This window comes from Lissotriton helveticus, chromosome 4_1 (assembly GCF_964261635.1).
Source record: "Lissotriton helveticus chromosome 4_1, aLisHel1.1, whole genome shotgun sequence".
Lineage (NCBI taxonomy): Eukaryota > Metazoa > Chordata > Amphibia > Caudata > Salamandridae > Lissotriton > Lissotriton helveticus.
Genome location: NC_136063.1, coordinates 19,718,209 through 19,862,387, shown reverse-complemented (window position 1 = coordinate 19,862,387; position 144,179 = coordinate 19,718,209). Strand labels below are relative to the sequence as shown.

At 43.2% G+C, this 144,179-nt stretch overlaps 1 protein-coding gene across 1 annotated transcript; it reads left to right on the top strand.

Annotated features, from left to right (window-relative positions):
• The first annotated feature begins 45,837 nt into the window (after positions 1 to 45,837).
• Positions 45,838 to 121,934, top strand: LOC144827825 (phospholipase A2 inhibitor and Ly6/PLAUR domain-containing protein-like). Its single transcript, XM_078685990.1, has 5 exons — positions 45,838 to 46,020; positions 67,792 to 67,930; positions 79,042 to 79,197; positions 105,391 to 105,540; positions 121,115 to 121,934. Exons 1-5 carry the CDS (start codon positions 45,838 to 45,840, stop codon positions 121,237 to 121,239), a joined length of 753 nt encoding a protein of 250 aa, XP_078542116.1. The 3' UTR covers positions 121,240 to 121,934.
• The last annotated feature ends 22,245 nt before the right edge of the window (positions 121,935 to 144,179 follow it).

The following is a 144,179-nucleotide window of genomic DNA, read 5'->3' as shown; positions in this document are numbered from 1 at the left end:
ATCTGGGTGGGGTAGCCTCGAGATTTGAGTTTATCGGTTAGGTCAGCAGACTGGATCTTAAAATCTTGGAGATCAGAGCAATTACGTCTTAATCGCAGGTATTGTCCGTAAGGAAGGTTTTCTTTGAGGGGCCTCGGATGGAAACTTGTGAATTCAAGTAGATTATTGCGAGCGGTGGGTTTTTGGTAAGTTTTTGTTGTCAGTTTGGTCCCAGAGATCTGGATCCTAACATCCAAAAACGTAACCTCTGTTTTACTCAGTTCAGAGGTAAATTTCAAGTTGGTGTCTAGTGTATTGATCCAAAGCAGAAAGGCCTGTAATTGTTCATCATTGCCTGTCCAAATTAGCAGGACATCGTCAATGTAACGTCTCCATATTTTGATGGAAGATGTATAGGGGCCATCAGGTTGTGTGATATGTCTCGCCTCAAAATCTGCGACGTACAGGCCTGCCACACTAGGGGCAAATGTACTGCCCATAGATGTCCCCGTCGTTTGCAAGTAAAGGTTGTTTTTATAGGCAAAGAAATTCTCCTTTAATGCTATGGTTGCGCAGTCTAGTATGAAGGTCTTGGATGCCTGGTAATCCCAGTTTGTAGAGTCTAGAGCCGTCCCCAGGACCTTGATGGTATCGTCCTGGGGGATGCTGGTGTACAGACTCTCAATGTCCAATGACACCAATGTGACTGTATCTCCACTAAAATCAAGGTTTTGGAGCAGTTGAAGTAAACTTTTTGTGTCCTTTAAGTAGGTCGGAGTATTTTGCACTAAAGGTTTGAGATAATGATCACAAAACCGTGAGAGTGGCTCCAACAAAGAGCCGATACCGGACACGATCGGCCTCCCTGGTGGTGGTAGCCGGTTTTTGTGTGTCTTTGGAAGGGTGTAAAAGTATGGTATTACACTTTCACTTGTGCTCAGAAAATCTGCCTCATTTTTAGAGAGTTCTCCGTTTTCCTCAGCTCTTTTGACCAGATTGGTGATCCGAGCTCTCAAGTCGTGGGTGGGGTCTTGTGTTAGGGGGGTGTAGTTTTTCTTGTCTGCCAGGAGTACTTCACATGCCTTCTCATAATCAATTGTATTTTGGATTACCAATCCACCGCCCTTGTCGGCTGGTTTTATTGTGATCTTTGGGTCACTTTGCAGGGATCTTAATGCCTGGTATTCCTCTGTACTGAAGTTGCTGAAGGATGGAGTATCCTGGTAGGTTTCTAGGTCCAGGAATACTGCCTGCTCAAAAGCAGTAATGGCGGCTGGCACTGTCTGAATCGGTGGATTAAAAGTAGAATTCAGTCTTAATCCAGTGTCACCCTTTCGTAGTGCTTCATTCGGGTCTTCCTTTACCTCGAAAAAGGCTTTGAGTTTCAGTTTTCGGAAGAACGCTTCCCCGTTTAGTACGTAGAATGTTTGGCCTGGTTACCAAGCAACCACCACTCCACGTGACAGACCGTCAGTGCTTCCAGAACGCTCCGATTGGTAGCGCTAGTCTGACCAATAACACTTCCGCGTGTAGCGCGCGGAATGTTTTCCCAGGTTACCAAGCAACCAACATCTCTCGTGATTGTTCGCCATTACCTCCAGAGCGCTCCGATTGGTAGCGCGAGTCTGACGGTCACAAGCCCACGCCCACCCGGAAGTAATCACCGCCTCGCAACTCTGCTTTTAAACAGTGAACCGAGCCCATTCTATTATCGTCGGGGTCCGGTTCGAGGGTGACGTAGGTAGACTGCGGGTGCTGAGCGTCAAGGGCGTAAGTTGGAACCGGCTTGCAGTACAAAGCTAAGTACCGTTCTCACTCCGCCCTACCAAGGGGTTTTGCATTGTTGTGATGCCTTTTTCTCCTCTTTCCTTTGATTTGCCATTCAACAGGGTGTGCCGAATACGCTCCCACCCCCCTCCTGAGACCCATGGTGTTCATTCCTAACACCTACAAAGTGAGACATTTTAACTTGATTGCGATCTTTTATTACTTTTGTATTGATCGCTGATTTGATGATCTTCTTTTGAAGATTTTCACCTTTTTAATTCCTTAGTCACTACTAGTGTGTACCACGAATAGGACACCGCACCTCTCATAGCTCTTCTGAACCCAGGGCTAATAGGTGGTGTTAACCATAGCGCTATTCTACCACAGCTAGAATGTTATTCACTTTTGGAGCACGATATTTACAATTACAACCAGTAAAAACCAGGAGAAATTCTAAGTGTTTGTTCTGTCCTACCTGTATGTCTCTGTCCTTTTATTTTTCAGGTGCAGAAACGATAAGTAGAAGCCTCCTAAACCAGGAGTAATTAGGAATAGTTCAATCATTCCTAATTTTTTTGCACTTTTTCACTTTTATTTAATTTTCACATTCACGTCCCTAGGTAAGGGTGGGCCTTAGAGTGCCCATACCGCCAGGGTTTATCACACACAGTCCTGATGAATTGCCGGGTAAATTAACACCGTTTCGATGGCAAGAAACATGTCGACCACCCTTTAGGAATCTACCACTCAATTATAGTGGACTGTTTCCTCACATATTTTAATATTTTGTGTCTTTAGTGATCATTTAATAAAATTAATTACCTCAGATACACTACAGACCTTTTAATACACCCACCACTCACTAAGTCACATTTGCACTCAACACGCCCTATACTCACCATCCCGCTCCGCAGTAAACCTGGCGTTGCAGCACACCAAAGAGACACTCGGTCTCTTTGGTGGGGCCCGATGATGAAGCATGTCATCACTAGGTGGTGAGTGAGGGCCTTCTTCAACATCCCAGTGTGGTTGTTTGTTGTGCTCCCAGGGACAGCTTAGCCTCCATAACACTCTTCTTTTGATTATTGATTATTGACCGGGGAACAAGAGTGTCATTGTACTCTCCCTGCCTCTCTCCTTGTTACTCATATGCAAATCAGTCTGACCCTGTGCCTCATGGGAACAGTCCAGCCCGAACTGCCAAGCCATGTCTTCCCTGGACCGGAATCAAGCTTCCCAGGAAGCTTGATTGAACCACTAAGAAACACTTCAATCAATCAATCAATCAATGCACGTGTAAAGCGCGCTACTCACCCATGAGGGTCTCAAGGCACTGGGGAGAGGGGAAGTGCTTCTACTGTTCGAAAAGCCAGGTCTTGAGGTGTTTCCTTAATGTGAGGTAGTCCTGGGTCAGACGTAGGTGGGCGGGGAGGGAGTTCCATGTCTTGGCCGCCAGGTAGGAGAATGGCCTTCCTCCGGCGGTGGTTCTGCAGATCAGTGGGACAGTGGCGAGGGTGAGGCTGGTGACGAGGGCCTGGGTGATCCTCTTTCTAGTTCCGGTAGGGATCCAGCGGAAGATCTTACGTAGCATGCGCAGGGTGTTGAAGCAAGAGGATGAGATGGCGTTGACTTGTTTGGTCATCGTGAGAGAGGAGTCCAGGATGAATCCCAGGTTGCGTGCATGGTCAGTGGGTATCGGTGCGGTGCCTGGTTCTGGGGGCCACCAGGAGTCGTCCCAGGCGGATGGAGATGGTCCGAGGATGAGGACCTCCATCTTGTCTGAGTTCCGTTTTAGACGGCTGAGTTTCATCCATTCTGCTACGTTCTTCGTTCCTTCCTGGAGGTTGAGTTTGGCGGCGGCTGGGTCTTTGGTGAGGGAGACACTTAACGTCCCCCACTCCAACATCTGTGTGTGTATGGTAAATCCCAGGTTGACTTGATGTATTCTTTATTCAACCTTTCATATGTGCCTGCTGGTATGTGTTTTAGGCAATACTGAAATTGGAAATTGTAACAGGCAGAGTGATTGTTCCATATATTATCCATTCAGTAGCTGGTTTCTCTGCTACCGTAAATGGCAATCTTTACAGTTTTTCAATGCTTAGCACCATATAGTCTGCTCTCATTTGTGCCAGTTTGATCTGTTTATCAGTAAGATTGAATTCTAAAAACAGTGACAAAATATTGATTAAACGCCAAGGCACATAGCCTGAATGAAGCTTTTGCAACGTCCAACCCCGTAGCATGATAGAACGTAGTTGCGACTGACCACGTTGCCACATGACCAAGTCCTGTTCCATGATGTCTATGGCAGAAGACACTATGCTGTCCAATTAATATATCCTGGACGACAGAGTCGTTCACCCATTGTCCACCACACAGAGATTTCTCCTAATTAATACAATCAATTTCTCGTATTCGTTCTGCAGTCTCTGCTTGCATAATCTCCCATATTTCGTTATATGCAGCATATATACCAGCATATATGAAACGTTTTTGACACAATTTTCTTGGTCCGAGCAAGAATTCCCTAAGGTCTGCGCCATCTTTTGGTAAAGATATGTGTTGCTTTACACCTTCAGTGTAGACCTTTGTAGCCAATCAAGGCAGAGCTTCCCTACATTGTATGTTGTTACTATTGGCCTATTGAAGGTTGTTTTGTTCCAGAATCTATCTTGACAGTTGTTTGTGTCTGTGGGCCAGATCAACCATTTATTCCAATCTGGATCTGCTCTGTTGTGATGCAAAATAGTATGTACGTCAACCTCCCCTCTGAAGTGTCATCACTCTCAGGTGTAGGTGTAGGTATGGGCAGATTGTTCATGTCTTTGATCTTGGCTAACCCAAGGCAAGACGTCTGTTGGACAGTGTCATTCAAAAACATAATTTGCTCAGGAATGATACAAGCTCTAAACATAGATCCTACCCTCTGTACCTACCATTCTTTTGTACCCCAGACAGTCTTTGTCTCAATGTTATCATTCCAAAGTCAAAACCTAGTTTAGACAGTTGGGCATAAAAGGCTGCTGAATAAATCTGTTTGGTATTTGTTAACATACTTTTCATTCCTGATCGGTTTACATTTCTAAAGTAAAATATTTCTACGTTAGAAACATTGAACCCTGAAAAGTATGGAAATTTCATAGCAAATGTTTTTGAGCTACCCTTTGGTGGCGCAGGACAATGTTCCCATTGGTTACACATTAAAATATTTCTAGGACTTGCATATTTGTGCAAGAAGTGAAAGTTTGAAAGTTTGAAAAAGCTTTTATTGTTCGATTAATTAAAATCATTACAATATGCTAACATTCTAAAATAATTATCTAAAAACCAAATAGGTTAAAACTCCTGATTATTGCCACAGTCTAATTTGACCTAAAACATTCTTTACAGTATCATGTTCTAGTAATACTGTTTTAGTGCAAAGAGCATTCATTTATAAGACAGAGGTTTGTCCATCTCTCCCCTGCATTCAGACCTGCAGATTTATTTCTGGGGCTCAGCATTTGCGGTTAGTCCTGCACGGATTAGGTCTGTAAATTTCCCCAGCCGTGCTGCTATTTGACTTTCTGTGGACGAAAAGCACAAGTCCGAGATTTCGCTGCATCAAGTGAGGCCCTGAGCTCTGCAGATTGGGATGACCAAGCGATGCCTCTCACTGGCTAGCTTTGGGCAGCAACACAGCAAATGATACCAGGATTCCTGATGGTAGTCACAAAGTCTGCATGCTATTAATTTGTCCGCACGGGCCCAGCTTTGATTGAACTCCACAATGGGTAATGCCAAGAGCTTCATATAAGGGATCTTTTTTCGAACTTGAATTGATAGTGCTTGCTCAAAATAAGGCTGTGCTTTTCCCACTTTGTAAGAGGCGTCCAGTGTGGAGAGATTTGGATGGTGATGCAGACTTTCCAGATCTCTTGTGAATGAAATGTGCTTCACCTGTCTGTTCACTGCTTTTTTCCATGCGGCAATTGAAATATTAATATTGAACAGGTTTTGCTCCTCTATTTCTAGCGATTGAATAGCTCCTGTCAATTGTGCTTGCCATGGTGAACCCTTTTCTTCAAAGATTGATTTAATTTGAGCTTTCAAGGCTGTTGCTGGAGCTCTCAAAGTGCTGATGTAGTATTTTATTGTATCCCCCTGGCAAGAGATGTCTGGGCGAGAAAGGCCCAGCTCCAGCCTTACTCTGGCTCTCCTGGCCTGTCATGGGATTGCCAGCACTTTCTTGTATGTGGAAGATTGAAAGCTCATGTAGAAATTCTCAAAGGCGCCGGGAAAGGTTAGGTGGCCGTAATTAATTGAGGGCACTGTTTTTGCTTTTAGAACTTTCAGAATGGGTTCCGTGAATGGGCTATGTAATTTTCGATTGAGATTTCTCAAGCTGCAAATAATCCCAGCACCTTTATTTCTTAGATATTTCAGAGGAGCCGTTGATTTTGCCCCTTCCATGAGCCTGAGACCCAAGTAGTTGTAATTTTTGCAAGATCTAATTTGCTGATCCCCTAGGCGCCATTGAGCTGTCTGTTTTCGATAGTACTTTCCAAAGATGAGGATTTTGGTCTTGTCCTGGTTTACCAGTAGGTTGTTCTTTTGATTGAAGCTGTTTAGCGCATCTAAGCTTTCTGCAAGCCAATCCTGGTATGATCTAAAATTACAAGATCGTCGGCATATTGAAGAATTTGCAGCCTCACGTTCCCCATCTTTGGGATGACTAAGTGTGCCCCTTCCAGTGCTTGACCCAGGTCGGATGTATAGATGTTGAAAAGGAGAGCTGCAAGAACGCACCCTTGTTTAAGGCCGCTGTTGGTGTGGACCTTGTTGGTCAGTGACGTTTGACTAGTCTTGATCCTTACCCAGGTCCCTTCATATAGAGATCTTATTGCCTTTAGCAGCATTTGAGGTATACCCCAGTTGGTAATTTTTCTCCATAGTGTGCCACGGTCTACCCGGTCGAATGCTGCACTATAATCCACAAAACAGCAAAACAAAGGGGGCTGAGCAGGCTGGATCGCCCGTCTGGACAGGTATCCCAGTGCTATGATGTTGTCTACTGTGGAACATTGTGGTCTGAATCCTGTTTGGAAAAAAGGAAGGATGTTGTTCTCTTCTGCCCAGCTTTCCAGTTCCTTCAGCAGCACTCTAGCATATGCCTTTGCCTCGATATTTAAAAGGGCCACTAGTCGATAATTTTCTGGTTTTGTGCGGTCTCCTTTTTTGTATATAGGAAATAGAATTGAACCTTTCCACGATGATGGAATGGAGGCCGTTTCAAAGGCATGCTTGAAGAGAGGGGTTAGCTGATCTGCCCAGAATCTGTATGCCACTTTGAATACTGCCGCTGGCACTCCATTGGGGCCCGGTGCACCATCTGACCTCATTTTCTTGATCAGGATGATTATCTCTATTATGTTAGAAGCGTGGCTCAGTGGTTAGAGGCGGCAGACCTGGAAGCTGAGATCAGCCGTGGACCAGGGTTCGATTCCCCGCCTCGGCGGGTCTCGGGCTCAAAAATTCCACGGACTCGACAATTCTCGCTCCGGTGCCTACTCGACTCACGGGGTCACACTCTGCGACTCTGGGCAATAGCTTGCTTAATCTCCACTACGGCCCCTCGCGGCGGGATGCCTGGCTTTCACCTTGTGAAACACCCTGCCGGGGTATCTCACAGGGGAATACCAGGACGGGTTCCCTAAGCAAGCGCCTTGAGACCCCTGGGTGATTAGTGCGCTATATAAATCGAAATACATTTACATTTACATTTACATTAGTGATCGAGCACGTGTCTACTTCTTCTTTGTCTAGTAGATTTTGTTGTTCTTGCTTAACCTTCCTTTCCAGATCCGTTGTGTACAATTGTAGTGCATACTTGACCCACTCCCCTGCTGCCACCCCATTTTCTTTACTTTGGCCGTTGTGGCTTAGTTTGCTGATGTATCTCCAAAGTCGAGACTGGCCTTTTTCTTTGAGCATGTTAAATATTTTCAACCACTCCGCCTCAATTTTCTTTCTCCGAAGTTCCCATATTTTTTTCCTATGTTCACTTCATAGCACTTTTATTTCCACACTGAGGTGATTTGTCTCTCCTTTTCTTCTCGCCTTCAATGCCTTTGTTAGTCTTCGTTTTGTTTGATCTAAATCCCTGGGGTTTAATTGCAGTGGGTGGTTTTGCGGGTGTAGACCTTGAGTATTCCGGTTACCCCTGTCCTGTCCTAGAACCAATTTTAGTTCCTCCAGTAGATCCCTCCAGTGCTCCAGGGGGGGAGCCAAAGATTGGCACTGCTCTTTATGGGTGACCCATTCCATAAGAACTGGACTTAGTTTTGTGGTCCATTTTATTCTGTTCAATAACGTATGATACTCTTCCTCGGTTGAGGTTCCCAAAGTTCCGGGGTGTTTTGCAATTTTCCCCTTTATGTCAAGTGTGACCCTCCGTGGCTTATGGTCACTTTCCTCTCTATCTCCCACCTCAAAGTCTTTAAAGTAAGTTACCAATTTCTCAGCGATAAAGATGTAGTCAATTGTTCACTTGTTCTTGAATGTGGGCAAAGGCAGCCATTGAGAGTCCACTGCCTTCTTGGTGACCTGAGTGGAGACCATGTTATGCTCATTCAACAGCCGATGTAGGGGCACCACTTCAGTTGCGCTAGGTCTGTGTCTTATATCATCTCCTAGGCCCCTGATGTTCATGTCCCCTGCAATAATTGGGAGATGGGAAGCATGTTTGTTTATGAAACTGTCCATTTTTTCAGATAATAGTTTTATGACTTGCTTTTTTTGTTTTGTGGCGGGGTTTATATAACAGTTTATTATCAACAGACGGATTGCGCTGTTATTGCTTTTAAGGCCGGAAATCAAAACTGCTTGGAGATTAGCAGAGTTATTTTCTATTGAGTTTACCTCTAATTTGCGGTTGTGATTGATGTAAATTGAAAGCCCACCTGCTGCTCTCCCAAAAATATTACTTTTTATTGCAGCAGTGTGAACTTCATAGAAACCTGAGAGAATTAGAGGTTCAGTGGCCCAAGTCTCTTGTAGACAAAGTATGTCGTTTTCTCGTAGGTATGAACATGCTGCCTTGCAATTGAGCATTCTTTTTAGCCCTGCGACGTTCCATGATACAATTGACAGGCGCGTGTTATTCCCCCCTTTTCGGTTCTTATTCAAAATGCCGTGACCCTTAATACTGTTGGGTATGCCGTCGCGGGCTCACGTCTTCCGGTCCCCTCAGCATGTTTTGACTTGCAGAGTGATTTGGAACAATGTGGAACACTGCCCTTTGCTCTGCTGAGCTTATTATCTTGTAAGCATTGAGGAGACTATGTTCCCTTGCCACGCTTATCCCTGTTTGTTTGACTGCCGTCCCCTTTAATACCGAAAAAATCTCCTTTGTTGGCGAATTTACTGCTAATACATGTGGGTATTTCTCCGGGATGGGGAATGCTATATCAATCCCCCAGTCAGCCATTTTTGCTGTTTCCTCCATTGTGAGCCCCACTTGGGCGTGTCGACTTAGTCCGATTGAGGTTGATTCTCCATGAGAATCGCTGGTTAAACTTATGAATTTAACCCAAACTAGGTATTTTGATTGTATTTCCATGAGAGACGGAATGTGCTTGAAGAGTCTGAGTATATTGCCCCTGTTTAGAATATCATGCTTACCTTTGATTTGGTATCTAGGGGTTAGGATCACCTTGTGCGTTAGTTTACTACATTTATTTGTATAGCTCTGAGCTTTTGGTTCTCCTTCACTGTTACTTGCAATGTGTCCAGTGCCTGGGGACCATTGGCCTAAGGCCTGCTGCTGTACCAAACATTGAGTCGGCTGTTCTGATTGTTCGCTCATTTTCTGCCCACTTGGGGCAAGGTGTCCCTTATTGATACAAGTCTCAGGCCCGGAAGCTAGGACCTTTCGTGCGTCCTCAGAAATTCTTTGCTCTCTCTTTTTGTTGTTCATGTCGGATGAGGATAGGACTCTAATTACCGTGCTTGTTGGGCTTTTAGTGTCCTTTGTGTGAGGGTTTGATTGTTTGGATCTATCCCTCTCTACTGCCTTCCCCGGGGAGGGTGGAACTGTGCCTGTTGAATTCTTTGAGGATTGATTTTTTATAAAGATCGGGAAGAGACGTCTTGTCTCTGTGGTACTTTGTGCTGTTTGAAAGTGTCTTAGCTTTTTTTCCTGTTTCTTTAGCTTTTTCTTGGCCCTCCTTGACAACTGGTTCTCCATCCTTGTCTGGTTGACATTATTGTCTTCTGGAAGCTTTCCCGGGGACAGATTACTGCTGTTGGAGTTGCAGCTGGAAGGTCTACTAAAGGATTTGTTTAGTGTCGGAACGTCTTGTGCCTCGGAGATTGTTGTTGAATCCACAGGGTTGCCTCTGCCTGTTATACCTGACTGGTTTTCTAAAATTAGAGCAGGACTAGAACTGTACTTATTGCTCGGAGATTCTGATTGCGTTTTTAGTGCTTCTACCATACCTTTAAGAATTTCTGGCAGTGTTGCCCATGTGTCCATGAGGGCTGCACACATGCAAGTGCCTCTACAATTGATCTGGATATCACTAAGCTTTTGCTCCAGTATGTTCGCCTTGTTGTACAGCTCCGCTAGGCGTTGCGCGATGGTTGCTAAGAGATCAATTTGTAGCTCCATTTTCTTTGATTGCCAGAGCAGAGATCTGGCCATATTTTGCACTGTTTCTCCAGAAGGTGATGCACCTTGTTCAAGAGTGATGCTACTCTCCTGTAGCTTTTGACTTTGGGAACATGGTGAAGAAGAAGGTGTACATTGGTTCTCATGGCAGCTTCTATAGCAGGTTGGAGTCAGCGCTAATGTTCTTTGTATCTTAGATTCCAGGTTTTGGAGGAATATTGGGGATAGATATCCCGCTTTTTGGGACTGCTCTGACACTCCTATGTTTGTTAGACCAGAGTCTCTGATTCTTGGTGATTCCCTCAACTCCGGAGAATTCGCTGTTGATTGATCCTGACAGTGTATTTGGGCTGTTGTAACTTGATCTGTCTTTCTACTGTCACGTGCGATCCAGACGCTTACTGAGTCACTTATGTGTCTGTTTTTTGTTCCAGATGGATGTCCCAGCCCTGAGTAGGAACGAGAGCGTCTTCTTTCTGGGCTTGAGCTCCCTGTAATTGCGCTTTGTATTTGAGTATTTGGCAGCGTTAGAAGGAGCTGGCTCCCTGGGCTGTTGCCCAACTCCTCACTGCTCTTAAGTTGTTGTTGCGCTGCCCTCTGTAGTGTGCTCTCTGGGTTGGGCGTAGGTTTTGCCAAGAATTGTGTGATGAGTCCTCTTGTTGGCGATTTTAAAAAGGACTTCTTGTCCTGAGCTGCGGGCTTTGCGCTCCTCAAGTTTCTCGGTGCAGCCTTACACAGGTCTGGTGACTTTGTATGCCCGTTTTCAGATTGCTGGCTGCTTTTTTCTTCTCTTTTTTTTGTCATCCTTTTATATGGCTGATCTTCTGTGGGAGCTGTGTGTCCCTTGTTAATTCCACTTCGTGCGCTCTTTGTGCGCTCCTAACACGCTCTTTTGTGGATCTTTACCAGGACTAGGTGACGGGGGCCAAGGCAGGGCGGTGTGCCAAGCCCTGCTACTGCTGCTTGGGCGCCTAGCTGACACTGTGCCTCTATGCTGGTGCGTGAGCAGCGACCGTGGATCAGGGAGAGCGAGGCTACCACGCTTTCTGCCCGGCTGCTCCTACTAGCTTTCTTTGCACCTGTGCGCCTGTGCGACAGCACCCAAAACACGTGCAGGAACCGCTAGTCTGATTTCTGATTGAGTTCGGACGAGTAAGTCAAAACAAAGCAAATTGGTGCTCACGACCCACGCAGTGACAGCCTCACTATCCCTTCATTTCACTGTGCTCAGTGCTCTGAGCTGCTGGAATCTCTACTCACCCCCACTGGGCTCAGCGCTCCCCCTCCTCACAGTGCTCAGAGCTTCTCACCGCTTCTCATCTCTAGCACTGAGGCCCCAAGTTTCTGCGGTTCTCAAAACCGGTTCTCAAAACCACCGCAGGCTGCAGACCGCCGGGGGTTTTCTCGACTGAGCTTTTCTCGCCCCTCACCTCTTGCCTCCTTCTCCTCGTAACTGCTCGTCGTTTGTGGCTCGTTGCGTTCTGGCGCCCTCTGCTGCACAATTGTGGTGCAGTGTCACACCACACGGGGCTTCTCCGCTAAACTGCCGCCTATGCTCCCTCCGCCTGGGCGATTCAGCATCGCGCCGACCCCCCGTCTGGCAACCGGGTCTACAGAAGCGGCAGCAGAAGCGGCGATATGGCAAAATGGTAGGGCGGCAGGCTCCTCACCTCCCCTCACGGCAACAGCTCCGACTGCGCAGAGCGAACAGCAGGCTCTCTGGAAAACTCGGACTAGAAACAGATTGCTCTTCGATGTGAATTGTACTGTGCAAGAAGTGATGACCATAATGGTCATAACAATAAAGGTATTCATAGTCTGAAGTACCTTCTACATATTCCTGATTGGTAAATACTGCAGACATTTCTAAATCTGACATCATATTATTAACAGTCATAAAGTCCCAATCATCAGAAAAGGTACCAGATGAAAGAAAGCCACTCAATGAAATCTTGAATAAGTGTGGAATCTTCAACAGCTCCGACTGGCCAAAAATGTCATTCTGTTCTGTTCCAAGCTAAACCATCTGGTATACGAACGACTGTGATGTTTACTGTTGACAATTCTCTTTGTTCACGATGGGATGATTTCTGTAGCTTGAGGAGTAAGTTGACGTTCTTATTTGCTGTGTCCATTTTGACATATCTTCCACTTATTAGCATGCCCAGTGTTATTACCAGAGTTAAACAAAGTAGAAGAAAGAATATTCCCGACACAATCCAAAGTGAATCCAGATAAGTCTTTTCCAAGTGATGAGAAAGGTCTGCTGCTTGTCCTTTGAAAGTTCTTTTCGCTGGCGTTGTTTCAGGCTTGCTGGAATCCTCAGAAAATATATCAAAGTTAATGAAATAGCCAGAAGCAGTTCTGTCAATGGTTGGAATGGCATCCAGATTTGTTGAAATCACTGGAACCACTTGATCACTTGTTACTTTATTGTAGACAGGTGTTACTTCATTGTAGACAGGAGTTTCAAGACAAACTGTTATTTGGGTCTCAAGAGGTACAAGTTTCATAGCATTGTTACTTAGTCCTTCTTTTCTCACTGCAGATTCCTCAATGGTGATGAGTCTCTCAGTTTGAACCTCTTGGATTGTAGCTAGTACGTTTGCTAAATTGGCAGAGTCCACTTGGCCTACTGCTTAGTATGGGCCACATAGTGTGATTTGATTAGGTCTGTGGACACAAATCTGTTCTCCTTTATAGCAGCAAGGGGCGGTAGTAAAACTGTTCTTGATCCGTGGATTGGTAGGACAGGTACTGGTTGTCTGTAAGAAGGCACAAATTCCTTCTTTTCCGCAATCTTTTCTTTGACTAGATCACCAAGCGTTTGGTTCCAGACAGGCCTTGCTGGGATGGTCGTTTTATCCCCAGTGGTAGTTGGATTCAGGAACACGTTGCTTTGTTTCGTTCTTAATTCATTTAACTCCTGAAAAACAGCCAAACGATCTTTGATATCAAACTTCTTTGTTTCCACCACTGATGTGTGACAATCTAGGTCCGGGACCAACATTCTTGTCCCCAAATGACCTCGTACGGAGTGATACCCCCTAGAGATCTTTTTGGCAAGTTATTAAGACTACGTTGGGCACTTATTAGATGTTTGACCCACCCGTCAGCCGAACCTAATACCCTAGCTGTTATAGATTGCTTTATATCCCTTTTTTTTCTCTCCACAACTGAATTTCCATCAGGATGGAATAGACTAGAATACTGCAATGCAATGCCCAAACTGGCCATGGCATCTTTGGAAGCTCGAGAGCTAAACGCAGGACCCTGGTCAGAATGCAGCGTGTCAATTGCGTATGTGCTGACAAAGACTCGCAACTCTTTTATAACAGTTTTAGCGTCAGCCGAGCACTGAGGCCACATCCAAAGGAACCCTGTCTTACTATTCGTGGGACCGCATTTGTCCACAGGGATGTCTGCGTGTAGAAAGTCTAATGCTATCTAACAATAGTGTCTGCACAGTGCTGGGTATGCTATAGTCAGGTATCTGGTGGCGGTCTGTGCGGCGATCTCTATTGCAGTCTACGCAGTCAATGACAAACATGTGAATATGAGCATTCATTCCAGGCCACCAGTACATCTCTTTTACAGTTAATACCATTTTAGAGATCCCTTGATGTCACAGACCCTCTCCCAAATGTGTGCCATACCTTTCCTGGGAACCCTGCCCATTTTAATTCTGAACTTGATGAGTTCAGGGTCCAAGTTAGGTGTTAGGCAGTATTTATCTTGTAAGATTGCCCAGGGCCTTCTGCCTTCAGGATATGTTTTGTCTTTTTTTCCAGGGGATTCTAGACCTATCTTTTAATAAACTTTGCCATGTGTTTGTGGCCACCACTGGGAGCTCTTAGGGTGTTGTAAGTTGTCGTGGTAGAACATTTCCGGGGCAAGTGGATCACAAATTGTTTGATTAGAAGAAGAGAGGTCATGGTTAATATCACCGTCAATCAGGTAAAGGTCCAGAATGTATTAATCTAGGGACTCATTGGAATTATCCACTCATTGGGTAAGAGGGGATCCATAGCACTTTGATAGTGTGAACCGCTTAGGGCATCCAAATGAGATATGCCTTTGTGGGCACCTAGTCTTTTTGGGGTGCGTAGGCCTCCAGTATTATTAGAGGAGCTTAGACCTCCTTCAGTTGTTGAGGTGCGTAGACCTCCCAATATGTTCGAGGTGCTTGGACCTCCCATAGTGCTTTCATTTTGTAAATGATTGCATTTCCTCATTTTTTTACCCCCCTTTTGTTTAGATATCAGAGTGCCCTCCATGGATATCAGGGGGGGTTAGTGGTGTCAGAAAGGGATCTCTCACCGGGAAACATTTTACTAATGGTCTCCCTCATGCATGAATGTAACTTTGTTAGACTGTCAGCCCTAGGGTGGTCTTCCCCTACATTTTTTCCCTCTTTGCCTCCTAGTGGACCAATGTTTTGTTGGACATTAGGACTCTGGGCCCCTTACCACTGCTAAACAGTGCTGAGGTGCAGGTGCTCTCCTTTACAATCATGGTGACCCTAGAGTATCAGATACAGGCCCTGCTACTGCAGTGAGGCCTACCCTTATTGACATACTGATAGTCTGCATGTTCTGGGACTTTTTGTAACTGTAACTTGTGTCCCTGGTTGACAGACAGGTAGGAAAGGCAGCACCCCAGAGCCTCCTGAATTTTTCCAGTGATTTCTATATTCTTCTAGAAAGTGTTGCCCCCTCCTGGTCACCTAACTTTAGGGTACAATAGGGAGGGTACTGGCCAGGTATCCCTGTTACACTACTGGACCCGGTGACTCTCTGCTGGAGTGAAGGCTGCTGTGCTGGGACGAACGCTAGACTACTGAGGTTGTCTGCTCCGTGGAACTGCTGCCCCATGTTAGCTGAGCTGCCCTGCCTGCCTGCTGATCTTTCCCTGCCAGAGGAGAACCAGGAGTAACATCGCAAGAGTGTCTCCAACACAACCTGCTGAGGGATCCCCTACCTGGTGGGGGAGTTCATGAGGATCACCACGTTTCTCTATTGACTGAACTGCTTCTACAATGAAGGCTGGAGAAATGTGACTGTCCCAGGGGCTTCAGGATCGTCACCACCGCTGGCGCAGGTGATTTATCATCCGACCTGCCCCCATCCCCGCCACTGGCCCATGGGGAAAAGTATTTCAAAATCTGTCCTGAAAAGCAGCGCTGCTGGCCTGTTGTGCAAGTGCTCCAGTAACACTTTTGAAATTACCCCCGACATCACCGCCGCTGCCCTGGGACCTGATCGCACTGTGAGGACACTGGCAGGAAAGCGCTGTGAGGTGAAACGCTGTTTGGCCATAGAACACCGCTGCCGGCCCGGGCAATCCGACAGTACTCTGCCCTGCAAGTGCTGTGTCCCCAGAATCACCACCACTGGCCCGGGCTGAGTGGCTCATTAAAAACACCCCTGCAGCACTGTGCACGGGGAACTGCACCCTGCTGCTGTCCAGGTGAGTCTCCCCCGTGCAGCACTTTTGGGGATTGAGTGTCCCAGAGAACTCAGGAGCACTGCACTGGCGCCGTCACCCGCCTTTCCAGGTACTGTGGGGGCTATTTAAAACTTATTGTGGACCAGAAACCTCCAGGTTGAGGCCTGGTCTGTTCACATGAAATGGTTCGCTCCAGGGGGCATTCTTGCTAAAAGCGGGCTGAGGGCCGGGGCCGGTGCAATCATTCTATGAATTACTAGGGGCAATTTAAAACTTAATCTCTGCATTGGCCCCTGTGCAATGTGATTCTTTGAGGATCTAGGCGCCTCGTCACTAACGGCCACATGCATCAATGTTGCCGTTTGCGAATCCTTAATTGCGAAAATTAAGGAATCGCAATCAGGAATTTGCAAACGGCAATGCATGAATAATTCGCATTTTTTTTTGCGATTTCTTATTTTTCCTTAATTGCGATTCACAATTTGCAAATCGCAATTAAGGAAAACCCTTCCCATTGAATCCTATGGGCCAAGAGGCCCAAAGGAATCGATGGGAAGGCATTTACAATTTGTGATTTTCAATTTGTGAATCGCAAATTGAAAATGCAATTTCAAGGGTGCAGGGGGGTGGGTCCAAAGAACCCCTCCCTGCACCCCTGAAATTAAACTTAAGTGTAATTTACACACACACATGTCCCAAGGACATGTGTGTGTGTGAAATGCAACTTTCAAAAATGCATTTTTGTGCATGTTTGAAGGTTTTCGGTAAATTAGCATGAGGTTCAACCTCATGCTAATTTACCACTTCCAAATTGCCAATTCGCAATTTAAATATGATCATTCATTGCATTTCAGAAATCTGAAATTGCGATTTCTTCAATGCGATCCTAAAATTGCGAAATACATGATGCATTCCAATTTTGACAATTGCTTTCGCAAACGGCCGAAAAATGCGATTCGCACCGTTTGTGAATGCAATTATCGTTGATGCATGTGCAGCACATTGCCCATTCTGCATTAAAGGGAGCACCGAACAACAGTATAACCGCTAAGAGACACAGGTTGATAAAGACTGAGAACGTGTTTAAACTACGCCACTTAAGAGACTGTTCTACCCTGGATACAGAGTGCCTCGTACTCATAACTCCTGGCAACAGTGTGTAATCTACTGCAGGTGACTGGGGAGATACAGAACCCACAAGCTCAATTTTGTGACAAGCGTACATAGAGCCTTATAAAGACCGTTCTGTTGCCCTGCAACCTTTTACTGTGCATGGAATATTCTTGCCAATTTTTGGGATCTTGCTGAAGTTTAGATAAACATACCTTTGTTTTCATATAAACATCTGGTGTAGTGTCTGTTTCCGTGTGATTTACTGTGTTACTGTTGGTGTGTGCTGCACATGTACTTTATACATTACCTCCTGCATTTAGCCTACCTGCTTTGCGCCAAGCAACCCTGTTAGAAGTTTCTGTCGCTACTTGGACTTAAGGGGAATACCCCTGCCAACTAGAAACCCTGGTTCTAACAAACTCCTTATGTATTGTTTTTTTAATTATTCCTCATTTGAATTGGGAGCTCGGACTCAACATCAGACATGATGGGATGCTGGTAAAAGGAGCGGATCACTGAAATATTATCGACGGTCACATTATCGACTAGCTAAAATATCGTTGAAAAATTATCGACGACAAAAATATCGACTTTGTATACTTATTACACCAACTACAAAAATATCGAGTCAAAAATATCGACTCTTTAGAATATCGAGTACATAAATATCGCCTTAATAAATATCGACTACAAATATATCGTTTTTCATTAAATTACCCCTAACACTACAAAAATATCGACTACTAAAATATAGAGTACTAAAATATCGTTTCAAAATAAATATCGAGTTCTTTTTTGTACCCTTTCACGTCTAAAATACCATATTAATCGTCAATAAAAGTCATTGCTCTATACAAAAAACACTTTACATATAATACCTGTTACTTTTATAACATTCCTATTTATCTACATTTGCTATACATTCTATTAAATGCGTTCTATAATTTTAAAAATATTCTTTACATTTAACTAACATTTTCATTATTTTTTTCCACTTACACATCTATTTTATTTAACAACTAACCTGCTTTAATGCAGAAATCACCACATACCACCATTCTCACATCAACAAACACACCAATTAACAAAAAAAATTCAAACTAGCCTATACAATGCTTCATTTCATCCTACAACCAATCACATCAAAGCACACAAAATACACATACTATAAAAGGGATACATGCATTCTACCATTTGTTGCTGCAAACTCTATAGAAAGAAGATGCCAACACTCTGAAGATTTTGTTCCTGAACAAACATCTTTAAAGATCCAGCTGACTAGCTAATTATTCAAGTAAGTTACAGTGCATTATTTAGAAATCTAAATTAGTAGTCTACTATTTTACTTATATCTCCTAACTATTGCACTTTTTTAATTTTTATCTCCTCCTACATTTCTGATAGAAACTACTCTAAATAAATTCCTAATACATGCTCCTATTTCTTCACCTGGAAAATCAGATAGTAAGTATATATTAATGCTCTGTTATACACCAACTGCTGTTTTTAAACACTATTTCACAAGATTCATTCTTTTTTTTAAACATTTTATTCACAGATATTCTGAGATTTTCCTATTTCAACACTACAAATGTATTAAACTACACTAATTAAACATGTAAGTATATATGTTTTTGTTAGTAAACACCCAATATTAAAAATGCTATTTTCTAAACAACATATCTTGCATATTACATCTTCCCTACAGATCCAATAAAAACATCCAACATCAACTATACCAAAAGACAAGACTACCCTTGTAAAAAAATGTAAGTATACTTGTAATTTGTCTAAAACTTCCGAAAAAAACGAAAACTATGTTCTTAACACCATGTTATTTATTTTATATTTCCTCTACAGAGATTCTGAATACATCATACATCTATTCTACCTACAGCAAAGAAAACTACTTATTTAGAAGTTAGTATACTTTTAAATATTTCCAATTTCCCAACGGTTCCAAATATTATTTATAATATTTAACATTTATTTATTCTATCTTCTCTACAGATCTGAACTTTACTACCTTGATGTACTCCACCAAATACTACAACTCAACTATTTAAACAAGTAAGTATATGTAATGTTTACATCAAATGTACTACTAAGCAAAATAGAAAACTGCTTTTTCCTAGGAAAAACGTTTGTTATGTGTAAACATTAACTTAGCATTTCTATATTTTCATACCAACAGTAAATAAAGAAATACATACAAGAAAATCCTTCAAAATACAGTTCTGCATTTGTGATTACTACTTTTAGTAACTGTAAGTATAAAAACATCATTAATTATGTTTGCACCACAAAGTGAAATATATGTTTTTTGATTTTGTTTCTTTCTACTCTTTCCTAGAACAAGTAAAACAAAATGACAGAAGGTGCAGAATTTGTTATGTCACAGAAAAATAAATTACTGTTATGTTATATGGGTTACGTTTATAATCAGGAAAGACAAAGTGGTAGAAAAGTTTTCTGGAAATGTACCAAATATTACTCAAACAAATGTTATGGAAGGGCTACTACTGAGGAAACGAATGTGTTATTTACCAGGGAACACAATCATCCCCCCAATGTCACAGAATTTGAAATAAGAGATGCTTTAGAAAGTATAAAAACTGCTAGCACACAAAGTGATAAACCAACAACACAAATCCTTAAAGAAGAACTGTTAAAAGTCCCAGCCCATGCTTCAGGTCAACTACCCTCTATTGACTCCCTTAAACGCACAATTGCATACACTAAAAGACTCACTACCACAACCCAACCCTACTACTTTTGAGGAAATTATTATTTCACCAGAAATGTGCATCACACACAATAAAGACAAATTTATCCTTTTTGACAATGAAAGCAGTACAAACAGAATCATAATGTTTGCAACTGCAAGTAATTTAAGAAAAATCCAACAGTGTCCCCAATGGATGATGGATGGAACATTTAAACCATGCCCAAAACCTTTTTATCAACTATATTCCATCCACGGTTTATACCATAACTATAACATCCCTTTCATTTACTGTTTGCTACCTAACAAACAGCAAAACACTTATACAGAAATATTAAATGTTCTCAAAAATGAAATCAATAATTATTTTCCACAAAAAATAATTATAGAGTTCGAATTAGCTATGATTAATAGCATTTTGAAAACATTTCCCCACACAGCAATCCAGGGTTGCTACTATCATTTCAATCAGAGCATATGGAGACATCTCCAGAAATCAACTTTAAGTATTCTATACTCAACAGATAGCACCTTTGCCTATCAAATTAAAAAATTGATAGCACTGGCCTACGTTCCTGTTACCGATGTAGCGGAACACTATAATTTATTAATTGACAGCACATATTACAAGAGGAATGAAGATAAACTAACCCCATTACTGGACTATTTCGAAGATACTTGGGTGGGAAGGTTGCACAGATCTGGACATCGACGCCAACCCAAATTCCAAATCCCTTGGTGGAATGTCTATCTTAGTACTTTAAACCAAGAGGCTAAAACAAACAACAGTGTAGAAGGGTGGCATAATGCTTTCCAAGCTACCACAAGCAGAGCCAAACCCACATTCCATAATCTACTAGAAGCTTTGAAAAAAGAACAAAGATATCAAGAACTAAGAATGGAACAATCTGTGACCCAAATTGGTCCAAAACTAACTAAACAAACTAAACAAATGTTCCGACTACTGCAAAGTCAAGTCACACTATATCCTACAACTAGAGGATTAGAATACCTGTCAATAATAGCTAAAAGCCTACTATAAAAATGTCTACAAAATATACTAATGTCTTCTTACAATAATGGTAAATATAAAAATCATAAACATTTCTAAACAATTATAAATAATACATATTTGTTTAAGAAACTTATCAAAATTTGGGACATTATTTCTGAACAAATATGCAATATTTATAATTACATCACACATACACATTACATAAAGATCGACATTTCCCACCCAATAAAAAAACTACTTTAAATACTTACAATTTTTGTAGATGAAAAAGACGTAATGAAGCAAAATACAATCCATACAATCCATTGCAATGTAGGACAAATCCAATATGGGAAACACTCAAAAACCCGAAAATTATGTAAAAATTAAATAAACGCTCCAGGAAATCTTGAAAACAGTAGTGTGGACACTTTAGTATTTAAAGTGATAAACACACAACTTTTAAAAAACGGTCACGCATATCAATGTATCAATCCAATACGAAACCCTCCAAAAACCCGAAAAATTGTTTAAAAATTTAAAATCCGCTCCTGGCAAACACGAAAAATAGGAGATACATGTCAAAATATAACCATAATAAGTCATACATTAGTTTCTCCGGAAAAAAACACGCTTCCTTCCATGTAGTTTTCATGCGAGGAACCGGAACCTGTAAAAAAACATACATAACGAAACCCACCCACAAATAGCCCATAACATTTGTAAATACACTCACAATTAACATTAACCATGTAAGAAGACATTTCCTAACACCTAAAATAACACTAGAACTAAAACATACACGACGCATCTATAACGACGACATTTCACCTAAACGCTACATAAACAATTCATACATACACACAAAAACACTACACAGTTCGAATATACCTTCAAACATTACCACTCAGTTATAAATTGTATGTAAAATTAACCTTACCTCTCTCCACGCGAAGCAACTCCCAACCGCGAGCTTCTCCAGTCCTGAATGAAGTGCAATAACCTTAGGCGGTAAAAAAGTAGTCCCCTTAAACCATTTTTGAAAAGCTATCATAGAAAATACAATGTTATAGTAAAAAAATATAATACATACACATTGTTATTTTAACAAATTAATACACTAGACTCATTATAATTTAAACTGTTTAAAAAATATAAATATATTTAATATTAATTAATATATAGTAATTATTATATATTAATAATATTAAAAAATTATGTAACACTTGAAATAATATATGTAAATAATTTCTTATTGTGTACATTTATTGGAATAACTTTGTGTTTGTTTATAACTAAACATTATAATTGTTTATGGTAATAATTAATAATAATAAAATATATAACTTATTTATTGTTATTAATAAAAAAATTATAACCATTTAATATATAAACAATGCCCTGCAATAATGTATTTTTATTTCTCTGAATGTATGTTTTTCAGAAAAGAAGAGATACATGATTATGTTTATTAATTAATAATAATAATAATAAATATAATTGTTATTATTTTTATTAATTATTACACAATGTTTTATAATAATTTCTAAGTATTATAAAAGTATATAATTGCATAAATAATCTTTTGCCAATACCAGATATTATTATAAAACATATTCTTCCCCTATACAGTTATAAAGTTTACAACATAATATATTTATATGTTTCATTTAAAAACAACAGTGTCTGAAATATGTACCAAAAAATGTCTTACTTTGTATTTCCATATCTTGAGCAAATATAATAATTGTCATGTTACTTTACTTTATAAAAATGTAAATTTAAAAAATAAATATTTAATAATGTTAATATATAATATTAACATTATTAAATATAAATGGAAGAAGCAGAAAAAAAAATGTTTTTTTATTTATTTCAATATAAATACTTGTTACTCAAAGTTAATGATGATAAATATGTTTATTTACAGAAAAAATGTAGTAAAATAATTTTGTGTTATAATTTACAACATATACATAAAAGATAATGTGTTATTCAGCAAATACTACATTTAATAAAAATGTTATGGTATTTTTGATTGTGATTGTATTGTAGTAAACATAAAAAAATAAAAAAAAATGTAATAATGTTTTGTGAAAACATCCATTTAGCATTATTTTGTAATATAATAACGCGGTAATGTACAATTATATGCAAATGTGCTGGACACTGACCAATTAATATTTACTATTGCTACTCCAGTGAAGCTAATATCATGGAAGGTGCTGTACACTGACCAATAATTATTTACTATTCCTACTCCAGTCAAGCTAATATCAGGGAAGGTGCTGGATAGTGACCAATGATTAATTACTATACCAACTCCAGTCTAGCTAATATCAGGGAAGGTGCTGGACTCAGAAAAAAAATTATATTACTATTCCAACTCCAGTGTAGCTAATATCAGGGAAGGTGCTGGACACAGAACAATTATTAATGACTATTCCTACTCCAGTCAAGCTAATATCAAGGAAGGTGCTGGACACTGACCAATTAATAATTGCTATTCCTACTCCAGTCAAAGTATTATCAGGGAATTAATTTTTAAAAAATTTTATTTCATTGATTTAATATAAATTTATGTTATATTTACCCTGTACGCCTGTACCCCAAAAACCCAATACTGACCCTGAACCCTAAAAATATCCCTGTACCCCAAAAACCCAAAACTAACTCTGAACCCTAAAAATACCCCTTTATCCAAAAACCCAAAACTGACCCTGAACCCTAAAAATACCCCTTTACCCAAAAACACAAAACTGACCCTGAACCCTAAAAATACCCCTTTACCCAAAAACTGAAAACTGACCCTGAACCCAAAAAATACCCCTTTACCCAAGAACTGAAAACTGACCCTGAACCCTAAAAATACCCCTTTACCCAAAAACTGAAAACTGACGCTGAACCCAAAATATACCCCTTTACCCAAGAACTGAAAACTGACCCTGAACCCTAAAAATACCCCTTTACCCAAGAACTTAAAACTGACCCTGAACCCAAAAATATACCCCTTTACCCAAGAACTGAAAACTGACCCTGAACCCTAAAATTACCCCTTTACCCAAGAATTTCAAACTGACCCTGAACCCTAAAAAATACCCCTTTACCCAAAAACCCCAAACTGACCCTGAACCCAAAAAAATACCCCTTTATCCAAAAACTGAAAACTGACCCAGAACCCTAAAAATACCCCTTTACCCAAAAACTTAAAACTGACCCTGAACCAAAAAATATACCCCCTTACCCAAGAACTGAAAACTGACCCTGAACACTAAAAATACCCCTTTACCCAAAAACCCAAATCTGACCCAGAACCCTAAAAATACCCCTTTACCCCAAATCCCTAAACTGACCCTGAACCCTAAAAATACTCCTTTACCCAAAATTAATTAATATTATTTATTTAGCAATTAATTATTAATTAACAATAACAAAGAATTTAATATATTAGCACATTAGCTGTAAATAATTTAATATAATAATTAATAATATTTTTTCCAAATTAAATAATTAACAAGAACAAAATATTATATATAAAAACATTACTGTAATTAATGTAATTAACTAATAATTTTTAATTAATTACCAATTAATTACTAATAAAAAATATGTACACAATTATATTAAATAATTAACTAATTATTATGAATTAATTACCAATTTATTACTAAAAAAAATTATGTACACAATTATATTAATTATTTAACTAATTAATATGATTTATTTATCAATTAATTAATAATTAAAAATATTTACAAACATATATTAATTAATTATTTATTTTAAATTACTCCCCACCCTTATCCCCTATTAACCCAACATCCCGCTCCTAAACATTAACTACAATTTATAACAATAACAAAGAAGTTAATATATTAGCACATTAGCTGTAATTAATTTAATTTAATTTAATAATTAATAATAAGTTTTCCCAATTAATTAATTAACAAGAACAATATATTATATATAAAAACATTACTCTAATTAATTTAATTAACTAATTAATATTAATTAATTACCAATTAATTACGAATAAAAAATATGTACACAATTATATTAATTAATTACCTAATTAATATTAATTAATTACCAATTAATTACTAATAAAATTTATGTACACAACTATATTAATTAATTAACTAATTAATAATAATTATTTATCAATTAATTAATAATTAAAATAATTAAAAACATATATTAATTAATTATTTATTTTAAATTACTCCCCACCCTTATCCCCTATTAACCCAACATCCCGCTCCTAAACATTAACTACAATTTATATTACTATTAATACATTTTATTTTATTTTAAACCTTTTTTCTACATATTATCGATATTTTTTTCTTTGACTATTTATCGATATTTTGTCTTGTCGATTTTTTTGAGTCGATATTTTTGTACTCGATATTTTTTTATCATTATTTTAATCGATATTTTTCCCAACGATATTTTTGTTTTCGATATTTTATTATTGTCGATATTTTTAATTCGATATTTTGTCCATTCGATATTGTGGAGTCGATATTATGTCTAGTTACCAAAAGGAGCAGCAGGTAGGCTAAAGTTATGGCAAAAGGAAGGAATATAGCCCAGTTTAAAATGGGGTTAAATAGGGTAAGGGGTATTTATTAATATATTTATATTTTTAAATGTCAAGCAAATACAAAATAAAATAATGGAGCCAAGGATTTGCTAATTATGAGTCAAAATGATGAATAATGGTAGCCAGGAGCAAGGAAAACTGAGGAAATCCTATCTAGCTGTCAACCGTCCTAGGGATCCACTATTAGTGAAGCATGTTGTTAGGCATCTTTGAAAAGCCGAGTTAATGCGTTGTGTGCAGATCGCAGTGGTTGCTAAGGGTCTCTCCTCTAAGTATGGGAGCCGATAGTTCACTTCCTCCATTTTTTTATGCATTCACTTGGGGCAACGGGCAGTTAAAAATGAAAGCGATGGTATGAAGGGGGCGCATTGAAGCCGCCTGCCCATAAATTGAAGCTGCGAGGCAAGGCCACGTTGCGCCCTATGTACGGTGTTGGAGTTGTGACTGATGTGATGTGAAGTGGAGATACGGCGTTTGGCGCAGGAGAAAGGCATCAGGGATGATGTATTGGGTCACGTTAGGAGAAGGAGAGAGGAGTCAAGTATGTTGGATCGGGGCGTGAGCGGCGAGATTAAGTAATGGGAGCTTCGGAAGTGCTTAGCTTATGGGGGAAGGCACTGTATACATGCCGAGAATAGTTTTGGAGGAGATTGATGTAATTGGGGGGGCAGTAGAGGCCGCAAAGGGATGAAAGAGTTTAAATGGAAGGGCAATAAAAAGTAGAACGGTAAAGGTTGGTTACCAATGAAACAGAAAGGACGTGTTAGACAGAGGCAAGGTAGTAAAGCCAAGTGGCAGTTACAAAAGAGACAGTTAAGTGAGAATGAGCAAAAGACAACAGTACAGAGTACAGAGTGTGGTGTTTACCACACTAAAATGATGTGTAGACAAAAGATGAATTTAAGAAGTTTGGTTTATTCAACCTCAGCCACAAACAGCTCTAGATCAACTGCCCAGAACCCCAGCTGAACATTCTCAAGATGAGAATGTCACTGCACAATAGATTCCAAGTTCCGTAAAGAACATTAGCAACACATGCAAATATATGAAGCATACCATTACACAGAGCATAGGAAGAACACAACTTATCTGTCTTTATGCCACATTTAAAAGAGGCAGATCTCTGTGCTGCTGTTGCCAAGTTACATTTGTTTATTCTAGACCTTTGCTTTATGATGTCACTTTTAAGTGGCTGTACTTGAAGTTGCATTAAAATAATATAGCCTCATAGCCCGCCATAGAGGGCTATACCGGCTATTAAAGGCCCTCTCCAGCGTTAAAGGCCCCGAGCCGAAGGCGAGGGCCTTTAACAAGGGAGAGGGACTTTAATAGCCGGTATAGCCCGACTACGAAGGGCTATAAGGCTATTAGAACATTCTGCCACTAGAGGACAGAATGTTATAACAAAAAAGAACAAAGCCTTATGGGAGCGTGAGGGGATTGGAATCCCCTCAGGGTCCCTGAAGCCTTTGTTCACAGCCAGAGCTGTGAACAAAGATACATTGGAATGTTGGAACTCCAGGCTTCTACCAGCCATTATAAGCCCAGAGCACTCCGTTTTTTTCAATGAAGCTCCAAACATTCCAATGTTCTAATAATGCATAATGGTAGCCTCCGGTCTGGTAATGAAATCTATTGTACCCGCTTAATATATAGGCTGAGTATGGTTGCATGCCAAAGGTTGAAAACATCAATTGATTAGTTTGGACCAACGGCCACAATGCCTTGGTGGCAAATCTGTTTGCCTCCATATGGGTCATGCAACGTTTTTTTAACTTTTTTCCCGAGATAGAGCCCATCAGAGAGGGATTATTGGAGTATTCCGGCATGCCTAAATCAGACATGAAAATGTTAATGTACTTCAGCAACCCGATCTCTAATGCGTGTTCTAGTTTCAGACTGTCAATTAAAAAATTGCAGTTAAACGTTTTAGTCGAGGTCCAGATTTGGTGCCATAGCAAGCTGGAGGTATTTTTATTATGTCCGTAATGTATAGAAGCCCCAGCTCGGTGTGACAGATGTAGATTGATATGCCTCGTGGAACCACCAACATGTACCTCAGAAAAGCATTCTCCACCCTCTGAATTTCATTTACGTCACAGTACCCCCATGACCCCGCACCATAGGTGGCTGTGCTGATGCATTTAGCTGGATACATATGGGTCAGCTCTACTGGGGGTCTCTTTCCTAGCCTCTTGGAGAAATTTACTAGGGCTGTCATTGTTCTCATAAAAAGGAGTTTCCTAGCTTTGGTAGCCTGACACCATTGGCCCTTATGGTGAATTAAAGTTCCTAAGTAAGGGTATATTATTGTGGAGTCCACCTTTTTGTTCTCTATGCAGGTGTCCCTCAGATTCTTGCCACTTGTCCCACTGCTCATTATAAAAGTTTTAGAAATATTTATTCTCAGGCCTAGGTTTCTCATGAATTCATTATAGCTATCAAGAGCCCGTTGGAGTCCCATTGGTGTTTGTCCCATAATTACAGCGTCATCAGCGTAGAGTAGGGCAGGTATTGGACGTTTTGACAGCTAAGGTAGGTCCCCACATCTCTCCAGCCTGAATTTGCCCAGGCTGTTGGTATATAGCATGAATAGGAAAGGTGCCAGGACACATCCCTGCCTGACCGTCCTCACCACTTGGAACAACGCTGTGCACTCTCCTTTAGGCCCAAACTGCACTCGGGTTTGTGCAAAACTCCCTTAAAAAGTGAATTAGAGGAGTCCCCCCCCCCCATTGCTTCTAGAACGCACCATAGTTTTCCATGGTCTACACAATCAAATGCAACCATAAGGTCTACAAAGGCCAGATACAATTTTCCTTTTGTTGCCTTCATATATTTTCCCATGAGGACGGTCAGGTTAAGGCCCTGTTCTATTGTGCCTAACCCCTCCCTACAACCAAATTGAATGTCCGATAGGACTTTATTGTCCTCAGCCCATTGTTGGAGTCAGTTCAGCACAATGCTGCCTGCCACATTGCCCAAGGAGTCCAGCAAAGAGATAAGGCAGTAACATGCCGGATTCTGTCTCTCACCTTTTTTAACCGCATGCGTGCGGCCGCTATTTTTGCGCTGCGCGGCTTTTTTCAAAAAGCCGCGGTACATGACGAGCTGAGCTCGTCATGAGCGTGCGAGCGGTACAACTCATGACGAGCTCAGCTCGTCATGAGCGCAGAAGGGGTTAAAATTGGGTACCATCATGGAATCTGACCAGGAATCAATAAGTCTGATAACACAACAGGCTGCAAGCACTCGAGTTATTATAGGGCCCCATAATTCAATATTGTGTTTAAAGATATCGGCAAGTACACTGTCTGGTCCGGGGCCTTTCCCTCCTTGCTGGCTTTTGCGTAGACCTCCTGTATTAATAGAGAAGCTTAGACCTTCTTCAGTTGTTGAGGCGCGTAGACCTCCCAATATGTTTGAGGTGCCTGGACCTCCCATTGTGCTTTCATTTTGTAAATTTGTGCATCACTTTTTTTTGTACCCCCCCTTTTTTTTTTAGATCTCAGAGTGCCCTCCATGGATAGCAGGGGGTTAGTGGCATCGGAAAGGGATCAATTTTACTAATGGTCTCCCTCATGCATGAATGTAACTCGGTTAGACCTGTCAGCCCGAGGGTGGTCTTCCCCTACATTTTCTTCCCTCTTTGCCTCCTACTGGACTCATATTTTATTGGAGATTAGGACTCTGGGCCCCTTACCACTGCTAAACAGTGCTGAGGTGCAGGTGCTCTCCTTTACAATCACGGTGACCTTAGAGTCTCAGCTATAGGCCCTGCTACTGCAGTGTTCCTGGTTGACAGACAGGTAGGAAAGGGAACACCACAGAGCTTCCTGGATTATTTCAGTAATTTCAAACCCCTAGATTCTTCCAGAAAGTGCCGCCCCCTCCCGGTCACGAGTCTTTAGGATACAATAGGGAGGGTACTGGCCACACATCCATGTTACACTACTGGACCCGGTGACTCTCTGCTGGAGTGAAGGCTGCTGTGCTGGGAGGACTGCTAAACTACTGAGGTTGACTGCTCCCAGGAACTGCTGCCACATGTTAGCTGAGCTGCCCTGCCTGCCTGCTGACCTTTCCCTGCCAGAGGGAACCTGGAGTAACATAGCCAGAGAGTCTCCAACACAACCTGCTGAGGGCTCCCCTACCTTTTGGGGGAATTCATAAGGATCACCACATTTCTTTACTACCTGAACTGCCTCTACAATGAAGCCCAGAGAACTGCAACTGTCCCAGGGACTTCAGGATCATCACCAACGCTGGTGCAGGTGATGTATCATCCAACCTGCCCCCTGAAATCACCGCTGCTGGCCCATGGGGAAAAGTGCTTTAAAAACTGTCCTGAAAATCAGCGCTGCTGTCCCGTGGTGCGTGCAAGGGCTCCAGAAACACTTTTGAAATTAGCCCCGAGTTCACCGCTACAGCCAGAATCAAGATACTGCTGAAATTACCCCTAAAGTCACCGCCGCTGCCCTGGGACCTGATGGCACTGTGAGGACACTGGCAGGAAAGCGCTATGAGGTGAAGCGCTGTTTGGCCATAGAATACCGCTGCCAGCCCGGGCAATCCGACAGTACTCTGCCCTGCAAGCGCTCTGTCCCTGGAATCACCGCCACTGGCCCGGGCTGAGAGCCTCATTAAAAACACCCCTGCAGCACTGCACATGGGAAGATGCACCCTGCTGCTGACCGGCTTGAAAACTCCCCAAAATCACAGCTGCCAGCCCAGAGTCCGCAAGGGGTTAACTATCACCAGTGGGGAAGCCGTACAGAAGTCAGGCATCGCCTGGCAACCAGGACTCCAATGTGGCAAGCCCCTGCTGGCATCAGTATCTAGCCGGGGAGACCCTGATCAGGGCTGGAAGCACTTTACCGGGTCTCCCCCGTGCAGCGTATTAGGGATTGAGTGTCTCAGAGAACTCAGGAGCCCTCCACTTGCGCCGTCACATGCCTTTCCAGGTACTGTGGGGGCTATTTAAAACTTATTGTGGACCGGCCGGGTGAACGTAAGCCTCCACGTTGAGGTCGGGTCTCTTCACATGAACTGCTTCGCTCCAGGGGGCATTCTTGCTAAAAGCGGGCTGAGGGCCGGGGACGGTGCAATCATTCTTCGAATTATCAGGGGGAATTTAAAACTTAATCTCTGCATTGGCCCCAGCGCAATGTGATTCTTTGAGGATCTAGGAACCTCGTCATCACGGACTTTAAAGCACATTGCCCATTCTGCATTAAACGGTGCACCGAACAACAGTTTTACCGCTACGTGGCTTCTTGGCCAGGCATCGTTCGGCAGAGTGAAAGTGACACAGGTTGATAAAGACTGTGAACATGTTTAAACTACTATAAACAAAAGAGCAGTTTCACCAAAAAGACCAGGAAGGTACTTAATGGGATGTCAGAAGAGTCGACAAAAGGATATTTTCCTTTTGTTAAGAAACTCCTCACTCACCAACCTGGTTGTTGACATGCTTCATCATTGGGGTCCACCCAGATGGCCGAGTGCCATCCGGGTATGCTGTGACACCTGACTACAGTGGAGCTAATCAGAAGCTACTGGACAATAATAAAAACAAAGTGTAGATACTGGTAGGTTGTAATGACCCGGAGTATCTATGTGAATGTTGTATAAAAAGAGGTCTACATGTTTCAACCTGTAAATGGTAATCCCAGGTTTTCATCAGGACCAAAAAGGAAAGTGGGTGGTGTACACACACTAACGTGTACCCAGTCCTAAATTCCTTGAACCATGCTGCAAAATTGTGCAGCAGGCTAACTCAAAAATCTAAATAGGTGATAAAAAATAGAGAAACTCCATTCAAGGGTCTCAATTGCTCCGGGGGGCAGAGGAAGGCTTGTTCATGGGAAACCTATTAGTTTTGAAGAACTCCGTGGTCCGGATACCTAAACGCCTCTTCGTTGTCCCCGTACGGGAAAGGGAACACCACAAAGCCTCCTGGATTTTTCCAGTGATATCCTACCCCTAGATTCTTCCAGAAAGTGCCGCCCCCTCCTGGTCATGAGTCTTTAGGGTACAAAAGGGAGGGTACTGGCCACACATCCCTGTTACACTACGGGACCCAGAGACTCTCTGCTGGAGTGAAGACTTCTGTGCTGGGGGGACTGCTAGAGTACTGAGGCTGACTGCTCCAGGTTAGCTGAGCTGCCCTGCCTGCCTGCTGATCTTGCCCTGCCAGAGGGGAACCAGGAGTAACATCGCCATCGTGGACAACGAAGAGGCGTTTAGGTATCCGGACCACGGAGTCCTTCAAAACTAATAGATTTCCCCATGAACAAGTCTTCCTCTGCCCCCCGGAGCAATTGAGAACCTTGAATGGAGTTTCTCTATTTTTTATCACCTATTTAGGTTTTTGAGTTAGCCTGCTGCACAATTTTGCAGCATGGTTCAAGGAATTTAGGACTGGGTACACTTTAGTGTGTGTACACGACCCATTTTCCTTTTTGGTCCTGACGAAAACATGGGATTACCATTGACAGGTTGAAACATCTAGACCTCTTTTTATACAACATTCACATAGATACTCCTGGTCATTACAACCTACCAGTATCTACACTTTGTGTTTATTATTGTCCAGTAGCTTCTGATTAAAGTTTTTTTCTACAAGTATACAAGGACAATTTTTAACACCACTTTTTTGCACTCCACACTAAAAACTAGCTCCACTGTAGTCAGGTGTCGCAGCACACCCAGATGGCACTCGGCCATCTGGGTGGACCCCAATGATGAAGCATGTCAACAACCAGGTTCGTGAGTGAGGAGATTCTTAACAAAAGGAAAATATCCTTTTGTCTTCTCTTCTGACATCCTATTAAGTACCTTCCTGGTCCTTTTGTTGATACTCCTCTTTTGTTTATACTAGATTTCAGTCCCGGGGACTAGGAGTACCCTCCGTTCACTACGGTGAAGAATCCCTCACTTTCTCCTTTGTTGATACATGTTTAAACTACGCCACTTAAGGGACTGTTCTACCCTGGATACAGAGTGCCTCGTACTCAGAACTCCTAGCAACAGTGTTTAATCTACTGCAGGTGACTGGGGAGATACAGAACCCACAAGCTCAATTTTGTTACAAATGAACGTACAGAGAGCCTTAAAAAAGACCCTTTTTGGCTCTGGAAACCTTTTACTGTGCATGGAATATTCTTGCCATATTTTGGATCTTGCCGTAGATTTAGATAAACATACCTTTGTTTTCATATAAACATCTGGTGAAGTGTCTTTTTGCGTGTGATTTACTGTGTTAATGTTGGTGTGTGTTGCATATGTACTGTACAGATTGCCTCCTGTGTTTAGCCTTTCTGCTTTGCGCCAAGCTACCCTGTTGGAAAAGGCGGTCCCTACATGAAATGAAATGAAATAAAAAGACAGTTTGTAAAGCGCGATGGCTACCCTTAGGCGTCCCAGCGCTGCAGAGGTCATGCCCATGACAGAACCGATGAAAGCTACTCTGGTTTGTTGAAGAGTAGGGTGTTTAGGAGTTTTCGGAAGGCGAGTAGTTTGGGCTCTGATCTAAGTGAGAGAGGAAGGGCATTCCAGAGCTTAGCGAGATTGTGAGAGAATGAACGGCCTCCACATCTAGCTCTCTTGAGCCTGGGTATTACGGCAAGGAAGGAGGACCCTGATCTGAGTTGTCTGGTGGGATGGTAGGTGGTTATCAGGGGCGATTGATGATGGGGCCTGTTCCCCAGTAGGATCGATGTGCAATGCACATAACCTTGAGTTCTATCCTTGCCCTTACTGGGAGCCAGTGAAGATCTTTTAGTCTGGATTTGACACGCCGAGGGATTTGGAGGAGGGTTCTAGCGGCACAATTCTGGATTATCTGTAGCTTGTTTAGGGTAGCCTGGGGAGCCCCAAGGTATAGGGCATTCCCAAAGTCAAAGCGAGACAGAATTAGACCCTGGACCATTATCCGTCTGGCGTGAAAATGTAGGAGCAGGAGGGTTTGCGCAGGAGTCTTAGAAGGCCGAAGCAGGTGGCGGATAGTTTGGCCGCCTGGTGGTTAAATTCGAGTGACTTGTCTAGCCAGATGCCCAGGCTTTTGATCGAATCTCTGGGTGTTGGGGGAGGTCTCAGACAGAGGGGCCAGAGTGGATCAATGATTTTAATAATGGTGTTCCCAAGGAGCATAAGCTCCGTTTTGTCCCCATTTAATTTGAGGCAGGAGGATGTCATCCATTCGGTGACCGCTTCCAGACAGTTTTTCAGGCCATGGTGTGAGTAGAGGGGGATCTAGAGCCACCACTAGCTGAGTATCGTCAGCATAAGTGACGATTTTTACTCCGAAGGGGCGGACGATCTCAGCTAGTGGGCTCATGTAAACAATAAAAGGGTAGGGCTTAGAGAGGAGCCCTGCGGTACCCCACAATTCAAAGGTTTTCTCAGGGAGGTACATTCCCTCTCGAATACCTGGAATGAGCGGTCAGAGAGGAAGGACCTGAACCAGGTGATTGCCATTCCTGAGATAATTGGACTAGGGAAGCATACCCCTGCCAAGTAGAAACCCTGGGTCTAACAAACTCCTTATGTATTATTTTCCTAATTAACTTCTCATTTGTATTGGGAGCTCGGACTCAACATCAGACATGATGGGATGTTGTTAAAAGGAGCAGCAGGTAGGCTAAAGTTATGGCCTAAGGAAGGAATATAGCCCAGGTTTAAAATGGGGTTAAATAGGGTAAGGGGTATTTATTAATATATTTATATTAGTAAATGTCAAGCAATTAAATAGATAAAATAATGGATGGAGCCAAGGACGTAGTAATTATGAGTCAAAATTATTTTTGGTAGCCAGAAGCAAGAGAAACCGGGGAAATCCTATCTAGCTGTCAACCATCCTAGGGATCCGCTTTTAGTGAAGCATGTTGCTAGGCATCTTTGAAAAGCCTAGTTATGCGTTGTGCGTAGATCACAGCGGTTGCTAAGGGTCTCTACTCTAAGTATCGGAGCCGATAGTTCACTTCCGCCATTTTTTTATGCATTCACTTGGGGCAACTAGCAGTTAAAAATGAAAGCGATGGTATGAAGGGGGACCATTGAAGCCCACAGTCCATAAATTGGAGCTGCGAGGCACGGCCATGTTGCGCCCTGGGTACGGTGTTGGAGTTTTGACCTGTGTGGTGCAAAGTGGAGGTACGACGTTTGATGCAGGAGAAAGGCATCAGGGATGACGGATTCGGTCATGTTAGGAGAAGGAGAGAGGAGTCAAGAATGACGGATCCGGGTGAGAGCAGAGAGATTAAGTAACGGGAGCTTGGGAAGTGCTTAGCTTATGGAGGAAGGCACGGTATACATGCCGAGAAGAGTTTTGGAGGAGATCGATGTAATTGGGGGGGCAGTAGAGGCCATAATGGGACAAAAGACTTTAAATGGAAGGGCAATAAACAGTAAAACGGTAAAGGTTGGTTACCAATGAAACAGAAAGGACGTGTTAGACAGAGGCAAGGTAGTAAAGCCAAGTGGCAGTCACAAAAGAGACATTTAAGTGAGTATGAGCAAAAGACAACAGCACAGAGTACAGAGCATAGGAAGATCACAACGTATATGTCTTTAAGCCACTTGTAAAACAGGCAGATGTCTGAGCTGCTTTTGCCAAGTTACCTTTGTTTATTCTAGACCTTTGCTTTATGATGTAACTTTTAAGTGGCTGTACTTGAAGTTGCATTAAAAGAATAATGCATAATGGTAGCCTCCCGTCTGGTAATGAAATCTATTGTACCCGCTTAATGTATAGGATGAGTAGTGTTGCATGCCAATGGTTAAAAACCTCAATTGATTAGTTTGGACCGACGGCCGCAATGCCTCGGTGGCAAATCTGTTTGCCTCCATATGGGTCATGCATTGTTTTTTTAAACTTTTTTCTCGAGATAGAGCCTATTAGAGAGGGATTATGGTAGTATTCTGGCATGCCTAAATCAGACGTAAAAACGTTAATGTACTTCAGCCACCTGATCTCTAATGCGTGTTCTAGTTTCAGACTGTCAATTAAAACATTGCGGTTAAACGTTTTAGTCGAGGTCCAGATTTGGTGCCATAGCAACGCTGGAGGTATTTTTATTATGTCCGTAATGCCTCCTAGGTTTTTCCAGTGATATCCAACCCCTAGATTCTTCCAGAAAGTGCCGCCCCCTCCCGGTCACGAGTCTTTAGGGTACAAAAGGGAGGGTACTGGCCACACATCCCTGTTACACTACGGGACCCGGAGACTCTCTGCTGGAGTAAAGACTTCTATGCTGGGAGGACTGCTAGAGTACTGAGGCTGACTGCTCCCAGGAACTGCTGCCCCATGTTAGCTGAGCTGCCCTGACTGCCTGCTGATCTTGCCCTGCCAGTGGGGAACCAGGAGTAACATCGCCATCGGGTACAACAAAGAGTCGTTTAGGTATCCGGACCACGGAGTTCTTCAAAACTAATAGGTTTCCCCATGAACAAGCCTCCCTCTGCCCCCCGGAGCAATTGAGACCCTTGAATGGAGTTTCTCTATTTTTTCTCACCTATTTAGGTTTTTGAGTTAGCCTGCTGCACAATTTTGCAGCATGGTTCAAGGAATTTAGGACTGGGTACACTTTAGTGTGTGTACACCACCCATTTTTCTTTTTGGTCCTGACAAAAACCTCGATTACCATTGACTGGTTGAAACATCTAGACCTCTTTTTATACAACATTCACATAGATACTCCTGGTCATTACAACCTACCAGTATCTAAACTTTGTTTTTATTATTGTCCAGTAGCTTCTGATTAAAGTTTTTTTCTACAAGTATACAAGGACAAATTTTAACACCACTTTTTTGCACTCCACACAAAAAACTAGCTCCACTGTAGTCAGGTCTCGCAGCACACCCGGATGGCACTCGGCCATCTGGGTGGACCCCAATGATGAAGCATGTCAACAACCAGGTTGGTGAGTGAGGGGTTTCTTAACAAAAGGAAAATATCCTTTTGTCTTCTCTTCTGACATCCTATTAAGTACCTTCCTGGTCCTTTTGTTGATACTCCTCTTTTGTTTATACTAGATTTCAGTCCCGGGGACTAGGAGTACCCTCCGTTCCCTACGGTGAAGAATCCCTCACTTTCTCCTTTGTTGATACATGTTTAAACTACGCCACTTAAGGGACTGTTCTACCCTGGATACAGAGTGCCTCGTACTCAGAACTCCTAGCAACAGTGTTTAATCTACTGCAGGTGACTGGGGAGATACAGAACCCACAAGCTCAATTTTGTGACAAACGTACAGAGAGCCTTATAAAGACCCTTTTTGGCTCTGGAAACCTTTTACTGTGCATGGAATATTCTTGCCATATTTTTGGATCTTGCCGTAGATTTGGAAAAACATACCTTTGTTTTCATAAAAACATCTGGTGAAGTGTATTTTTGCGTGTGATTTACTGTGTTAATGTTGGTGTGTGTTGCATATGTACTTTACAAATTGCCTCCTGTGTTTAACCTACCTGCTTTGCGCCAAGCTACCCTGTTGGAAAAGGCGGTCCCTACATGAAATGAAATGAAATAAAAAGACATTTTGTAAAGCGCGATGGCTACCCTTAGGCGTCCCAGCTCTGCAGAGGTCATGCCTATGACCGAACCGAGGAAAGCTACTCTGGTTTGTTGAACAGCAGGGTTTTTAGGAGTTTTCGGAAGGCGAGTAGTTTGGGCTCTGTTCTAAGTGAGAGAGGAAGGGCATTCCAGAGCTTAGAGATATTGTGAGAGAATAAGCAGCCTCCACATCTAGCTCTCTTGAGCCTGGGTATTACGGCAAGGAAGGGGGACCCTGGTCTGAGTTGTCTGGTGGGATGGTAGGCGGTTATCAGGGGCGATTGATGATGGGGCCTGTTCCCCAGTAGGATCGATGTGCAATGCACATAGCCTTGAATTCTATCCTTGCCCTTACAGGGAGCCAGTGAATATCTTTTAGTCTGGATTTTACACGCCAAGGGATTTGGAGGAGCGTTCTAGCGGCACAGTTCTGGATTATCTGTAGCTTGTTTAGGGTAGCCTGGGGAGCCCCAAGGTATAGGGCATTCCCAAAGACAAAGCGGGACAGAATTAGACCTTGGACCATTATCCGTCTGGCGTGAAAAGGTAGGAGCAGGAGGGTTTGCGCAGGAGTCTTAGAAGGCTGAAGCAGGTGGCGGAAAGTTTGGCTGCCTGGCGGTTAAAGTCGAGTGACTTGTCTAGCCAGATGCCCAGGCTTTTGATCGAATCTTTGGGTGCAGGGGGAGGTCCCAGACAGAGGGGCCAGAGTGGATCAATGGTTTTATTAATGGTGTTCCCAAGGAGCATAAGCTCCGTTTTGTCCCCATTTAATTTGAGGCAGTAGGATGTCATCCATTCGGTGACCGCTTCCAGACAGTTTTTCAGGCCATGGTGTGAGTTGGGGGGGGGATCTAGAGCCACCACTAGCTGAGTATCGTCCGCATAACTGATGATTTTTACTCCAAAGGGGCGGACGATTTCAGCTAGTGGGCTCATGTAAACAATAAAAGGGTAGGGCTTAGAGAGGAGCCCTGCGGTACCCCACAATTCAAAGGTTTGCTGGGGGTGGTACATTCCCTCTCGAATGAGCGGTCAGAGAGGAAGGACCTGAACAAAGTGATTGCCATTCCTGAGATAATTGGACTAGGGTGCATACCCCTGCCAAGTAGAAACCCTGGTTCTAACAAACTCCTTATGTATTATTTTCTTAATTAACTTCTCATTTGTATAAGGAGCTCGGACTCAACATCAGACATGATGGGATGTTGTTAAAAGGAGCAGCAGGTAGGCTAAAGTTATGGCGTAAGGAAGGAATATAGCCCAGGTTTAAAATGGGGTTAAATAGGTAAGGGGTATTTATTAATATATTTATATTAGTAAATGTCAAGCAATTAAAAGATAAAATAATGGATGGAGCCAAGGATGTGCTAATTATGAGTCAAAATTACGAATATTGGTAGCCAGAAGCAAGGAAAAGCAAGGAAATCCTATCTAGCTGTCAACCATCCTAGGGATCCGCTGTTACTGAAGCATGTTGCTAGGCATCTTTGAAAAGCCTAGTTATGCGTTTTGCGTAGATCACAGTGGTTGCTAAGGGTCTCTCCTCTAAGTATGGGAGCCGATAGTTCACTTCCTCCATTTTTTTTTATGCATTCACTTGGGGCAACTGGCAGTTAAAAATGAAAGCGATGGTATGAAGGGGGACCATTGAAGCCCACAATCCATAAATTGGAGCTGCAAGGCACGGCCACATAGCGCCCTGGGTACGGTGTTGGAGTTGTGACCTGTGTGGTGTGAAGTGGAGATACGACGTTTGATGCAGGAGAAAGGCATCAGGGATGACGGATTGGGTCACGTTAGGAGAAGGACAGAGGGGTCAAGAATGACGGGTCGGGGCGCGAGCAGAGAGATTAAGTAGCGGGAGCTTGGGAAGTGCTTAGCTTATGGAGTAAGGCACCGTATACATGCCGAGAAGAGTTTTGGAGGAGATCGATGTAATTGGGGGGGCAGTAAAGGACGCAATGGGATGAAAGAGTTTATTCGGAAGGGCAATAAAAAGTAAAACGGTAACGGTTGGTTACCAATGAAACAGAAAAGACGTGTTAGACAGAGGCAAGGTAGTAAAGCGAAGTAGCAGTCACAAAAGAGACATGTAAGTGAGTATGAGCAAAAGACAACAGCACAGAGTACAGAGCATAGGAAGAACACAACGTATCTGTCTTTAAGCCACATTTAAAAGAGGCAGATCTCTGTGCTGCTGTTGCCAAGTTACATTTGTTTATTCTAGACCTTTGCTTCATGATGTAACCTTTAAGTGGCTGTACTTGAAGTTGCATTAAAAGAATAATACATAATGGTAGCCTCCCGTCTGGTAATAAAATCTATCGTACCCGCTTAATGTATAGGCTAAGTATGGTTGCATGCCAATGGTTGAAAACATCAATTGATTAGTGTGGCCTTTCAGAGAAACTCAAGGGAACAATTAGTGGGGTGAGACTTGGTTTTATTATTTTCAACACCCTTTTCTTTCTTGTAGTGTTTCTCTAATACGGGAGGGCCAATTCTGCTTCCTTTTTCTCCGAGGAACTGCGAAGCTTCCGTCTGACTGGACTTCTTCTCCTTCACTCCAGTATGGCGGGTGCAGGGATGCCCAGAAAAGAAATGGAAAAACTCTGATTAAGTTTAGGTGCTCTACTATTGATAGTACAGGGAAAAGGGAGTGGGGAACCACACGGTGCTCACTGGCATGACTCTCGAGTGACGAAAGTGCTCAGGGAAGGGAGTGCAGGGAACGAGAGACGGGTGAACTAAGGTTGGTCTGGCCCCCCCCTTCCCGCCCACGCCGCGATGCGAGCCCGTACCTGACTAAGCCACACTTCCCTTGAAGTGTGGCTCAGGGATTCGCCTTGACATTGGCCTCCTGGCTTAGCAGCTCTCTCTGCAACCCGCTCTTGTTCTTCTCCTCGGTTCCTTCCTCGATCCGCCTCCTTCACAGCCTCTGCTCTCGGTTCTCCGTCGCCTCCAGGTGTAGAACACACCGGTTCTCCTTTCGTTGCGTTTTTTCCATCCTTCAGGTGATCCACGTCATCAGAGGGGGCGGAGACTGGGTCCATGTCAGCCCAGTTAAAGAAACAGTGTTGAGTTTCCTCGGTGCTTCTGAACTCAATCGGGTTCTCGTTGATCCACGCACCGCCTTGCTGCACAGAGAGAGAGGAGAGGTTCATATTCAGGCTCTCCTCAGAGTCCGACCGCTTCACCCCATCACAATTAGTTTGGACCGACAGCCGCAATGCCTCGGTGGCAAATCTGTTTCCCTCCATATGGGTCATGCATTGTTTTTTTAAACTTTTTTCTTGAGACAGAGCCCATCAGAGAGGGATTATGGTAGTATTCTTACATGCCTAAATCAGACATAAAAACGTTAATGTACTTCAGCCACCTGATCTCTAATGCGTGTTCTAGTTTCAGACTGTCAATTAACATTGCGGTTAAACGTTGTTTTAGTCGAGGTCCAGATCAGGTGTCATAGCAATGATGGAGGTATTTTTATTATTTCCATAATGTATGGAAGCCCCAGCTCGGTGTGACAGATGTAGATTGATATGCCTCGTGGAACCATCCACATGTACCTCAAGAAAGCATTCTCCACCCTCTGAATTTCATTTACGTCACATTTCCCCCATAAACCCGCACCATAGGTGGTTGTGCTGATGCATTGAGCTGGATACTTTACTGGGGGTCTCTTTCCTAGCCTCTTGGAGAAATTTACTAGGGCTGTTGTTGTTCTCATAAAAATGAGTTTCCTAGCCTTGATAGCCTGACAACATTGGCCCTGATGGTCAATCAAAGTTCCTAAGTAAGGGTATATTATTGTGGATTCTACCTTGTTGTTCTCTATGTAGGTGTCCCTCAGCTTCTTGCCACTTGTCCCACAGCTCATTATAAAAGTTTTAGAAATATTTATTCTCAGGCCTAGGTTTCTCATGAATTCATTATAGCTATCAAGAGCCCGTTGTAGTCCCATTGGTGTATGGGCCATAATTACAGCGTCCTCCACGTAGAGTAGGTCAGGTATTGGACGTTTTGACAGCTGAGGTAGGTCCCCGCATCCTTCCAGCATGAATTTCTCCAGGCTGTTGGTATATAGCATGAATAGGCAAGGTGCCAGTACACATCCCTGCCTGACCCTCCTCACCACGTGGAACAACGCTGTGCACTCTCCGTTAGGCGCAAACCGCTTGTGCGTTTGTGTACTGCTCTCTTAAAGAGTGAATTAGAGGAGTCTCCACCCCCATTGCTGCAAGAACGCTCCATAGTTTTCCATGACCAACGCAATCAAATGTGGCCGTAAAGTCTACAAAGGCCAGATACAATTTTCCTTTGCTTGCCTTCGCATATTTTCCCATGAGGACGGTCAGGTTAAGGCCCTGTTCTATTGTGCCTAACCCCTCCCTACAACCAAATTGAATGTCCGATAGGACTTTATTGTCCTCAGCCCATTGTTGGAGTCAGTTCAGCACTATGCGGCCTGCCACTTTTCCCAAGGAGTCCAGCAATGAGATAGGGCGGTAACATGCCAGATTCTGTTTGTCACCTTTTTTAAAAATGGGTACCATCATGGAATCTGACCAGGAATCAATAAGTCTGATCACAACAGACTGCTAGCACTCGAGTTATTATCGGGCCCCATAATTCAATATTGTGTTTAAAGATATCGACAGGTACACCTTCTGGCCTGGGGTCTTTCCCCCTGCTGGCTTTTAATGCACGTTGTACCTCCTCTAGGGTTAAGGCTAGATCTAATGGGAAGCCTGTTGACTGTATTCTCTGACCTATGTCACTTGTGGGACAGCCGCCTATCGTCCCTCCCAGAAGATTTTGGAAAAGTTTTCTACCCAGTCTCTTTCATCAATGGCGATCTCTATGGTCGGGGTATCTTCTGTTGTTCGGAATGGGGAGTTTACCACCCGTCAAAACTCAGTGCTATCCTTGGTAATGCAAGCCTTATGGAAATCAGCCCAAGTTTTATTTTTTAGATTTCCTTTACGTTTTTTAATGGCCTGATTATAAGCTTTCCTACACTGGCTGATTTCAATCAGGTCTCTTTCTTTCTTGTGTAGTGCATGTTTTAGATCTGTGTATGCTCTAGTGCAATTTCGGTCGAACCACCCCTTATTTTTCCCATTACCCTTTTTTATTTCAACCTTTAAGATACTCCTTATTTTTTCGCTTATTTCCGCATAAGTTTCGAGTATGCCCTCGTGTGGAGTCGAATCCTGCAAGCATTTCATGATTGATTCATAGCTTTTCTCTGCCACACTCTAGGTAATCTTATGCGGGTTTAGTTTATCCCACTTTAGGGAGTAGCCATTTACTTTATCAATTCTCATATGTTGAGCCTCAAGTATCCTCTTACTATGAGGGGTATGGGGTTTTTTTTGGTAGGGAAATGGACACACTCAGAGGAAAATGGTTGTCATTCTTGTGTGTTTTATAGCTCATTAGGCGGGGAGCAAATCTATTTGGTATAATTATAAAATCAATAATTGAGCTCAGTCCTCTCCCGTCAAAGGTTTGGGTGAATGGTATTTGTGGGGTGCACTACACATTTTCAAAGCCTAGTTCCAAAAGATATAGGATCTCATTCAAAGAATCCCTGTATATTGAGTGAGAAAAATGGGCTGAATTGCAATTATCTTCGTCTGAGATTCCACAAGTTACATCATGTGTAGACGAGCATAAAGCCATGTTCAAATCACCATCCACACAAATGTAATTAATGTAATTTAAATGATTTGAATTAGTGAAAAATATAAATAAATATCAATGTATTGTGTTACATTATTTTTTTAACTCAATTTAATAATAATAATAATAATAATACTCTTTATTCTGCAGTAGTCACAGCCATAAAAGATAAAATATAAGATCTAAAATACAATTCATTTATGATTCATTTAAAAAGTGTGCAAATCACAAAATCCTAGCAGCCAACAATCACATCTTGAATTTCTGAATGTGATTGCAGCTTTCAAGAAATTCATTACTACAAAATGCATTTGATCATCAGGCAAGGGCTGTAGACACAAAAAAGCAATGCAGGCATGTCTAAATCTTTTAAAAGGAGTTTAAGAAACAATCTCATGGGACGGATGAAATATTTACACAAAAGAACAAAATGTAGGGTATCCTATGGGCCCCTATTGTTGCAGCCACAGGCACCTCTATCCTCTGCATGTAAAACAATGTCAGGCAGTGATTCCAACAGATGATGAAACTGATTAAGTCTAAATCCAGTTATAAAAAATCTGTCAGAGACACTTGTTAAAATAGAGAGAGATTTCTCTATACCCTGGACTGATTTTACTAAAACTTACCCTCTCAACACAGTTTTACTAAACTCATTCTTCTGGCGGATTTCACTGGCGTATTTAGAAAATGAGTCTTTTACTAGTATCAGATCCCGGGCATTCACATTATAGTGTTTACAAACATATCCCCTCTTCATCGGGCCATAATGGAATCTTTAACATAACCAGGGGATTTTATGTGCATGGTCTGGTGGTAGGCTGATTTAGATGACTGATTGATGAAAAGCTCCCTCATCACTTGACCTGATCTTTACCCAACACAACAAAGGCTTTTATGCCACCAGATCAGTTATATACTTAACTCCTATTTCTTCTTCTATGGAAAACGAGGGGGTGCCTATTGGCACTTTATTGAATGGTATTTATAATTAATTTATTTTAAAATAATTATTAATTAGTCATTAATTTGTATTAATTGATTAATTGATAATTATATTAATTGTGTAAATATTTTTATGGAGCAGGCTGTGTGGGATGGGTTGATGGACTGCCTATTGCCCCCCTGCTGCTTCTTGTGTTATACTCTGAGTGTCTTTGCATCTACTGCCTGGCTGGGGCCAGCAGTAATACCCAACTGTTGTGGAGGAGGCTGGTGAGAGCACACTGCAAACCCCATCTGAGTGGTATCAAACACTGACATGGCCTACCCTCGGTAGGTGTGGTGATGGAGAACACTTGGGGGTCCCTGGGGTCCCTGGTGATCAGCAACAATGTTATGTTACAGGCCCTGTGGTGTACGGTGTACCGAGGATGAGTGTACTGACATCTTGGCCGAAGTATGGCCACCTAATATTGGACATGCATGAGGGCGACCTGGACCATGAGACAGGAAACCACTATTATGTGTCTCCAGGCCTGGCGTCATTGGGTGAATTCATCCCAGGGTCGCTCTCTGCAACAAATCAATCAATCAATCAGACATTTATAAAGAGCACAGCTCACCCGTGAGGGTCTCAAGGTCCTGGGGGAAGCAGCTACTGATCAAACAGCCAGGTCTTGAGGAGTTTCATGTCTTGGCAGCAAGATGGGAGAAGGATCTGCCGCTGGTGGTTCTTCGGTGGATGCATGGAACAGTGGTGAGGGCAAGGTCAGCAGAGCAGAGCTGGCAGTTGGGGGTGTAGAAGGTGCATCGCTTGCTGAGGTATGCTGGTCCTGCGTTGTGGAGTGCTTTGTGAGCGTGGGTGAGGAGCTTCAAGGTCATTCTCTTGTTGACGGGAAACCAGTGCAGGTCCTTCAGGTGGGAGGTGATGTGGCTGTTGCGGGGGATGTCGAGAATGAGGCGTGCATAGGTGTTTTGTTTGTGTTGGACTCTCTTCTGGAGTTTGCCTGTGGTTCCCGCGTAGAGGGCGTTGCAGTAGTCCAGCCTGCTGGTGAGGAGGGCTTCAGTGACCTTCCTTCTGGTTTCGTTGGGGATCCATCTGTAGATCATGTGAAGCATACAGAGGTTTTTGAGCAGGAGGAGGAGACGGTGTTGACTTGTTGGGTTATTGAAAGCGTTGAGTCCAGGATGAATCCCAGGTTGCATGCGTGGTTTGTGGGTGTTGGTGCAGTTCCCAGAGAGGCTGGCCACCAGGAGTCATCTCAGGTGGAAGGGGTGTAGCCGAGGAAGAGGACCTCCGTCTTGTCTAGGTTCATTTTCAGGTGACTGTTGTTCATCCATTCGACGACGGCCTTCATCCCTGTGTGGAAAGTTGTTTTGGCGATGGTGGGGTCTTTGGCAAGGGAGAGGATCAGCTAGGTGTCGTCAGCATATGAGACTATGTTGAGGTGGTGTGATCGGACGATGTTGGCTAGCGGTGTCATGTAGATGTTGAAGAGGGTCGGGCTGAGGGATGATCCTTGGGGTACGTTGCAGGTGATCTTGGTGGCTTCAGATCGGAATGGAGGGAGGCAGACTCTCTGGGTTCTATTGGTGAGAAAGGAGGTGATCCTGTCCAGGGCTTTGCCATGGATCCCCATGTTGTAGAGTCTTGTGTGCAGGGTTTGGTGGCAGACGGTGTCGAAGGCGGCCGAGAGGTCCAGAGTGATGAGGGCAGCAGTTACGCCATTGTCCAGCAGGGCCCTGATGTCATCTCTGGTGGCGATGAGGGCAGTTTCGGTGCTGTGTTTGCTGCGGAATCCGGATTGGGACGAGTTCAGGGTGTTTTCTCTTCGAGGAATTGGGTCAATTGCCTGTTGACGATCTTGTCAATGACTTTCACTGGGAACGGGAGCAGGGAGATGGGCAGGAAGTCCTGAGGTCTTTTGGATCTGCCTTGGGTTTCTTGAGTAGGGCGTTAATCTCAACATGTTTCCAGCTTTCCGGGAAGGTGGTGGTCTCAAATGAGCTGTTGAGAATGTTACAGAGTTGGGCTGCGATGATGGAGCCTGTTTTGTTGAAGATGTGGAGGGGGCATGGGTCTGACGATGAGCCAGAGTGGATGGTGTTCATGGTCTTGATGGTGTCTTTGACTCTGACATGGTTCCAAGAGGTCAGGCTACCGGTGTGACTGGGGGGGCGGTGAGTCCGGGGTGTTGGTGGCTGTGGCTGGGTCTGGGTGTTGAAGCTGTCATGGATGTCTGCGATCTTGCGGTGAAAGAAGGTAGCTAGAGAGTCACACAGGTCTTGTTACGGCAGAATGTCGTTGGAGCTGGGGCTGGGGTTGGCGAGTTCCGTCACAATGTTGAAGAGCTCTTTGCTAGCATGTGCGCTGTTGTTGATGTGTTCCTTGAAGGAGGTCTGAACATTGATAAGTTTACCAAGCTGACTACATCACCAGACGAGACCAGCACCACTGGGAGAGGCGAACCCTGCCCAGAGGGCCTTCATATGGCCTCTATCCCTCAGGCCATCCAAAAACTTAAGGTGACAATGGGCCAGCTGAAGGTAAACTTATCTGTGATTTGACAGAACTTTTTAAACAGAGCTGACAGGGTAACAGAAGTGGAGGGCAGGGTTTCGTATAATGAGAATACCATCCAGTCCCATGAGTCTAGATTAGTCATGCTGCAGAGACTGGTTGCTCAATTGGAGGTCCGAGCGGAGAAATGCGAGGGAAGGTTTCAGTGAAATAACTTGCGTAGTGTGGGTATTCTGGAGGGGGCAGAGTGACCGCCTCAACCACATTAACCTTGGAGTGTCTGGAAAACTAGGTTCCTACTGCCAAGGTCTCTCCATGCTTCATAGTGGAAAGGGCGTATAGGGCACTTCTCGCTAAACCTCCTGTAAGTTCAACAACTTGTCCATTCATTGATTGCATCCTAAATTATGCAGATCGAGATGCCATCCTCCAGGTGGCTCGTTCCTGGGGATATCTGAAATTTCTGTGGTGATGATCTTCCTGAACTATATCCTTCAGCTCCACAAACAGCTGCAATCTTTTCTGGAGCTGAAGCAGAAGCTACGAGCTCTGAATGTTCATTTTATGCTACTCTTCCCGGACCGACTGAAGGTCATTATGAGGACAAATCCCTCTTCTTTGACACGCCTGAAGCAGTGGGACTGGGCCAGGGTGTGGGGTGAGGTTGAGGGTGGTAGGGGCAGAAGACCCCAGGAGACTGGTATTCCGCTCCCAGACATAGGAACCGATGATGAGAGCACAGTGCACACTCCCCTGAACCGGACAGTACCCCATTGGACAATTGCCTTCACAGCCTGTGGTGCAGATTATTCATGATGCGGCAGCTCTCGAAACAATGAGGACTTCCTAAGACCTTCCACCTAGACCCATCTTAATTAGCATTCAGAGGCATGGCCACATTGACATTGAGACTAAGTGGCAGATAGGGGCGGATTGGTATCCATGCGCTGATTTGTTTCCGGTTTTGTTTTTGTTCACGTGTGTTTTGAATGGGGTTTTGGGGAAATAGGGATTGGCTGGGTGGGGGTGATCGAACAGTGGTGGAGCACACACCTCAGGTTAGTAAACTTGGCTTTGTTCCCTAGATGAATCACAACTAGGGATCACCGCTAAAATCCATTCCATTCGCGAATTTGTGGATTTTTGGCAATTTCGCGGTCCGCTAATCTCGCAAACTTGTCCAAAAATCAGTAAATTTGCAAGCTGGCGGATTTTTTTGCTTGGTCGCACTTGAAAAATACAGTATCGCATGTGCGGCGTTGACTTACAGTGATTCTGTCTTCGCCGAGTTGTTTTTCTCCCGGTTTGCGTGTGCTGCGCCATTTTGGATCTTGCTGCGTGATCACGTGAGAGTTTTTCGACAGCGATTACGTCATCGCTGCCCTCCATCTTGCACAGCGAGAGTTTGACAACGCGAGTACGTCATAAGGGCCTGCGATCACGCATCGCGGGAATAAACAATTGCAAACACGTAGATGCGGCGTGCAGCTGACTTCCGCCGGGAGATTTAAACAGCTCACTTTCCCGAACTTGAAAAAATTGCAATTCTGCACAAGAAATCCACCGCAGGCAGCATAAACCTTCTGAAAATGTTAATTCTGATCAGAATAACCCCTCAGATTGACATTTGGCTGCACTTTTTGGGGCAAGGAGTCCATTTTTGTGGGGGGTGGGAGGAAGGAAGTGCCCCAGAGTCTCCAACTTCCTGTTCCTGTCCAGCAGGCTCCTCCCAGTGCTTTGTCCATGTCCTGGTCACTTTTGATTTGGATCTGGAGCTGGAAGGATTACTTTTTGTGGCTGCTGCTGGATATTTGTATTTGAGGACTTTTTGGACTTTGGAGTTTGGATCCCTTTTGGAATTGAGATTTTACAAGTAAGTTGGTGTTATTTGTTTTCGGCATTGCAGTTGAGGCAACTACAATTTTAAAATATAATATGGGTAGCCACAGAATCCAGTAGGCCCAGGGTTAGTCAGGGTGCATGATACAACTGTTTCTGTGATTTTTTTTAACTTAAATCTTATTTATGTCATGGAATTTTATCTAACTGTTATATGTGGATTTTTTTATTTTATTTTGGGGTGCCTGTAAAGCCTGTAGGTCCAGGGGTAGTGAGTGGTGCATGTACCAAGTATTTCTGTGGGGTGTCTTGAATTTAAACATCATTGAGGGCATGGATGGCATTGGATTGTCGTGATTATTTTGTGTTTTCTGACTTTTTGGGTGCTGTTGGGGCCTGACCATGTTGGTGGAGGCCATTTTTAGGCCTGGCCATGTGGTGGGGGTCAAGGGGCCATTTTGAAGCCAGGCAGTGTGCTCAGGCCTGCACCCAGTTTGCCTTGCTTTCAACCATTATGCCCAGGGGTACTCAGTGGTCCATGGACCTAGTCTTTCTGTGGGGTGTCTTGAATTTAAACATCATTGAGGGCATGGATGGCATTGGATTTTGGTGATTTTTGTGTGTTTTCCGACATTTTGGGTGCTGTTGGGGCCTGACCATGTGGGTGGGGGCCATTTTGAGGCCTAATCCAGGCAGGGCCTGGCCATGTGATGGGGTCAAGAGGCCATTTTGAAGCCAGGGGGTAAAGGGACTCAAACAGAAATCCAAATTTCAAGGAGTTTGGTTAGCGGAGCAAAAATACATTGATAGGCGTATCAGTACTGCCTCTAGGTATCCTCAAAGCGATGGAATCAGCAGGTGGCATGTTACATTGTGCTCACCAACGTGTCCAATTAAATTGGCCAAACTCGGAATTCCGCAATTACTCCAAACAACGTTAGTACCGGCACGGCACGAACGTTGTTTCGAGTAATTGCGCCTATCAATTTATTTTTGCTCCGCTAACCAAACTCCTTCAAATTTGGATTTCTGTTTGAGTCCCATTTCATTAATGATTGGATGACTGTTTATCAAGCTACTTTACGCTCAAGTTATTTTCTGTCCTGATGAAGACCGCATAGTAACCCAGCGGTCGAAACGCCGTCGACGCCTTCTGTGGCCATAATTTGAGAAGGACACATTATTTTCTTTCTGCTGTTCCTTTGTATACACAATGTCTGTTTGTTAGCCACTTGTTTGGCATGTGAATTGTGTGTTTTTTGTTCTGTCAACATTTTTCTTGAGCGTTTTTGTTTCTTGGAACATGTTTTAAAAAAAATGAAATTACATTTATAAAAAATACATGCATAATACATTTTTACTGCTTGTGTAAATTCATTCATTTGTTAGTTTTGAGACCCATCTTTGTTCTTTTTCAAATAAAATGCGTTCAGCATTCTGGTTTTTGTACTGCAGAGTTTCTTGGATTACCCATACTGAGTCTAGCCACGGTTTTCTGGATGGTCTGGAGTCTGTGCAGAAGAGTTCTGTTGATTCCGGCATAAAGGCTGTTTCCGTAGTCCAGTATGCTGGTTATTAGTGCGTAATCTTTCTGCAATCGGGGGATCTATTTACAGGTCTTGCGAAGGATGCATAGGCAGTTGAAACTGGTGGAAGCGACAGCGGTGATCTGTTGGGTCATCGAGAGGGAGGAGTCGAGGATGATGCAGAGGTTGTGTGTATGGACTGAAGGGGTGGGTGGATTTCCTAGGGTGGAGGGCCTCCAGGTAATGTCCCAGGCAGAGGTGCAGGGTCCGAGGATGAGGACCTCGGTCTTCTCTGAGTTGAGCTTCAAACAGCTGTCTTTTATCCAGGCTGCCATGTTCTTCAAACCTTCCTAGAAACAGTATGGTGTCTTTGTGATTCTTCGTTAGTGCAATGCGGAGCCCATGCTGTTTGACAATGGCAGTGAGTGGGGCCATGTAGAGATATTGAAGAGCGTGAGGCTGAGTGATGATCTCCTGCTTTGCAGACAAATTTGCACCCCTCTGTCCCCACCAAACAACGCCAGCTGGAAGCCGCCTGAAATACTACCAACTCATTGATCTTGAGATGGAAGTAGGAGCTGACCTTGTCGCAGGGATCCTGGGAAGGCGTGACGTCCATGGCTTTGCTGGAGGGTTTTACGAACTGCTGCTTTATGACGTTGAACAGTTCCTTGGCGTTGGTCGCGTTGGTCTGTCTCTTATGCAGGTCCATTTAATTTTACGCTGGTGGTATTCCTTCAGGGCGTTCCAGTGGTTGCTCTGTGCTTCTGTTTTTTTCCCGTTTCACCAGGTTTTCTTTAGACGTCTGGCTTCTTATAGTTCTGTAGTGAACCAGGTGGCCTTCGGAGGGTATTGTTTGGCGGGATGGCGGAGGGGTGAGAGCTTGTCAGTGCAGCTGGAGGTCCAGCGGTGAAATTCTGTGGCTACGGAGTTGGTGTCGGTCATAGTGCTGGTGGGGTTTGGAGGAGGGTGTTGTTGAGGTGTTCCTCTGTGACCTTGCTCCAGTTCCATTGTGGAGGGCGCGGGGTGGGCTTGGGTACAGAGGTGGTGTTGAAGGTGAAATGGACGCAGTGGTGATCCGTTCAGAGAGAGTGGGTGGTGTGGCTGAAGCGGATGTGTGTCCTTCCCACAAAGATGGGTCGAGGGTGTGTCCAGCTCTGTGGGTTGGCGTGTTAACCAGCTGCTTTAGTTTGAGGTTGGCAAGGTTGTTGAGGAGAGTGGTGGTGTCAGGGTCATTGCCGTTGTCCAGTTCGAAGTTCAGGTCCCTGAGTAGAATGTAGTCCATGGAGATGATGGCGTGGCGACCTCTGTGATGGTAGTAGCGGGCAGGGTGTGAGGTCCTAGTGGTCTGTAGATGAGGGTGCCACACATCGTGGTCTTGGGGTTGGTCAGGATCGGGAAGTGGAGGCGCTCAGTGTTGGAGTGAGGGTCACTCATGCTGGATGTGGAGACCTGGAGGGGGTCTTGGGTGCGATGGCGAGTCCTCCTCCAGTGTGGAGGTGGCCGTCCTTTCTCTGGATCTTGTAGCCGTCTGGGATGTACGTGGCGATGTCGGGCCGGAGGATTAGTTGGTCAAGGTTTCTGTGAAAAAGGTGAAAATCGGGTGAGAGGATATCGATCAGGTCTCAGATTTTTACGGCATGTCGGTGCATGGAGCGCACGTTGAGGAGAATGCATGTCAGGGTTTCGGTGGTGTGTGCATCAGGCGGGCCTTCGACAGTAGTGGGAGCTATATCGATGGTGAAGGATCTGCTGCAGTGTCTGCAGAGAACTGTCCATGGGTTGTGTTGGGTGAGGGTCTTGAGCAGTTGGCATGTCTTCCGGGATTGAGTGCGTGGAGGGTGGTTGAGCTGTACTAATGTGGCCTAGGACTAGGAGAACCACGGTTTCTGCGCTGTCTGCAGTCGAGTCACGTACGGGCGCATACAGGTTGACTTAGGCTCGCCCGCTGAGCGCGTCCACTGTGCAAATGCAGCCGCAGGGGCAGCAGTGGTGGGAAAACGGCAGAACCTGTGACGAAGGAAAAAAATACGACAGACCAAATAATACACACTAATGCCTGAATACAATGAAATTATACATCAATGAGGCCACATGGGCACTCACTGAGATACCGAGCAAAAGCTAAGAGGAGGGCTGCCGGCGCGAGCACTGGAGACAGAAGGAGGGCTCTAGAAGAGGTGCTGCACATGGAGCTTCTGGGGTGAGTTCTGACCTGGACAGGAGGTCTAGGTGTCATACGCACTCCCCTGCAACGGCCGCCATAAGTAGAGGAGGAGGGCAGTACTAGAGGAGGGAGGCGGGATTAGGGGTTGAGTTAGGGGGATGGGCCACAGGGGAGCACCGGCGGTAAAAATGGCAGAACCTGTGACAAAGGGAAAAAAGACAACAACAGAGCAACTAATACACACTAATGCCTGAATACAATGAAATTATACGTCAATGAGGCCACGTGGGCACTCGCTGAGATCCAAAAATGGCAGAACCTGTGGCAACTGAGCAAATCATACCTCAATCTGTCACTTCAGCAATTCTGAAAAGATCTCAAGACCAGCATGTTCAAATGAGCAAATTACCACGCAGCAGTCAATCTCTCCGATGCGTCAAGACCCTTACAGGTGATTTGATGTGCTTTATAAATGACTGATTGAGGCAGACAATACTCCACCCTGTGGTAAATACCCCTAAGTTGATTATTTATAACTATGACTCCTAGTTATATTTTGTATATGTTTGTTTGGCTGGAATTGAGAGCAGCAATAATAATCATTGCCTCAGCACAATTTGTTATTTACTCAATAAATGTGCAGTACATCATTTCATACAGTTAATTTAAATATATTTCTAAGGGATGATGCCAGAAACCAGAGACGTGCTCCCAGTCACAGACAAAGGTTCAGCCACATCCTGTGAACATAATTTAAGTATCCTGTGTCCCACCCCTTCTGTGAGAGTATAAAAGGCACGTCCTGAGCTTGAGCTGTGCAGAAGACCCAGGCAGTGATCCAGGTCAGAGACTCCATCACCCTACACCTTACACTTCTAGCAACATGAGGGCCTTCCTTGCAGCTGTGACCATGCTCCAGGCACTGATAACCGGAGGTAAGATGGTCATGCCCTTGTACAGTCTTGATTGTTTTGAGCATACACAAAGGCGCACACAGATATTAAGAGAGTAACGATCAGGACCGAGCTTAATTCGCTCTAAAACTTTACTGTAAGTTTAAATGTCCCCAGCTGTCTTCATATACTGTCACATTATTGCCCTTTTTTCCTTGTTCCTGCCTTTCCCTCTTTATTTCATTTTTTAATTCAATTTAGACAACCTGTAAATGCCAGGGAACACTATAGCCACAAACTAGGAGGGGCTATAGAAAAAAATATTTTGAATGACGTATATTCTTTAGGGGGTATTGAACTGTACTTTAGGTTATGCTTGGAATTTGGCCAGGCTGAACCTTGCTAAGGTTTTGAGTTCTGTACCTTGGGGCTTGTCCTGCTAGCCTTCCAATGAAATTGAGAAACAAATAGAAGCCAGAGGGAAAGAGGTTCAGGTCATAAACCTTTCTTTGTAAACCACTCCCTTCAGACATGATCTCTCTCCCGAGTAAGGGATTTAGCTTCAATCCCTATGCCTCAGGTGACATTTTCAAACTCAAAATTGATTTGTTTAAATTTATCAGGGGTCTCAAAATTAAAAAACACTTTTCATGCAACCAATCCGTGAATAAAACAGTTAAAAACATCTCTATTGAGTGTGGGTCTGATGTTTTGACCATTAATGTTATTCCAGCGACACTGCTTTTGTCACTAACAGACCTTGAACAGTCACCCTATGATATGGAATTACTAATTGAATAACTTAACATTGAATCTGATTACAGCATAGCTAGTGGTCTCAAATCTAAATCCAAATGGATACCCACTCTCCCAGGGGGCAATTCTATTGACAATTGTTACAAAGGTACACTGGAAGACATTGATAAACTTGAGAGGAGAAATCCTTGAATATCCTTCAAGTATGAAGACAATCTGCCACAGAGGGAACACCTAGCACTCAAGACACTTAGCAGCGATCCTGAGATCCTCATAAGAGAAGCAGATACGGGTGGTAATGTAGTGGTCATGAATCATAGCAATTACCACAATGAGATTCTGACCCAACTTAATGACACCACCTACTATGAACGTCTCACTCACAATCCATTGGGCCACTCACGTTTCAAATCAACAAGAAACTCACCAGCTGACACACTGCTGGATTGCTAAATGAAGACGAATACCTTTATTTAAAAGTCTTTAGACCCACTTACCCATGGCTCTACACTCTTCCCAAAGTCTACAAATACCTCCCGTTCCCTCCTGGCAGACCCATACCATCAGGGATGGGAGGCCCCACAGTGAGGCTCGCAGAATACATAGATGTCTTCCTTGGACCATTGGTACGTAACCTTCCTTCATATATTCAATACACAAAACATATTCTCAGTCTACTGGCAGATCTACATTGGCAGCCCCGCACCATACTGGGCACATTAGATGTAGTATCTTTCTATACTAGCATAAGACCGGACCTAGGACTACAAGTGGTAACACAACTTTTGCACAACAGACCAGCGACCCTATGGCAACATACAAACATGTTAGTCTCCATGAAGGAACTGATTTTGTACAACAAGGTCTTCATGTTTGACAAACATTGGTACAGACAAACCAGGGGAATGGCCATGGGATCCAAATTTTCGCCATCCTTTGCAATCTGTTTATGGGTACATTGGAAGCTGATTTGATTTGGGGAACCATTATCTTTTGGGGTTGATACATTGATGATTGTCTCTTACTATGGTCAAACACACAGGACCAGTTGGAAGAGTTTTTCACACATCTGAACAGTATCACATGGGGAATGAAATTCACCATTGAATCCAGCACTACGAGAATAGAATTCTTAGATGTTGAACTATACATTAAGAATGACCAATTACACAGCAGGTTTTTCTGCAAGAAAACCGCATGCGATGCAGTTCTGAATGCTGATAATTCCCATCCTCCGCACCAGAGCCAAGCGATACCCTTTGGGGAGTTTTTGAGGGCCAGGAAGAATTGCAGTGAAGACACTGAATTTCAGACATGTTTCATGGATATGAAACAGAGGTTCTCCAAAAGGAGTTCACATGCAAGAAGAATAAGGTGTTCGCTCCAGCTATTTCTGGAGGCTCTCTGGCAGCTTATATTACGCTTCTGGCATTCTGATCACGTGTCCACAACCCAGAACACACTGATTGGCCGGGAGGTGTTCTGGCTTACAAGCCTCAGGTAGGATTTACGATGCCCACGCTCTTATACAATGTTTCTATTCTTGAATCTTGACTTTCCTGATGCACGCGATTAACGTACGAATGATCTGCTTTTCAGATCTACTCACATTACTGGAATTCTCCGTCTTACACAGAGTCTCCCTCACGGCGCCCGCAACAAAATACTACCAATACCCCGGTAACTTTGTTTATTGTTGTGCCGCCTTTCTACACTAGGAATAAGGTATTATTGCAAAGTGCCCTGCCGATAGGTTCATTATTTTTTGCTCCTTTCTTTTATATATTCCCACGACAGGTTACAAACAATTCTTGTCCATTACTCCAGGACTCTATCAAACGTGCCGGATGTTTCTTTTTTATGGCCCATTGGTGAGCGAGTTTTAATATGATCTTAGGTGGTGTTCAGCCACTCACCATCTTGAATATTTCCGTGCTTGTCATACCTGATGGCGCATTGAGATTCTGAATCATTTCACTTTTTAATACCTAGGTACTCCTAGAGTCAGCCAAATTTGCTTGAGTGTTTAGCCCTGCCGGGTTGGAATTATCAGCCGGCTGAGTGGTAAACACTTGCTTTACTTTCTTTCTTCAAATATATATTTTTAGTTTTGTTTACCGCCCTCCTTTTTCTCCCCCCTTTCCTTTCATGGGGGCATATCATCAAGGCCATGTGATAATTATCTCTCACCGCTCTTAGCGAGAGGAAAATGATCGCCAGCCAACTCTGAATTTTATTGCAGAGATAGCGTGCTATCAGCAAAGCGCATCTCCAAAGCGATAAAATTCGGGGCGCGAGCTGCCAATTGTGCGATTATCAAAGGAAATACAGTGATACTCGCACAAGGTTTGGCGAAAGCTTGCTGATAGGGCAAGGCATACTTAGCCATGATATCCACCTTATCTAGGATATAATGACTAAGTCAGTGTTGAAGCAGGCATAAGGAAAGTAGCGATAACAGAGGTTATCTCTACTTTGCATGTTGCTCTGCAGGTTAGCGTGCCTATTGATAATTGGAGAAATGTTGCTTACATTACTCACATCCTACACAGTGTCCAAAAATGAAATTTTGCTAGTCATAGTCTCATTCTTAGGGCACTTGAAATGTCACTTTTGTTTGACTGTATTTTACACCAAGGACATGAGCACTTACTGTACATCTTTAGCTATGCTGATTCACGTATTTTTGACACGGTCTTACTGTGATGTGGGTTCCACTAAAAAGCTATTTATATTTAGTTAACACCATCTCCGTTTCACAATACTCTTTTTGATGTTTTGTCATGACATGTGTATCATCCATACTCCTTGTATCATTCCCAGCCCTGAGGAAGTTGCAGATTTATTTTTCAAATGCGACGAAACACGTGTCGGCTGGTTTTCTTCTGTTCGTTGGCTCTTTGCTAAAGAAAAATAAAAGACTGAAAGTTATTCAACTCATTTGAAGATATTTATTTTGAAATTGTGGCTACTACACTGTAGTCTTTTTTTATTTACCTACATACTGTTTGTTTACTATTATGTTTGCCTAGGTTTTGGCTTTAATTGTTATTGTGAGGGAGTTCCCCACACAAAATTGAGGAGTTACAGAGCTTATCCCCTCACCTGGTTGCACCATGCTGATTTGTTTTTCATCCAAACACTTGTGTTAATTAACAGAGTGCCAATAATTTTCACTGGCCACTAAAAACCCTTCCCCAAAGTGTTCCCCATGGCCTCAGAACAATTTGATATTTACTTAATAAATGTGCAGTACATCATTTCATCCAGTTAATTTAAATATATTTCCAAGGGATGATGCCAGCAACCAGAGACGTGCTCCCAGTCACAGACAAAGGTAAAGCCACATCCTGTGCACATAACTCAGGTATCCTGTGCCCCACCCCCTCTGTGAGAGTATAAAAGGCATGCCCTGAGCATGAGCTGTGCAGAAGACCAAGGCAAGTGATCCAGGTCAGAGACTCCATCACCCTACACGTTACTCTTCTAGCACCATGAGGACCTTCCTTGCAGCTGTGACCATGCTCCAGGCACTGATAACCGGAGGTAAGATGGTCATGCCCTTATACAGTCTTGATTGTTGTGAGTATACACAAAGGCACACGTAGATATTAAGAGAGTAATGATCAGGACAGAGCTTAATTCACTACAGAACTTAGCTGTAAGTTTAAATGTTCACAGTTGTCTTTATCTACTATCATAATATTGCCCTTTTTCCTTGTTCCTGCCTTTCACTCTTTTTTCCTTTTTTTATCAATTTAGACAACTTGTAAATGCCAGGGAACACCCACCCCACAAACTAGGAGGGGCTATAGGTAAAAATATATAGAATGACGTATATTCTTTAGGGGGTTCTGAACTGTACCTTAGGTTCATCTTGTGGCTCGGCCAGGCTGGACCTCGCTCAGGTTTTGAGTTCTGTACCTTGGGGCTTGTCCTGCTAGCCTTCTAATGAAAATGGAATCAAATGATCTCATAGCAACTTAATACTTGTTTAACTGTTTTAATGAATGTTAATTATCATTAACATAATGAGGATTGTGTTTTCAATATTGATCATACACATTGCAACAGGTGCAATGGAAGCTTTGATTACAATATTCTTCAAGGCACCTGTTGACATGGTGACCATTAGATGATTACCATCATATTTTTGCAAGAAAGCTGAATGTAAAATGGAGGTTAGCTGCTGGCGACAGAGAAATAACAGAACCAGCAATGTCACCAGACCCTCGTACTACTGTGCTCTCGTCTCAGAACATTCTTGGAACCATGCATCACCCAGAAGCTTCTCTGTAGAAGAAAACTCTTCTCAATTATTGCATGTCGACACTATTGAAATAGATCAAGTGGTCAGAACAAGAGAGATGCTAACTTTCCACACAGAGTCTTGGAATAATCAGATTTTTTTCTTTATTTATCATTTTCATTTTTACTTCATACCTTTCATTGAGTTTGAGTCTTTAAAAACTCAGAATCTGCCCTGATATGTTTAATAGCTGCATTGGAGCAGATTTCAGATTTCTATGAAGGAAAATAAAATGTCCAAGAATACTGCTTGAATCCTGTGATAGTGATACAATTCCAAGATATCAGGTTGTGAATTGCAGTTTACCACGAGGTGATCTACACTCACACATATGTTCATGAGAAAACACATTTCATGTTTTATTTTTAGTTTCTTCCATGAAGAAAACAACATAATGAGGAGATCCGACTTCTCTCATGCTTCTCTAAAGCAGCAGATGCTACCTTTGTTCAATTGACATAGCAGAGAAGTTTCAAAGGATCAAGCAGGTGTAAGATCTAGTTTCATTTGAGCCACTAGTTCTCATCTGGTAGCCAAAGCCTGAACTTTACCAAGGACCTTTCTTCATCTCCATTTGATGTCACAAGGGTGCAAGCAAGCTTCACCGGCCGGACCTGGACATATGTATGTTTGAGTGGTAGCAAGTGGCTAGTGCAAATAGCCATTGACTAGGTTGCCTGTGCCCGTAGTGTCAATACACAGCTGGAAACTACTGTTTCCGCAGTCATCTATCAGAGGCAATTCTATGCTGGGAGAGGTTCACGTTTTAAGTGTTGTAACTAGTCAGCCATTGCTGATAATCTTAATGCGGAAGAACTATACTGGTTTAGGCATTAAGCAAAGTATTACTGCATGAAGCCCAATTCTGTGGGTTGACAGACAAACCACCAAAGGAACCTGATTAAAATGTGTCCAGTGTGTTTGGAACTGTGTGCATGGCATATGAGAGCTACGCTGGCTATGCCCATATTTAGCATCACAAACAGCCACCAAAACCCAAATGATGTCTCACCTATTTTATTCTATTCAGATAATCACAATACCAGTGATGCATGTAGTAGCTTACATGTGGTCACCAATTATGAATGACACAATACTGAAGGGACATCTTGGTCCTGATGAAAGCCATACTGACCCCGAGGGCGCTTTATTAGATGGCTGAAACATGTAGAATGAGGATGTGGGAGATCATCACCATCTCATATCCTACCCAGCTATGTTTTTACTCTTACCTGAAGTTTCCATTATTAAAATTGTCTTGAGTTGTGGGTAACCTTCAGTTCATTTTAATCCTCTGATTCCTGCAAAATTCAGGTGTCACAGCACACCCAGGAACAGGAACTCTGTGACAAAGCATGCCACTAACTTGCTTTAGTGGATGAGGGTTCTTTTAAACACCTAAAGGGTTTTTCAAGTCTCTTGAGAGAGGGGCATCTAAAGATGTTTTGAACTGGGGTAAAGAGTTCCTTCTCATTAGGGAAGAAAAGTGAGCATAACTCTTCTCCCTTTCTCCTTTTGTTCTTCTCTGCACTCTTAAAATACCCATGCTGGAGTTTAGAAGGTGAATGAGCAATACAGATTTCTTTAAATTTTGTTTTTATCTGGTTATATTTGCTGTGCTTCAAAGCCAGAGGTCCAATCTTAGGCAATACATTCTGAAACATGGGTGTACATTCTATAAACATTGAGATTGTTTTTTGCTTTCTTTAACTGCAAAGCAAGACCAATATTCCTTCAAAACTGGACATCGGAATGAATTGTGCAGTATATCGCAGTCCTCCTGTGGGCAGCTTTAGCAGGTAGATGGGCATAGTAAAGTTGCTGTCTTGAGTTTTTGTGGTGACCAGTGTCAGTTTTGAAGAATTTTGAAGAGAATATCATTCTGGTCTCTTTGATTCCCTTATCCATGTTCAAAATAACATTGGCCCATTCCTCATCAGAATTTGGCTACAGTAATTAACCCTTGCCATTTGACGTGAAGTTTTGCTAGTAATGGGTATGAGTGTAATGTATACACTATGAGATTATAAAATCCAGAGACTGCACCTTTGAATCCCCCCCCCCAATTTTTAAGTATTGTAGCAAATGGTCTTAGTCTACAAAATAAGTTTTGTTTTACTTGTATTTCCCCGTTTGGAAGAAAGGGAGTTGAAATTATACCCGAAGCATTTCAAAAGTTTTAAGTTCACCTTCTAAAGTAAGTAAGTGATCCAATATTAGAATACCTGCAATCTCCCATATATCCGAGGACATAGTCTGGTTACCTATTCTTATATCGGTTTATGCCACTTGGGGGCCTTTCCATGTAGTCTTTGGTTACTCTTTAGGAGTTTCGGGCATGCATTCAAATCTTAAGCATAGATTGAATAATTGGGTTGGAAGTTTGTAACGTAGGTGTTTTATGGGTGTAAAACATTTTAAAATCTGAAGTGGCTTGTAAACTTTGTCTTTCAGTGTGAACCCATAGTGGGGCATCATCATCTTATTGCCGCAGCCAGCAGTTCAAGTGCAAAAGGAATAAAATTGGCGTTAAAGAGCCACCCTTGTGGCTTCATCTTTGTACTAAACTTTTTTTTTAAATGAAACTCCCACAATTCACTGGTCGGAGGCTGTCTCATATAATCATTTGACCGTAGAGATATTTGCATTGCCTAATCCAAACCCATGTAGTGTACAGAACCTATATCTGCATTCGATACGGTCAAAGGTCTTCTCTGCATCTAAGGATAAGGCTAATCCGTCTCCTCCAACATCCTTGGAAAGTCAGAGTTTGTGAGCCAAAGTACGTAGATGGGTATGAGAGTTTCTGCCTTGCATGAATCCCAGTTGAGAACTATGTATGAGTTTAGCGATAACTTGTTTGAGTACGACAAACACTATATGACCTTGCAAGACCGGATTATTGCCACGCCACTGTAGAGAACCGGTGGCGGCTATGTCAACTGATTGCTCCATTTCAACTGAAGGGGGCACAAGCTTCGCTTCTCCAGCCGTCCACTTTAAAAATTGTGTATAAGGGGCAGAACCGATTCTTTACATCTGGGGCCCTAGCTAAGTAATATCTGGATTCTTTAGTGTGAGGTGTTGTTATAAGTATGCTATGTTTGACTTACTAGATTGGTTTATACCCTCATGCTTTTTCTCTCTCTATTCAACGGATTTGCCCAAACACTGTGAACTCTCACACACATCTACAGGGCGGTAGGCCCTATTGCCTTAGTTTTGGGGGAGGGTCACATGGGGTGGGGGGGTGGGTTGAGCGGGTTTGGTGCAGGGGTAGGGTGGTCACGGGGGGCTGTGTGGGGGTTAAAGGGGGAAAAGACAGTTCAAAGCTATAAAGCCTCAAGAGTAAATGTATTGTTTTTTGTTAATTATGGGAGTTATCATCTAATGTGTAGATTTGATGGCTAGTTATAATTTTCGTATGTGTTCATTTAATGTCTGTGGCTTAAATAATACTCTTAAATGTAGGCGAGTGCTGCATGAAATACGATTGATTCAGCCGGATATTATTTGTCTCCAAGAGACTCATATCTCATGGGCGAACCGAAAAGTTTTGACTGAGCTTGGCTACGCAGTATTGGCTACTTCACAACAGTCCACGATGAATCGGGGGTTGCTATACTGGGGCGGCCATCGATCACCACAACAGGAAAGACTAAGGTTTATACCCTAGGAAGATGGGCAACTGTTGAGTGTATTATAGGAAATGTTATCGCTACGATATGCACGGTATATGGGTCAAATATTGACGATCCCACCATCCTAGAGTTTTTGAATGTTGAGCTTGCTCTTTGGGGTACACCACTATTTTTACTGGGTGACTTTAATATTCATGGTGAGGTGCACATCTGGGATTCTAAATTTATTGGCTATGTGGGTAGAAAGCCGAAGGTATTTAGAGCGTTACGACAATTAGTGCTTCAACATGGGCTGTTAGATGGGTGGCCCTTGGCAAATCCGAGAGATCCTGGTTTTACCTTTTTCTCCTCCACCCACAAAAAAATTGTGTGGCTAGATTATATCTTTATACCCAGCTTTCTTGTGGCCGGTGCCCAGATGTCGGTAATGCCACGTATTACATCTGACCATGCCCCGGTTGTTATAGACATGCCTCTGTTTAAAATCCGATACAAAAGGGGATGATGGACGGAGCGTTTGAGCAAATCAAACACTCACCCCCAGTCAACTGATCTGGGTTTAATCCATCACCATTCTTTAGCCCACTCAGCCCCCCCATTTCAGACATGGCCATATGCAAATCAGTCTGACCCTGTGCCTCATGGGAACAGTCCAGCCCGAACTGCCAAGCCATGTCTTCCATGGACCGGAAACAAGCATCCTGGGACCGGTTTCGGATTCATAATCCTCATCAGTCAGGCTATCTTGAATCCAGTGGTCAAGTGAGCAAGGGACTCACGTCTGAGCATACCCTGCCACACTTAGGGCGAACAAAGCGATACAAAAGGGGATGATGGACGGAGCGTTTGAGGAAATCAAACACTCACCCCCAGTCAACTGATCTGGGTTTAATCCATCACCATTCTTTAGCCCACTCAGCCACCCCATTTAAGACATGGCCATATGTTTAAAATCCAGCGTATACATCGGACTTTTACATTTAATAAGAAACTTCTTTTGGACGAAACTTATGTACGGCAAGTTCTAGATTGGGCCCAACAGTTTCTGGATTTTAATAGGGGCTCTGCTTCTTATGCCATGGTATGGGACAGCTTTAAAGCTAGGCTACGTGGGGAAACATGTAGCTATGCCTGGACTCTGCAACGTAAACAAAAAATCATAAACTTCTATCTGATTTAACAAACGCAGAGCGCAAATTGATATCGGATATTATCATGCATCGGAATAGTAGTGTATCACAAGATAAAATGCAGGTTGCAAGGCTAAGATCAATGGGGTGTGGAGGCGTGATATAGCATGTCAATATAAAATCCATCGAACCGAGAGATATGAGTATGGGGAGACTGTGGGAAGATGCCTAGCCCAAAGAATGCGGGGGCGACAGACTGCGCAGCGTATAGTATCTATAGAAAATATCCAAGGTACTTTAATAGAATCGTCCGAGGGCATTCTTCAAGTATTTCACGGATATTATAAGGAACTCTATACCCAAGAAGACCTTTCTCTCGATCTGATTGATCAGTTTGTTGTTAAATTTGATTTACCCCGGTTGGATTCTATAAGTAAAGAAGAGCTAGACGCACCTATTACAATGCAAGAACTTGAGACTGCACTTAAAGATCTGGCTCTTGGGAAGGCTTCTGGGCCCGATAAAATTCAGTTAGAGATATATCATTTGCCATTTCCTAATATTAAGGCTGACATGCTGGCGACATTCATTGCTGCTCAGGCTGGATATCCTCCTCCTTCATGGCATGATGCAAGTATAATTGTATTTTAAAAGAAAGACAAACCCTCCCATCTTCCAGGGTCTTATCGACCTATTTCGCTTATTAATGTAGATGCGAAATTATATTCTAAAATTCTTGCAAATCGGTTAATCCAGGTCGTGCCAGCACTAGTTTCTGATCAACAACATGGCTTTCTCCCTGGACGTGGTACGATCAATCATATACATCGTGTTATCGCAGTTTTAGATTATGCCAGGTTCACTCATGAGAATGTTGGATTGGTATTTTTAGATGCCGAAAAAGCGTTTGATCGCGTTGCATGGGCATTTTTATGGGCGATTATGGTTAAAATGGGGTTTGGACCTAGTTTCATACACGCTATACAAGTTATGTATAGAAACCCAAGGGCCAAGATTCCTGCCAGGTCAGGAATCTGCATATGTCAATATCAATCGGGGTACGCGGCAGGGCTGCCCATGCTCGCCATTACTATTTGCTATCTATATTGAACCACTGCTACAGATGCTGACGACATATCAACGTATACAATCTATGGTGCTGCCTGGGGGCAGTATTCGTGTGTTAGCTTATGCTGATGACGTTGCCGTTATATCATCCGATCCCGAATCAGCACTACTCGAGATTGAAAATCTAACACAAGAGTTTGGTAATGTGTCGGGGTACAAACTTAATTCACTGAAAACTCAGGTCATCTGTTCAACAGGGCTTTGTCATAATGATTGTCGTGTTACTCCCGAGGCTAAATATCTTGGCATTAAAATCAGGTTGTCACTTCAAGAGTTGGTTACGGTGAACTGGACAGACATGCTACATTCTGTTAAAAATCAGCTTGAAAAACTTGAATGTCTGCATTTTTCGTTGGTTGGGAGACGTAATGTCCTTAAAATGTCTATCTTGCCTAAAGTGTTGTACTATTTTCGGTCAGTACCACTGGAGGTATCTGCTATACAACTGAAGAAATTTCAATCCATAGTGGATAGGTTTCTATGGGGTTGAAAATCTTCGTGCAGGGCTTTTAAATATATGACACTTCCGCTTCTGCGCGGTGGGTGGGGTGTTCCAAACTTTGCAATATATTATTTGTCTTGTCTTGTGCAAAACATTAAATACTCTGTGACTGGGGGGACTCCACCAGTATTTGAGAGCCCAGATATTTTCTCCCTTCTACTCGGTCCTCAACCACGACAAATGCTGCTTCGTTTTTGATAACCTAGCTATTACAAAAGAACCAGGTTCAAACTAGTATTAGCGGCTTTTAAAGGATGGCGTTCAACCCGCGAAATCATTGGCCTGGGACGTATTAACTTTTATACTCCATGCAACTCCACTGAATTATTTCCGGCAATATTTTGGGATCGTACGATGCGCATATGGGGGGAGAAAGGCATCATATCTTTTGGTTCTATGTTTAACGATGGTATAATGGTCTCATTTCACGAGTTGAGAGATAAATATACTGTCCCTCAACATGACTTTTTTAAGTATTTACAGCTACGCGATTTCATCTTTAAACACCAAAGTATTCTACCTCTAGGTCCTAATGATTTTATGGAAATTCTAAAAAAGCCGTCACGGATAGGGACTTTGCATAATTATTTGCTGAATACATATCAGGTCGATATGGGGTTAGGAGTCTAAATGGTGTACTAGATTGGGTACTCCAGTAGTACCCTTGCAAGATTCTATTAATACGGCCGCTTAAAATCATTCTATCTGCCAATTTACAATCACAGCATTACAAAACGTTATTTAATCTTTATCACACACCTTTAAAAATGCTGAAATGGGGCAATGCCAATAACGGGAAATGCTTTAGGTGTCAATCTGATATGGCAGATATTTTACATATTTTTTCTGATTGTTCAGTGTTAAAACCTTTTTTTACATCCATTGAGAATTTTCTGTCGCATATTTTAAATTGTGATGTGCTAATCTCTCGAGAGTTGATTATATTTGAATTATCTAATGTAACTGATTCTTTTTTAGGATACTATAAAAACAGATATCTTATATTTATGGCTATGGCCGTAGCTCGCCTATGCATATCCTCAATGTGGTTGAAACTGGAAGCACCGGTATATGCAAAATTCTATAATGTTTTTTATTTAGAATATAATCTATACCGCATTAAATCCCTTAAGAAAATGCAAAGGGGGGGTTAAAGTTTGGCAGGCAATGATTGATCATTTGGCCCCGGTAGAATAATTATCTGATTGATTGTTTATGATTGTATTTTATTCTTTTTGTTTATTTGTATAATATGCTTTGTATATTAACGTCCCTTTTCGCTTTGTTGTATTCTGTACTTGGCTTTGAACTGAACTAACAAAAAAAAATATATAAATAAATAAAAAAAACTTGTTTGAGTCTTTTGGCTGCTAATATCTTTGAATCAGTATTCAGAAAGGAAATTGGATGCTAGCTACTGCAGTATAATGGATCTTTCTCAGGTTTGGGAAGGACCTAGCTATTTTTGTGAGTGAGGTGAGATTACCAGTTTCCTCTGCTTCTTTATAGGTATCATGAAGGGGATCTATTGCTTCTGTTTTTACCCAATGGTAACATTCCCCATGAAAACCATCTTCTACTGGTGTAATATTGCATTGAATATTAGAGATTGCTTGGGCAATTTTATCATTTGTTATTTTGCCATTACCATTACCATTACGGTGGCTTTGACGATCATTCTGTTATTGAAGTTGACTGTTCATTGTTGTTTCAGTCAGAAGTGGTGGTGTTAAATTCATGTGTTGGTCCTCTAAACTCTCCAGGAAGCGTATCAGATCCCCAGACTCTGTGTATTCCCTTGATTTTCCATCCATTGTGATCCACATTGTAGCAGGTTCTAAAATACCATATTTAATATCCCATTTCCTAAGTCCTGACCTAAGTTGCTGGGTCGCTTTTCATTTTTCATTAGTTTCAGTGGAGAAGTTCACAGCAATACATGTTGTATGGCCTTCCAAGTCATAAGGACCATGTTTACGAGCAGCTGTTAATATTTTACAGACTTGTAAATGACACAGGAGGCAAGTAATAATTGGTCAAGGTCTAGATTCAAGGGTTGAAGTTGAAGTAATTGACCGAATCCTTTGATCTCGCTGCAACTCAAGGAATGCTCAAAACATATGTTCAGTAACCACAGTACTAAGGTTAGTAGCAAGTTCTTCACATCATTATTCATTTCCATTTTTTCTGGAACTCCATAAAAGCAAATATTATTTATTTGGGCGATGTAATCCATATCTTTTTTTTTTAATGCCAGATATCTGGAACCCAATACTTTGCATTATCTAATATTTGTTCCAAAAGGGTGGTTTGTTTATCTAGAGTTTCCACTTTGGTATGAAAAGAGTTTAGGTCCAACCTTATTGACGTCATTTCGGTCACGAGAGGTGAGATTTTGAAATCCGTAGATTCCAATCACTGCCCCTCAGCAAAGATCTCTTTTAAAATAAGGTCTATAGAAGCAGTATCTTGTGGGACAGTACTAAAAGTGCCCGAAGGTAGAGTCTTCCCTACAACTTGTGCAAACAAAGGCTTTCTATTTGGTGTTTCACTGGCCATACTTCAATGTTCTTAAAAACAAGAAATAAGTACTGCCTAGTAACCAAATATGACATCCAGTCACCTCAAAAAGCAGTTGGGTAGTAACCCTATAAACGCAAATACATATCTGGATACGGATAGACTTCTGGGATTCTCCAAAATGATCGCTGTATGTTTTCCAACACGGAGTGCTAAAAAATAATCTATCAGAAATGTCACACAAGTTTCCCCTGCTGTGTTTCCTGACAGAATGTGTCATTTATTTCACAGACTTCTCGGATTGTAAAAGTCATGGCTGCATGCTTTCAAACAGGGGTAGCCGAAAAACAGAGTATCAGAAATGTCACACAGCTCTTGCCTACCTAGTCGAGTTTTCTCCCCAAAACTCTCTTCTGATAGGAATTCCCATGTTGCATAGCTTAGTCTAAGCTGTCAAATGAAGAGAGATGAATACCTCAGAGTAGAAAGTTCTCATATGCTTCACCTGTGATCTGTGAAAAGTAAAACAGCAATTTAAAAACACAGGGCAGCCTTTCCACTTCAAGGAAGGGAATGTCTCGTAACTCTTTAGAATCAGGCTGCTTCCTTCCTTAGCTACAGAAACGATGCTCTAAACTTCCCTCCACACCTCTGCTGACAGGAAAACTCCTGCCCTTCCACTCTGCCAGTGCAATGACTCCAACCAGAGTTCAAGAGTGATTTGAATCCCCTGAAGCAGGGTCTGAGTGTTAAAAGCAAATAAAGTCACTCATTTCTTAAGCAACAGACTGTTTCCTGACAGAATGAGTTGTGAGGCTCAGATGAAGGAAAGACCAGGCTTCAGGACTGCATTGAAGAACTGAGTTTAACTTTAATTACTCATGTGGAAAATAACCTCAAATGTATGTATGTATGTTGTCTCATTCATGTTGCTTTTCTTCAGTCTCCTTGAGCCCCTCCTGACAGCTGTTTGAAAAAATTCCCCCCTCCAGAGTCTCGAAGCTCTACCCTGAGGTGGCCATGTCAGTTGTTGGCCAGACTCCCTATCTATCCATTTGAGTGTTTTTATCGGTCTCTTTCTGTCTCAATCTATTACAATCTTCATTCTGCCTCCGATTGTGCTCATCTCTCCCTACAAACCCTTTTGTGTTTCCATGACTTCACTTGTCTACTAACCAAACAACTGGAATTCTCTGATACATTTCCTATTTTTTGTTTTATTTTGTACCACAGAACAATAGAACTTCCTTGGCTTCTCCTTATTCCTAAAACATTTCCACAGGAAGAGTAAATGGGCCCACCTATAAGGCTAAATCATCTATACTTGTTTTTCACACTTATTTCTCTCTGTTTGAATGAAATGCACAATTATGCTCAGATTTCTAGATTGATTTTCTTTTTCCTGCAGATTGTCTACTTTGCGAGAAGTGTCTTGCTACCGGCACCAGCCAATGCTCAGGTATCTTCAAGCAATGCCCTCCTGATGCCACTCACTGCATCAAAGGGCTGGAGAACAACACCGTTGGTGAGTGCCACATATCTGTTCCGTGACTCAATAGTCAATATTTTGGCCAGTGCTTAATTTGTAAAATAATAGGCGCCAGGGTCAAGGATATTTCTTAGGAGGCCACTGCAGCTTGCACCACCTGCAGTCCTTGTCAGCTCTGCCAGATACCAGTACAAATGGCACACCTAGAGGAATGAAGAAATGAATCAATGAATACTGAGATTTCTTGAGTGCATGGCAATTCCATGGAGTGTTCTGGCACTGAGTGGAATGTAAGAAGGCGAAGGAAGAGGGGTCTAGATAGTTAAGAGCCTAGATGCCATTAAAGCACTAAATGTTTGATAATTTGAACTATACTAGATGAAACAAAGCTGTAAGAAAGGCCTGAGCTAGCTCCTTGCTATTAATAGTTTATGAAACCTATATTGATCTGGTAAAAGCTTCGCTCCTGTGCATTTTTAAGAATATAAAGAGAGAACCACCATGTGGTGGATTGTTATAAATATATGCCACAGTCATGATTGAATGAATGAATGAATGAATACACATTTATATTGCGCATTGCTACCCTAGGGCATCCCAGCGCATTTAGGACAGCTAGAGCTTCTCCGCTACTCATGGGAAAAGGAAGGTCTTCAGCAATTTCCTGAAGTGGAGATAATTGGGTTCAAGACGGACCGAATCGGAGAGTCGTTTCCACAGTTTTGCCGCATGGAGCGCAAATCTTCAACCACCCATACGTGCCCGACAAATCCTAGGGACTGACAGAAACTTTTTATTGTTGGATCTGAGTGTCCGAGAGACCTGATGAAGTTGAATCATCAGCAGGATCGCAGAGGGTCCGTTGCCGGTGATGGATTTGTGTACAATGCACATGGCTTTAAACCAGAGTCTTTGTTGCACTGGGAGCCAGTGCAACTGACAGAGTGCTGACTTAGCTGAGGTGCGCCTCGGAACATTCAGTAAAAGTCGCGCAGGCCAATTCTGGATCACTTGTAAGATCTTGATAGTCCCCTGTGGAGCACCCAGATAGATCGCATTAGAGTAATCAAGTCACAATAGAATAAGGGCTTGCACCAGCAGACGTCTAGCGTCAAAGGGAAGAAGTGGCAAGATCTTCCTCAACAGTCTAATCCGGCCATAGCAAGTGGCAGCCACTTTGCGCGATTGTACAGAGAAACTAAGATTGGAGTCCAGCCAAACACCCAGATTCTTAATTTGTTCCTTTTGTAGAGGGGGGCTAGACAGCTTGGCCACTAAGGGTCAAGGTTGGGGGGAGCAGCATGTCCTAATATCATGAGTTCGGTCTTACAACCATTAAGTTTGAGAAAGGAAGAATCCATCCACTCAACTACGTTAACCAGACAGGAAGTCAGATTCTTATCATTCATATCATGCTGGCTGAGGGACACCACCAGCTGGGTATCGTCAGCATAAGTGACCAGCTGGACCCCCCAGGGAAGCACAATGTCCACAAGGGGCCGCATGTAGATGTTGAACATGGTGGGACTTTAGGAAGATCCCTGGGGACACCATACTGTAAAGGGGTCTGTCTTGAAAGAGCCTCATCTTCAAAGACCATGAATGATCTATTGGAGAGGGAAGACTGCAGCCACTTAAGGGCAGTCCCCGCTACCCCCACCTCCCTCAGTCTTTGAATCAGAATGCGGTGATTTACCGTATTGAAGGCTGCGCTGAGATCTAGCAAAATGAAGGCAGCGCAGCCTCCGGTATCTACAATTTTCCTTGCTTCTTCCACCACAGCAAGAAGGGCCGTCTCAGTGCCCTGCTTACTTCTGAATCCAGTCTGAGTGGGGTGTAAAGCATTATTGTTCTCCACATAGGCTGCCAAAATAGAGTTAACATGTTTTTCGGCCAATTTGCTAATGCCAGGGAGTAAAGAGATTGAGCGGTAGCTAGCCCAGTCCCCAGGGTCTAATTTTTTATTTTTTTAGAAGTGCCTTAATTCTCGCTTGCTTTCATAGCGGAGGAACCTGTCCAGCCGCCAGGGAGGCATTAATTACATTCCGGATGACACAGGATACAATCTCTGACACTAATTTAAGAATGGAGGGGGGCGCGAAATCAGCTGGGTATCCCGACTTAAGGTTCTCCAGAAGACGCTGTGAGTCAGATAGAGTAAGGGGGGCAAAAACTTCCAGCCTGGCATATGGGAGAAGGGTGGAGAGTTGCATATCAGCATCCAATCGTGGAAATTGCGAACAAATGTTAGCCACCTTAGTTGCTAAGAAATTAGGGATCTCGTCACAACGCTCTTGTATATTCGAAAGGTCAGGAAGAGGGCTAGGAGGAGTAATACGGGATTTAAAATTTTAAAAAATGTCCCTAGGAGTGTTAGAGGCCAGTATAATCTTTTACTGATAATAGCTGGATTAAGCAGCCTTTATTTCGTATTTCGTCTTTGTACACTCTCAGTGCCGTTCTATAGTTCGCCCTACTTGATTCAGAGAAATCTTTCCTCCATTTCCGTTCAGGCTGCTTACATGATTGTTTAAGTATTCTGAGTTCGGGAGTATAGGAAGCTTTCTTGTTGTAGCCAATTCGATGACAGAATTGTTTCTTCCGTAGGTTAAGATCTAAGGAAGACTCCAGCCAACTATTGAAGTCATCATTGGCCTTGATGGGATTGGTGCAAGGTGCGGGGATGGAATTGTTAAGATTCATTATCCACTCTTCCACTGAGAGTTTAGACCATGTCCGGCCCAGCTTATTAGATTTTGTAGAGGATTGAGGGAGAGCCCCGGGAGTCCAGACAAAGGAAAGTAATGAGTGGTCTGACCAGGGTATTAAAATGGTGTTGTACAAGGTAATGTTATCTAAATTAGTGAAAAAAAGATCGAGTGAGTGGACAGCTTTGTGGGTGGGACCAGTTACGATTTGTCTGAAGTGAAAAGCTTCAAGGCCTGCCACGAGATCCCGAGAGGGAGGAGAGTCTAGCTCATCTAGGTGAATATTAAATTCACCAAGAATTGAGTAGTTAGGGGTGTGGTTAGCCAGATTTATAGCAGTACCTGGGAGGTCATTAAAAAAACTAGTGTGTCCTCCAGGAGGATGATAAAGGAGGATGCCTGAGAAGGTACAGGTGGGAGCGAAGCAAATGGCAAAGGAAAGACTCTCGCAGTCCGCCAAAGAGCCCTTAGTCGATCTGCAGCTATAGATATTTTTAAATATAATAGCAATTCCGCCTCCCCGACCAAACTCCCGATTCTGTCTGGCCAATGTATAGTTAGAAGGGAGAGCCTGGACCACATCTGCATCAGAGGTCGAATTTGTCCAAGTCTCGGTAAGAAAGAGAACATCAGGGCATCTGTCCTCTAGCAACAGATGGATTTAATTAGCATGCTTGGGCAGGGATCGAGATTTGAGATGCAGGAGGAAAGAGGATTTGGTCTCTCTAGTAACCGAGGGGGGAGATTCAGGAGGTATAAGTGTGAAGGTGCAATATGGACAGTGAGGACAGTCATTACCTTCCTCCTCCAATGACATTACATGCATACAGGCATCCCTCGGATTATCTCTGTACGTCAACAGTGCATCCATGCTGTAGCAGATATTACCCGGGAGAATTCTGCCAGGGGTGCCTGTCCCTGCCCCCGTCCTGGCGCGGACGCGCTTGCATTTCCCTAATTAAATAAGGTGGGCTGAGAGCCCTGCCCAGCCACTAGAGCGCCTCCACAAAATGGCGGCAACTAATGAGCGAGTGCCTGCCTTCCTCAGCCAAGATGGCGCGGCCAAGTGTGGAGAGTGTTTGTTCCCGCTCAAACGGCGGGTACAAGGAAGTAATTTTAAGGTGCGGGTAAGTGGATGTGTTCCGTCTAGTATTCAGAGCAGAAAACACAATAGCAGCAAAATTAAATTAAAAAGAGCAAAACCGCTTGTAACACAATTTTAAAACCAGCCGGTCGCTGCAGTTCTTTCTTGTCAATCCGCGAGGTCGCGGTACAATTCTACTGTCCTGGGGCGCGCGCTTGCACTGCCCCAATTAAATACGGTGGGATGAGAGCCCTGCCCAGCCACTAGAGCCCCTCCCCAAAATGGCGGCAACTAATGAGTGTGTGCCTGCCTTCTTCAGCCAAGATGGCATGGCCAAGTGTCGGGAGTGTTTTTTCCCGCTCAAACGGCGGGTGCAAGGAAATTATTTTAAGGTGTGGGTAAGTGGATGTGTTACGTCTAGTATTCAGAGCAGAAAACACAATAGCAGTAACAATTAAATTAAAAAGAGAAAAAACGCTCGTAACACAATTTAAAAACCAGCCGATCGCTGCAGTTCTTTCTTGTCAATCCGCGAGGTCGCGGTAAAATTTTACAGTCCTGTCATGAAATAAGTACGGATGCCAAGCACCAGCACAAATGAAGAACGTATTGTTGCCATCTATGGGCTGGTTGTAACATGCCTCCATGCCCATCAGAATGCCCTTCTATTGTATCCACATGGTAGCAAATGATTGGGTAACATGTGCTGGCTGACGTACATTCCTTGCTTGCTGTGCCACAGGATCTATAATTCACTAATGAGGCCTAATAATGGTGTAATAGATTTGTGGTTTCTTGTGTTCCCTTCTAGAGAATGCCTTGCCTGGTAGTTCCAGATGGATTGTTCTCATGGGTATTAGGTTAGTACCGCTCATTTATCGATTCCTTCCTGCCTGCCACAGAGGATCGTTCCTGGACGCTTTGTTTGCCTGCTTGCTCCCTGAGGCTGTCAGCTGGTGTGAGCGGTCCTGCAGTCGGCGGACAGTCTACACGCTCCCAGTCTGATTTGCCCAGGTGGAGGACTTTTGCGTGCACTGAGCCAAAGGAGCCTACCGGGGGACTGCGAGGCCCAGCATCCTCCACTGCTCACAGCTGGTGCCTCTTCCCCCGGCGGCCACGCCCACTGACTCCAAACTTTATTACCTTTCGCCACACTCGCTTTGCGGGTGCCGCTCATTTATCGATTCCTTCCTGCCTGCCACAGAGGATCGTTCTTGGACGCTTTGTTTGTCTGCTTGCTCCCTGAGGCTGTCAGCTGGTGTGAGCGGTCCCGCAGTCGGCGGACAGTCTACACGCTCCCAGTCTGATTTGCCCAGGTGGAGGACTTTTGCGTGCACTGAGCCAAAGGAGCCTACCGGGGGACTGCGAGGCCCAGCATCCTCCACTGCTCACAGCTGGTGCCTCTTCCCCCGGCGGCCACGGCCACTGATCCCATGAATTTTAGTGTTCCAAGTTCACTCGCGACGCGGGACGCGCGCGGGACGGAGCTCGGGGCGAAGACCGGGCAAAGAGCGGGCCGTTTGAGGCCGTTCGAGACCGTGAGGAACCGGACCGGGCCACTACACTCAGCCCTGCTTATTCGGCTTGGACCTATATGTACTCTCTTGATCTATTTTCATCAAAAATTGTCTACCTATTGACCCTCCACAAAGTTCTTGTGCACCTTTTCTATCAAAAATGAATACGAGAGGTAGTAAACAAAAAAAAATGAAAAAAGGTGGGGTTGGCGAGCAGCTGCTAGGGCCCATGGATGACGTTATTACTAAGGCAAACTCGTTTATAGATCAAAGTATCAGTTTGATCGAGGATAGAGTATCTATCGATCTTGCTAATGCAAGACGATCTTCCATGGGACTATTGGCTGTAGCAAGAACTCCCGAGAAGGGTGATAATTTAACGCAACTATCACAAGGTAACAATAGGCTCAGTCTTCCAAATATGATAGATCTCTCAGCCTCCCAACTCTCCCTACTGACCTTAGACTCAGACCTAGAAAAAACACCTGAAATCTTACCTGACCATACACCAGAGGAAGTAAGACAAGCAAGAGGGAGGAGAGAGGGGGCAATTAGAAAAAGAAAGGAAAAGGAAAAGGGGGAAAAGATAGTAATCAAGGACACTGTTGAATCACCTGTAAGCTCAAACGCGATAGGGCCAACTTTGCAAACAGTTGACGGTACCAACCGTCATGTGTTGGTACATCATTCCCTACTCAATATACCAGACATTACTACCTCGGGCTCACCTGCTCTTTCATCCCCCAGTAAAGAATGTGACACTTCAGAGTTGGTAAACAGAATAGCTGCCTTACTAAACTCGCTCTTTCTTCCCCTACAAAGTAGACTATTAAATATTGAGAAACATCTATCTAAGCTTACAAATCCCCCAATATTAAAACCGATTCAAGGGCCTCAAAAAATGGGGACAAACAAATTGCCAGCACCTACTCCTCAAAACAAAACTACAACTTTAGTGTGCCCATCTTCTAAACAACAAACAGTATCAAAAGCCCCTACAGTGGAGAAACCTCCTCCGAAAGATAAAACGTCCATACCACAGACAATAATGGCCTCAAAAACACCAGCTTTAAAAACATCAGCTCAACAAACTCTAGTTCCAAAAACACCAGTCCCAAAAACACATTCTCTAAAAACATCAAACCCACCAGCAAACAAGGGAGGAACCAGAGGAATACATGAGGGTAGATTCCCCGTGAACATGCCACCTGAGGCATCCCCATTCGTAGTGGTGATGACTGGCGTACCAGAATTGGCGGGACAGGGTGTAGAACCTATTTGGTCCTTAAAAAATAAGGCGCAATATTGGTTAAATATAAACCGCCCGATTCCCCCCAATTGGTCAAGTAGGATACTAACAGTATGTAGGACCCCATGGGTAGGCCAGGGAAAAAAAATTATACAGGGAGACTGCATTGTGATCACCTTTGAGGATCCCAAAGTAGTTGAATATATTTGCTCATGGGAACATCATAGCACAAGCAGTGGGATAGATACAAAGCGTCTATCCTTTTTTTATCCCAAAAGACATCATAGTAACTACCTCCAGGAATTTGATAGCTCTTGGCGTAAAGCAGTTCTCCAGCCCTGGGAACTTGACATCCCCAGATCTGAAATAGCCCCGCGCTATAATGATCACGATAGCTTCTGGCGGGCTGCGGAACCCAATTATAAAAACCACGAGGGCCCTTGGCAGATCGTGGGCCCACGAAACAGAGGTAGAGAATGGGAGCAGTGGGGTGGGCCTCCACAGCGACCATATAGACCCACCTATAGGGAAGCACCACATTGGGATAATTGGTCGGGTATAGCGACCACGAATCGTTTCAGTGGCCTAGAAATGGTCGATTGACCATTAGTAGAAAATCCAAACATCGAGCAAATCATCCTACCCTCAGATCCCACAGAGATGAAGATTTTAGGGCCAGAGAATAAAATACAATATCTGTCGGTAATTTTTTGGAACATTGCAGGCCTCCGCCCTAAAATAGAGGATGGCTCTGCTGCTCACTTCCTAGAGGAAGGAAAAATTATCTGTCTACAAGAGACATGGGCCATGAAGGAGTTACATCTTTTGGGCTACATAACTTATTTCTCTCCAGCCCTTCCAAGTATTGCGGGTAGGCCCAAGGGAGGCTTGGTTACTTACATAGCAAATACCATAAAAAATCTTAAGGTATTAAAGACAGAATTTGCTCCAAACTACCAATTAATTTGTCTTTCAGTAGGAAAAAAAATAACTATTATACTTATAAATTTTTATAATAATTTAGAGGACGACCATTTTTGCTCCACCCTTTTAACAATCCAGGAAAAAATTGCATATCTTAGTCAATTGTATGGGAAAAAAGGGACTGTTCATTTACTATGGGGAGGAGATTTCAACCTACACCCCTGCCCACGTTCGGGCATGCGGAGTTGTGGGATAGTGGATGAGCATGACAATCCTCTTATGCACTTTCCCCATGCAAGAACAGGGACAGCTATGAACAACCTCCTTCTAGATTTAGAATTGACAATAGCAAATAACATCGACTCTATTCAGAATCTCCCAGATCCAACGTACCTAGGAAGGGGCCATGAGACCACCGTCGATTACATTCTGTTGACGGATGGATTAAGGCACCTAACCAGGGATTTTATACTTATGAATAATATCCTAAGTGACCACAGCGCCCTTAGATTAAATGTTAATTTGAATGATCTAGAAATTCAAACATCAACTATAGCAAACACCCTATCACAAAATAAGATAGAACTCGGAAAGAATAATGGGTATACTTTGAAATGGGAAAAGATCGATCCCACACAATTAACCGAGAAACTGATAAAGATAACATACCCTAACATAAAAAAATGCTTAGATCCATCAGTAGAGGATGGGGTGGTTCTTGAAAACTTCAAGATAATCCTAGAAAAAACAAAAGGATTGCTGACTAGAAAATCAAATTTAACTAAACCAACTCCAACAGGATGGTTCAACCATGACTGTACTGTGGCGTTAACCAACCTAAAAATGGTCCTTAAACAACCACATAGAGTCCAGCAACAGATACAGCACCTTAGGCTCCAATATAATAAGGCTAGGAAGCTAAGAAAACAAGAGCTAAAACAAGCACTATGGGATGATCTTCACAAGAGTGCAGTTACGAAAAACAGCGAGTCCTTTTGGCGGATAGTTAAGACCCCCTTTCTATCAGATTCTAATAGCCCTAAGATAGAAGTGGCTATAGAAGAGGACATTTGGGTAAATCATTTCTCAAAAATATTTAAACAAACATCCCCGACTGAAGGCCTAGATCACTCTCTTCCTCTGGTTGAATTTCCAATTCCCTTGCAATTCGACATACTCGACGTAATCCAGGCGTTAAAATCAAGTAAAGGTGGTAAAGCGCCTGGCCCTGATGGGGTCCCAGTAGACCTTTTTAAACATGTTCCGGACCTCTGGGCCCCTATACTCACAAGAGTATGCACTGCAGTAGCAAAACTGGGATTGATGGAGTCCTGATCCAATTCAATCATGGTGCCAATCTTTAAAAAGGGGGACCGCCAGGACGTGACATGTTATTGCCCAATTTCATTGTTGGACTCTCTGGGCAAAGTAGTCGGCAGAGTAGTACTCGAGCAGCTACAGCAATGGGCACATGACACCAATATTTTATCCGACCTTAACAATTTGGATTTAGGGAAGGTTTCGGAACTGTAGAACAGGCCCTTAATCTAAGTATGATCGTGTCTAAATATATTCATGCAAAGCAGGGGACAATGTACATGGTATATGTTCACTTGTCAGCTGCGTTCGATTGCGTATCTCATGCGAAGCTATGGACTCTCTTGAGAAACATGGGGGTGGATTCCACCCTCCTGGATTTCTTGAGAGAATTATACCCAGAGGCTTCTGCAAGAGTGCGCTACGGCACAAAAGGGGAACTTACCGCACCTTTCAGAGTGGAGCGGGGAGTCAGGCAGGGGTGTGTCCTGGCACCGTTTCTCTTCTCTTTGTATACAAACGGACTTGAGGAGGTGATGCTGAGAGGGGGACAGGACCTCCCCAGATTAAACCAACGCTTGATCCCCACTCTACTTTATGCGGATGACGCGGTCATCCTGGCACGCACACCAACCGAACTTCAGAAGTCCTTGACCAAGTACGCTGATTTTATGAGTGCCTTAGATTTACATGTAAATGTTAAAAAAACATTTGTTATGGTGGCTGGTGGAGGACGAAAACGAACCAAGAATATTTACTTAAATGAACAAAAACTTGAGAGGACACCCCAGTACCCCTATCTGGGCATAATGATTGATGAAAGGTTAAACTGGAAGGCAGCCATTGAGGCTAGGAGGCATCTTTTTAAGAGAGCAATCGTAGCACTGATGAACTTCTCCCAACGACTTGGAAGGAGACCACCAGCTGATCTGTTAAAAATGTATGCAGCGAAATGCCAAGCAATCGCATTGTATGGGGCTGGGGTATGGGGCCATGCAGATGTTGGTTCTCTCCAGATAGCAGAGAACGCTTTCATGAGATTTCTCCTATGTGCTCCAAAATGCTCCTCTATCTATGCTTGTCATGTAGAATTAGGAATCCCATATTTAGAAGACCTGATAAGGGTTCAACCATTGTTACTTTGGAGGCGCATTTGGGTCTCGGACAAAAATGCGCTGACAAAAAACATCTTAGAGGATTCCATGGCGCTGGACCGTGCACATAAAATAGCATGGCTTACCTATGTCAGGCACTTCTTTCTAGACCTGGGCCTAGAAAAATACTATCTTAGACCTGACAAGCTAATCGAATTATCAAAGAAAGAGTTGAAGCAAATAGCCCTGAATCATTTAGAGACCCGTAGGATTACTCTGGTATCATCTAAACAATCTGCACTACATGCAAACATGGTACAGCTTACCCCGCAAATCCAGCCTTATTTGATATTAGAGATCAGTACCTACGACAAGATGCTTCTGACAAGGTTTAGATTCAACCTTTTTCACAGACTAGTAGCCTTCCCAGTAAAGAATACATGGGAACCAACTTTGGCTCATTGTCCATGTGATGACATGTCCCCACAGTCTTGTATACATACCATATTGTTCTGTAAATATTTTAATACCCACAGAAAAATCTGGTTACTTCCCCTGTTAAAACGCTGTGGTTTTAGACAATGTCGTCCCGCCATGTTATCCCTACAAATGTTAGATCCTGAACGCACTTGTTATCATGTATTAAACTTCTTAAAATGTATTATAAGGCACAGGAACAACCTCTAAAAAACTGAATTATCTAATGGAATTGATTCTTTTAATATTTTAGAATTTTGTTAAAATCATTTTTATGATAGACTTGACATTTTTAAACATATAAATGTAAGATTTATTATGTTGCTTTTATGGTTTTGTAATGTCTAAAACCGAATAAAGAAAGAATTATTATTATTATAGTACTGATTTGCATAAGACAGGCTCTTGTATGGAGTGGCACAGTGGGCAAAAACTTGATGGGTTGGAAATCAACTGGAGCTATTGAAAGTGGGTTTGAACTATGCAAAAAGTTGTAAAATTGTGAGTTGAAAATTAGTGAAAGACGAGAAATGATTGTGGTAGAATGTGTAATGCGTGACACCCCATTTAAAAAAAAATCAGGAGGGATATTTTTCTCTACTTAAAAATGATATTTGGAGGATAAAAACTGAAATGAAGATATTAGTACACGTTAAACGCTTATTTTTTCTTGGTTTGGCTGTTTCACCCAGGCTCCTTCAAGGTAACCATGTCTGCTCAGGAACTCATACTGAGTTTTGTTTTTTGTTTAATCAAAACATGCATTTGTGCCAACAGGGGGTTATCCTATTCTAACTGCATACAAGGATTGTCTCAATGCTGCTGAACAAGCCGCCTGTGGACGAGAGTTCTCCTTACAAAACTCGTTGATGTCGTACCGGGTCAGTAGAGTATGCTGTGACTCCGACTTCTGCAACACAGGAGATTTGGAAGGTATGTACGAGAGTTTGTACTGACTCTTACATCCAGTACACAATCAATCAATGTGCAGGGTATATGCAGTCTGTCACTCCAACATCTGTAACAGCAAAGTTGTGTATGGTTAAGTACAGTTGGTGACTTTGAAAACTGTAGCACAGGGGGTGTATTAGGTACATGCAGTCTGTGACTCCCACATCTGTAATGGAGTGGATGTGAAGGGTACATACAGTGTGACTCTGATATCTGTAATTGAGGGTTGATGCACGGTACATGCAGTCTGTGAATCCCACATCTGTAACTCAGGTGGTATGCAAGGCAGTGCAGATCTGTAATAGAGGGGACATGCAGGGGACAGAAGGGATGTTCAGAGTAGGTTCAGTCTCTGACTATGACATCTGTGATAGAGGGGTTGTGCAGGGTACATACAGTGTGACTCTGACATCTGTAATTGAGGGTTGATGCAGGTTACATGGAGTCTGTGAATCCCATATATGTAACTCAGGTGGCATGCATGGCAGTGCAAATCTGTAATAGAGGGGACATGCAGGGGACAGAAGGGATGTTCAGAGTAGGTTCAGTCTCTGACTATGACATCTGTGATAGAGGGGTTGTGCAGGGTACATACAGTGTGACTCTGACATCTGTAATTGAGGGTTGATGCAGGTTACATGGAGTCTGTGAATCCCATATATGTAACTCAGGTGGCATGCATGGCAGTGCAAATCTGTAGTAGGGGGTACAAAAGGGGACAGAAGGGATGTTCAGAGTATGTTCAGTCCCTGACTATGACATCATCGATGGAGGGGATGTGCAAGGTAAGTTCAGTCTGTGGCTTTCACATCTGTACCTCAGGGGGTGTGCAGGGTATGTGCAGTCTGTGACTCCAACATCTGTAACAGAGAATATGTGTAGGGTGCATGTACTCCCACATCTGTACCTCAGGGGGTGTGCAGGGTATGTGCCATCTGTGACTCTCATATCTGTAACACAGAGTATGTGTAGGGTACATGTACTCCCACATTTGTATCTCAGGCGGTGTGCAGGGTATGTGCCATCGGTGCCTCCCATATCTGTAACAGAGAGTATGTGTAGGGTACAATGAGTGTGAATCCCACATCTGTAACTCAGGGGGTGTGTACTGTATGTTCTGTAACAGAGGGGCGTGCAGGGCACATACAGTCTGTAACTCTGACATGTGTAGCATCAGAGATATGCAGGGGATGTGCAGTCTGTGACTCCAATATTTATAACATGGGGACATGCAGGGGAGTTAGAGTCAATGAATTCAACATCTGTAACTGAGAGATTGTGCCGTCGGTGACACCTTTACAAGAGTGGATGTTTAGAGTATGTACAGTCCATGACACTGCCACCTGTAAAAGAGGGGTTGTGAAGGGCACATGCACTCTGTGATTCTGTCATTTGTAACTGAGGGATGTGCAGAGTGCATGCAGTGTGTAACTGACGTTGTGACCTAAGGGAATTCAAGGTTTGTTCAGTGTGATACTTCTGTGACATAGAGTATAAGGAAGGATTGTATAGACTGTGTCTTTGACTCCAGTAACAGAGGGGATGGGCAGCATATGTACTGAGAAAGTGGCACCACTTCTCACCTCTAAATCACTCTTCCTTGCCCTAACTCTTAAACCCAAAATCAAGAGCACTCACACCTCTGATGGATGTAAAGGAAATAACAACATGGAGCCCATAATATCAACTTTCACATAGATTGACTCCATAAAATGTTATATCAGGGTAATCATCTAATGTCATATCAGGGTAATCATATACAGGGGTAAAAAGATTTTGAGAGAGTACCCTTCCTAACAGCATCCTTATTGCCATCAAACATGTTCTCAAAGGTATGGGCCAGAGATAAGGTTTTTTCAAATGTAGATTTTTCTTAACCGTGAGTAAAAGGTTACTTGCACTCCTCTACTATTTTTCTCCCACAATAAAGTAAACATTCATCAGTGGGTACTGGTCCCCACACTAAGTATACCTAGTAAGATCTCTTATTGAGAGACATGCACCTAAAAAAAAAGGAAATATAGACAATTTTTGGGGAAAAGGGGAAACAAGATACACACTTCCCCAGGCTTGATCATAGGACCAGTTGCTATAATCCTGAAAAGGCCCCTTAAAGGATCAAAACAGTGGCAGCTCATCAATAAGGTTTTCAGGTCCCTAAAATGCCATCTGTGAGCCACCAATAGTACCGCTCACTTCTGGTCAGACTCCTATTTATTTATTGTTAGCAGTGCCCATGAGAACACAACTTTCATGAACACCGACAAAGCACAGGTCTGCCCCCTTGGCCTTTCCAGTCTCCTGATTACAGGAGTGATCCAGCGGCGTACCAACAACAGATACTCCAATACCATATACTCACCTGAGCCCATAAACACACTTTTAAATTGAGTAAACCGCTGGAGTCAAAGTTTATGTTTTCACAATTTAAGATTAGTTATTTCTTTTTCCTAACTAACCATTCACCGATCAAAAATTTCTTTCCTCTGGTTGATGAACCATTGGTTGAACTAATTGATGGTGATAATGAACACAATATTAACTTTTCTATACATCAATCAAATAACCACAGACTCAGTGTAAGTTTAAATCTTCATCTAAGTTAAATAGGTGTGAACCACTTCAAAAACACAATACAATCACCCTTTTTCATAGGAGAGAAAATCAATTAAATCATCAAACAAAATTTTTATGAACTTACTCAATGAACAGTGTCTAAGGAAAAGGAGAGGATAGAGAGAAAAGAACATCTAAATCATGAAAAATATAATTACCAAGAATGAACTGAAGGCCAACCCCCAGGCCAAATGAAGGGTAAGAGTCCCCTGGGATAGATCAGGCGACAAAGGCTTCAGGACAGGACTCAGGACAGGATAGTTACCTCTCTAAGATACTGACAACAGCATTGCACCACTCTCTGACACGCTCTTCCTTCTCGAGATTCTTCCACAATCTTCTTTCTGTTTCAATTAGTTATGATAATAGTTCTGCATTTGGTTCTTCGTCAGCTTCTCAAAGCATCTCTCCCTCAGCTTTTGGTTCTCTCATCTCTCGTTCCAGCAGTTCTGACTAACTAACTAAGACTACCTCAATTATATCTTTTGTTCTACATGTTCCACCCATTTATGTTTCAATATAGTAAAAATACTAAATGTGATTGGTCAGGCAAGGGGGGGAGATCATCACTCGATGCTCACATATCACTTTATTCCATTAAATAATTGTTCGCAAACCCATCCCTTCATTTTTATTCACAACTTTTATTCCCACCCGTATTCACATTGCATCTGCAACAATTGGCAAAAAATGCGACATGTGAATCCTTTCACTTGAACTTTTCACCGCTTGTTCTCAGGTTCAAGCATCCTGCGACCTTGTCCATCTCCCGACCTTAGTGTCATCATTCGGGATTAGATGTCAATGTCCATGCACGAATATCACGTGGTTCAGCCCACTCCAGCCTTACATGAGAGGCCCAAATATGCACTAGTGATAAAGTCAGAAAGACAAATATTACTTTAAAAAAGAAAAGGTTTCACTGTATACCACCCATTTCTACTCTATTCCCCTTTACTTTTTTAAAACGTTCCCCGCATTAACATTAGTAAAATTGCATGTTTTCATTTCAAGCAAGCAGATGCCATGGACGCGAGTCTTCAAGACTCCATTGCCTTTTGCTCAGGCTCAAGAATTTCCCTTCAAGCATTAATACGTCTTACCACGGAGATGCGGTTGACGCAAGGCCAGAAAAGATTTCCCCGTTAAAAGAAGTTTAGTCCTTCGTTCGTGTTATTAGTGTTAGCAAACATAAACATGCTTCACTAACCTGCACATTTATGTGGTGCGCATTAGTTTTACATGAAACTCTTTATAATACTTGTTAAGTTAAAGGAGCAGATTTGTTTATGAGTCCTTGCTCTATCAAGAGGAGGACGGAGCTAAGCCACAAGTCATCTACTGAATAAGGCTTCACTATGTAGACAAAAGTCTGGAGTGAGTATGTGTGAGAGACGTAACCAAATTACAGTCCACTCACACAGGCACAATCCATTTTATTTAGCAGACATGCTGTGCATAACTCAGGATAAACCAGAATATCTGCTATAATGGAGCTTTCAGGCACTGAGTAAAGTACCTCTGAAACAGATGAAGCGAGACGCAGGACAGCAGGAGTGAGATCCAGCACTTTTGGAAGATGGAGGGATGCTCGTGGCAGGTCTTCTGCTCTGTCTGGCTCTTTGTTCTCAGTGTAGGAATCATGCATTGCTAATTGTGTGTACTGTGGAGGATTCATATCCTGCTGCTACAACGAGTCACCAAGGGAGGAATCAACAGAAGAAAGAAAAGTTGTTGTTTTGTGCATTTTTGAGAGTGAGTGTGTGAGAGTGTATGTGTGACAGAAAGTGATTGTGTTCATATGTATGTATATATGTGTGTGTGTGTGTGTGTGTGTGTGGAGGAGTGACAATCACTAAGAGTAGGCATCTGAGTGGGTCTATGATTGTGTCTGTAGATGAATATGAATGGGAATCAACGAGGGTGAGGAGGGTGAGGGTATATGTGAGTGATTCTGATTGAGAGTGAGTAATTGAAAATGAAGCTGAATAGCAAAGTGGAAGTGGGAGAGTGAGTGGCCGGGGAGAGTGAGCAAATGAAAGTCAGGGAGGGTGTGTGGATTTGGTGAGTGATGATAAGTGAATGAGGGATAAAGAGAGAAGATATGAAAGAGTGACTTTGTGTGGAGTGTCTGCGTGAATGAATGAGAATCTGTGAGTATGAGGGCACATGTCTAGCAAGGATTCATGGTTTGTTCTTAACCAAAGCTTCCATCCCCACAAGTACTGACTGCATTTTTCTACACTCACACAAGGTAGCATTTCTTTCTCTATACCCGAATACCTCATTTCCACTTCCTTCATTCTCCTTGCTACAAATCCAACTGTAACTTCATTCCCTCCAACCATTTGTGATAGAGCTACCACAACACCATTTGAACTGCCATCAACTGTAACATACGTCTCACAGCCATCAACTTATGCTTAGAGTGCAGGAACTGTTATTGTGCAGTGCTACATCTGGACAGTTTAAGATCCAAATAAAATCTGCACCTTTCCTTAAGAGACTCCTGAAACATTCTGCAAGGCCTGCACAATTTCAAATAGACTTTACACACAACTCACAAATCCCAATACATTAGCATAGTTGTTCTGTATCTATTGGTTGGTGTGCTTTAATAATGCATTTCATAATGTGGGTTTGGGTTTGACCCCATCATTTTAAAAAGGAGGTGCCCTAAAAATGTCATTTTGTTCACGCCAAATAACACTTATCCTATTCTTCTGCAAGGTCACTAAAGCCTCTTCCAACGCTTTATTGTGTCTCTCTCCTCTATGTCAGCAGACACAAGAATGTTGTCTTTGAAGACAGCTAAATTAGGAATATCATCGGGCATCCTAGTCATTACCTTTTGGAATATTGTTGCCACTGAGACCAGTCCAAATGATTGTAAAACTGGGATGCCCCATCAGGAGTGACAAAAGCTGTTGAGTGAACCGAATGTCTGTTCTGTGCTACCTGATGGTACGCTGCTCAAAGATCCAATTTCGAGAACCATTTGGAGTGACCTACTGCTGTAATCAGATCATCAATATATGGTAGAGGGTAGCTCTCAACCCTGATTGTATTGTTGAGAGATATTAAATCCACACAAGCACAAATTGCCTATTTTCTACTTTACTAGAATATAGGTGACAACAGTGGTGTATAATCCACTTTTTCAAAACCTTTCTCCTGAATGCACTTCAACATCTGAGTCAACTCACTCCTAATGCTATGCAATGCATTGCAGTACTTTGAATTGAATCTACATACTATTTGATACTAAATCAATTTGTGATGTGAACCCCTCAAACTCAACGTAACTTGCCATCATTTTTAAAGCTGTCACTTAAACGTCAATTGATTATTCCAGAACGTTGCAAATAAAATGCAAAACAAATGTGTCTGTGAACCACAAGATAAACTTTCCTTTCAAAATATGCACTGAGTTGCAAATTGAAAATCATTCATTTCTTTATTGTCCACATCAGTGTATTCTGGTAAATGGCCAAAGACATTTTGACCTTCAGTTCCCAGATAGTTATAAAGTAAACTTATTTTTCTATCCACTTTAAATTTCATACCATCTGTTTCACCTCAGTATGCATTTAAAGATTGATGGCAAAATTGCCATTTTACTGGTGGCACACCTGGTTCCTGTAAGAAAGGGCTAGGCAGAACTACAGTTTGCATTATAACCAATCTAATAATATACCACGGAATATTAGAGCACCTTGCACAGAAATAAAGCACATCAAATGACTCACAAGGAAAAGCAAAAAAGAAAATGTATCAAATATTTTTTTTATAGCAACCTTGACAATCACTGTTGTCACAGGTAGTATGCTGATTTTGTGTTAGTCCTTTTCAGAAAAGGTTGCCAAATTTCTGTTGACGCATGTAAATATCAAGTTAAATGAATGTTAAGCTTTTGCCAAAATGAAATACTGAGCATTTTTTTTTTTTTTTGCAGAGTCTTATATAGCGCGAACTAGACCCGAACCGAATCGGGTATCAGAGCCTTACATAGCACCAGTTCCGTTACATGAGGACACACATTCATTTTTATTTTTTTGTTAGGCACGGGGAGATTAAGTGATTTGCCCAGAACCACAGGATGTTTGGCGTCGTTACCGAGACTCAAACCCAGTTCCTCCAGATCCAAGGTCGAGCGCCCTAGCCGTTAGGCCAACTCCTCTCCCCATATCCCCATATCATCAGAGATTTGATCTTAGCTGGTGTCCATAGCGCCAAACAACTGATTTAAAAAATGTAGACTGCCTCCACTGTGTGCTCAAAATGGCCACAGCCTGTTTCCCATGTTTACGTGACAAAAGTAAGGACATCATTGCGGTGCTGGTCGGACTCTCATCCAACGGGCCGATTTTCACACATGCTGTATTACAGCACTTCAGAACCAACACACGTGATGAGATCTCCAGAAGTGGATGCAAACCTCAAGCCATTTCGGTGAGTTAAGAAACTCTCTCAATGCTTGTAATGTACGTATCACTGATGCAATACACTGTCAATTGATGCCGGAACGCAAATCACGGCAACTTAAGATGGCACCATCAAACATGGTGTGCATGAATATCCACAGACCTTGTTTTGGAATTGGTGCATCAACACGCTGTGACCGCACCCAGAAACAAGCCCACACACTGGCAGCATGCACTAGTTCTAGTACCTCCGCTGCACAAAAGATCATCCATGCTCCACCAGCAGCTCGCTCAGCATAATCAATGCACTCCAATGGTCAGCCAACAGTCAAAGACTCCTCACGCTGAAACAATGGTACTCCACCAATCAGGCAATAGGCATTACTCTCAGGCCAAATGGGGTAAAAGGCCGCTTTATTGGAGAGGTAAGCAATGTCTCCACAATTCCGGATCCGAGGCTGATGACAAAAACAGATTCATCAATTTCAGACAATCAGGAAGCAGGCAATCCTAAAACTTAAGAAGAGGTCGGGTCTGAGAGGGTGATCAGGTGAAATGGGGAAGGATGTCTTAAGGACAGCACTGAATGTGAGTGTGAATTCTTGCTATCAGGACGAAAATTGTGGTAAACGCGCTCTGCTTTCCCAATTAAATACTTGGCCATTTCTTCACACTGAGCGTTAGTCGTTATAATGTGTTTTGCTGCCAATGAGGGTTTCATTGTGCCCTTTAGAAGAGAAAACTTTGTTTTAGTAGGGTTGCTGCTATTTTATATTTTGTTTGCAAAACGAGCCACCCTTGCATTATGCATCAGTTTTAAGCATGGGCGTAAAATCTGTTCCGCTCGCGGATTTTGTGGATTTTCGGCAAATTCGCAATCCGCGAACTCTCGCGAACTTGCCGAAAATTCGTAAAATCCGTGCAAAGCGGATTTTTTGCTTGGTCACACTTGCCAACTAGAATACTATACAATTTCGCGGGAGTAAACACTTGCGAACACGTAGATGCGGCGGGCAGCGACAATCTCGCAATTGCGAGATTGCAAAATTTGCAATTTCGCACAAGAAATCCCCCAGCAGGCAGCATAAACCTTGAAAATTATGATTTTTATCAGAATAACTCCTCAGGTTGACATTTGCCTGCACTTTTTCTTTGCAAGGAGTCCGTTTTGGGGGGGAGTGGGAGGAAGGAAGTGCCCCACAGTCTCCAACTTCCTGTTCCTGTCCAGCAGGCTCCTCCCAGTGCTTTCTTCATGTGCTGGTCACTTTGATTTGGACCTTGACCTGGAAGGGTTACTTTTTGTGGATGCTGCTGGATATTTGGTTTTTTGCAAAACTGAAAGCACTCAGCAGGTGCAAAAGTTCAATCTTATCATTAGTAACCTTTCCCTGTAGTGCTTCCTGAGGGGCCTCTTCAGAGTTCAGTTGCCTCCTTGCAACTATTCTATGACCCTGCTCTGACCCTCACAGCAGGCTCAGAGAATAGCTGCAAGTAGGCCACAAAGGTCCTGTGAAAAAAAATTGCACTGCAACAGAAAGCAAATTACAGATAAGGAAGCAGGTGCCAGCCAGACTGGAAGTTTAAATTCAGTGACACATTAATCAACCCCAAATTAATTCATGTCAGTTGAAGCAGGGCAGGTGTGCTTGCTTTTTTTCACCCCCATAATCTACAGTGATAAACCAACCAGAGGGTGGCAGTGATGTACCAGAGGGTGGCATGGGTGTACCAGAGGGTGGCAGTGGTGAAACAGAGGGTGCTGTGAACCTGTGATGATGAACCAGACGTAGAAACAACATAGTCGCGGCCGTTGCGAGCCGACAAGTAAGTTCGCAATTGCAAACTGGTACACAACCCTCGCGAACTGGCAGAAACCCTTGCGAACACAAAAAAAAAAAATCCGCAAATTCGCAAGAGTTCGCGGATTTTGCGGATTGCGAATCCGTAAATACGCAAGTTCGCGGATTGCCAATTCGCAAAATCCGCCCATGCTTAATCAGTTTATGATAAGCCGTAATGGTGTCAATGGAGCGTATTTGGCTTCGAGTTCATTTAAGCATCTCCAAGCTCATTCTAGCACCCTACCGTTTTTTTAGCTAGGGTCAAGGACTCCTTAAACTAAAGATTGGCCTTAGGTCTTTTAGAATGAGTCAGCTTAGCAAGATGGCACCTGTCTTGAGTGATCCTGCCCAGGAAGGAGCTATTAGCTGCCTCCATGTCTGAAGAACATTTGGGACTCTGAGTGCCAAGAATCAAGCTTCTGCCAACGGCATTCAATCGAAGGAGTATGATGTTACTGTAAATTAGTGCCTTCAAGACTTATAGATATAGAAATAAGAAAGTGCTTAAGCCAAGTCATAGGGAGTGGGGTCTGGACCTTTAGGAAGGGAATATTAGAAAAGACAGGGTCCTGAAGGTGTCAAGCCAGATATGCAGTGCCTGAAACCGATTAAGTGAATTGACATGCTAGCATGTCCCTTAAGAAACTGTAGATATCGGTGTCTAGGTTCAATTCAAGATGAAGGTTCAAATGACCTACTATATTAAAATGTGCTGTTTTTACTAACAGGGTGGTAACCACAGTTGTCAGAGTCACACAATAATGCTTCCAAGTCCTGGCTTCTTCTGCATCTGCCTTCATTCTTTAGCTGAATGAAGGTAGCCCTTGCTTTGCTGATTCTTGCCTTGAAGTCGGCATCTCTGCTGCCCTGCCTGCCAGTGCATCACGTGCAAAGAGAACCTTCAGGGGTGCTAGCCATGTTAGCCTTCAGGATAATGTTTTTTCTACTGAGAATGTTGAAGCCAAATTGTGCAGATGCGACTGCAACACTGTCAGACTTCATTTGAATCTTCAGATGGGTATGGGAGAGTATGGCCAGGTCTTTGTCAAGGTCCAGGTTGTCAAGTTATGTCCTAGGTGTCCACCAGATCCCATTTCTTCTCCTTGCTGTTGATGTCTTCATGATCCAGTCTATGACCAGCAGGGAGAAATAATGTGAGAGGAAACAATCCAGGTGGACTGTGGTCCTCATTTCTAAGTCTTCTGTGAGTTGTCCTCAATTGACTATCTTGCAGTTCATTCCCTCATAAGAGGCCCCGAGGATTCCTGCCTGGTAGGCCACTGGATTCAAGCTAGCCTGGCTGATGACGGATGATACTCCAAAACCAATCCCAGGATGCTTGTTTCCGGTCCAGGGCGGTCCTGGCTTGGCAGATCGGGCTGGACTGTTCCCATGAAGAGAGGGGTCAAGACTGATAGCATATGGCTGGTCTATATTGGAATGGTGTGGCGTACAAAAACAATTAATTAAACCCAGATCTTTGACTGAGGCTTAATGTTTGATTACTTCAGCATTCTGTCCATTATCTGTTCTTTTTGGATTTGGAACTGGGAAGGGTATGCCCAGACATGGGTCTCGTGCTCATTGAAGCACCAGATTCAAGCTATCCTGGCTGATGACGGGTGATACTGCAAAACCAATACCAGGATTCTTGTTTCCGGTCCAGGGCAGTCCTGGCTTGGCAGTTCTGGCTGGACTGTTCCAATGAGGATCGTGGTCAAGACTGATTTGCATATGGCTGGATCCAAACTATGGTGGCTTGGTGAGCAAAAGAACAATGGATTCAACCCAGATCTCTTGACTGGAGGTGAGTAGTTAAAATGTGTCTGCACTCTGTCTATCATCTTGTTGTGGTTGCGGTGTTTAATTGGACCCAGTATCTCCTGGAAGTTTATTGTCACTGTTTATTCGATCATCTCTTAAAGACTTTCTCCTGGCTCTCTCTCATCCTCTTGTTCTTGCAGGACTTGAAACCTTTTATTGAGGGTGACTGAGTATTCCTTTAGTTTCCGTGCATTTTTGAGGAGGGTGCTGTTATATCTCTGGCATTGTTTTTTGTGCCTTCCATGCTTTCCTCAGCTTTACTTTTATCCTGACTATTACCAGGTAATGGTTCACTGCAGCACCCGCTTCTCTCACTACTCTCACAACCTGCAGGGACCTCTGGAACCTTTTGGCAGTGCAGACATTTTCAATCTGATTTTCTATTAAATGTTCTGGTGACAGCCCTGTTGCCTTGTGTATTCTTTTGTATCAGAATACACTACCACCTAGCATTAGACTGTTCACGCCACAGAGATCTCCGAGACTTTCACCATTCTTGTTTATGTCACCAAGGCCAAGGTTGCCCAGTGTTGTGGCTTCCAATCTTGCTATTATGGCCCCCCATCAGCATGGTTATATCTTTCTCAAGGCTATTCTTTATGCCAGACTGGAATCTGTTGTATAATTGTTCTTTTTCCTCTTGTTTGCTTTCTTATATAGGTGTATAGCACTTGATATCGTTCATGTTGAGCCTCTTTTTCTAAGTGCAGAATTTGCTGCGATGATTCTGTGACAAATGGTTTCCCATCCAATGAGAGCTCTGTTGGATACCTGGTCAGCATCACCTTAACAGGTAACCCTGTGCATATGAAACATCTCAGACAGATAACCTACACAGTTGTCCTCCGCTGTAGGGGAGTTATAAAGAATCTGGAACTTTGACATTACATCATCTCCACAACTTGAAAGGGGAAGCGCCACTGCACCTGATTGCCTTATCTGCATTAAGCAACAATGCTAATTTCTCTTCTTCAACATCCTGGACATGCCACAAAAGGTGGGCGAGGGTCAACAAATGATTGCTGGATACAGTCTGGTACAAAACTGACCTGAGAAATATGGATCAATTGGGGAATAATAACCTTCCCTAACCTGACTGCCAGGATTTTGGCTAAAATATGACATTCTAGATGAATCAACTGGATCGGGCGGTACTTAATACATTTCAGGGTGCCTTTATCATCTTTGGCAATGAGAGTGAGTGCTGCCTTATTGTGAGAATCGTGGCCTATGGCCACCCTAAATACTTGTGTACAGAGGGGGCAGTGCTGCCTTTCCTGTATTGTAACATTCTCGAGGGAAGCCATCCTCACCTGGGGATTTACAGGTGGATAGGGATGATATGGCCTCCACCACTTTCTTCTCTGTAATATTACCTTACTCACAAGATACACCCGTCCATTAGACACGAAGAAAGGTAGGCAAAGTGGTAAAAGGATATCATTTAACTTTGGCTGCAGAGGTGATAAATCGATGAGTAAAACTCTGAAAACTGGTTCACATTATCTAGGGGGCTCTAAGGGGGGCACCCCTACCTGCGATATCTTGAGATATTGGTCTGCTAATTGGACAATGCTGTCTCCATCCTCTACCAGGAAGTTGGACCAGAGAGGACAGAACTTCCTTGGACTGAGCACAGAGGCTCGGCCACAGGAAAACAAAGGCAAATGTGATATAAATATTGGGGCCCTGACCCCAGGACTTTAGAACTCTTTTGGACTCAGAAACCTGCTAAAAAGAAGAGCTGAAGAAGCTGTGAGGAGGAACTACTACTTTGCTGTGTGCTTTACTGTGTTGACCTCCAGTTATTGCTTCTGTGTTGGGCAAAGGAAGAACTGGACTGAACTTTCTACAACTTCTTTGTTTGAGTTTCTCCAAGGGTTTGAGTTGGAGCTTGCCTCCTGTTCAAGGAGTCTCAGGAACCGCAAAGACTTGGCCTTCCTCTGGGTACCGTCTCTGGGACCACGTGTCTGTGTTGCCAGAGAGGAAAACCGCAATCTCCCACCACCACCAAGACTGACATTAGTTCCATTACCTGAAGGGACCACAGAGAGCATTGCTGCACTGTGCACCACAACCCTGGTCTCACCGATGACGACGGGTAGAGCTGGCACTTTTACAGCGGGCTGTGGGCACTGCACTTTGCTCCGCCTCACTTTACTCTGCAACTCTGATCTCACCAAGGATGCTGTTGTCATCTGACATTGCTGCTGTGGTCTGAGACTTTACTTGAGAAAAAAACTAAAGAGGACGTAAAAAGGATGGTGTGCGTCACTACTTTTTGCCCAGCTGCAAACCAACATAAGAAACTTATAATGTCCAATTGGCATTTACTCAAAAACCTCCATGAGGATTTTTCTGCACCTCCGCTCTTCGCATACAAAAAAGAGAAGAGTGTGGCTAACCACGTCGTAAGAGCTGCCCTACCTATTGTGAAGGCACCAACACTACAAAGTATGTTTGGGCTTCAGCCCCCAAAAGGGCACCACAAATGTGGCACATGTACGTGTTGCAATGAAACCATAGAAGACTCGGTGTTCACCTTTGAGAATATCTATTGGAAGCACGACGCTTTTACAAATTGCAAAACCAAAAATGTCGTGTATGCGATTATCTGCCCTTGCCCCCTGGTATATATTGGGAAGACAACACAAGAAGTAAGAAATCGAATTACGCAGCATAAATCTAGAATCCACAGAGGAGTTGAAAATGCCCCACTAGTGAATCACTGGTCAAAATGTAAACATGTGAAAAGTGATCTAAAATGGACAGCGTTATCCAAAATTGAAAAAGACCCAAGAGGCGGCGATTTGGACGCAAAATTGTCACAGCGTGAGGCGATGTTAATAATGAAATTTAACACGGCAATCAGGGGGTTAAACGAGATCTCTGAAATTTATAAACCGACTGTCTGATTAGCCTTAACATTGTACTGTCCCCTCAACCAGAATGGACTATAATCCAGTCCGCCGTTTACATCCGCCAATGTTCAAGGACGCTAAGACATCAAACTACAAGTCCCATGAGCACTGGGAACCCACCAGTAAACCAGGAAGTACCGCGCTCAGCAGCGCAACCAGTTCAGGTGAATCACTCTACCAAACCTGAGAGAGAGAAGGACGGACGCCTTTTTTCCTCCATCGGTATGTACGCTCACCAGTCCGATTGATACTCTGTAAGCGTGTGAGACGCCCAGTTTGTTTGAGAAGCCCAACTTGTGAGACGCTTCCCCGTTTGTTTTACAGCCTAGGAACGGCCGCTTTTTACAAACGAGGATATGCCGGCAAGTAAGAAGCCGCCAATACAGCGGGTAAGCACGATGCCCCTCAGCTAGTACCTCCAGAATGAGTGCTGACTTACATGAATGTTTGATTTAATACAGCGCGTGTCTGCATGTTTTCCTTTCACAGTCCCCGTGAACACTTCTCTTGTGGGATACAAATTTAACCACGTAGCTGGGATACCTACTCTTCACACGATTGACTGTGATTTACGACGTTTTGCTCAAGGTAGGGAGCGGCTATGGTTTTTCTGGAGCTGGTCTCTTATCTCCTTCTAGTAAGTAATTCTAAGCAAGCCTCTGTTATTTTTTCAGAACCCATCCGGTCCTGAAGAGAACCCCAACAACAAACAGGGGTTCGAAACGCGTCGACCAGCCCTGTCCCGTATTTGGTTTATTACTGATGTCATAAAACAGTTCTTCAACTTGTTATAAAAGACTCTGTGGTAGAACTGTGAATTACACAGACTATAGAAACTGACTATCACGAAAGGATTATTTCCATCTACTCATTACCAATACGTGGACATATTGTTTTGTTTTTTTGCCATTTGTGTGAATGTTCTTTGTATGATTGAATGGCCAAGTGTGTATGTAATGTATAAAATGTTCTTTGTGATTGATGCTTATGTTTGTATATATTGTATATAAATTCTTTGTATTCCCATGCACTAAAAATATTGTGCTAAAAAGTGAAAATTCTACAAAAGAGAATAAATCTCGCATGATGCTATATTGTGAGCAGGTTGTTTTTGTTTGATTCGAGAACAGCTATTGTGGTTAATTATCTGTTGATAATTGGGTTTCTCAGCATTGGCTTTTGTTTTGTTATATAACATTTGGTTGGACTCAGCCTTGCTGAGTTAGGAGTCAAGACCCTTGTTTGATTCTTTGTAAGCTACATTAAGCACTGCCACGTCCCATCCCCATCGATGGCTGTTTAATACACTGCTGCATTTTGCACTGTGAACTATGACACGCACTGCCCACTTTGCAGCGCAGCTCTGGCCTCACCAGCACCACTGGATGACTGCCACTGAACCACTGCCTGCCAACTGCGGGCACCGCAAGCCACATTACTCCAATACACACCACATCCTTGCTGACTGCCGCCATTTGCCTTCAACGCCATGGTCAGCCAGAACAAAAGGTACTGTTTAGAATTATTCTGACCCTGACACCAGTCTGCACCAACGCAGGCAAGCGAAACTGTTGGATTTGGTTGTTTTCAGTACCACGATAGAACCGGACAGAACTACTGACATCAAGGAACTGCAGTTTTAAGGTTATTCTTGCAAAATGCATATTTTTAATATTGTATTATTTATCATTTTGGTCTTGTTTTACACTGATACATACTGGATATTTTTCTAAACTGGTATGATGTGTTTTCACTGTATTACTGTATGTTATGTGCACATGCTTTACACGCTGCTTCTGAGATCAGCCTGGCTGCTTATGCCATGCTACCAATGGGGTGAGCAGAGGTTGTTTCAATAGGGCATCACCCTTATCCTGACTAGGAAAAATGGTACCTAATTGGACAGTGTTACAACCTGCCAACTTCTAACATTATTTGTCTTGGGTATGCAACTGTATGGTAAGCAAACATCCCACCGTTTTCTACCTCTCACAGTGGTGTTGCATGAGTTTCTGGAGCCTAGTTCCTACTTTCAAGGTAAGTGGTTTGTTAGGTCATATTGAACTTTTAATAGTCTGCATTACAGTCATTGTTTCCTTTAAGGTGCACGCCCAAGTCCGCAATGCTGTGGGTGTGTGGCGCGAACACACATCCCGAAAGAGCGCTCGCCTCACCACTTTTAAAAGGCGAGCAGCGCAAAAAACTGCCATTTCCAGATTGCAGAGGTGGCAGCCTGTGGGAACAAGGAGGGAGCACTTGCCTAATGTCTTTTGTTTTCTAGAGTGCAGCTGTGGGGCACATTGTGTGCTTTTGTTTCAGTATTAACGTTAATTGTAGTGCCCATCACAAATGCAGCACCAAACACAGCATGTGCTTTCCGAATCACGTGAAAGCACCCGCTGTGTTTGGCTTGGCAGTTCGGGCTGGACTGTTCCCATGAGGCACAGGGTCAGACTGATTTGCATATAGCCATGTCTGAACTGGGGTGGCAGAGTGGGCTAAAGAACGGCGATGGATCAAACCCAGATCTTTTGACTGGGTGTGAGTGTTTGATTGGTTCAGATGCTCCGTCCATTACCACCCACTTTTGTACCGCTTTGGCTGCCATAAGTGTGGCAGGGTATGCTCAGACGTGAGTCCCTTGCTCATTTTGCCACTGGATTCAACAAGCTGGGCTGAAGACGGCTGGAATGCCAGAAACCGGTCCTCGGAAGCTTGTTTCCGGTCCAGGGAAGGCATGGCTTGGCAGTTCTGGCTGGACTGTTCCCATGAGGCACAGGGTCATACTGATTTGCATATAGCCATGTCTGAACTGGGGTGGCAGAGTGGGCTAAAGAACGGTGATGGATCAAACCCAGATCTTTTGACTGGGTGTGAGTGTTTGATTGGTTCAGATGCTCCGTCCATTACCACCCCCTTTTGTATCGCTTTGGCCGCCATAAGTGTGGCAGTGTATGCTCAGACCTGAGTCCCTTGCTCACTTTGCCACTGGATTCAACAAGCCGGGCTGAAGACGGCTGGAATGCCAGAAACCGGTCCTCGGAAGCTTGTTTCCGGTCCAGGGAAGTCATGGCTTGGCAGTTCGGGCTGGACTGTTCCCATGATGCACAGGGTCAGACTGATTTGCATATAGCCATGTCTGAACCGGGGTGGCAGAGTGGGCTAGAGAACGGTGATGGATCAAACCCAGATCTTTTGACTTGGGTGTGAGTTTTTGATTGGTTCAGATGCTCCGTCCATTACCACCCCCTTTTGTACCCCTTTGCAAAGGTTGACTGATTACCTTTGTCACTGCTGCGTTTGTATGTTACACTGGTACTAATAAGGCAACATCTTTGCAGATACTACAATGTGCTGCAGCCTTTTTTTGATGCTTAATTTAGTTAACACTGCAGCATAATGTTGTCCTCTATTTCTGCATTATACCAGTGGGTCCAAAGCAGGCAGCACATGTTAAAAGTGCTTGTGCATGAAGCAGAGAACTTAGTTTGGTGTGTGTGCAAATCCTGCATTGCCGAGTTACAGTTACTATGGTTGAAACATGGCCAACGGATTAACCAATGGGTGAGGCGGTCTTGCCTCAAGGGCAGGGCCGGCTTTAGCGATGGTGGAGCCCTGTGCGACAGTGTTTGTTGGTGGTCCTCATTGACTCCCTCTACCACTGATTCCCTCACTATCACCCTTAAACAGTGCCCCTGAAGTCTCAATTACCATGCCCTCGTTCAGATTAATTTAACTTGATTTACAGCACCACTGATACCAATGTAGGGTGTCAGAGCACTTTACATCACACTCATTACACAGAGACAATCATATGTGTGTCAATCTCTGTATAGGAAATGTCACATAAGACAAAGGACTACAAGGTGTAGGAGTCTCATGACATCCATAAAAGTAGGCAGTGTAGTTTAATAGTGATTGGTCTGGAGAAACCCAAACTCTGAATTTAGAACACAATACCATGATTGGGGGTTCTCTTTAATAATCAGAATTGATTTCTATTCAAATGAACACCTTTTGCAACATTAGGCTAATCAGATGGTTAATAGCTCACTGTTCTATGTTAGGCTTTTGACTTATAAACTGCAAGTAACAAAAGGATCTCGCTGATGAAAGCAGTAATCCTCTGACCTATTTACATGTGCACTTTGTGATCTGGATGGTACATGTTTCTTGCATCAGGCAAATAAGCCCTATGTGCTACCTTTCCATGAGCCAAAACTTCAACTTGGCAAAACTCTGTCTCTCTAGGCAGAACATTAATCGCCAGAGTTATCATGACACGTTTATTGTTGCCTACAATTGCTAGAGGCCAGGAAGGAGTCAGCAAGTGCTTTTAGAAACTTAATATACTTGCAAGCTTGATACCCCACCCGAAGTCAGATCCGGTGTGATCGCACCGCCCTAGAGCCCCCCTGCTCAAGGGTCCTGTGACATCAATAACAGAGTCACTGTCCCGCTGGGGTGTGCTGCAGTATGGATTGTGATTGACAGGCCTCTAAGGTTAACCCACACTTGCCACCGCTAGGGTCCACCTGCTGGTATAGGACACCAGGGCTTCCAAGGTCTAGAGGGGTCTTCTAAGATCAAGCAAGGACATGTGCTCCCTCTGTAGAGTGGTCCGGTGGACTGGTCATGAAGGCTGAACCTAGTTCCCCTGTTTCAATTTCGGCAGCTCTGACCATAGTACCACATCCTCTCCTCCACTAAACACCATACTGCCCCCCTGAGAGAAACGTGCACTGCCTTCAGCTATAACACAATTGTGCCCCGATATAAACACCTGGATGCGACTCAATTCAAACTATGCATTAGACGAGAGTAATATGCTGCCTAAAAAAAAAGGAACATCCTGGAAAAAGCAAACACTCATAGGTAATGTAAGTTTAAGTAAAGCAAGTAAAATGTGAGCAGGAACAACATGGTTACCTTAATGCTTTTACACTCATTATTCAAAAATCAGTGAGTGCTTTTGCAAGGGGAAGAGCAGAAGTGGACACTGTCCTTGTCTACTCTGGGCAAGAAGGAAGAGACAGAGTCATTTTCCTTCTCTAACCTCCCCACCCCGAAATGCCATGAATGCTGAGCCTTATCTGTGGGCCTTGGCTATTTCTGCCTTCCCAGGACATGTGTTTAAAAAAACAGAAGGATAGCGGAATTTATTAAATGAAAGTATGGACCCACCATGCCCTGCCAATCCCACCCAATTTGGCAATTGTACGTGTGGTGCTTTTAAGAAACAAGAAGACTGCTTCAAGGTTTAATGATCGTCTTGCTATTAGAATGGCTGAGCTACAGTGCATGAGGTGATTCAACATGATTGGACAGAGACACTACAAAAAATATAGGTGCTTGGAGTTTGAAAAGAAAGGGAATCCTATGGACATACCACGTTTGGCAGTTAGGGGAGAATTCCCTTCTCTTTGCAGCTTGCAGATTATTCTAGTGAAAGCTCCACTCTTTACTCTTGGGATCCTGAATCACGTACCGATCCTTTTCCCTGAAAACCTAATTCTTCAACCCTGAAATGATGTGCCCTCAACAGCAGCTACCATGTGACAAGGCAGTAAGACTGCTGCACCCCATCTTTGGGGAGAAGGTTGTAACTGAGGTAAGGGTTGGTTAGCGACCTGAAATTCAAGCAGTCCATTTTCCAAGAAAGAAATTGTCTTGGTGGGAGGTAAAGCAAGGTTCATCGATGGTGACACTAGTTAAACGACAATGATTCAAAAGTGTGGCAATGCAGATTATTTTCAAAACAAAGTGTTTTGAAGTATATAAGAGAATATTGCTTTAAACCCAGATCATACAAAATATTGATTATAGGTTTGTTTTTTAAAATGCCTCTTACCTCTGCCAGTCCCTCTTAAACACTTGTGTGCTGCTCTGACAACAATCAAGTCCCGGGATTAAGTGACAAGACCAATACTGTGCCTCCTGTTCCCAAATGTACAAATGTCCAGAGAGCACGGCAGGGGCTGATAAGTTGTCGGTTTTGTCAACAATCTCTGTCCAGGCTGATGCGGGGCTTTGGAGTGAATTGGCCCAGCAGGCTGTAAAACTATAACATCCTGTGTAAGAGGCTCAGTTAATGTGACTTCACTGCTGGTGGCTGCAGCAAGGAAAATCAAAGCTACTGCTCGCCAGTGTGTCCAATCTTCAAAGCATATGTGTGCTTCTGGTCACCAAAAGGGTGGTGTTATTGTGGGAAACAGCAGGCAAGACCTGCCCCATGGATCACACACGTTGTGGCTGGTACCCCCAGAGTAGACTCACAGGAAGGCTGGTTGTGACACAGCTTTTTGATCTGGTGAACTCTGGCCTGCCTGCTCAGCACTGTTCATGAACATTCTATCTCTGAAACATGACATTTTAAATTTGAAGGTTAAGTTGCCTGCTCGTATATGTTAGACAGTTTTAGCGTGCTGGTGCTGCCTCATTGGCAGTGATCCTCAGATGCAGTATTGCCAGAGTAGCGCTAGAATGAGTGACAAATGCATTTTAATGCGGTGATGCGGACACCAGCATTAAAATGCATTAGTCTAATGACTGATGCAGCCCTACCCTAACCCAGCCCTGAAACTCCAAAAAATAACATTGTAATACCTAAGTTATTATAATTGGATTTTTCTGCTAAAAGAGCGCATTTGCTAAAGTTTTTATGTTAATCGCAGCACCCGTCATGAGCTGCAAGTAACATGAAAACTTTAACAAATGCAAACAATCACCCCGCAGCCCAACTCTATTGAGAAAAGAAATGCAGCAACATAGATGCCATGGTTTCAAATTGCTATGTGGGGGGTTTCAAACCTCCCTTAACACAGTTCACATGGATCTGTATGTGAGAAAATACACTGTATATTCATGTTTTTAAGCAAACGTTTGGAGTGATATTTAGAGAAGTTCTAGCTGCCCTATATGTAGCATTGTACCACCCTGCAACATGTGGTTGATTTTTCTTGCCCAGCTGCGAGCGTACTAACCTGTAGAAATGGCCTTTTATCGAGCTAAAAAATTCACAGTGCAGATTAGTAATCTCTTCCATATCTGTTCTGCTCCCCAATCCCAACTTCATAATTGCTTCCATGGCAGAAGTAGTAACATCCAGATCTTTGCTGATACTTTGTAGCGCCTCGTGGTTAGCCACAATTTGGGGCCACTTAACCCGCCTCATGTCGTTCGTTGAGACGGTCTCAGCTATCGCTTCTGTTGTAGTATTTAGCACCTCGAGGTCCCCCCAACAAGAGGTGAGTAATACAAAGGGGTTGTGATCGCTCTCTTGTCTACTGACCACCCTCATATCTTTCATCAAATGCCAGATCGTTAAACTGCAAATAACGTAGTCGATCCGGCTTTGCCAACGGCCATTATCAAAGGTGTTTGCCCCTTGCCCATCACTTGGTGTTCTACCGTTTAAAGCTCTAAGCCCCCTTTCGCTACATAGGGCGTTCATCTGTAATACTTCTGCTAACCATCTACTCACAGGTTTTAGCTCCAGCTTAGGAATCCCCCATTCGGTGTCTACATCTTCTCCTGATTGCCAATCTTCTACAGAAAGGGGCTCAAAGGTCATGTTCATGTCCCCGGCAATTAATATGCTGGTATCACTTGACTGGACACCGATCAATTTGTCAAGTGCAGCCAAGGCTTGGGATTTCCCTCCATCGGGACCTCTTCTATACAGATTATAGATGTCTAGGGGTTCCCCCGAAGGCATACTGAGCCTAATAAGCTGAATGTCATTATTACCTGTTGAGAGCTCTACTATCGTGTCAAAGAGTGCCTGCCGAGCCCAGATGGCTAGGCATCCTTTCGGTCTTCCCTTAGGGCCTTTAATGGCCGGGACAAAAAAATTAAGGAAACCCAAGAGATACAAAGGCTCACAGGCCCACGTCTCTTGGAAAATACAGATGTCAAAGCCATTTATAAAGGACACCCCTTCTGGTGAGTGCATTCTAGAGCCCAGTCCTGCAACATTCCACGAGATTATTCTACCCCCAACCCCGCTAGAATCACCCCCCTGTGCTGTGGTTCACCAAGGTATCAGAATGGCCAGGATGACAATGGGCTGTACATTTTCTGGGTCCACCCTCTTTCTAATATGAAAAGGGGATGGTATGCAGTCACAAACTACTTGGGGTACTTTTTATGCTGCCCAACACCTTTGTTAATGCAGTGTCTTTAGACGTCCTAGCGAAAGCCACACGGACAAGTAATGAAAGTCTAATTGACAAGTTGGTTACTTTTTTCTAGGTGTAGTACTGCCGGGTCAGGGAGCTAGTTAGCCCGACTGAAGGGAAGCTGTCCCATGAGAAGGCATGTTTTCAAGCTCCCCCAGGACAGATGAGATGTTCAACTGGTATCTGTGGGTGTGACTCTACAGAGGGCTTGGAAAATACTGCGGCCATTTGTAAAAAGTATGCCTGCAGTCGGACCTGATGTTCAATAAATCTCCTACTGTATAAGTAACTGTGCGGGTCCTCTCTTCTCAAGGTGGCTCTCACTGCTGATTCCTGACCTCCTGCAGTATTGACAGTGTGCTGCTTTTAATCACGTTGTGTGATCATTCATGGCAGGCCAGTGCTCTGAATGGGACCTGTCGATGACCCGAGAATCATGGCCAAGAAGTTCAAGATTTGTTTAAAAAAGTGGTACCATATGTAGCCCATTCCAGAGTAGTCCAGCCAGACCATAATGAGGCCAAGTCCCCTTTCTTTGGCCCTCAGGCCTTGTCAAGCGCCCCTGGCCCAGGACTTGCCCCTCGTCTCATCTAGTTGATTCTCCAGGGTGCTGCCCCATATCGTAGTTTAGTTGTACCTTGGAATATAAGGATCTAGTTAACGATCAGCTCTGATGCTCTACTCTATCACCATACTAGGGATCATTTTCCATTCCCTGTCTCTAATTCTGTCACTAGTGTGTACTGCGCTTTTCACCATTGCTCAAATTCTCCTCTCTTGGCATTCAATAGTTCATGTCATCCATGGTCTATTTTGACAGGGGCATGCTCTGCCACATTAGGAATTTTAGTAGTAGCTGCTGCTTCTGTATTGCGAATGGTGTCCCTGGGTGTTGGCCCATCAGTCATGTACCATTTGCAGTCTTTGGAGCTTGGAGGCCAACTACACACCCATGTTGCTGGCCTGCATCCCATGTGACTCGCCACCCCAACAGACCTCTATTCCTATGTCGCAGAGGCTCCCCTGACACTGGGCCACACCACAGCTTCCACCCCTTCCTCATAAAGCAGCTCCAGCCTTAGTTGACCTCTCAGGATCGTCATCTGTTATTTCTCTCACAAGGGACCTCAGGTATCCTGCCCTCTGCCTCTGATCCTCTCTGCGCTCTCCAACCAATCTGCCTGGACCTTCCAATGGGCCTACTCACCAACTGATGTCAACTTTTGAGTAAATGACCCTCACTCCACATGTGTATAAGTCTGCATCAGGACGCCAAAGCGTAGCACCTTCAAGTACCTCTTGAAATTTGCATTCACCCATTGCCTGGCTACCCCCCCCCCACTAGTGTCTGAATGTATTTGAGCAGCTGCCAGTGGAGTCGCTGAGGTATTTAGCTGTGACCTTGAAAGAGAGGCTAGACAAGAAGAGGAAGTGGCAAACTGCTGTGTTCCTTCTCCACACAACTTCTTTCTCTCTAAGGGAAGGCAAGTCTACATGTGCCAGTTAGCTCTACATCTGCTCATAGTTTCAAAATGTCAGTAAGGGAGTGGAGATTGAAAAACAAACAACATGCTTCTTAATTGAATATTGAATATTTGAAGGTGAAATCAGAACACCATAATGGTGGCTGAAAATTGTCTGCTGGTTGAGGTCATGAGCCTACTTTGTCCATGCCCTAAAATGTGTCTGTCTGTTGTAGCACTTTGGATGTGCAATTGGGTGAGTTAAAAAACTCTCAACACATTGGCAGAGATATTTTTACTCAAAACCCAAGGGTACATTGCATTCCGGAGCATGGCTGATATGCAGGTGTATTGTTGCCTGAATTCTGCCAGACATGAAGAACACAGGGCCTAATTCACAAAGAATTGTAATAGGACAGTGGCTGAAGGAATCCACCGTATTTACACAATATAGCGCATTCCTCTCATTTCAACTAGCGTCGGGACACAATTAGCAATCGAGCGCCAATGCAGGCACCCTTGCACCATGGTAAAAGCGTGTCTGTGTTGTTGGTAAAATTGTGTTTATGCAGGAAGAGGCGCCTTCCTGCACAACAAGAATCACAAGTGGTGTTTTACTCATTCTATGAGTGCTGCAGATACAGCACATGTGCAAAGGGGGAAAAGCAAAGAGAAATATGAACATTTCTCCTCATTACACTGCTCTTGGGTGGCATTTATGGTGATGCCCCAAGTTAACGTGATTTGATAAATCAGGGACAGGGTCAAATTCCATGGGTGTTGATGTACAGGAACATCCATGGAATGCCTCCTTGTTGTAAATTAAGGCAAGGCAGCCCTTTGAGCTACCTTTCTCTAACTTATGAGGCCATGCAAAGCCAAACCTCAAAGATATGATTGAGAGGCCTAAGCCACCAGAGAGTCATGAAACTCAACACTGCGATGGGGCTGGAGTCGTGAAAATGAGTGACACAATTTATTTATTTATTTATATATGCGATTTTATATAGCGCGAACTTTACCCGAAGGTGTCAGACCGCTTTACATAAGACCCAGTTGAGAAACATAAGAACTTAGGATTCCATGCGTTACATAAAGGATACACACGGACACAAATTGCAAATGTACAAGATGTAAAGTCACACAAGGAGGAGATACAAATGGATATACTCTAAGAGTCACGTAGGAATGGTAGAGAGTACAAAGGTCTACTGCATGTACTAGTGATTAGAGTTATCTCTATATACATAGGGCAGGGATATGGCTGGATATACTCTAAGAGTCACATAGGAATGGTAGAGAGTACAAAGGTCTACTGCATATACTAGTGGTTAGAGTTATCTCTATAAACATAGGGCAGGGATATGGCTGGATGTACTCTAAGAGTCACATAGGAATGGTAGAGAGTACAAAGGTCTACTGCCTATACTAGTGATTAGAGTTATCTCTATATACATAGGGAAGGGATGTAAATGTAAGTGTACTTATATAGCGCAAACCTGTCACCCAAAGGGCATCCTGGCGCTTGATTAGGGAACCCGTCCTGGTATTCCCCTGTGAGAAACCCCGGCAGGGTGTCCACAAGGTGAAAGCCAGGCATCCCGCCGCGAGGGGCCATAGTGGAGATTAAGCAAGCTATTGCCCAGAGTTGCAGAGTGTGACCCCGTGATTCGAGTAGGCACCGGAGCGAGAATTGTCGAGTCCGTGGAATTTTGAGCCCGAGACCCGCCGAGGCGGGGAATCGAACCCTGGTCCACGGTCGATCTCAGCTTCTGGGTCTGCCGCCTCTAACCACTGAGCCACGCTTCTCCACGAATGGATATACTCTAAGAGTCACATAGGAATGGTAGCGAGCACAGCGGTCTACTGCATATACTAGTGATTAGAGATATCTCTATATACATAGGGAAGGGATACGAATGGATATACTCTAAGAGTCACATAGGAATGGTAGCGAGCACAGCGGTCTACTGCATATACTAGTGATTAGAGTTATCTCTATATACATAGGGAAGGGATATGACTGGATATACTCTAAGAGTCACATAGGAATGGTAGATGGTACAAAGGTCTACTGTATATACTAGTGATAGAGGTATCTCTATATACATAAGGAAGGGATATGACTGGATATACTCTAAGAGTCACATAGGAATAGTAGAGTACAAAGGTCTACTGCATATACTAGTGATTAGAGTTATCTCAATATACATAGGGAAGGGCTACGGATGGATATACTCTAAGAGTCACATAGGAATGGTAGAGTACAAAGGTCTACTGCATATACTAGTGATTAGAGGTATCTCAATATACATAGGGAAGGGCTACGGATGGATATACTCCAAGAGTCAAATGGGAATGGTAGATGGTACAAAGGTCTACTGCCTATACTAGTGATTAGAGTTATCCCTATATACATATATATACAAACAGTAGATTTCCTCAGGCAGAGTTCCATTAAGTGGGGTCGGAGGGGGGACGTAGTCACACCACCAAGGGAGGGTGGGAGTGATTCGAGGGTATGGAGAAAAGGCAAAACAGAGAGGGGAACAAACATTTGAGGATCCTCAAGGGGGAAAAGAGGGAAAAGGGTGAAAAGACGAGGGAATAGACAAGATGACGGGTCGGGGACCAGGGAAAAAATGGCCGAGAACAATGTACAGGTCTAGTGCGTTACCAAAAACACACACTATTCTATAGCAGTCAATGAAACCCAATTGTCATTCTGGGCAAAAATTAAGTTGAAAAATCTGTGTCTCATAAGTTGAACATAACATTTGTTTTAGTTTCAGACAAAGTGTGGGATTTAATGCTGGTGTTGTTAGGTTGGGAGTATTTGGCCTCCATGTTGCACCCCTTTTCTGAACATAATTAGATTTCTCAATTCGTGTCTTGTGTTATTTCAGTGCCTGCTGCAAACGAGACCCCCAATGGACATAAATGTAAAGATTGCTACACTGACCAGGCCTTGGATGCCTGCACAGTGGCTGGAGATGTTGAGTGCACCGGGGAGCATACCACCTGCGCCAGCTTCCACGGAACAGCCTCCATACCTGGTGAGTTAAACCAATTTTTGTAATTTTGAGTTATATCTCCCACTGCAACAATCTTCTAGATTTCTGATCCTTTCTTTCAAACTAAATGCTGCTCACACTAATCCAACTGAATGTCTTTAGCGTGCTCGTTTCCGCAAAATACTAAGCAGAAATCATGTCCAATTGAACGTGATGATGTGGTAATTGTGTAGCATAAACCTAGACAATGTTGGAGGCACAACAAGAATAAATACCTCTATAACTTCCTCTGTCCACATGTGCTGCATTCTGCAGCACTCTTACAAAGAGGATAACACCTCTAAAGGTGTCCCCTCGTTCACAAAAACAATACAACACTGCCTCCAATGCAGGCACCCTTGCACCATGAAGCAATGGTAAATACTCTGGCGCTAGGCTGCACTGACAGAGAACAGGTATGCGGCAAAACTTTTTTAAGATGTCTTTCTGAGTTGCGCTGCATCACAGTTTGATACATCTGACCCATTGGAATGTGTGTATCTCAGTATCCAGATAGCTGCTGCTGCTCGGTACCACATCCAGGTCGCCAGGCTCCTTTTCAGCCTGTTAAAGACAATGCACTCAGCTGCTAAAGTGTTTATGGGATATGGCTACCCCTTCCTTAGAATTACACACACACCTCACAGCAGTCAGCGTTGCTCCTCCTATGTGTGTGTTCGGCAGATCTCAAGTGAAGTAAGCCACCTGCTGTATGGCAAATGCTCATTTCCTAATGCCAGAAAGGTGCTTAATAGAACAGTCTTAATGCGTAAAATCCACATCATGAAATAGAGTGACAAAGCACATAAGCACTATGTGCATTTATGTATGTCAAATGTCTCTGGTATGATTGAGCAGAGCAGCCTTGTACGCTCATTTCAAATCAATCAATCAATCAATCTTTATTCAGTTGACACATGAAACCATAAAAATACAACACATACAGTTATTGCAACCAAAACATTAAATGCATAAATCTTAATAGAATAGGAAAACATACAACCAATTCATGTGATGAAGAAACTGATAGGAGAGGACATTTCCTAACTCTCACAACATTATTTTCTAAACTCATTTCAGATGTACAGATAGGCACAGTGAAGATAACTGAGGGCCGGTCTGCATTGGGTAAAATTGAAGTCTTTTTGTTTTTAAAACTATGTCACCCTTCCCTGCAGCCAGTGTGATCCCTTCTAATTTTCATTTCAGCTCTACTTTTGAAAGAATGATGCTAATGGTGCCTTCTTCAGAGTACAACTTGAGACTAGGAGAAAATGCAACGTTCTAATAAAATCTAGTCAGGGTATTTTAAAAGTATTATCAAGAGAAAGACAAATAAGAAATGAGAGATCTGTTCAGAGTGGTTACATATTTGTCCCAGATAGATTAGCATATATCCATTGGTTGTCATCTGATGGTATCCTCATTATAAGGTAGTCCCAGTTCTTTGTGGCAGATGAACCCGGAGGTACACCGAGCAATCTTAAAACTATTGGACTTGACAGCTCATTTAGAGGCAAATCTGAAAATAGAACAGACAAATTTTAGGCTGCTGGTTCTTGAGCATTATTTGGGGTTTCCAATTTGCAGAGCCTTCAAATACAATCCTTAGTTTACAAAAGGTATTAATTGTGGATGTCTGTAGCCTTTAATGGTAAACTGCTGTGTTTGAAAACTCCTTCACCATACGTCCCTCTGAATGTTTTCTTTAGGATCACCTTCAAATTGAAGCTTTCCATACAGACCATAAAAGATTCAAGGAGCATTTGCAAACCATTCACTGTATGTGCCATGAGAATGGCATTGTTTGTGTTCTTAAGGCCAGGAATTGGATAGGTACCAATCCTTCTCAAGTCTAAAGAGGTGTTGTTAGTAGGGCCATTCAAGACTATTTATATAGATATTGCCCTTGCCATCCAGAACAGCGTCCGGGGCTAGTTTCCAATCATCTCCCAATATACTATAGAATTTTCAGAATTCATTGATGGGGTAGTTGAGGTATGAAAGAATGGCAGATTTGTCACTGTTAGGAGAACAGGCAAACCCACGTTGAACACCATACTGCCTGTCCAGAGCTTGTCGCAGTCCCAGTTATGTGGAACATTACAGGGAAGGCATTTGCAAATGTGAATGGCCACCCCACATAATTTGGACTTAAACATGGTGTCACTGAGTGCGGTAGGGTCATGACTGTTTGAGGTTCAGCAGTTTTAGAGGACTTGTACCACTCAGTCCTTGTTGGGTTTCTATGGCTCCCTTGCTGAAAGATGTGTCTCTTGGAAAAGGACTAATGTCAGTGTGCTTAGAGGTCAGGGAAGATACGCTCTCCTTCTATTCAACACGAGAGTTCAGCACATTGCTTTGCGTGTGAGTAAAGTAAGGGGTGGTGGCCTATGGTAGTGGCAATTAACAAATTAAACCAATGAAGTATAGAGCAGGAAGAAAGAAGGCATGTGTATTTTGGTAGGAGGCTACTGCAGTGGTGTCACAGTACCAATGAGTGGAAGGTGGGGAAGGTAGTTTGCAGGACCAGGACATTTGGAGAAAGGAGGGAGAGCACAGTTTTTATGAAGTGCTGTGGGTGCAAAGGAGAGGGGCAGCCTAAACCCCAACATGATCTAAGGTCATGTGCTGGAGGTAGGCAGATGGGGGGATTTGGCACTGGGAGGTTAAGCCAATGAGGTTGTGGAACAGACAAAGAAAAAAAGGGTGGTAAGGGTATGAGTGGTAAATGTTTGTTCAGGCAGTTTTACAGTATCTGTTTGTTTTGTTTTGATACCACTCCAGGAGACATATGATGGCATGGGATGGCCATAAGTGCAAGAGCTATTTATGGCCAGTGTCCCATCTCTGGGGGGAGAGAGGAGAGAAAATAAGGGAGGGGTATAGCTGGTCCCGAGGGAGACAGTGAGAAGGGCAGCTCCTGGTCTGCCACAGTCATATACCCTGGGGAGCATGAGAATCAGTGTTGGTTTTGGATGTGGGCTATATGAATGAACCCAAGTTGTCCCTCAAATCTATCTGAGTTAGGTGTGCCACTGACCTATGGGCCTGATTAGGATGGGGGGCGGCCCCACCCTAAAGGAGATGGGCGTCCCACATACGAATCTACAATACAACGGTGCCTTTGGCGGTTGCATTGTACAGGTTTTCCATTGTGGCAGGTGTGGCTGCTGCAGAACCCACCGCAATGGAAAAAAGGGATGTGTAACACATCCCTGTCCTATATACACTTGGTACATGGACCTGGTGGGGGACACCACAGGTGCCCCCCACACCCATAGAAGAGGGCTCAGGGTGGAGGGGGCCTACAGGCTGGTGGGGACTGACCATCGTAATGCCAACGGTGGTGCCTGGTATTCACTGGCACTATTGTAGGGATTGGGAGACCCGCCCCAGCATCGGCAGACTCAAGGAGCCCATTGGATGCATGGGTGTCAGGCTTTCCGCCCACAAAACCTTGCAGGCGGAAAAGCTTTTTAGGATGGTGGGGAGACTACCACCAAGACCCTGTTGTTGGCGGTCTCCCCACCATCCTAATCAACCCCTCAGTACCATGTTATATTCAGAATAACCCCTTTATGATTGGTCAGGTGGACTTCTCCAGCAGGGTTGCCGCTCCCCTCCATGTGCAGCCCCATCCTCTTGTTGAGGTATTGGGTTGTGGTGTAAATGGCATACAGGGTTAGGCAGTCCAGGAAACAGGCCAGTTCCGCGGAGTCCATGAAATCTCTGGAGCGGCAATCCAAATGTATCCACATGTTGTCCAGCTCAAGAAAGTTGTCCGGACTCATCACTTCCAGGTGCCCAAATTGGTCTTCTGTGTTGTCTAGCCACTAGTCCACTGTGTCCACTGGGGCCTGAAAGGAGCTTATGTTGTTGTAAGTGGTTTTGATGTCTTCATATGATGGGCTATCTTCAGGCCCATGGAAAACAGCTGGGTCGCTAAGGATGTAACTTTCTTGAGGATGGTGTCTAGGGGTTTTTCCGGTGATGGCGATACAGAGGCCTACTTCTTGCCTCCCACCCAGACTACACCCTTGAAGAGTAGCTGGTGAGAGGATTTACATGAGGACATTGGGTAAGGAGCCCGGTTCAGTAATAATTGTATAGAAGTCAAGACCCAACTGCACCGTGATGTGAGAGAGGTAAGAGACAGCAATCACTGTCCAGTCCAGGTGGGGTTAGACAGTGTAGCTGACTGGCAGGCTGCCACTGCAGGAAAGTGTGAATCAACTAGGCAAAAACATGTAGTGAAGTAGCATCAACAAATACAGGTGCATCATTTCAGGGCCTGATACTCGGTGGGTTGGCTCCTAAGAAAGGGGTATGAAGGAGACCAACAATGGGAAGGGCCAAATCAATCCATGAGCAAGGCATCCAGTCATTGGTGATAGTGTCCAAGGTTCAACAGTCTCTAGAAGCTTGGGAGGCAAACCTGTAGACCAGGACTGAGGTAGTAGGGAGGATCTTTTGAAGTGATGCCCAAGTAAAGGGTGGGGGGGTGCGCCTAACTTTAACAAGCCCAGGAAAATCCAGGTTACACCATTGTTTTGATATTGGAGCAGCTCCAGTGAGGGGACAAGAATTGTGTCCCCAAATGAGGCCCTCACAGTCTCTTGTATGACTCTCTTCTGGTAGACACTGCTGGAGCTAAAGGACCTAGTCCAGCATTCCGGACCTTTGTGTACAGCACAGGTTATCTGTGATGGGCCGTGCAGACATTTGTCATGCCAACTCCAATCAGCATTATGTGAAATAATTGGGCAGCACCGGCAGCAGTCATCAGAAGGCGGATCCGGGTGGGCGAATGGGCAGTACTCTTTTATTTAATATTTATGTTTTGCATTTGTAAAGCACCTGGTTACACCCCCATGTGTGTCCATGTGCTATATTAATTATTCTGCAATCTTCGGCAGGTGGTGTCTTACAGATTCATGTACTATTTCTTACTATTGGGTGAACAGCCGTGTTTTCAATTATTTACGGAAAAGTTTCTCTGATGGCTCCTCCCGGAAGGTCAAAGACAGTGTGTTCCAGCTTTTCGCTGCCAAGTACTCAAAGGAGCGTGCCCCCATTCATGCCTTCTTGATCCTTGGGACTTTCACCAGATTGGTCCCGGCGGATCTCAGTTGCATTCCTGCTTTATATGGAGTCATGAGGTCATTAAGGTACGAAGGACATCTGTCCTGTAAGGTGCGGTGTCCAATGCACAGTGCCTTAAATGTTACACGTTTCTGGATTGGTAGCCAATGTAGTGTCTTTAGGGCATTCTTCGAGGGTGCTTTCCTTGACAGATTAAATACTAGACAGGCCGCTGTGTTCTGAACAGTTTGTAGCCTTTGGAGTCCTTTTTTGTTGGCACCAAGATACAGTAGGTTTCCATATTCTAATCTAGATGTGAAGAGCGCATGGGTCAGGGTTTTTCTTGCCGCCAGAGGTAGAATATCTAGGGTCTTTCTAAATATTCAGAGGATTCCGAAGCATCTGCCTGCAACCCTCTTGATCTGGGTCTCAAAGGATAATCTACGGTCTCTCCATATCCCCAAGTTTTCTACCTCCGTCTTCGGGGTGGGGACTTGTCCAAAGTTTACTGGCCACCATGCGATGGGCAGATGGATGGGGGTGTTTCCGACTATTAATATTTCCGTCTTACTGTCATTTAGTATCAGGCAGTTATCTGTCATCCACCCGGCTAATTCTTTCAGGCATTAAGCAAATCTGAGGTCTAGAGAACCAGTAGAGTTGTCAGGCCTTCGTCCTCTCGTTTTTGTACTGACTCTGTAGCATACAGCAGTGCTGTTTCAGTTTAGTAGGATGATCTAAATCGTGAGTGTGTTGGGTGCAGTAGGTCATGTTTCTTAATGTGTGCTCCTAACTGTACATTGACCACTTTTTCAGCTATTTTTGAGAAATAAGGGAGCAGTGAGACTGGTCGTATATCAGGTACATTCCCTTTTCTGAAGGAGCACTCTAACAGCTGCTGTATGTATGGTAATATTGTCCCTAGTCCTGCACTGATGACCTTGGGTGTAGCTGGGTCTTGTGGTGAGCCCGATTTTATGCTCAGTGCTATCTTTCTCAGCTCTTCCCGAGAAGGAGGAGTGAAATGGGAGATGCTATTTTCCCCCCACTCCTTCATTTGTTCCTTGTGGCTTAAATGTCCATTTCGAGCATTGTCTGTAAAGGTGTCATAAATCTTAGACACCTTTTCCGTGAAGTATTCTGCGATTGTATTGCATGATTCTTCTGAACAAGGGGCTGGTGCTACAGTTCTTTCTAGTGAGGATAGTTCTTTGAAAATGCCGAATAGTACCCTACACGAGTTCTCTGGTGTGTCTATTCTACCCGTGTAGTATGCTGCCCGTGTTTTCTTTATAAGTGCATGATACTGTCTCAGTTTCAATTTATATACCGTCTTGTCAGAGTCTAAGAAGCCTTTCCTACATTTACGTTCTAGATTTTTGCACGCCTGTCTTGCCATCCTTAAATCCTGTTTGAACCACAGCGCACTCTTTGTGTTTCTGCGTGGGGTACTGGTTAACCATGGGATCACCACTTCCAGTGCACCTTTAATCCAGTTATTTACTTCCTGACTCTCCTGGTTAATCCATGTGTTTAAGGGAGGGGGTTTGCTAACAGAGCCTGTGTAAAGCTGCTTTCCTTGAAATTTCTCCATTTCCTATGTCTGCTATTATAAGGCGTGTCCTTCTTTGAGAGAGGTTTTGTTAGAGGAATTACAAGGGTGACTAAATAGTGGTCAGAACACAGGACCGCTGTTGGGCAGTCAACTGACAGCCCCCAGCAGTTTGAGAAAATGGAGTTTAAAAGATGCCCTAGTTGATGTGTTATCCATGTTGATTTTTATTCTAGTGGAAGCCTGTCAACTCTTGGATTAAGGCTTGCGCTTCCCCGCATGTTTTGCTGTCAAAATGTAGGTTTAGATCCCCCAGAACAAACAGGTTGTTTTAGTGTAGTGCTGGCTGGGTTAGACACTCCAAAAAGCTTTTCCTGAAGCCTGAAGATGGCCCCGGAGGTCTATAAATCAGAAAACTATTTATTGTCTGCTTGGAGTTAACTTTTATTGTGAAAGATGCAGCTTCGCAGTAACCTATCACTGCCTCTTACATCGAGCAGTCTATAGATAATTTATGTATCACTGCGGTCAACTAACAGGATCCCGTATTGCGGTGGGAGTGCTTGTAGGACATCAGGAGCTGAGAATTCGTTCAGCCAGGTTTCTGTCAAAAATAGGATGTCCTCATTCTTTTCTATGATGCAGTCATATATTTCAGTTTTGTGTTTATTTAGTGACCTGAAATTAATGAGTATGCATTTCAGCCACTTGACTTCTTGATTTGTGCGATCAGCTAATGCTGAGGTTAGCTTGAATGAGCAGTGAGCACATGTCTTCACTCCTTGTTCCACTGTTATATTATGACTGCAGTGTGTTAAACCCCTAGGTTGTAGCTTTCTAAGTTTGCTGCTTGAATACTTTAAACTTTGACCCTTAGAAAATTGGCCAGCATTTGTGGCCCCTGGCCCCGGACGGCCGCAGACGGGTGCAGACCGGCTTACCTTTGGCGCGCCCGCTGTGTGCGTCCACTGCGCAGTCTACTTTACAACAGTGCTTTAAAGCTTTAGGTCCACAGTGGCTTAGGAGGTTGTTGGAACCTGTGATATGGCTCAGAGCATGCCCAGATGTCTGCAAGGCATGTTCCCACAGGGGGAGTCAGCATGGACTGCTTGGTGTAGAAAGACCATGCTGTTCCCTGAGTAATCAGGAGCCTCACAGAGTGGGGCCATTTATGATTGTGGTGCGACTCTGTCCCACCTAATCAATATACATCTAGAAAATGTGTTTTCATATTATTTTTGGTAGTCCTGTCTGTTGGGGGACGAGATGATAGAATACATAATTAGATGCCAAATACTAGAATTTCCTCAGTCCCTGCAATTATTACCTTTTTGGTCTGACTAAATATCTATCATACAGTACAGACCAAGGGATTGCACTACACAAGAGCAATACCCTCTGAAATAATAAGACTCTATGGAATGCAGTAAGGAGCAGGTGATCAGGAGGGTGATAATCCAGCTTTTCTAACAGTAGCAGTTCACTCTTATGTGTGTCCTGTGCTCTATGCAAGCACAGCAAGTTACATACTCACCGTTTCATGCTCTGTAATTCATGACTTCAAACAGACACAACAGACAGCCAGCAACAATATCAGAACCAGCTTAGTGAACATGTGTGTGTCTGAGCTTTTGGTGAATACAGGTTATGCCAGGTGATTTCATAAATGTAAGGCAGACTGTGCAACTCATCTAGGGTGGCAAATTCCGGTCAGTCTCCTCCAAACTACATGTTGGAGCCATAGAAACCACAGGATTGTCTTGTTGCTGCTGTACCCCCAGCAGAAAAAGGGATGGTTCCTATTTTTTCTCACTTTGCAACATTGGTTGCCAGAGGATTGTAGTGTGATGAACCCCACGGATGGGCTCAATCTTTATTATGTTTTGGAACTCCTTAGAGGTCCACATAAGAAAAGAATACAATACAAAATGCCATTCACAGTGAAAGTAGACAAATCATAGCAATTACTGCAACACAAAGTGACACATTAATAGGCATGCCATTCTTCAAAAGATATCTAAAAAACATTTAAAAAAATTAAAAATGTAGAAACAGAATCTCTCATTAGGGGGGTTATATAAGGCAAACATAAAAGATTTAGCATTTTCTGCAATAAGGACGCAGCACTGGACATATGAAAAGTACATGCGTTCGGTCTTGAATTGATTGATGACAAAAATTGCAAGTTGCAGGAACTCCATACCATTTAAACAAAAGATTATTTATGGGTAACAAATCCTGTCTCAATAAAAACCAAAATCTCCGAATACCATTAGGTAAATTCCAAGTAGCGTAAGGTTGGACGAATTTTCTTGCGAAAGAATCAGTAAGGGGATTAACACCCTTCTTAGCAAGAATTAAAGTAGTGTCTAGTCTATAGCTAAGGTCCCAGGTAGCTTCTTTCAAGACAGACTTTAGCTGGGATATGGGTAAAGAAAAGAGGGTGCTCTCTTCCAACTGCAAGAGCGATACAGCCTTTCTAAAATTATTAACAATTAGGGAGTGTTCTCCTAAACTTCCCAGTAGTTCAGTCTTTAAGAGGAACCTTATAGTCCCCTCTTCTCCTCTGGCTATGCTTGCGACCCAACGTACCACAGCTGCCAGGCCCTGCACCCAGCTGCTGCGCAAACCAAACTCAAGTCTGCAGGCCGCTACTGAACAGGCAGAACTGATAGTGGATATGCTTCTTAGCAGTTTTCCCTCCACCTTATTTAAAAAATCCCAGTGCTTAATATCAATTAATTCTAAACCATACAGGAGAGTGGAAGGGACTTTTGCCCTGAAGACCTCCAATAAATGTGAAAAATGCCTTCTACCCATTGCCGAATACAATGCGCTTAAGCTTCTCCCTTGGGACAAAGCCTTCTGGGCACTGTTATCGGTATGGGGTTTAGCACTTAAATTATCACAAATTAATTTTCCGAGGAAAACATAACTCTTTACTACCTCTAGTTTGTCATCTCCCACAGACCAGGTAAAGTTCCTAAATTTATGTTTTTTCCGGCCTGAGATGCACATAATTTTGCTCTTCGATGCATTAATTTTTAAAAAATGAGAGTCTGCATACTGATGTAGAGCAAGGAGGCGTTTGGCGAGACCTTTGGGCGTGAGATCCAATATTATGATGTCGTCCGCGTATAACATACATGAAATGTATTTTCCGCCCAAGATTGGAGCTATACCATCACAGGAAGAAAGTGAGGCAGGTAAATCTGCAATATATAATGAAAAGAGTAACGGGGAAAGGAGACAGCCTTGCTTAAGGCCATTACATGAAGGAATAATCTTGGAGAGGCCCCTGTCTCCTCCTTGCAGGACCTGACACCAGGTGTCTGTATGTAGCACCTGGATCATATCTAGTAGTTGAGGCGGCATTCCCATAGCAGAGAGCTTTCTCCACAGCAATGGGCGATCAACCTTGTCGAATGCTGTGGAGAAATCTATAAAGGCCACGTAAACTCTTCCGCCACGTACCCTTATATATTTATCTGTAATTGTCTGAAGAGCGGAGAGGTTATCCAGAGTTCCGTGACCTTTACGAAAGCCTACTTGTTCTAATGGTAAGATTTGTTTTTGTGCCACCCAATCGTTAATTAGGGATAATAAACATTTACAAAAGACCTTCCCAATTGCGTCTAGGAGAGCTATTTGACGATAGTTAATGGGTAAGTTTCTATCGCCCTTTTTAAACATAGGGACCAAAATACTCCCCTTCCAGGATGCTGGAATAGATTTTTTAATATAACAAATCCTGAAAAGAGGGAATACGATTTTACTCCAGGACGCTGGATTTTGTTTCAAGACTGATATCGGGAGTTCATCAGGACCCATAGCACCTGATGGACGCATATCCCTAATAGCCAATTCTATAGATAATTCTGAGGGGCATTCAATTATAGAATTAGTATCTTCCCCAATTCCCCTAAGTTTCACTTGCAGATCATTCTTAGCATACAAACTTAGGATGTAGTTGACCCAGGTTTGTTCAGAAATAGGGATTGGAAGTGGGCGCACTCTAGAGCCGCAACCCTCCCCAATGAGAGTCCAAAATTGTCTAGAGTTCCCTTGAGTAGCAGCTTCCCGCAAACCAATCCATAACAGGTCCTCTCTTTCTTTTTCAATTTTTTCTTTATCCTACTTCTCCTTCTTTTAAGGAGAGATATTTTCTGAGATCTTTCTGCTGCTCCACATATGTATTGTTCCCTCACCAATTTATTTATTTCCTTATTAAGGGAAACAACTACTTTAGGAAGGGTGTTTTTTTTCCTAATTAAATTCGATTTTTTAACGGCAGAGATGATCTCCTTCATAAAAACCTCAAAAGAGGACTGTTCCACCCCCTGCCAATTGCTTAGATTGGATAGAGTTTTTTCAAGAATAGGTTCCAAGCCCTTCATAGCTTTATGATCCCAGAAACCTCTTCCTGTTTTTTGAAAGGTGACCACATCCCTATCAAGCACCCAGGTGTCAGAATTGGGGGGATCTACTAGAAGAGTTAGCATAATAACATTATGGTCACTAAGGGTAGTTTCTATAACAACCAAATCCCTTAAGAGAGAGAAAATAGAGTGGTCAACAATCATGTAATCTAAAATTGATTTGCTATTGGAGGAACTATGAGTATAGTTTGCAGGAACATCGGATGGGAGCCTACCATTAACTATAAGTCCCTCCGTACTGTATAATTCTTCCAGCAGCAATTTACCCCGTTTATTTGTTTTTATATTGTCTGGAAAGAGGGCTTGGGGAATCAACAAAACCTCCTCTTTTACTTTATTCCTGAATAGCTCCAAACTGAATTTGGAAACTTTACAGTTTAAGTCACCAACTAACAGGAAATTAGAGAGAGGGGCTATTTCTTTAATTTGTCTAATAAAAATAAAAATTTGTTTCAACAAAGTATTAAAAGGATCACCTGGCGGAATATAGGCATTTAATATAACAAGGGGGTGTCTCTCTCCAGTTTTATCTAAATTGGAAAGAGTCACTGCCTGGAAAAGGTTACTGGGGTCTATATGGTGGGGGAAGCTCCACTTTATTCTATTGGATAATAGGCAAGCAATTCCCCCTTTTGCATGACCTCTACTAGAGGGGGTTGCCGCCACCTCCAATACGAAGTAATCTTTCCCTATGTTCAATTTGTCAATACACCAGGTTTCCTGGATGCAGATTACGTTGGCATTCAAAGAAAAAAGGTACAATAATTTTTCAAGGTTGTTATTAATGCCAGCGGCATTCCAGGAGATAACAGAAAAGATACTGCTAAAGGTGAGAAAACAATCTTGGGTTGTCTGTCACCTTGGATGACAGAGCACCAGGTAACCAATTCCATTGCTGTTCATTTTCAGTTATACCCCTATTTATTGTTATTGGGGGGGGATAACATGTGTAACTATCCTTTTTGTTTTGAGACACGAATTTTTAAATCATCAAAAGGTTGAGAGAAGCCGACTTGACCCGAGCCCCCATGATAGCCATTCTCATTATGATTATCAGCACATGTGGCGGTAAGAGGCACCACATCAATCCCCTGGCTCTGGAAAATTTCTGCTTTATTTAGTATAAGATTCACTATCAGGTTTGAATAGAACCTTACCCTGATAAATGACATAGACTCTGTTCCCAATATTGTTACTAGATCAATATCGCTTGATTTAATAAATTTTAATCCCTCGATGTCTTTACAGCATTTCAGCAAAAAGGATCTATTCAACATTAAGTCAAGGTCAAATTATGGGACAAAGTCCAAAATCAATGAGTCAGTACGGGTTTCCATCATCTTATAAACAGAGTTTTGACCAGAGACTACCCCTTCTGCCCGTATGTGGAAAGAAGGGGCAGTAGGGTTTAGAGAGGTGGATACCACGGGGGCAGAACTTCTTACTTCCACAGCTGGAGGGTGGACCATGAGCCTTTCTTTTTCTGCACCCTGTTCTCTCGAATTTAAATTAGAACAATTAATAATAATTTCATCAGAAATAGTGGAAGGCCCTGAAAATTTAGGAGACAACCTAGTTGAGTCATGCCTCAAAGCTCCATTATCATTCTCAACCTCAATAGAGGAGGATTTATAGGAAACTTGGGAATTCTCAAAGAGAATTTGTCTCTGCCTCCTCTTTTTAAATCTACGGAGAGACTTCCTCTTTTTTTTTCCTTTATGATTTCCTTGTTTTTCCACTTTTTCCTCCAATTCCTGCCCTTTAAAATCTGGATCGAAAATAGGATATAATGCCTTTTCGGCATTGGCATCTGGCAGTACAACACTATTTTCCTCTGAAACAATATCTGGAACAAAATCACTTATACAATTATAAGCAGATGTTTTCAAAATAGGACATAAGTCCTTCAACACAGGTGCAACAGGTATATTCTCAGTTAACAAACAAGGTGCCTTAGGTGAATTTTTTTGAGGAAATGTTGTAATAGGAGAGTCTGAGCCACAGCTCCTTTCACAAGTTTTTGATAATAAAGCCTTTAAAATTTGGGTAACAGAATCCAATACACAATCCGAGCTACCCACAAATTTGTTCAGTAACGTTAGAATTGAGGATAGCAAATGTTCCAAGGAAATCAGAAATTCAGATATAGGTTTCTCTGATAATTTCAAACTAGGATCATTAAGAACCTCAATCCCTGTTATATTGAGCATTGGACTTTTCGACATGTTTGTCTGAAAGGAAAGATCTTGGGAATTAGAAGAGGGGGTACTACTATAAAGATGGAGATCAGAAGGGGTAGCACCAATTGGGGTCTTCGCAACATCTAGCAATACCCTAGGTACATCAACCAAATAACGTTCGCATAACACTGGGTCAATATCCAGGGACTGTGAGTCTTCGTTAGTATCCTCCCTCAACTTGGAGAGGAATAGTGTGCCATTATGCAAGACATTTACGGATGTTAAGGGAGGTTTGGTATTTTTGGTGTTATCTGGGCTAGAAATTAAACATTTATCATTCTCCAAAGGTATAGAAGGAGTAGATAGAATACCCACAGTAGTATATGAACTTAAATTAAGATTTCCCAATTCCACCTCCTTCGGGAGTTGATTAAGCGATGGATTAGGTGATGAAATTAAGGAGACACCCTTATTAAAAGCAGTATTTTCCAGGGGCACCTTATCTACCGGTTTCTCCCAGAGCTGGAATATCTGATTTTGACCTTTCAGCTGAATTGTTGAAACATTCTTATTTCGAAGTGGGTTGGATCTGGTCTTAGCTGTTGATCTTCCCCCCAACAGTCTTCCAGATCTAAGCTTTTTTGCAGTCATATTACAGCCGATATCAAGTTATGAAAAGTGAAAAAGTATATAGTGCAAGTGAACGAGTTAAAATATGAGATAAATACTGTCAAATCACACAATCAATGGGACGCATATAGAGTCACTGAATGTGCAGCAGTTGCCAACGCCTATAAAAATCAATAGAATATAAAATAAGATAAACTCTGATAATCAAATGTTATGAAGTTGGCCCAGCCCAGCCTACTTCAGCCACTGAGGGCCACAGAGGGCCCGCTCTTTGTCCGGTCTTCGTCCGCGCTTCTGTCTGCGCGCGTCCCGTGTTCGCGTAGGATAGCTAAGCTAAGTAGGAGGAGGAGAAGGGGGCGGGAAGAGGCATCAGGTGTGCGCGATGAACAAGCGTTAGCACCTCTGGGCCTCGCAGTCCCGCTCCCGCTGCTTGCGTGAAACGCCTCTCTCCCTTAAGCAAACAGAAGAAATCCGAAGTGGAGCACACGGGCTCCTAGGTCCCAAGTAAGCGCCTCAGGGCGGAACAGCCCTCGCAGTCAGGACACGAAGCAAAGTTAATTAGTGGAGAGCACAAGGTGAAGGCAGGCAATGCGAGATGTAAAATAGCCTTCAGGGAGGGGGCGGGAAGAGGCACCAGGTGCGCGCGATGAACAAGCGCTAGCACCTCTGGGCCTCGCAGTCCCGCTCCCGCTGTTTGCGTGAAACGCCTCTCTCCCTTAAGCAAACAGAAGAAATCCGAAGTGGAGCACACGGGCTCCTAGGTCCCAAGTAAGCGCCTCAGGGCGGAACAGCCCTCGCAGTCAGGACACGAAGCAAAGTTAATTAGTGGAGAGCACAAGGTGAAGGCAGGCAATGCGAGATGTAAAAATAGCCTTCAGGGAGGGGGCGGGAAGAGGCACCAGGTGCGCGCGATGAACAAGCGCTAGCACCTCTGGGCCTCGCAGTCCCGCTCCCGCTGCTTGCGTGAAACGCCTCTCTCCCTTAAGCAAACAGAAGAAATCCGAAGTGGAGCACACGGGCTCCTAGGTCCCAAGTAAGCGCCTCAGGGCGGAACAGCCCTCGCAGTCAGGACACGAAGCAAAGTTAATTAGTGGAGAGCACAAACGGATGGGCTCATCACCAAGGTGAAGTGGTATTTAAGGACTATGCAAGAATATCCGAAAGGTGTTAGCATAAAGAGATGAGATACAAATAAGACATTTCTGTCATGAAAGTGGTACAGATCATTATAACATTTGCAGAAAAATAACTGAGCATTCTTGAGTAGAGGTAATCAGTTAAATTAACAAGTACAGTGTTCAACATTTACTGTAAATGACAAAGGTAAACAAGGATTGAAAAAAATGATTTCTTGGATAACCTCCATAAAATAATGTGGATGATTGACATTTATTTTTGACAAGGTAAAGCTCAAATTATTATTTACCAGTTAGGCCCACGGTGTCCTTGTTCAAGGCAGACCTCTTAATTCCCACCTCACCTTTTGTGATACTCACAATTTAACCTGGAATCCCAGGTCCTTGAATAAGGTCCAGGTTGCTTTTAACAACTACCAGTGTGTGTTTTAATGGCCAATCTGAGATCATGTGAACTTTGGACCAGGATAGGCATATTTCTTTCCTAGATGGAGAAACAAAGTATGTAGCAGCAATGTTAATGACTGATTATTGTCTTTGTGTTTTTATCCACAGGTGAAGCTGCGAAACAGTATAGCTTGACAGGATGTGTTTCTCAAGATTACTGTGAATTATTTCACCTGCCGGCGACCCAAATGTACAGTTATGATTTACAGTGCTCACCTGCCGAGAAGCTTTGAAATCATTATTTAAACCTCTGATGCAATCACACCCCATGTTGTGAAGAGGAACAATGTAAGAATGAAGCAGATGAACTCCTGTCAGCCTCCCTGGGACTCAGAATACAAGGAAGCAATGTGCGTAGTACTGTTTATGCGGCCATGTTGTTTATGTACCACCAGCCTTTATATTCAGCCATGTATAGCGCCTGGGCACCCCAGAGGGAATACTCTCCTTGGTGCATTGAATGATTGAAGCCCTGGCACTGCAACCACCCAAAGATACTGGCTTGGGAAAAGATAAGATGCTCCTTCTGATAGGACACTAATGTTGACTTAATGTGCAACCATGGAGGAAACTGAAATCCCTTTATTTGAAATAACATCAAAAGAATTATGATGGTTTAGTCTATGTACATCCTGCCAATAATATAAATACATATTACATATCAAGTCCTGGTGTTGACGTGTGTTACACAGGGAGTGCACCACGCTGCTGCATGCTTATACACTAGCTGAATTTGAATTTTAGACTCCTTCAATTTTATAACTCCCTTTTTACCACTAAAGACAGTTCAATTATAAACAAATCTGTACCAGAACCAGAAAGAAATGTTTACACTCCTGTCTGAGATGCATCTCATGTATTACGATTGTTGCAGTTCATTTCTTCTGCATGAGAAAGAAGACTGTTTAATAAATACTTTTATTGAAAATGCCCGTCTCTCCATTTCTCTGCACCTCTGATGAAACGAAGCATGTATGATTGACTGAGTAAAATATCTATCTATTGTTTCCGCGACTCTGAAGATATGTTTTATCTTGGGGAAACAAAGTTGTCATGTTTATGCAGTTGTCAGAAACTAATCCCCTCTTGTTTATTCGAGAAAGTTTCTAGTGACCTCTGAGCTAGCTGGCACTCACAATTAAGTCTAATATATTTGATAGAGACTTAGTCGACCTCAGTCCTAAGTCTAAACTACAGGATCTATTATTCCAATGCGCAGAGTCTATTGGGAATATAGGAACTACACTACATGGTGCCCAACGTTTTATAACGCAGTAATTTAACGCTAGATACTAGAGTAACTCAGTCGTGCTTTTCACAGAGACCCCTTTTTCCCATTAAATACTCCAATAGACGTCTGGAATGGGTACAATTTTATTTATTTATTTTATTCAATTTGTATTGCGCACAGCTACCCGTAATGGGTTTCCCGGCGCCAGGGACAGACTAAAGAAGAAAACAAGCAATTGCTGAAAAGGAGAAGAAAAAGGACAGAAACCAAACTAGAACAGAAAAGTTTTCAATTTTTTGCGGAAAACCAAAAGGTTGGTTTCTGTTTTTAGCGCCAACGGGAGAGCATTCCACAACTTCGGTCCCAAATTTTTGCCAGTCGAATTCTTGGAACTACAAAATTGGCTTTGTTTGATGACCTGAGAAAGCGACTAGGCTGATATGGCTGGACGAGATTACGCAGGTAAATAGGGGCAGAACCCTGACGAATCTTAAACAGGAGACACAAGGTCTTAAAAACCACACGATCAGAGATTTTTAACCAGTGAAGGTCACGCAAGGCTTGCGTTGCAGACGTTCTCCGTGGAACATTGCACAAAAGGCGGGCAGCTGAGTTCTGTACAACCTGGAGTGTATTCATTGTAGCTTTATCAGCCCCTAGATAAAGCACATTGCCATAGTCGATACGGGACATCACAAGGGCCTGAACGACAGTTCTTCGTGTAGACTCAGGCAACATCCATATGATCTTCTGCAACCAACGTAAGATATTAAAGCAGATTGCAGCAACCTTAGTTGCCTGCTGTCTCATCGAGAGTTTCTCGTCAATTAAAAAACCGAGGTTACGGGCAACTGGCACGGGGATAGGCAATGGACCCATATCACTGGGCCAATGTCTAGAGCCCCACAGATCTTTATGTTTGCCTAGTATAATAACCTCAGTTTTTTCTCCGTTGAGCTTCAGCAGATTGACTTGCATCCAAGCCGCAACGCGAGAAAGGCCAATTTTTAGGGCAGAAATGTCCTGTGCCCCGCTGCCAGACAAAGAGAACACGATCTGCGTGTCGTCCGCATATGAGTATATGGACAGACCGGCGTCCTCTACGATATAAGCAAGTGGTCTGATGTAAATATTGAACAACAAAGGGCTCAATATAGACCCTTGAGGGACGCCGTGAGCAGATGAATGAATTGCCGATTCAGCTTTGTTTGAGAAAACCTGAAATGTGCGCTCATTAAGAAATGAGGCCACCCAGGCAAGCGCTGGTCCAGCAACACCAAGGGAGCGGAGGGACTCCAGTAGAATGGAGTGGGACACGGTATCGAAGGCTGCGCTTAAATCAAGAAGGATAAGCGCAAAGGTCTCACCGCTATCAATACCGTGTCGGAGTCGCTCAATCACCCCAAGGAGTGCGGATTCGGTGGAATAATTAGCGCGAAAGCCTGATTGGGATGGGTGAAGATATCCCGTGTTTTCAACTAACTCATTAAGCTGGATATTAACAAGACGTTCCAGTATTTTGGAGCAGGCTGGCAGCAGGGATATGGGCCTAAAATTGGCAAGATTAGTGATGTCCGCACCAGATTTTTTAGGTAAAGGAACGACCATGGCATGTTTCCAATCCTGTTCAACCCGGGATTCACTAAGGGAGATGTTAAGTAACCTCATTAGGAATCTCCGTGGTTCAGGGTCAAGTTGTTTCAATATCTTCATGGGGACAGGGTCCCGGGGAGAGCCTGACCTAATGCTTTTTAAGCACGACAGGAAGGACGAGTCATCAAATAATTTCCAGTTGTAGAGGAACTCAGTGGGAGAGATGGAGGCATTGCAACAGGAACCAGGTAAAGAAAGATCGGTTGGTAGTGGAAGGGAGGCCAAGGATTGATGGATGCCCTCAACCTTAGATATAAAAAAATCTGCAATAGCATTGCAGTGTGTACCATCTAAAGCCGGCAGCGCAGGAACGGTGTCGACACCTGTAAGTTTCTTAACAGTAGCAAAAAGAGTCCGAGGACAATTCTGCACTGAGGTGATTGTAGAGGTAATGTAAGGAGCCTTGGCACGTTTACAGTTTGCATGATAGATTTTTAGCTCATCTTTGTAAAACACTTTGGAAGAAACGGAGTAAGACCTTCTCCACTTCCTCTCCAGGGCTTTACATTTAGCACGTTGGATTTTTAACTCATCCGAGTACCAAGGTGCTGGAGGGCGCAAGGATCTAAATTTACTGCCAGAACGAGGGACATGAGCAGACACTGCATCTGTTAGCCACCCAAAAATAGGAGCATTTAAATTTTGCTCAATGTTAGTAAAGGATGGGATTGTCTCAGTCAGACGCAGATTGAAAGCAGCTATATTGATCCTGTCCCAGCGATAGGATGATTTAGTTTCCTCTACATAAACACTGGCTAGGATAAAATATCCGCCATTACTGAGTAGGACGAAAATCCTATTTATAATTTTTTGGTTTGTTCAACGTTGAAGTGTTCTAAAATATTGTGCACCTTATCTTTGTTCCCTTGAAATTTGTTCTCCAAACTTTCAGTCAACAAAATGAGTGACGAAGAAAACGGTGGAGATGCAGTAAATGCAAACTTTACAGGTTTCCAAGAAACCGATGCGGATCCTATATTCATCCAGGAAAACTTAGGGAAAACCATCGCTATAAAGCTTATACAAAATGGCCTATCATCAAGAGGTGGTAGGGTAATTTTTGTAATAGAGGCACACGAATATCTGCAGACAGAGGTATTCTATTCATGGATTATCTTCCCTGAAGCAAATCCAAGAACACATGTGTTCCACTTCTACAAGATAGAGGAACTTCCAGAGAAATACACTCCTTTTGAGGATATTGAAATTCCATTAACATACCATGCGCTCTGCTTTAAAGGCGCCCTACAACATCAAAATCACATTACCAGGCTCGGTCCACTAGGTAGAATGTGGAAAAGTAAATTTTGCCATGTTATATGTGCCTACGTGTTCCCCATCTTATGCTATATGTGCATGATCGATATGCATGTATTCCCTTCTGATCGATTAAAGACGCAATTACAGTTGTGTCCATCTCTAGTATGCCAGTTTCCAGTCTTCGTGAAAGCAACGAATATTAGGCCTATGTAATCCTACGTTGCCACGTTTTACAGTGTGCACGTTAATTCATTGAATTATCCCCGTTTCTAGGCCTCAAAAGGGCCCGGACTCAGATTCAGCTCCTGTTTCCTGAACCCTCTCCGAGGAGTGATACAGCCCCCACCTGTATCCCTGACCCTTAGCTTACTTTCATGCCTCGCAGTGCCCGGCTCGGCCTGGCTCTGCCTCCCAGTCTGCCAAGAGTATGTTATGTTTCTAGTTATCAGTCCAGCCCTCCTTCTCTGCATTCCTAAGCTACTGAATCACATCAATAGTTTCCGTCATGGTCTAGCCTTTATGTCTCCATGTAAGAGAAATACTGTATTAATATTCATAGAATATTCCTCGCACACACACTACATGTAGAATTATGCATGCACCAGTCTTAATGTCTGTTAGCCTTTGCCCTGGTAACTTTTGGATTCTATCAACATGTACTCTAAACACCAGATACTAGATATGCCTGGGTACATGTCGCTCTGACACTCCAGACTTTCGTCTCCTCTTCTAGCGCAGAAGTCATAGCCCCAGTTCTCCCTAGTAACACGTCATTGTCAGTTTGCGCGCACCACTAGGTTAAAGGTCCCAGCTGCTCAGGTAGCCCCCTCCATGTTTCCGCCCCATTTATGACATATTCTGTTACGTTTACATCACATGTCTATGTATACGCCCTGTACACACCTCTTGTTACACCCACTTTATGCCTTATCTTTCGCGACTGCTACAAACTCCGCCTACTGCTACGCCTACTGTATTGAATGCAATGTATTTGTTTAACTATAAATATTGTGCACTGTTATTAAAAGTTACCCCCTTATGCTCCCAGATCCTGCCCCCGGCAGCTGCCATCCTATTCCCATACAGGCTGTCCTGTTCCTGTCCTTTATGCTTGATTAAAGCCTGTCGACTCCAGCTACCTCGAATCTTGACTCTTATTTATTGAGCTACCTGTTTATTGATTATAGTCAAAAATAGATCCGGTAATTAATTATTTATTTACCACATAATGGCGCCCGAATAGGGACTTGCCTTTTCCCCACGCGCCGGAGAAGCCACGCAGGCCCCCTGATCCTCTGCAGCCGTGACGGAACCATACCGGCCACGTGCAGATATTTCTGCTTCAAGTATCCCTCAGGCCCACGGAGGAGACGGAGGTTGCGGTCCAGCATCCAGACGAGGCGGTGGAGGAACGCGGCGAGTCCCGACCAGAGCCCAAGCCGAGAGTCCAAGGTCCGAGGTAACCGGAGGCCCACCTGTAACTGAAGTCCGAAGTTCGTCCGTCCGTCGTCGTAGCAGTCCAGTCCAGTCCGAGGCCTTCCGTTCTTGCTGCCCGGTGAGTACCGTTGCTGGGGTAGTATCTAGACAGGGTCAATTAATTTGTCTCTGGTCCGTGGGTTTGGGTACACAGATCCAACACGAAGTGTCCACCTAGGTGGATGCGGGTCCTGACGTGTCTCTTTATGGGACCGGTAAGTTTCGTACTGTTTTAGCAGTGCATCTAGTCATTCTAGTAAGTTTCTGTTCTAGTAAGTTCTGTTCTCGAGAAATTCATGTATTCTGTTTTCAGTATTCCAGGTAGTATTCTGTCCGAACTGTTGTTTTAAATGTTATTTCATGTGTTTTCAATGTCGTGGTATGAGTGATTCGTTTTTCAGTTATTATTGTGTTTTTGTGTATTGTATTGTGTCCAGACTCCAGCCTAAGTTATGCCTCTGTTCACGAAGTTACGTCAGTTAAAAAACAGAAAAGGTCTGCTCGAGGAAGCAGTTCCTGTCCCGCCTAGGGACAGTCCAGGTCATTTTATGTATCATAAGCATGGCATAAGTGCCATATTATATCTAGACTTATGGGTCGAGTATACTAAAGATCTAGAAGAGAAATATAGATGGCCTGTATCAGGTACATGGGATGCCGAGTGCATCATGCGAGTAGAAGAAGCATTATGGAAAAAGAAACCCAGACAGTCCCAGAAAGATGCCATCGAGTTATGGCGCAAAGAATCTCATAAAAGAACTGAAAAAGAAATCAGAAAGTCAGAATTAAGTAGAGAATCCTCAGAAAGAGCCCAAGAAAGGGAATTAATCGAAGTAGGTGAACGAGTTAAAGCCGAACAGTCAGACAGACAGAGAAATGCCCTTATTAAGGGTATGTATCCTCTTCTTGCCGAGGGCTTGCCAAAAGCAACCCCGGAAGCACCATGTAATTTTCCGCCACCATTAGTTCCGATTAAGCTACGTCACAAACCGACCGCAGCTGATATTTTTCTCTCGTCCTATTTGGACGACACAGTCCCAGAATATGCAAATCCTGTTCCGCCAGCTCCTGTAAATAATGTAATTCCTGTTCTTCCAGCCACCGGGGCACCTGTTACAGCACCTGTTACGGTACCCCCGGTCCAGCCCGTAGTACAAGTACCCGCTACATCGGTCACTCTGCCAGCACGAAGAGTATCCGTCGACGATTCCAGTTTAGGGGCCGCGGGGGGAGGTCCTCCTGGTACCCCACCGCCACACAAACGTGTAACGTTAGTCGAGTTACATGAACGTGCGTTACAGCGTACGCCCAAATATCAGTCCGTTGCAGATATCAGACGAGCTCTCACCGAATGCCGTTATGATCCAGTCCCAGGCGATGATAATATGGTTATATATTCATTGCGTGTAAGACGGGTGACCGAGTATTTGGACACCCTACCGAATATGAAAGAAGATCTAGACAGAATATATCGTTTCATCCGTACAGGAGACGATCCAGAAAGTATTGGTGAAATCATGTCTCAAAGGAAAGCTGAGATTCAGCTCATGCTATTAAAATTTCTAATCAATTGTTTAATAAGGGAACAAGATTGTCCGACTAAAGATCCGATCGAAATGAGAGTTCTGACAAAGTGGAGTGATCATACAGCCGAGGGAAGACACAAGACACTCAGTAGTATAGAGAGTATGTACAAGAAAATTCGTAAGGAAATAATAAGGTTACACGAGAAACGTAAAGCAGCACAAGTGTCCGAGAAAGAAGACAACACTGATACTGAAGAGGTAGAAGACGAGAATACCGCCAGAATAGCGTATGTAGGTAAATCTAGACTTCCCGACCGACATTCACGTCTAGAACACAAGAAAGTTTTTCATCTTCCAGCACCAGAACAAGATTCGCTAGAACAAGTATTTCAAGCTACCGATCACATTCTGAAATCACGTATCGGTTATAGTGAACTTAGTACCATGCATGAACAAGAACTAGCCCGATCAGCAGTCCGATGGACTACTGATTCTACCACTTCTCCAGATGAAATAGTGGCACAAATGTTTCTGAAACTGCCCCCAGCCGAGCAGCGACTGGTGGGTATGTATATGATCCAGCACCTCATTACACTGTATGAGGGACAACATTCTGATCCAGGTCCGTTACATGATGTTCTGAACGAGTTACTCCAGTATAGATGGAAAGGTTTAGGTACCGATTTAATTAGTGTCATTCTAGAACAGCGCCACAAATATAGAACGTTTCTTAATCCGCATTTTGTTCACGTCTCACCTCCAGAAAGTAAACCATTTTACATAGATAGACAGCATCCGTTACGAGAAGTACACCCAGTTAGGACAACGGGTGGTGAAATGCAACGAGTATTTGTTTACACCCCTATCACAAAGATGGAACTCTTAGAGATGAAGAAGTTAATTCCCTGTCACGACAAAGATCCAGCAGGGTTCCATCGAGAATTAAAAGACATGCTCCGTATGGGAGAATACACGTATCCAGATATCATTAAAATGTTAAAGGTCCTGTTGCCCGCAGGGGTATATGAAAAACTCAAGGAAAAAGAATGGGAGGTGGGAGAGAAAAAGATTGATTGGACAGCTCTAGAAGCTGAAGATAAAATACGAGTACCAGGTACCGGTCTTGGGGACAAATGTAAAGAATTGCCCGAGTTATTGATTCAGGTTTTGCCAAGATTATTAGCCACGAAAAAGGAAGATTGGGATGCAATCTCAGCATGCAAACAGAAACAGGATGAGGATACTAGTGATTTTTATTCTAGATTTGAGAAATGTTTCATTATCAACAGTGGTCTGAAGACAGGTAGCGAGTCATACCCTCATCTTTTTGTTACTAAACTAGTCGAGAATTCAAGTCCACAAGTTAAAAATCGAGTTTTGAAAGTCGAAAGTACCTGGCAAGCTAGTACCCCGTCACAAATGCTTCAGATGCTCCAGTATCACCAGAATAGAATCAGGGAAGAGCAAGAACACGAAAGGAAACGTATGAAAGATACGAAAATGAAAGTACTAGTTGCACAATCTGTTCCACAAGACAGTCAGAAGAGGGGTCCGAATCAAGCCAGTCATCCTGCAGCTCCCGTTAAAGGGACATGCAATTATTGTAAACAGCCAGGTCATTTTATAAACGAGTGTGCAGTTCTGAAACACAACATAGCAACTGGTAAGACTAAAGAAAGACCACGTCCGCCTAGACAAGAACAAGTTTCACCGACTTCTCAGCCACTACAGAATGCACAACAGACAGTTCCAGCACTGCAGCCTATTGCTGCAACACAGCATGTTACACAGCAGATGTACCAGTATGCCCAGACAGAGTATCCAGAGTATCAACCGTATTCATGAAACAGCCTAGAGAGGGAGGTAGGCTTGCCTCTCATCGAGATACCTGTAGATCAAGAGGGTCCCTATGTACACAGTCAAGTATTAGGGAAAGACAGAAAGTTTCTGATTGATACAGGGGCAAGTAGGACTACTATCAGTCATGACGAGGTTCCAGGGGCTCCGCTCTCAGGCTCTAGAAATGTTTCCCTTGGATTTTCAGGAAAGCCTATTGTAAACGAGATTTCAAAGCCAGTTACTCTAGAAGTTGGTCCATTGTCCCGAACTACTGATTTGTTACTTACGAAATCGTGTCCAGAAAATTTGTTAGGTATTAAAACATTGAAAGAATTAGGTGCAGTTATTTGCTGTTCCCCAGAAGGAATACGATTGTTCTTAAGGGACTTTAAAGGTCACTATGTATTACGCGATTTTGATCCAAGATTATCAAATGTACCACAGCATTTATGGGCGCAAGGTCCAACTGATGTAGGTTTTATGCAAATCACACCCCATCGTGTGACTCTCAAGCAAGGTATAGTCCTGCCACGGATCAGACAGTACAGATTGCCACCTGAGGCTGTAGCAGCCTTATCCAAAATTATTGACGAGCTCATTGCTCAAGGAGTGGTTGTAGAAACTGACTCCAATGTATGTAATTCTCCTATCATTCCAGTCATGAAACGTACTGATCCAAATGCACCTCCAGTATATCGATTAGTGATTGACCTTCGAGAACTTAATAAATGTATCATACCTCAGTATCCAGTAGTCCCAGATATTTCATCCCTATTAACAGCCATTGATTCTGAAGCTACATTTTTTACTGTAATAGACCTCAAGAATGCATTTTTCAGTGTTCCCATTCATCCAGACAGCCAGTACCTTTTCGGTTTTTGTTTAAATGGTAGGAGCTATAAATTCACACGAGCTCCTCAAGGTTTCACAGAAAGTCCTAGTATTTACAGTCAAGCACTTAAGAGACAACTAAACAACATTCATATGCCAACAGACACTGCCCTGCTCCAGTATGTCGATGATCTACTGATCACAGCCCGTTCTGAACGTGACTGCGAGCGAGCGTCACTTACAGTTCTGTATTTCCTAGCCGAGATGGGGCACAAGGTGTCCCCTTCGAAGCTCCAGTTCTGTGTCCAGCAAGTGATCTACTTAGGCCACTTACTGTCCAAGTGGGGTAGGCAGTTGACACCAGACCGTATCCAGTTAATAGCAAGTCTTCCACAGCCCAAGACACAGAAGGAGGTACGTGCTTTTATTGGCCTCACTTCTTACTGCAGACAATGGATTCCTCAGTATGCATTTCTAGCAAAGCCACTGATACAGTTAACGACACAGGAGGCAGCCATATCGACTGTTCTCCCTTGGACATCTGAACATACACTTAGTTTTAATGAATTAAAGAAAGCCTTATGCCAAGCACCTGTTCTAGCTACACCGAACTACAGTAAGCCTTTTACACTTTTTGTCAAAGAACGTGATGGTACTGCATTATCTGTTCTCACACAAGATCAAGCAGGACAGTACAAGCCCTGTGCTTATTTCTCGAGCACATTAGATCCAGTAGCCCAGGCTTTGCCTGCGTGCCTCAAGTCAGTTGCAGCCACAGCTCTAGCAATCAGACAAAGTGATTCCATAGTATTAGGACACTCCCTGACAGTACAAGTTCCACACTCCGTGGAAGTTCTTTTAAACCGAACACAGACTCAGCACTTGACAATTGCACGTTTAACAGGTTATGAACTGACACTGTTCCAGCCACACATAGAAATCAGACGCTGCAACGTTTTAAATCCTGCTACTCTGTTACCGTCAGTTACTTCAAATCCTGCCACACATGACTGTGTGGAAGTTGTTAACACTATGACTAAGCCAAGACAAGACCTGACAGACATTGCATTACCTAATCCCGACCTGACACTTTATGTGGATGGTTCATGTATGAGAACTAGTGCAGGAGAACTAGTAGCCGCGTATGCAGTGACTACTGACATTGAAGTTATTGAAACACACCGTATTGACACCCTGTCTGCTCAAGCAGCAGAGCTAGTTGCTCTGACCCAAGCCTGCATACGTGCCAAGAACCTGAAAGTAAACATATATACAGATTCACGTTACGCATTCGGAGTTCGTACACGACTTCGGAGTGCTCTGGCAGGAGAGAGGTTTCATGACTTCTCATGGAACCAAGATTCAGCATGGTCTCCTCATTCAAGCTCTGTTAGATGCAATACATTTACCGACAGCTATTGCTATCATGAAGTGCAAGGCACATACGAAAGTTACTGACATCATTTCCCAAGGTAATGATCTAGCAGATCGAACAGCCAAGCTTACAGCTCAGACACCAGACATTCCAGTTAACAAGACACAGACATTCATTCCAGAACAGACTACATGTATGACAGTTAAGGACCCTACACAAGATGTCATAGACATACAGTTACATGCTACTCCTGAAGAAATCAAGAAATGGTCCGAACAAGGAGGGGTCCAGACAGATCAGGGATGGGTGACGAAGGGAAAAGCCACATGGTTTCTCCCCGACTCTATGGTTCAAGTCATTATCAATACCGCACATAGTCCAGCACATCTAGGAGAAAAAGCCATATTAGATAGTATACAGAACCTTTGGTTCAACAAGCACTTACGAGCTGCAGCCAAGCAGAAAGTCCGTACTTGTATGATATGTTGCCAGTTCAATCCAGGTAAAAGTGTCCCGGTGGAACAAGGTGGATTCCAACCTCCTGACCACCCTTTTGAAGTCCTCCAGATGGATTATATTCAGATGGAGCGATGTCGAGGTTTCAAGTATGTCCTCGTAGTTGTATGCGCTTTGTCCAGGTGGACAGAAGCATATCCAGTTCCAGATTACACAGCAGCGACCACTGCCAAGCAGTTGGTTCGTGAATTCTTCCCCCGTTATGGACTCCCTGGGGTCGTGTATTCTGATAACGGCCAGCCATTCTCATCTGAGTTAATGAAACACGTTTCCCTCTTGTTAGGGTACCAGTGGAAGTTCCATTGTGTGCGCCATCCTGAAGCAGCCGGTCTCGTAGAGAGACATAATCAAACCCTGAAAATCCGTATTGCTAAGACATGTAAAGAGAAAGGTGTAGACTGGCTAGTTGCTCTGCCAGTTGCTTTATTCTTTATGCGCATGGTTGCACATTCCAGATCAGGTCTGTCCCCTTATGAGGTCGTATTCGGCCGCCCCCCAAACATGTGGGGTACACCTAGACCCCGCAGTATTACAGATGTTTCCAGTAATATGTTGACAGATTACCTAGCTTCCTTGATGTCTGCCCTACACTCTTGTCGTTCACAGGTTGCCGCTGCATTTCCAGATAATACCGAAGTGAAACCGCATGAGGTCATCCCAGGTGACCTAGTACTGGTCAGGAACTTTGATCGTTCAAGTCCGCTGGAGCCCCGTTGGAAGGAGCCACGACTAGTCCTTCTGACCACCCGTACGGCCGTGAAGTTGGAAGGCCGCAAGGGTTGGGTCCATCTGTCGCATATCAAGAAATGTCATGGAATCCGAAAAAAGACTTTTAATGACAATTCCAAAGACTGTTCCATTTCTAAAGACTGCCTGAAACAAGACTCTAAATCAGACATTAATCTCAATCCCGAACTGAAAGTTCCTCTGTTAGAGAAAACTCCGCAACAAGAGTATAAGTTAAAGCTCCGGTCTAGTAAAATAAGTCAGCCAGTTTAATTGTCTAAGTCCCTCTCGGGTGAAACGGTTAGACAGGTTTCTGACATGTATGAGATAGACCCCCATAGTGAGAGAGTTAGTCAAAACTCTATCAGATGTATCGTTTTTCTAAGTTTTATATTGTTTCTAAGTCTTATGGTTACCTGCACAAGTTATGCATTGCATTTATGTTTTCCAATTTCTCATGTAAATAAGTTTTCTAATGCTACAGTAGAGCACACATTTAGTGATCTGCCTCCTCACGAGTTATCCTATCGTCTTGCTATGAGAAATAACACATTCATCAGAATGTTACATTATTCACACCAGACCAGCAATGCCACTAATTGTTGGGTGTGTGGTCGACTCCCCCCTTTCCAGACACCGAAGGGAGTTCTGCCACTCTTTCCTTATCCGTTTTCACATAATGGTTCGTGTGGAGCATGGTCCATGTTAACGTCATCTTCAAATGATATGTCCCTTCTGAATAGAACATGTTTCCTAGACAAGCAAGGTCTCTCCCATAGAACAGGGTTACATCTAGAAAATGAGGTTTATAATTTAGGTAATTATTCTTCGAATTTTATGGTCCTGAATGTTCAGTCTGATACTACTCCAGACTTACCTGCTATTTCAGTACTACCAGTCAAAGGCGAATTATGTGTCAGAAATAATGGTTCCGCACATGTAGGACATAGTGATTGTACTACTACTGTCGAGTATAGTGACAGTGGGAAATCTATTTTCAAAGCCTCACGTCATTCTTATTTTGTGTGTGGTCAGACCGCATATGTTCGTCTGCCCCTCGATTGGGATGGAACATGTTACATTGCCTTTCTACTGCCACCAGTATTTCTAGCCCCATCTGATTATCACAGAAACACACATCTAGTACACGTCAGACATAGAAGGGAGATCGAGTCCCCAATTGTCGATCAAACTGAAACTGCTCTAGAACAGTATACAGATTTCAATAAAGGTTTCTTCTTCTTTATAGGACCTGTCCAGAATAGTAAGTTAATACGTAGATTAACCAGAACCCTTGAAGCAGTAGTGAATGAGACTACTTCTGCTCTAGGTAACTTAACCGAAGAGCAATCTGCTATGAGTTTTGTCGTGCTCCAAAATCGTCTCGTTCTTGACGTCATACTGGCCGATAGAGGAGGAGCATGTAGAGTCATCGGATCTAGTTGCTGCATTTTCATTCCTAATAACGCGCCGTCTGTTTATTCAGCTATAACCAGACTTCATAAAATTGCCCATCAGTTACACCAGAATCCAGGCACCTGGACATGGTCCGGTTGGCTCTGGAGTATCATACCCGCCTGGGGATGGAAAGTATTGTCATTCCTAGGTATTGCAGTAACGATCATATTCAGTTGCTGCCTCTGTATACAATGTGGCCCTGCGATTTGCGGCATGTGCGCTACCTCTTGTATTCCTAGTCCTAGGTCCCGTTCCAAGACAATTCGAGACGAGCAAATGATGCTATATGAAATAATAGATGGTATCATGAATATAGATGTTTCCTGATGGAAACGTAGGGCACAAGGAGGGAATGTGGAAAAGTAAATTTTGCCATGTTATATGTGCCTACGTGTTCCCCATCTTATGCTATATGTGCATGATCGATATGCATGTATTCCCTTCTGATCGATTAAAGACGCAATTACAGTTGTGTCCATCTCTAGTATGCCAGTTTCCAGTCTTCGTGAAAGCAACGAATATTAGGCCTATGTAATCCTACGTTGCCACGTTTTACAGTGTGCACGTTAATTCATTGAATTATCCCCGTTTCTAGGCCTCAAAAGGGCCCGGACTCAGATTCAGCTCCTGTTTCCTGAACCCTCTCCGAGGAGTGATACAGCCCCCACCTGTATCCCTGACCCTTAGCTTACTTTCATGCCTCGCAGTGCCCGGCTCGGCCTGGCTCTGCCTCCCAGTCTGCCAAGAGTATGTTATGTTTCTAGTTATCAGTCCAGCCCTCCTTCTCTGCATTCCTAAGCTACTGAATCACATCAATAGTTTCCGTCATGGTCTAGCCTTTATGTCTCCATGTAAGAGAAATACTGTATTAATATTCATAGAATATTCCTCGCACACACACTACATGTAGAATTATGCATGCACCAGTCTTAATGTCTGTTAGCCTTTGCCCTGATAACTTTTGGATTCTATCAACATGTACTCTAAACACCAGATACTAGATATGCCTGGGTACATGTCGCTCTGACACTCCAGACTTTCGTCTCCTCTTCTAGCGCAGAAGTCATAGCCCCAGTTCTCCCTAGTAACACGTCATTGTCAGTTTGCGCGTACCACTAGGTTAAAGGTCCCAGCTGCTCAGGTAGCCCCCTCCATGTTTCCGCCCCATTTATGACATATTCTGTTACGTTTACATCACATGTCTATGTATACGCCCTGTACACACCTCTTGTTACACCCACTTTATGCCTTATCTTTCGCGACTGCTACAAACTCCGCCTACTGCTACGCCTACTGTATTGAATGCAATGTATTTGTTTAACTATAAATATTGTGCACTGTTATTAAAAGTTACCCCCTTATGCTCCCAGATCCTGCCCCCGGCAGCTGCCATCCTATTCCCGTACAGGCTGTCCTGTTCCTTTCCTTTATGCTTGATTAAAGCCTGTCGACTCCAGCTACCTCGAATCTTGACTCTTATTTATTGAGCTACCTGTTTATTGATTATAGTCAAAAATAGATCCGGTAATTAATTATTTATTTACCACAAGACCAGGAGCAACATGGCCGGTACTAGCCAGCTATACACCACATCCTTACATTTAAAGAATGACAGATGTAGAACTTTTAGCTCAGCTAAAACAATTATTTAAAATACATAGTCAATTGGTTCAATATGTCATGCGGACTCTAACAGTCCAACCTGCTATAAGGATCCCACATCACACCCCTCATCAGGGGAACACAAATAAATTTACACCACAGACTATACAATCGGCCATTGGTAAATTACCCACAAAAAGGGAACAAATTCCATTCTGTTTAGCTCAAACAATTACTCAAATCGAGCCCTCTGAAAAAAGTATAACCTCAGAAACAGGGATAATTGGAGAAAACCTGATAGATATCAAGATACTGATATACGTTCCTCTCGTACCTTTCAGACTTCCTCACAGAAATCGGAAAGAAGAGGACGATCAGAACATATGAAGTCCAAAGATGATCAACACGTTCCAATAAATAAGAAAACTCAATTCATCAAAAAGAAGGTAGCAGGTCTAAAAATCGGACATGCCGCGGATCTTGAGGACACAACTCAAGAATGGGGAGTGGGCTCAGACAATGCTGGACAGAGCAGCAGAAGTTACCATAGCTCTGTCAGGATCTCTAATGGCCCAGATTGTGACCTTAAATCAGTCCCCAGTCTAAAGAATTCCTGTAGGTCCAAGTGGAGTAAGGGGCTGAAGTTAGCGCACCTTTGGTCTTACTTGTGGCATGTGCGCAGTGCAAAGATGGCTGCCAGGGAAGGGGTTCAGCGTTCTTGTGTTCCTGCAGGTTTCAGAGCGGAGCTGAGGTGACACGCGCACACCTGTGATAGTGCGCACTTCACTTGAGGCAAATTCCCGAGCAGTCCGACATTTTAGTGCGCCCGTAGTTTTGAGTTATTTCCACAGAAAGGAAAAACACCTTGCAACTGAACGACTCACGGAGTTCATGGCCGCCAATCCGACGAACCTTTGACAGCTTTTATCAATGGAACGAGAGCTGAGCTGTAAGGAGAGTTTCGTCTTCTCTGCAGTTCGTGACTGGCAAGAACCATAACAGCAGCAGAAAAGATACAAGAGAACACAAGAGCTAAGTGATTAAAACGGAATATTGTGTCTTTGCAAGACTTACAGTAAAATGAACGCTTGTGCAATTTAAATCTATTTAGAGAGTGAAAAAGTGACAGTGAACTTACCCTTGAGCATAGTCGGTACAGAAGGCAATATGCAGTGATTGGAGTACAAGGCTTGAATACTATTAAGAGGAAAACTTACCTGAATTCCAGAGCAAAAGAAAACCTAGAAAGAGAGAAGAAAAAACAGCATTAGAAATAAAGGAGAGTTTAAAACTTAATCACAAGAAAGCAATTAACTACATAGCTGAAAAGAATACAGATACAAGGAATAACACACTTAAAAACCTGGTAGGTTACATTTAATAAGAGAAAACAATACATAGAGTAATAGGAAAAGATATGAATTGACCTTGTTTAAATATCTTGCAGATGTGACAGACTTCCATTTACAAATAAGAAAAGAGCATCAGGTGTCTAAGAAGAGAGGCAGGTTACTAAAGGACCTTGGGTAGGTAGATATCCATAAGAAATAAATAGGAAAAAGAAAACAGAGTAGAGTAGAGAAGGGAGACTTATAATGGTTGTATGTTTTTAGTTTCCTTAGGTATCTTCGGTAGGCTGATCAAAAAGCTGAAAGGAGTACCAGACATAAAACCAGAGGGTTCAGGACCAGTCTCTTCTTGTTCTTTATTATTTCATCCAATTTCCCCCTTCCCCCTTTCTGATCAATTAGCGCCAAGATTAGGGGTGGGCGTAGTTCGCAGAGTAGCGCTACGCGAAGCTACGCGAAGCTACGCGAAGTGCACTTCGCACTACGCGAACTTCACGTAGCACTACGCGAGCTGCGTAGTAGCATGTTCGCACTGTGCAAGATGGGTTTTTCAATGATTGCACAGTGCGGACAAGCATCCGGCACTGTGCAAGCATTGAAAACGGCATCTTGCACAGTGCGAGCAGTAGTTTTCTGCTGCTCGAGGAGATTATTGCTCGAGCAGCAGCTTTCTCAACGCGAACAAGTAGTTTCTCATTGAGAGCGGTCGCGAGCATGCGCAACCACTCACAATGAGAAACCTGACCTCCTCGCGTTGAGAATCTTGCCGGGATGTCATTTTGGTTGCTTGCGGTCGCGAACATGACGTTCAGGACCGCGAACAAGCAAAAAATGAGCGCTGCACTACGCTACGCTGCACTACGCATGTTCGCACTGTGCTACGTGCCGCTCGCGTAGTGCGAAGTTGCAAAAACTTCGCAAACTCCGCAAGTGGAGCGTAGTGCTTTGCCCAGGGTTAGCCAAGACACTGTCTGGTTCTGAGTGATTGGTAGTGGGAGTTGGGAAGCAAGCATCTTCTGTTCCTGTGCAAGAATTCAAGAATCACCTTATGGTAAGAAAGTGAGCTCTGACAAGCTCGCAAGATCCTGAAGGATCATCTGGAGACAGTGGACTTGAATGAATACATTCAAGTTGAAACTGCCGATACCAGGGTTAGTGAACTCCATAAGTTATATGAAGTGATGCTCAGGATAGAGGGAGACATAACTAGAAAAATAAGAGCACTCTTTGAGGAGAAACTCTCTAAGGGTTATGACATTCTTCTGGCTGAACAAGACTGGCCACCTGAATTTGTCAGGGAGTGCCCACATGGCAAAGAAATCATTATGCCAGCGTTCTCAAATCCTTTTCCTATTCGTAAAAAAAATACACCCATGCCAGAAAATGGGCTGTAGCCCAGGGTCCAGCATTATATAAAAATCATGTGGGATGGGATGAGGATTCTCCTCACCATAAGATACAGTTAAAAAAACAACCAACTGCTTAGAGGCAGTATCCAGTTAAGCAAGAAGCTAAAAAACAGGTCAGGGAGATTTTAAATCAACTTGAATACCAAGGGGTGATTGAAACATGCACATCGTTAATGAGCAATCCTTTGTTTCCGGTCTCCAAACCAGACAATACAGTCTATTTTTGGACTACAAACATTTAAATTCTGGTTGCAAAACCTTTTCAGTAAAAAATGCACACAGTGCAGCACTGATGAATAACATTGTGCGCAAAAAATATAAAACTACATTAGATACTAAGCAGTATCCAGTTAAGCAAGAAGCTAAAAAACAGGTCAGGGAGATTTTAAATCAACTTGAATACCAAGGGGTGATTGAAACATGCACATTGTTAATGAGCAAACCTTTGTTTCCAGTCTCCAAACCAGACAATACAGTCTATTTTTGGACTACAAACATTTAAATTCTGGTTGCAAAACCTTTTCAGTACAAAATGCACACAGTGCAGCACTGATGAATAACATTGTGCGCAAAAAATATAAAACCACATTAGATATTTCTAACGGTTTCTTCTGTCAAAACATTGCACCTGAAAGCAGGTACTTGACCGCCTTTTCAATTATGTGGACACAGGGTCACTTCTGCCTTCTCCCCGAGGGACTCACGAATAGTCCAGGGTTATTTTCAGACAGAGTAACAGAGTTACTACAAAAGTACAATGATGAGGCATTATCTTATGTCGCTGACATCTATCTCACAGACGATGACTTGGATAGGCACTTGAATAGAGTGATTACCATAATACTTGGTTTCGCATCTGAAGGGTACAAATTCAACTTTAAAAAATCAAGAATTGCCCATCCCAACGTCCTACTCTTAGGATACAAACTTTTAAGTGAAGGCAAAAGCCTGGCAGCAAACTCTTTAGAAAAATGTGCGCTGCTCCAACCTCCAAAAATGCTGAAAAACTTACAGTCAATTCTAGGCTTCCTGAATTTCAGAAGAAGAACTTACATTTTAAATTATGCAGAAATGGTTAAACCTCTCTACGGACTAATCAAACTTGATTTCAAATCAACTTATTTGGCTCCAAAACACACAGAAATTTAGCGTTAAATGCAAATAAGCATTTTAGCAACAACCCATTTACAGACACGCGTAAACATACGCAACCTTATAATCCGAATCATCCCAGGAATATGCGGATTCACGCACTTAACCTTTAATGAAGGTGAAAAAGTACCAATAGCTTATAAATCACACATGTACACACAAGCTGAAATGAAATTCACTTCAACAGAAAAAATTCTGACAGCGATTCAACCGCAGTAGCAAAAGAGAGAGCCCTTGAAAACGCATAATGGTCAATTACGCCTGTACCTGTTTTAGAGACAGTGACAAAAGCGTGCATTCCGAATGCATAAGCTTTACAGTAGGTTAATTCTCTTGCTGCAACAGACATTGAATACGTTTTTGACACTTACTTGAAAACTCAAGAATTTCTACAATTTGAACAAGAATGTTCTCTGCCGATTGAGATTCTGCCTCTAGAACATTACGGATGTATAATTTATACAGACGGATCAGCACAGCCAGCAATTGGTGGTAAACAAGCTTATAGTGCTGCGTGCTCAACTGTTAAAGGTCGCTGGTGCAATGGTAAATTCCGACCTATGGTCAGAAAAACACAATTTCTCGTAGATTGTACAGCTCAGCGGGCTGAACTACAGGCTTTCAAGATGGCGCTTGAAAATACCGATCGCCAATTCCCCACACTCATAGTGTGCGATTCGTATTACTGCGTCCAATCTTAGAATGAATACTTGCAGAACTGGGTTCAAAATGGTTTCAAAGATGCAATAGGTTGACAATCAGGCATAAGCTGCTTTAGGAACAAGTAGTTCTATTACAGAAAGAACTACAAAAGACTCACATGTTTCATACTCTGAGTCATCAGCGTGATGGCGTTCACGTAGCAGGGAATTCATTGGCTGATGAAACTGCAAAGGCAGCTGTGCAAACGGCTTCCGTAGCTGCAATCACTCATTCAAAAACAAAAATAGACAGCAAAACAATGCGAGCTGTCACTGCTTCAATAAAAGACAGAGGTAAAACACTTCCGAAAGGCTTTCCACTGAAGTACTCATATATAACTGATGCTAATAATGTTCTTTTTGCTCGAATCCCTGGAGAGGGGGATAGAGTAATTCCAAACATGGAACACAGATTAGGACAAATCTTAGCAGCACATGAACGACTTGCCTCTGCACACGCAGGTGTTTCCGCCACAGTGTCATTATTAAAGCAAAGATACTGGTGGCCGCACATGAGGAAACAGACACAAAACTATGTTTTGGAATGTGAAATCTTCCAGAAAATGAAAGTTTCAACAGTGAAACGCCCGGCGCAGATGCCTCTGCTAATTTCAGATAAACCATCAGCATGTGTTTACCTGGACCACTGTGATCCCTTAAAAGGGGATGGTAACTATAAATATATCATGGTCACAGTGGATTCCTGCTCAAGATTCATTTGGATGTGGCCTCAGCGCTCGGCAGACAACCGAATTGTTATAAAAGATTTGCGAGTCTTTATCGGCACATACGCAATCGGCACGCTACATTCTGACCAGGGTCCTGCGTTTAGCTCCTGAGCTTACAAGGAGGCCTTGGCCAATCTGGGCATTGCATTGCGGTACTCAAGTCCATTCCATCCTGAGGGAAATTCGGTAGTGGAAAGAAAAAAAACGGGACATAAATCAATCTATAACAGCGAGGGTACTAGGCTCAGGTGACGGGTGGATCAAACATCTAATAAGTGTCCAACGTAGTTTAAATAATCTGCCAAGAAATTCTCTGGGTGGAATCACTCCATAGGAAATCCTTTTTAGTACTAGAATGATTGTCAAAGACCTTGATCGTCATGCTTCAGTGGTAGAACAAAAACCCTTTGATATCAAAGACCGTTACGCTGTTTTGCAGGACTTAAATGAAAGACCTCAAGACTTTTTTGTTTACCCAGGCTTTTCCCAACGTTTTCTGACTTTAAATTCCCCTTCACTGGCTTGTTGTTCTCACTGTCAAACTAGCTTTCATAAGCGCCAAGAAACCGCATGGTGTATGTTGCGCTATACAAATATTTTAAATTCAAATTCAATTCAACACGAAGAAGTCTAAGCAACACATTACAGAAGCCAATGACCACTGAAGAAAAAACACCTGTCCCAGCAAGACCTGTCTGGATTCCAATTGGGGATTGTCAGAGAAAAAATCGCGGATAAGAAGTAATTTGGGCCTTCTTACAGAAAACCAGTACCTGTGCTACCAATGCACGGATTAAGAACAGTGTTACTGCAGCCCCTTCCTGGAAGAAAGGGGAACTGGGTCGTGTCCATCGATCATGTGGCTGATAATAAGTAGTAGTCCCAGTGGACTCCAAAGATGTAGCAGATGACGAAATCTTGCTACCATCCAAGAGGTTCAAACTGAGAAACTCATCACCTTTGAAGAATCTGCAGTGCGAAAAGAAGGACTATGTAACCAAGCCATTGAACTTGTGCCTCTTGAGACCCAAATAACAGTTCGTCAAGACACTCCTGTCTACAATGATATAGCATCTGACTATACTAATATGACAAGGGATCAAGTAGCTCCAGTGATTTCAAGTAATCCTGATGCAATACCAACAATTGATAGAACTGCCTCTTGTTATTTCATCAACTGTGATACGTTTTCTCATGATCCCAGTGAACCTGAAACGATGTCAGCAAATAAAACTTTCAAGGAACAAGTAACAGAGCTTTTTCACGAGCTTGCAGACACATATCTGGTTTTTGCCATGCGTTGAATTTTGGATTTTGTTAGGTGTACTTTTTCTCCTACTTTGGCTCATTCTTGTCTTATGTTTGAAATAATGGAAATGATGGAAAATATAGTAAAATGGACACAGCAAGTAAGAACATCAACTTGCTCCTGAAGCCACATAAATCATCTAATCGTGAACAAAGAGACCTGTCATCAATGAACATCACAGCCGTTCCTCTACCTGGTGGTATAGCATGGGGCAGAACAGAACATGAGTTTTATGGTCCTGTAGAGCTGTTGAAGATTCAACACCAATTTAAGGTTTCCTTGAGTGACTTTGTTTCAACTAGCACATTTTCTGATAATTGGGACTTTGAGTTTGTTAATAACATGATGACAGACTTAGAAATGTCAGCAAAATTTACAAAACATGAATACTTAGAAGGTTCATCAGTTTATAAACAAAAGTATTGTTTTAATCATTGTGGTCATCATTATTTGCACAAATCTGCAAACTCTAGAAATGTTTTACTTATAATCAATGGGAACATTGTCCAATGCCACCAAAGGGTAGCTCAAACACATTCTATGAAAAATGTCCATACTTCTCAGGTTTTAATGTCACAAATCCAGAAACATTTTACTTTAAAAATGTTATAATGATAGGAATGTAAAGTATGTTGACTAATACTAGGCACATTTATTGGGCAGCCTTTTATGCCCAATTGTACACATTAGGTTTTGACTTTTGGAAAGACAACAATGATACAAAAACTGTCTGAGGCACAAAAGACTGGCAGGTACAAGGTTTAGAAGCCTTATTCAGAGCCTGCATTATCCCAGAACAAATAATTTTCTTGAATGACACTGTTCAACAGACATCTTGTCTTGGCCTGGCTAAGATAAAAGACTTAAACAAACCGTACATACCTAAACCCACACCTGATAGTAATGAAACTACAGATGAGGAGGTAGACGTGAAATGTATTTTACAACAAAACAGAACTAATCCTGATTGGAAAAAGTGGTTAATCTGGCCCACAGACACGAATAACTGTCAATATATATTCCTGAACAAGA

Coding starts and splice junctions, on each gene's coding strand:
- LOC144827825 (XM_078685990.1), top strand. CDS start 45,838: ATGTGCGCTGTTGTTGATGTGTTCCTTGAAGGAGGTCTGAACATTGAT. Junction 46,021..67,791: donor TGACAATGGGCCAGCTGAAG/GTAAACTTATCT, acceptor TCAGATTTCTAG/ATTGATTTTCTTTTTCCTGC. Junction 67,931..79,041: donor GCTGGAGAACAACACCGTTG/GTGAGTGCCACA, acceptor TTGTGCCAACAG/GGGGTTATCCTATTCTAACT.